General features: G+C 39.5%; 2 protein-coding genes across 6 annotated transcripts; one reads left to right on the top strand and one right to left on the bottom strand.

Moving 5' to 3' along the window:
- Positions 1-79,174: 79,174 nt before the first annotated feature.
- On the bottom strand, positions 79,175-120,480 carry GALC (galactosylceramidase). Of its 4 annotated transcripts, none has more exons than XM_075151353.1 (17): positions 120,191-120,480; positions 119,120-119,188; positions 117,159-117,222; positions 115,070-115,183; positions 113,704-113,843; positions 111,404-111,442; positions 106,658-106,785; positions 95,180-95,335; positions 92,972-93,096; positions 91,608-91,735; positions 91,056-91,145; positions 89,643-89,732; positions 89,150-89,294; positions 88,433-88,613; positions 85,504-85,667; positions 83,679-83,755; positions 79,175-81,895 (listed from the first exon to the last, which is right to left on the bottom strand). In XM_075151353.1, the coding sequence occupies exons 1-17, from the start codon at positions 120,356-120,358 to the stop codon at positions 81,752-81,754; spliced, it is 2,022 nt and encodes a 673-aa protein (XP_075007454.1). In that variant the 5' UTR covers positions 120,359-120,480; the 3' UTR covers positions 79,175-81,751. The 4 variants fall into 4 exon arrangements, with proteins under 4 accessions (XP_075007454.1, XP_075007453.1, XP_075007456.1 ...); XM_075151352.1 differs by lacking the exon at positions 106,658-106,785 and adding an exon at positions 100,407-100,537; XM_075151355.1 differs by lacking the exons at positions 106,658-106,785; positions 120,191-120,480 and adding exons at positions 100,407-100,537; positions 119,535-119,605.
- Positions 120,481-123,356: 2,876 nt separating this feature from the next.
- Positions 123,357-133,370, top strand: GPR65 (G protein-coupled receptor 65). 2 transcript variants are annotated; one of them, XR_012673836.1, is made up of 2 exons: positions 123,357-124,199; positions 126,233-129,243. XR_012673836.1 is itself a non-coding variant. In XM_075151351.1 (2 exons), the coding sequence occupies exon 2, from the start codon at positions 129,378-129,380 to the stop codon at positions 130,413-130,415; it is 1,038 nt and encodes a 345-aa protein (XP_075007452.1). In that variant the 5' UTR covers positions 123,357-124,199; positions 129,257-129,377; the 3' UTR covers positions 130,416-133,370. The 2 variants fall into 2 exon arrangements, 1 of the variants encoding a protein (XP_075007452.1); XM_075151351.1 differs by lacking the exon at positions 126,233-129,243 and adding an exon at positions 129,257-133,370.
- The last annotated feature ends 10,809 nt before the right edge of the window (positions 133,371-144,179 follow it).

Raw genomic sequence — 144,179 nt, 5'->3', positions numbered from 1 at the left:
CTGTTGAGCTGCTTAATTGGTAAATATTTGTAAAGGGAATCTAAATCCTTGGATTAAAGAGGAGAAAGACATGCAAATGATTATTGAATGCAGGTGTTCACAGCTCTATAGTAGCAGAGAATGTTATCTTCCCTTGTACATTATAAAGTCTTAGAAATAAATGTCAGCTGTAATTTTAAAAGTACTAAGAAAAAGCATAATAGGCTGTTCCCAGGTAATTTATCCTTCTTGGTCCCAGCTGACAGGGGTGAATTTTCTGTATTTTCATGAATCACCTTAATATAGTCACTCAGGAGATGTGTAATAAGATTTGTATATTTGTAACTTTGCAGGGATGCAAGATTTGCAATTCAGTTTTGAAATATCAGCTGTTTCTTTTCACGTTTATTCCAAAGGCTTTGGCAACCACTTTTACAATAGATCACATGGATCTGTCTGTGCACTATCTCCTTGCCTAATAAGGAATTTGTTTACTTAAGATTCAGGCAAAAGGCATCTGAGGCATAGTATTGCATCAGAAAAAAGCCTAGACATCCATGTAGACTAACAAAGACCTCTGCTGAATGTGCTGTTGCTTGGCCTGAGGGTCACAAGTGCCAGGTCTGCATTCACCTGTGGGGCTCTTCAGCATATCTGGAGCTGACAGACAGAGTTAGCTAACATCCTCGGGGAAGGAGGGTCTGTCTAGTCCTGTGTTCTCTACACCATTGAAGTAGTGTCTTAACATTATCTTTCAAGCCCTTTACAACCATTAACCAATTAGTCATTAGGTAATCACTATCATTAATTATATTTCCAAAAGTGTTTGCAGAACCTATCAATCTTGTTTCCATTAAGGTTACATTCAGTGACTGCAGCTGAACCATAAGGAAATAATAACCACTACCATTGTTTTTATTCTAGAAGTTGAATTAATTCATTTTGCTCTTTTTCTGTTCCCCTTTTTGTCCTGATTTTGACAGTAAAATCCCTTATTATGTCTTTATTGGAAGGGATGTGTGCAAAGCGGATAAAAGAACTGTTAAAACTGTATACCTGAACTACAAGGTTTTCTTCTTTTTCCTCCAACCAATGAGAGACGGATGGATTATCTCTGAAGTACAGAAGCAGAAAATAGGGAAGAATGAATGTCACCAAATGTCCACCTCCTTCAGTAACACAAAATGGATTGCATAGGATACACCCATTTTAACCTAATGAATGAACCTTGCCAAATGCACCAGAGAAAAGTCAAAATGCCAGCATGCTCTTTGTTTGCCTTAATTTCTATATCCTGACTGCTAATTTTGTAAGTGATGCTCACCCTTTTAGAAAAGAAATCACTAGATACCCAGTTCAGTAAATATTTCTGCTGCATGCTATTATTTGCCTGTAGGACTCAAAGCTATGCACAGATTCCAAGGTCCCTGCCAATATTTCCGCTGGTTCTAAAACAAGCTCTGCTCCTGCTCAAACTGATGTAAGGGGCAGAGAATAGCATTCACACTGAGCACAAATCCATTCTAGCCTGAGAGATGTTGAAAAGATTTTGTTTAAAAAAAAAGAGGGAAAAATTATGAACATTAGCTCCAGGAATCATCCCACCAAGGGGCCCAAACATTCTGAAATTTTACCAGGAACAGATGAGAAACAACTGTTTTCATTCCCTGTTGAGATCTTCTGGGTAATGGAAAAAGAAACAGCTTCCCTGTGCAGCCTCAGAGCCTGATGGTGGGAACATCTCTACACATTAGTGCTATCAACAAACTGTGCTATTTCTTTTCTTGAGGTCGTCTTCAACCCTGCTTTTTTGTTTTTCTGTACTGGCTTGTTGTTTGGAATAGACCTTTTTATCAACGCCAGCAGCACATGCTGTGGCTCAGAGTTTGTCTTTAAGGTGTACCTCCCAAACTTCATTTCAGGTTTGGGATGTGAATCCCTTGTTATGTCCCTATGGTTGTTTCTTCAGAGTAGAGATAAGTAAGTAGTGGAAACTCACCTTCTCTTACTTACTTCAGATGTAAAAAATTCCTCCAGGAAAAGATTAAGTAGCTTGATGGAAAAATGTGTAATGGAACTTAGAACTGTCTGCTCAGTGAAAAACACTTATATTAACCCAGGGTTTCTCCAATTTTCTTTAAAAATAATACGTCTAAAAAAAAATCCAACTGCCTAAGCTGTGGGGGGAAGGAAACTCTTTTGTTGTCTGCTTCAGATCTATGAAGTCTCATTCATTGAAACAAAACTCACAGCTGACTTCTGCCTCACATTTGCTCATTGCTAACACCTCACCTACATATCAGAGTGCATCACACAGCCTGTTCTCCACTCCATGACTCGCTTGAATTATGGAACTGGAGAAAGGTCCCAGCACAACACTGAAGCTACCCACTGAGGAACACATGAAGAAAAGTGTCTCCTAGATGGCACACCCTCCAAGAAGCCCTGTTGAAAGCAGCCCTTTCCACCTGCAGCCTTGACATGTGGCCATTTTCCTGTCATATGGTGCCAGAGCCCCGATGCAAGTGAAATACGTTCCACTCCATAAGACAGAAGAGCATGGTATGGCTAGTATTCACGCAGCACTGACATAAAAGAGTTCCTACCCATGGCTGAAGATACGTTACATCTGATTTCTCTCTCCCGTAACATAAGAAGAGTCAAAAGTGCAGTCAAAGAAACTAAAAGGGGAAAAACTCAAGACTGACAAAATACTTTCCTCCCTTTCCAGACATTGTTACAGGCAAAACATGGCAGGAACACATGCAGTTCACCACTGAATATTTGCTGCTATATATTCAACTGTGTCTTAGATGTTTCAGCTCCTTCTTGATATTTGTCCAGGAGAAGCTGAGCTCTCAATACTCCTGGTGAGTTCTGTTATGTGGAAGGTGATCAAAATTTCGATGCATTACACTATATCCATTTCCAAGCTTCTCCGAGATTAGTACCATAGGAAAGCAGTACAGTTGAATTCATATACGATTCATATTACTCGCCTCCAGGTTGTGATAGCATGGAGCAGACAGAGTAACAATTACACTGTGTGACAGCAAATCAGACAGTATATCCCACAGAATCTATCCAATTCTGGTGAGATTAATTTTTCACTTTTCTTAACATTCCAAATTCATTGTCTTCGGGAATCTTACACAAAGTTCCATATTTCAATGGCTAAATTCCTTTTATTATCTGGGAGCATTAATTTAAAGCTGAACTTAGATGCATCTCTTCTGTGCTGCTATCTGCAGTATAGACACATTACAAGAGTTGACTGTAATAAGGAGTCAAGCAAAAATATCCTCTCTCCTTTTCACTCCATGCCTTTGTCAGCTAAATTCTAATTAGCAGAGGACAGATAACACTAGACAAACTCCACAAATATGCAGACACAGCTTCCATAAGTAGACTGCTGTACTCATAGTATTATTAATAATGAAGATATTCCCCACTGTTACCATAGGACCACATGTCTGATAAGGCTAAACTGAATTACTACATGTACCGGATATTCACACTGAGTAAAGAGAAGAAAGAAGAGATGGTAAAGATTTCAGCCCAAACAATGATAGGCCCTCAAACTTGTAAAAATTGGAATAATAAAGTCGTATTTGCTCTGGGGTTAAATCAATCTGGCAAGAATAAAGACTGTGAAGTCCTGTAGCAAGGATGGGAGGCAAGAATGGAAGAATTTAAATGTACAGGATCTTTTCCTCCAGACACTTGCAGTAATTATGAGTAACATATTTCTTTTGTTCTTTGTCATACAGTAAATTTTTTCTTTAAAAAACGTTCTAGTTTGGGCGTTAGAAAAATACATAAGATAGTATGTGGGGACAATCCAATGTTTGGATATCTTTATAATGTATTACCATGTCTAATATAACTTAAAAAGGTCAGACAATGCTGATAGTACTTCAGGAATTTTCACTTGCAGACTTAACAAATGAGTAAAAGTTCCTACATACTGAAGGTACAGTAAAGTGTGGTGAACAGGACCTTTTGCTACCCATTACATTGCACTTACTGAACTAGCTGAAACCTCTTAATTCAATCAAAACATCCCAAGAGAACACAACTGCTGGGAAATTATGTTTGGCACTAGGTAGCACTCCCCTTTAAATCCCACTTATTCACAACAGCAGAGGAAAATCCAGCTGCTCTCTGAATTAGCATGCATGTTGTATCCAGCTGTTCTGGAAAATCCATAGTTAGCACTTGAAAACATTAGATTTTAAGTTATTATATACACACATCATTAACTTTTAATAGTAGAGTAAATGGAGTATTTTCATTATATCTGCCAGTCTATGACATTTATTTGAACCAGCCATGAATTTTGTCATTTTTTAAAGTATCTATATCTCTATAAACACAGATATAATTTTCTGATCATTTAAACAGGATCCTAAACTTCTGAAACGCTGACAACAAAACATAGACGTAACTATCTCAATTAAAAGCCACTGGATAATTGATTATTTGATGATACCCCTTTGCTCAGGCATTTTTGGAACAATTAATTATAATGTCTAACTAAATCAGGCTCATCAACTCACCATTATTCAATGGAAATCTGTGGTATTTACCAAATGAATAGTCTGAATTACATTCTTGTAAGTAAGTTTATACAGAGTGACAGTAATCTATCTTGTGGATGCTGCAGCACAGATTGGCTTTTCTACTAGTATTGCAAGTGCAACTGATGTGGTTTGGAATGGGTTTTGATCCTGTAAGTAGCAGGAGAACATTTTCTGGTTTAACTCTGCCTTTTGAAAAACACTGTGTGAAAAACACAAAAATTAAGCCCATACTAAAGATAACATCATTTTAAGATAAATCATCATTTGAACTTCAGTCTGATTCCTTTCCAATTCTTTGGTTTTCTACGAACCAGCTCCTGTGCTTTTAGTTACAGCCAAGTCAAACCGAAACCAGACAGGGACTGTTTCCAGGCTCTGACCCGGATGTATCTGATAGTGCCTTGAATTGAAAACCTGAAACCTGCTCTGTCAGAAATCTGAACTCTGAACTCTGAGGCTGTGGCTAATACTTCAACAGTGAACTGTTTGAACAACCCTGGGTAACTGACACAACCAGCTTCCCAGCCCTTTTTTTTTGGCCCTCTGCCACTTTCCTCCTTCCCCGATTCAGCCCACCACATAGCAGCTAATGCAAACATTTCTGCCAAACCAGCCCAGTGGGCCATTCCAAGGGCAAGAATGAATGGCCAGAGGGAGACAGTGACTATTTGTGCTTCCACTGGCACTAAAAAATTGATTGTGAAGTTTCTCCTTTAGCTTCATTCTAGTTGCCATCTAAATCCTTTTGAAGACTTTAATATTTACAGGCAATGCTGCAAAGAATTGTTTGTCATTGCTGAAGACTCGCTGATTTCTGCCAATATGACAACAGCAACTCAGAACTTCAAAATAGGATAGCCAGTAGCCAGAGTCAGTGCAAAAGTGTAAGATGTAAAAGGTCCTTCAGGTACCAGCAGAAGAACATGAGACACGAGAGATGTAGTATAACATTTAGTTTCCATTCGTTTCTAGAGGAATGCAATGAAGATAGCAATATGGTTTTGTGTTTGCAGCCTGTAAAAGAACTGAGAAGTATATCATATTAGTGTTCCCTCTGGTTTGTATCCTCAAACGCTGGTAAAACTGGAATGAACTGGAACGGGAAATGCTTGGTAATTCATCTTAATTGAATGACCAATATATCAACCCTTGAAATTTAACAACAAACCAAAAGGTTGGTGCAGCTTAGGGCAAATAATTGAAATAATGTTTTATGCAATATTTCCATGCTCGAAACCTCCCTGCAATGCACAACAATCAATACTCAGCATGATAGATGGATGGTTTTGAAAGCTTCAAAAGTCAGCTGGTTGACTTCTAGTTCATGAGATACGAGAAATGTGTCAACCATTGCATAATTGCGCCATTAGTTTTGGAAACTCATTAAATATGTGTGTGTGAAAAAGAAAAAAAGCATTTGTGACCTGCCTGTGTAATAACTTTCTACACATGCGAAGGCAGCTCAGCTGTTTTCTAACTCATCAAACTTTCTTCACACCTGGGAAGGCAAAACTGCAGTCTAAATTTCCTGCAAGATGGCAAGTTGAGGGAAGGGTGGTCCACTGCTCTTAGATGACTTGCCAGAGGAAACACATGGAAGTGGAAAGGAAGAGCCATCATTTAATGTGGCTTCGTCATTAGTCATCCTGGAAGAAAACTTTGTCAAAACAAAGGAGCTAGCTCTGCTCAACTTCTTATAAGGTTGTCAGGGTTTAAGCTCTGTACCAGTGAAGACTTCTGCCCTTGCTTTTTAAGTATTGTGGTAGAACTTAAAGATTATTACTGATGTCCAGACACACATAGTAATGGCCTCAAAGGGTTTATGGTCACTCTGATACAGAAGGTGTAAGCAGCTTGTTAAATGTCCTTGTTTCTGGCTAGGCATGACTTTTAACTTTAAAGATACACAAAGGTTTGATTTAGTCTAAATACTTCAGTTAGAATAGGGTAGCATACCTTCACTCCACAGCGAGCAAAGGCATAAGAGGCTATCAGGGCTGCCGCTCATAGCAGAGATATATCCCATATATCCTGTGCTTGGGATGCAGTGTAATGGTGCATGGAGATTCTATAGTCCGTATTATGAAATCCCCCTTTCTCCTTCTATTCTCCATTTAACTCTTCACTGAAGCATATGCCAGAATCTTATCTTTCAATGACTTAGCAGAAAACATTACACAAGCAATAAACTACAGAGTGAACAAGGAAGTCTTGGTAAGTGGATGTTAATAGTTCTTGGTCATCTTTCAAAATGAAGACCATTTACCTTCGTAGGACACAAGGAGGTGAACTAACCCAGATGCTGCTGATCAAGGTTACATGGATACCACCACCACCATGTCCCAGCTTCTTGTCATTACTCACCTCATCTACTCTCACACTGGAGATTACCATTTCCATTTCTCCTCTCCTAGTATCTGCCTATTTAGCTTGTCCCTGTTTGTTCTCTAATACAGTCCTGCAACAGAAACTGAGAAAAGGAAGAGGAAAGGCAAAGGGAAAGGGAAATCAATGTATATCACCCAGATCCTTTCAAAGATTACAGAGTGAAGAGTTAAACTATCAAAATAGACTAGTGAGTAATCTCAGGATGAGGCTAAGGGAGCAAGGGAATAGGCAACTTAGGAACAAGGAGTAACCCAGAGATCCGAAGCTACATTAGGCTTTTTGATTGTTTTTTTTATATATAATCTAAAATCTTTCTATATATAATCTAAAAATCTTCTCTAGTTAATAAGTAGCAGCATGTCTGATGGTTTCTTTAGGTTAATAAAACACTCTGTAACTCAAATTTTCATGAATTTCCATACTTACCTCCGTTCTCCGACTGCTTCAGCCCTCGGTGGCTGGATGTAACCTATCAAACTCATTGTCCACAATGAAACCTTCCCACATAAATTCAGAAATAATTACTCTACATAGCTACTGCATCCTACTTCGGAATGTTGGTGGACTCTTACACCGCATTTCTTTGCCTTTTCTTTGAAGATGCACAGAGACACAAGGTATTCTTATAAAGTTCCATATCTCTTCCTCAATACTTCTAAGGTATTGCTTTAGATGTCCAGAATGAAAAGCTACAAAGCAGAGCAAATGGATCATAACAGAGCTCACATTGGCTTGTTACCAACCCCCACTGCATTCCTCTAATAATTTTAAACCAAACTGTTTTTTTTTTTAAGGTAAAGATATATTTGAATTATGAAGTTATTTAAGGTGAATCCTAAACAAACTCTGAGCGATGAATCAGCCATGACACCTTGATTACACATTCTTCCTTCGCCATGTTACCCAGGACACGTTCTTTTTTTTTTTTCTTTTTTTCTTTTTTTTTTTTCAAAATGCAGTGTCTCTAGGCAGAAAGGTTTTCATATCAGTACATTCAGATGCAAAGAATGTGGTCTTTGGTCTATGGAGGAAACCTTCTTTGTCTGTGTAGAACCAAAATCCATTTCTAGCACTTCTCAAGGTTTGGAGCAAATCTTCTGGCTTATCTTCAATATATGTTATTTTTATACAGAATTTACTGTGGAAAGGAGAGGTCTTTAGCATGGAGCAGTGCATCCCAACTCTCATGCTATACCACAGGACCACACAGCCCACACTGTCCTCCCAATGTGGGGCCTCTGCATATTTAAATATCTTGCTTTAAAACAAAATTAAACATTTCTCAGCATTCAGTACAACCAGAGAAATTTTAGCTCTGTAGGTCTGTGAAAGCAGAGGTGAAATAGTATTTTGCAAAGTTAAAGTAATCTCTTGAAATTACTACTTCTCTAAAATATTTTCAGGGATCCTAGAGATCAGGAGCACAAACAATGTCAGCTCTAGGAAAACATGAAATAAGATATGGATGTATGCAAATAGCATGAGGGTAGAGGCTACTATGCAATATACTGCACTCCCATAGAGACAGTGAGTCTTCACTGAAAGTCTATCCACTCAGAACATGTGGCGCCACTGAAATAGAAGTAACGCACACTTAGCAGAAAAAAAAATGTGGAAAATATTGACAGACAATATTTTCAGCATCAATCATTTACATTTTTCGTACTGAAACAACTTCACTTTCTTATTTTGTTTTATATTTTAAATTACGATATAGTTCAAATTTTTAAGTCACAGCACACCTCTCACCAACTTCAACTGCAGCTGTGCATGTTCCAAAGGATAAAGTTGTCAGAGTTTCTCAACTAAACAATAATAGGAACGTCTAGCGAAAGCAAAACTGCATGTTTTCCTTTAACTTGTTCTGCGTAACAATAAAATCGGAAGGAGAGAGAAAGGATGCCTTAAGCAAACACTTCAACCTAACTGGTTGAACTGCTTATGAGCATCTGTAAACAAGCTCCTATAATGGAAAGCATCATGAAAGTGACACAGTTGTCATCAATATACAGAGATCTGAAATGCTGTTAAGATTTTTACCCAGGTCCTGTGTACACCTGGAGAATAATATCTTAACTGTAAAGCACATTGTGGTTTACTAATATTATCACTATGTGTAATGCAGGTATCATTATCTTTATTTCTATTTACACAGATGCAAACATGTATTTTCTTATCCCCCCCTTCAATCATCACTGTGAAAGAAAACAGACAAATACTAAGTATTGATTCTTTTAGACGTTTCTAAATAAAAATTCATCTAGAATTTATGGGTTTGTCAAGGCAAGCAGGTGAACACATTTCCTCATGAGAGTAGGCATTTGGAAAAGAAAAAATATTAAATAATGTATATTGTAATCTTCATGACCGGAAAACTATAACTGCTTTACTGTTTAATTTTTGTTACTTGAATGAAAAGGTGATCTGCTGTAGAAATTCCTTATATATAACACCTTTATCTTATATCGCACTGTACCTCAGCCCAGGGGATTCCAAAGAAATTTTCTGCTTTTGTCCTTATCCACCTGCAATTAAAGAGAATTGTGGAAGACGGGAAAATAAGTTTATCATTTCGCTCTGGAAGGAAGTCCTTTTTAAAAGACTTTTAAATGTAACTGCAGTGAATTTTGAACAATATGCACACAGAAGCACACATAATTTCTTTGTCTAGCAGCAGCAGTGATATGTGCAAAACAGATATTGGTTCTTCTTATAAATTTCCGGCATTTGATCCTTTCAATATGGCTTAAATTCCAAATGTTTTGCAGTTGTAAAATGGCTACTCTGTATCTTCCAGCTATAAACTCCCCCTCAGTCTCTCCCATCTGGTAAACAGGATTAGTTCTTCTTCTGATTTTGCTTTTGTTACTTCCTATGAAAATATCTCCGCTGTCTTATGAAAGCAACACATATAAGATTATTTTTATTTTACTGGCTTTTGAGATCTGGTTCAAGCTACTCCATGTCCCAGCTGTTAACTGGGATGAGAATTGGATCCAGCTGGTATGTCCACCATTAGAAACTGCAAGCAGACAAGCTTAAATGTCAGGTGTGAATCTTTGTAGTAGGTCTGATTTAAGACCAGTGAAAGATTTACTTAAGCTTGTTCTCTGTGCAGGAACTGATCTGTTGCATCACTGCAGCTTATCCAGACATCCTGAGATCTTCCCTTGTTCTGGCAACTCCATTGTTTCTTTCCCTCTAAATCTGTCTTATTTTTCTCTCTGCATCCATCACAATCTCTCTGACTGTTTTGTTCCTTAAGACATTTTTCCCTTGAGCCAAGGCTTTTCCTCAGGTTTATCCTCTGTCATAACAAAGGTCCCAGGTCCTTCTTCTGGTTTTTACCTGGGCAGCTGTAGGTCTGTCACTTTATTAAGCTATTTTGATGATTTTCCTGAAGAAACACAGTAGATTGGACCACTGCTGCAGATCTAGGACACTGATATCCTATAAACCTGATTACAAAGGAGAAGTGAGCTTTCAGCTTTCCTGGACCAGACTGCAGCTTAGTCTCCAGAAGTGGTAGGTAAAGCAAGAGAAGCTCAATCCCTCTAAGTAGTTTGTGTGCTTCCTAAGGGAAGCATGCTCTATCTTAAAGAAAACGTTAGATCCTAATTAGATCATCAGTATTCGTACATAAGTAGCCTCTACAGGGTGAATTTAAGTAGAGTTACTTGGAACTGTAGCTACCTTTCCAATATAATGCCTCTTGTATGACGGACAAAAGACCCAACAGAGACCTTGATGAATAATTTACTCAAATGATATCTCCATTCCCCATCTGTTGAAACATGATAATAATATTGCGCCCTATCATCCTTTGATGATGTTGTCTAGTGAGATAGCTTGATCTTTGTGGAAGAAATCTGTGCGTTTTTACCAAACTAGCAGCATGAAAACACAGGAACTCTTTTGAAGCCCAGAAATTGCTACTGTCTACAAACAAAAGTGTTAGTAATGGATATAAAGACCATGGGCAGAATATAGGGACGTTAAGAAGAGAGGGAACAGTTTTGATTATTTTAATGAGAAAATACATTTTCCTTTGATGGAGATCTGTTTTGAATTTCTAACTGATTTTTATATTTTATTGCATGAATTAATTTTCTATTTCTAATTATTATTACCAAGACAGTAAAGATGCATTCAGTTCCCTACTGCTAAAAAGTGAAAGGAGAAATAAATGAGAGATTACTTACGCAAAAAAAGTGACAGAGCAAATATGAATCACAAGTTCAGCCTTTTCTGAAAGCAGATAATCCACAGGTTCTCTAAAAGAAGGAATTACACACCTGCCTAAACAGTGCAATACATTTTTTAAAAATGAAGTAATTTCTGAGCTCTTCCGTGTAAGAATTATATTTAACTTATGATTAAAGTGACGGCACAAATATGAAAATTTAATGTTCCCAATATTGTGACGTTACAATAAATCAAACTGTTAGAAACTGTAAGACTCTCTCATTCTTTTTTGTGAAAAGAGTTACACTTCTTTATTTCAAATGGATGTTACCTTATGATTAAGAAGCAGGTTCTTGATAGGACATTGTATTAATTTGTGTCTCTATAGCAATCACAGGGAGCTGCATACATAGTTCATAAAACATGCAGTGCGTTGCTCTGTCTGTCAGTGCCAACTAGCATTCTGGGGCTTTATTAATACAATAGGTTATAGGGATGACAAGCTTGCAGGTAGAAATAATGATCTAATGATTGTTTGGAATATTCGTACTCCCTTGCTTCAAGCTCTGGTGTATTTTTTTCTTGTTAGTGTACAGAGCTTTCGGATATAAAGGTAAAGGAAGAATTTCAAAGCAGAAGATAATACATTTAGTTACCTGGCAATAGTAACTGTTAGCACATAACTGCTTTTTTGCATCCACAGATCTTGAAGTGTGGAAAAGGAAAGGTTGAAGGTCGTATTCTAATACCCCTACTGCCCAAAAATGCATCAGTTGGAAAATTATGCTGATAATATTAAGTATATCTGATTTGGTGATACCTAAGGACAAGGACTAACACTGTTTCAGAAGAGTTTGGGACACCAAACAAGAATTTGTTTCCACAGGAGAGGGTGGATGTATGTGCTTCTCCATATGCATCTTGGTAGATGCACTGAATGCTAGTGAAATTATGAAATTACTTGCTTTACGTAAAACTAACTGTAAATTAATCTTCCCTTGCGCTGCATGCTTTGCAAGTACTGAACAGTAGGTATGCTTTGCTTAAAAAGTGGCCTTTCTGAAATAGAGAAGCCAAAGATAAGAGAAAGAAATATATCAGTATAGGAGTCTGGCAATCAACAAGCTTGTCCCAGAGTTGCTTTTTCTCCTGCTGGCAAATGGAGGTGGAGCATAGCTGAGAGCAGGGGTAAGCTATATGGAGAAAAAAGCAGAAGCAGAGGGGTACTGAAGGGAAATGTGTGAGGGGTGGAAGGACTCTGCAGGAGCTAGTTAAGAAGGCCAGTTGTATAACGAGACCAAGATAAAGAGCCTGTGCCAAAAGATTTGGAAGGTACAAGAGCACGCTTAATACTCTTTGCATTGTTTTTTGCAAGAAAGGTCTTGAAGTTTCTGAGACTGAACTGGCTGCTGTAGTGGTACCCAGGATCTCCTCATATCTCCTGTAAATCCATCCTTCCTGAGAGCTGTCCCGACATCCAAAGCCCTAGATTCTGCTGGGGTTCCCAACCCAGAGGTTGCCTGCCTGTTTCACCTTGACAATATCTTGTCCAGAACAGCCACAGACTAAACTACTTGAGAATGATTTCAGCACGTGTGAATACAAAGAGCCATTGTTTAGGGCAACTGAAGACTTGTTTTCCAAATCTCAAGTTCTGCCCAGTTTGAGTCAAAGAGTTGAAATTAAACCTCTTGTAGACTTTAAATGTAGGCAAAGGAAGTGGTAGTTTATTCTACAGACATCTGGAGCTGCAAACAAGAAAAAAAATATTGTTCACAGGCAGCCATCATTTCCGATTAAAATCGGCAGAGTGGCGAGAGTGATTAATCTAATTCTCTTAGAATTGTATTGGGAAATTAAGATGTTAATGGGGAAGATCAGAAAAAAAATGTTTCTACACTCCTTAGGAAATAAGGTACCATTGACTCATAGCTCACGTGCCAGGTCAGCCTCCCTCAATCTTTCCTATTCCACTAGGTACTTAATTATTCATTGGAATAGAGGAAAGGGAAATAAAAATTCTGGAATCCAAAGGTTAAGGTGACTAATGGAAAGAACATATCCCATTTTGTCTTTTTAGGGGAAAGAATTGAGCTAGCTTAGATTTTAGTAGATATTTTCCAGCTTCCAGTAAGTTTTCTTTATGAGGCAGGGATTCTCTCCTAAGCTTTTCTAAACGACACCTGCACATATTCCTGTGTGATTTGTCAGTCCTGCTCATAGGCACTTGCTTTCCCTGTGCAATGAATTGGGACGCTAGACTTCTGACTCAAGGCTGAATGTTCTGCCAGTTGATGGCATCCCAGGGTTGCATGCTAAGGTTATCTAGACCTAGGACTAGGATGCATGGATGGATTTAGCTACTGTAAAATGAAGAATCAAATACCGCCTGACAGAGACAGGAATTGAACCTGACTTCTCCCCATGATCCACAAGCACTTTGTCCTGAGCGGTTGGGTTAAAGAGGGTCACCCTGTACTGAGACTCATGTCTAGTCAGGATCATCACCTTAGTCCCTGTACTCCCTCCTCCTCAGGGGTATAATGATTCTAGTTATTTGCAGGCTTAGATAGTTTCAGAGTGGAGGTTCTGCAGACTATCTTGTATTTTGGGAACTAAAATAACAGCAAGTAACAGTGGATGTTGCAGCCACCACTGTGCTTTAAATTCATTTATGAAGTTCTAAAATGTGTTCTGATTGCTTTATTTCTGAAGCCCCACACCACTTCTGCCGGGTAGCATTATTATCTCCATCTTCCAGAAGCAGACCTGAAGTGCAAAGAGGCCTAATGCTTTGCACCTGGTCACACTGAGTGATTGGGAGAAGTTTGGAATTAAGGTCAGGTCTTCAGACTTGTCTTCTGCTTTAAGACTTTGCTCCTTACCAATACAAATGGGAGAACAGGTAGGGGGGACTCTCATGCACATGAACTTTTGTATGTATTTTTTTACCACTGAGCCAACTGCTTGACATTTTATGTGAGAGCTTCCATGATTTGGAATGGGAAAGGGGGGACTTAAAGAGAAGATTCTCTACCAGCCTAACCTACTTATAACCCCAAAAGCAACATTTCATCAGCACTGGAAGGTAAGGGTGAGACTGGATTTTTTCAATCATCCACATGTAAATTTTTATTAAAAAATCCTTCTTTCCTCTTAACTTCATCTTCCTCTGTGCTCATATCTGTACGATTTATAGAGCACCCAAACATTTCATCAAAGACTGAATGGTAAAGCAGCAGCTTTTCAGTACAAACTGATTTGTTAGCAAAGGATAAATCAATGTGGCAGGCAGAAATACAGTGGAGATTATAACACAAATGGTAAATGTGGAAGGCCTCCAAAATGGGAGGGGCTGGGCGTTGTAGGGGAGAAATGAATGATTTATGGTGCAGAAAAGAGAAAGTTTCCTTTGTGGTGATGTTACATTGCCTGTAAGTGGAGGAGGAGGGTAGGGGAAGAAGGAAGAGAGAAGAAGGGAAAAAAGAAATTATTTATTTCTAAGACATATGGAATGCAAGGCGGTGCTTTTTGAACTACTTTGCCACTAAGATTTTATTCGGGAAAGCATTTTCCATGGGTCTGTATTCAGGGAAAGTAATAGTCTGGAGAATTTCCTAACATATTTATGAATTGCTAATATGCATGAGATGTGAAGGCCAGATGAAAAACATATCTATTAATGCAAGCTGGAATATTCACGTAGTCAGACAGCTACTACCAGGCAATTAGATTAAGGAAGTCAAAGGTGCAAACCAATCCTAAATCCCCTTAAGAAAATATTCTCTGCTTAAGGCAGGCATGAGCTAGGTATTTTACATTTCCAAACAATCACAAGTCTAACAACTGCTGCTTACTGCTTAGCAATGGATTAAAGACTCCAAAATTCAGAATGGGTTGTGCCCTGCTTGCAGACATCTGAACTGCTGCAGATGAATCAGCTGTTGATGCAGGGGCATGATACCATCAAGTCTGGGTCATGCACTAAAGCCACAGGCTCTGGTGAAACTCTCCTGTTCTCCCCAGGCTCTCTTATGTTGCTTAATCTATAGTCATCACAAGCTAGTTACCCTGCTTTAATTTCATTATGTTCAAGGAGTACTCAAAGGAAGTAAGGCAGTGCCTCCAATACTGTCAACACAATTAAAACCATATCATCAGCAAACATCTTTACTAGAGGGACAGCACACTCCATATTTTTGGTATCTAATTTAAATGTCTGAATTAGCACCCTAACCTTCATACAGGCTGCACATAGGATAATCAGGGATGCTTCAGAAGGATATTCATTTAAGATTCAGCTCATAATGTAGAGAGCTCAAATGCCTAATTTGGGCATCTCCTTTAAATGCATAATCCACCTGTGAGTAATCACTACTCACAGGCTCTTTACTGCAAGCATTACAGGCACAATGCACAGTGAGGAGCATGAATTAGGAGGCAAATCTAATCAAATATTTTGCTTTACCATAGCAAACACAATTCACACAGGTTTATTCTGGGAACGTAACTGTGGCTGTACTCAGCCAGATCAAAACTTCGTTTATCAAAACTCTGTACGCCACCACTATCAGAGAAAGGTAACAGACACCCAGGGAGTGCCTAGTGCATATGGAATGCACTACCTTGCATTTCATATGTCTTAGAAATAAATAATTTCTTTTTTCCCTTCTTCTCTCTTCCTTCTTCCCCTACCCTCCTCCTCCACTTAAAGGCAATGTAACATCACCACAAAGGAAACTTTCTCTTTTCTGCACCATAAATCATTCATTTCCCCCCTACAACATCCAGACAATTTGAACTATCTACAGGTTCCCCCCATCTGAATATCCCCAAGTCAAAAAACTACTCAAAAAATTAAGACTTCACAGGGTTGGCAAGCATCTTGTAAAAAACTTATCTTCTTTCTACCAAAATCACGTTCTGTATGGAGACTACGTGCCAAACTGTAGTGCTGATCCCATGGTTTGAAATGCATGCTCATTCATAAGAATGATCACCCAGCTCACTACTCATCAGGATCATCAAACAAGCATCAACAGATGGCTTTCAACTTTTAAAATCTCAGACTGCATTTGACTGCAATCTGAACTTAAAACGCGCTCTGTGCCACTACCAAAGCTTCAAGTCAGTTGTTCCCAAATAAACAAAGATTCTGAAACCCCTAAAAGTACTGTTTACTCACTCCTGTAAATTTAACTGGGCAAGTCCTCAGCAGGTGCAAATACACATAATCTTCACTGAAGCTGAATATTATAAACTGATTTACAACAGTTAAAGAACTTAATCATTCTTGGACTTTATTAGTAAAAATACATTTTTTCTGAATGAAATTTGAATCTGCCTACTTTTGGGAAAACTCCTAAGATTATGTTCTTATAAAAAATCCACTTTTAGCACAATCACAGCAAATCATCACTATAGCCATTAGTTTTTATCAGTATCTTTTGAAATGCACTCACCATATCCATCTCAAAATGAATCATTCTTTTCATAAAAAGCAACAAAGTTAGGCAAACAGATAAAATATTAATCCTAAACCAAGGAATAAGACAAGAAAAAATTGAAATCTTAAATTTCTTACTCTAAAGGTTCAGCAATTTGCTTCTGTTGCACATTAATCATTTGAGCTACCTGTGGGAAGAAATGTCCCCTAAATCAAGTTCTAGTCAGCTATTGGGAAGATTATTGTCAATATTTAGAGGAAGCAGCGAACAGGGATTCCTCAGTTCTCACCTTCACTGAACTAGTGAAATAGAGCCACACAACCTATTCAGGCCTCAGTTTCATTAGTTAAAATGGGTACTTTACAGGGTTTCATAAAGCTTCATTAATCATAGACTACAGCAAATAGAGCTAATATGGACCCGAGGGGGTGGGGGGTGGGGTGTCACAAAGGTATTTCCCTACTTGGAGGAGAAAATGGCTGTGTTACACTCTGATTCTTGGAGAAAACATGCACAAAAAGTGTGTTTGCTTTTAGTATAATGATGAAAACAAGGATGAAAACATACATATTTTTAATTCTCTTGGTTTACTTACAAAAAAAAAATCTTTTCCTATGTTCACATGTGATAAAGTTATAGAACAGGAGTCAAGGTGCAAATATATTATTGTCACTCTCTGATCGAACCGATCATCAGAAAGTATCACTTACTGTCTCTAATGCTGCTGAAATTCTTATAGAAAGTGGAGAGCTTCTGAATTTGTTTTTCAATCAGTTTTCTCCAGTCTTTTCATCGGTGACCTAAGAAACACAAAAAACCCGCACTGGATGAGCTACAAAAATCCATTCCTTTTACAACAGGCACCTTAAAAGATAACACATTGCTCCCTCCCCCCACCCACCACTACATGCACACAGACAGAGGGAAAAAAATTATATTAAATGTGAAGTTACTGATACTTACTAGATAAGAATTAACTAAATTGTGCTAGAAAGCGAGTGCCAACAACTGGGGAAGAGAGATGTAATTCAAAGTTAGATTGCAAAAGAGAGAATGTTTTTTGAGAAGGAATGATTGAATGCAGCAATAAAGAGAGAACTGAGACAATAACTAGAGGCTGGGTAGCTGGACACATTTAAAGCAAAAATAGCGTCATTCTCAATATGAACATAAAAGTGGGAGTGGAGGGTGTGAGAGTCCATTGCAGCAAATGTCCAATATAAATTGTATAATAAAAGCAAAGCATCTGGATTTTACAGTGCAAACATCAAACCGTAAATGTCTGACTGGGGCAGTCCTGGATCTGAACACCAGCCTGCTCTTTCAGAGCCCTCTGTCTATATGATAATTATAAAGTCCAGAAAACATTTCTTAAAGATACATGATCACAAGTGGGGAATAACTTCAACAAATATAGCCCTAGATAAGTCATCTCACGTTTTACACAAATAGCCCAATGAATATTAAGGCATGTTTCCAAAAGTTGCAGTTCATTATTGGTGGACACTAGGGTCAAATGAACAAATCACTATTTCCAGCAATTTCTAACTCTAACCGCAGGTTTACTTTTGATCTGTTTGAAACAATCTTGCTAATTTGGAGCTTTTGTTGGTTTGGTGCATCTTTGCTTTCTGAACATTTGCGTGAGTATTTACTTATTGAAAAGGCAGCGCAAGATTTCTGAGGAGAGACATAAGTCACACTGTACGTTTCTATTCTTCTAGTGAATACATATAACTTTTTAAAGCTAATTTCCAAGTCAAAAGGTTCAAATATGAATTTGATTTTAATTTCTCCAAGTATTTGTGAGAAAAAAGATCATTCCAAGAAATACCTCCCACTAAAATTAGAGTGTTTATGGATTACTAATTCCCTGGTGGTACGAACAGAGTTGCAGTATGTTTAATAAAAATCGAAACAATTAAAAGACCCAGAGAAAATAAGTAGAATAATTTGTTTGTCTCCTTCAGATGTCCATGCAAGTGGACCTGGTCCTTGAAAAATGTAGAGTTCTACCTCACATACAAGCTCCTCAGACTTCCATCTTCCATCTTCCTTCACCTTCTCTTTGCCTAGCTTTCTCCTTAGTATATGATGACAGACAGACTTTCTTTTCTCCTTCTCCTATGCCTCCTTCCATGTAGGAAAATTCTGTAAATATTTCAGAGGGATTATCCCTCACAATGAAAGGCCTAAGGAGCTCAAATAACCTCAAAACTTCATTACTGAAGAATTCATTATTGTCTATAAGCATCTTTGCTATCACATGATAGTCCCTGACTAGAAGCATAACCAAGCTGGAAAATCCCTGCTACAAAGTGGGCATGCAACAAAACTAATCAAGCACTGGAACAAGACTAAGGGAGGTGGTAGAATCTCTATGACCTGAATATTTAAATCAAGGTCAAAGATATAGCTGTATCTCAGCCACAGCTTGTGATCCCAATGTGACAGTTAATGGGTGGCATTCTGCTGCCTACATTATCCAGAAGGTAAGGTTAGCTGGACATGGTAGGTTCTTATGGACTTAAAATGTGAAAGTTTTCTATTCCAATCAAGCTTCCTATCATATTATACAAGTAGGCTATGACACATGATATGAATATTATGTGAAATAATATCTTCTTTTGTTCTTTGCTGCAATATCTTCTGCTTTTAGAATCTTACAACATCAGAGTCTTTTGAATCGCAGCCCATTGCATGGGCTACATGAGTCTGATCTAGAGCCCACTGAAGTGAGTGGCATTTGCTCATTAGCTGAGAGAGTATGTGACAACAGCCTTACTGATGGCTGTGGCAGCAGAACTTCAGCTTTCTTATGTACGATCTTTATAAGAGTCTTCTGAAGACTATGTATTTGTGTGTGCATACACATGCACAAAAATATATGTACTCCTGATTTAGTACTCCTTCATTACCAAAGCCAGCATAACATACAAAAGAAAAATAAATGAGAGAGACAAAGAGGTGGCAATGGCATATACCAGAGTGGACTCCCAAAGTGGGCTGGTATCTATCATAGTTTTGACAGACTAGTTTAAGGGTAGTTGCAGAGGGGGTCTCCTGGAAGATGGGTCATTTTGAAGGCTGGATTCTTTTACAGGTGGACCAGAGGATTTGGGTGAAGGATGCTGAAGCATACAGGAAGGTATCGTGTAGATAAGAATAAAATTAATATTCCTGTCAACCTACCCAGTTTGTTGTCAGGGAACCCTGATCTTAACAGTTCCGAAGAGCTACATGCATGTTATGATTCCTCATGAAGAAAGAGCAAGCAGTATAATGTCTTTTGCCCTTCTGAGAATTGTAACAGGTTTTCTGAGTGTTACATTATCGACCTATCAATAACTATTCAACACTAACTCCAGCAGAAACATGCTGGAGAAAGATATGACCATGTCTGCCACTACAAATTTTCAGTTTAAGGCATAGTTGATTATAGTAGAGTTAATCATGAAAAAGAGGGTGTATCAGGAGTATTTCCTTATATCTTTTTTTTGCCTTCCATTAACAGGCAGTTCAGGATCATCAGGTGCTCAGATAAGCAAAAACCACATCAAAAAAAGCCAAGTTTAAAAAAAAATGTATAATTTTCACTGCAGCCGTCAGCCTGCAGCTATTATAAATGAGTAATTTATAAGTGTGTAATTTACAGAATGTGTATGGAAGCGCATTTAATGCTGATACAAAGACAGCTTGGATGTGTAATGAGGTTTTTATAGCATATTGTGCTAGGTTTAATGTAGGCATATAGGTATAGCTTCCTCAGCAATCACTAAGGGTTGGTTGAGGGTGTTTTCTTTCTTTTGATTGTAAGTTTGAAAAATGTGCATTTAAATAGGACCCCAAGTAAATTTACATAATTATTTCAAATCAGTCAATGTCTATTCTTTGGATGTGATCACTCTGTAATGTATGGAGACTACATTAGTTGTGAGAGGTTTTTTTAAACTGTCACAATGCTACCAAGATGAGAAAACTAATCCTGTGCTTAATGCATGGCTGGATCCTTCTGGAAAATGATGAGAAGCATCCTAGGGAGAAAGGTCTACTTACCATGAAATACATTTTCAGTATATTTCTTCTCTTTTTTTTTATTTTATTTTTTTAAGCACATTTGCCTGAAAACAGGACCTCTGGCTAAGGAAGGCCTTTCTCTCTGCATTTCCCCCTCCACCACCACCTTGGTATTTTAACATCCTCTTGTGGTGACTAGGGTACAAATCCTGTCAACACTTAATCACATTCTTAATCTTTCAAATAGACCCACTGATTTCCTTGAAGCAATCTACTATAGAACAGTGCAGCACATGCATAACTGTTTGCAAGACCAGTGCCCAGATGATCATTTCCAGATGAGTGTGTGCTGCAAAGAGAGTGGTGGAACAAGCACTCCTGGAAGAAGGAAATTTCAAGGAACTGAACTCAGCCCAATGTTATACCACCCAACAATTTCTTTGCCTGGAAGAGCTAAAGCACATGACAATTTTTGCCAGTGCATCTCAGGAGAAGCTAATGCTACGCAGACTCAGAGGGAACCTGAGAGAGAGAAGAACAGTGGTCTCACATGCAGACCCTGAAGCAATTTCCTCCTTGGGATGCTGCTGACCAAGATGACAAAGCAGAGATGATTTATGTCTGTGTGGTATGAGCTGTGACTCCAGTCTTTATTGAAGGGCTCATTTTTAGCTGAATGCACAGGCTAAATTTTGGTACAGTGTTCTTGCCCTCAAAGAAGGACCACTGTAGTTGTTGGATAAAAACTGTCAGCTTTTCTAGTGTTCTTTTTTCATTATTAGAGTACTGGAGAATAACATAAGTGTAAAAAATGTTGATGAGGTATATTAAAGATTTTAAGTCTACTTCCTCTTCATTCAGAAGTGACTTTCTCTGTAGGAAATCACATCTGTTTACATTTTGTTCTAAATAAGGAGAGATGGCTGGTTGTTTTCACATGTGTCTGAGCAAAAATTCTACAAATGGGCTGCATAGTCCCATGTGCTGGTGTATTTTACCTTGGTAGTTGAAGGTCCCAGTGTGGTGGCAGAAGACATCCAGTGTAGCGGGGTGGTTGTGATCAGTAAGGAAACATTTCCCACGTTACAGAAATTTATGGGAAAAACAAAGGAAGCAGAATCAGGCTTGCTTTACTGGCAGGAAAGGATGAAATTTGAAGAGGAGATAGTTGTGTTCTTCTGAGGGGTAGTTCTCATTTGGAATTTTATTACTAGAAGGAGTAGCCTTTTTTGGCCCTGAAACAAATACACAAATACTTCTGAGACCCAGATTTTGCTCCAGGTCAGGTATAGACCTGGAGAGAATAACATGAAACTTGGCAGTTTCATTGCATTGCAGTGCACACAAAGCTGTGCACACACAGCGCACCTTCTGATTCCCAGTCTAGCATTCAGTGTCAACAGAATTCAAAACCTCAAAGTAAAATTCAACCTAAACCACTGAGTTTCATCCATTTCTGGGTTTAGTTGAGGGTTTTATATACAGTTTCCAGCTAGAATCATAAGTCAGGCCATCACTTCCCAACTAAACTTTACGCAAAGGTCCCAGAATCTCAGTGAATCTTTAAATAGACCCTGACCTGTGGTTCAGGTTTCCCATGCAATATGGAATCAGGTGAATTTTCATTGTGTGGCTTGGGACTTTGCTGAGGATCCTTCTCACATCGCTTCCTGCACGCACATGCCTTCCTCATTCTGTTGTAGTTTGCACCATTGTCACAAAATACTGATTTAGGATCCTGCCGACTACGCCAATTTGTTGTGAATGAGTGGTTTTGAGGCTGCTTAAAGAATGACTGGCAAAGGTATCAACAAAAGTGATTTTAATAGAAATTTGTAAAAGCACAACTTAACAGAATTCGATGGCAAGGTTCACTCTATTACTTATTACATGGATTAAGCATACACAGGGAAAATCATGTCAGAATTGAGTTTGAATGATTTATAGAGAGACTGAGGACAAAAAGGTAAGGGAGACCCTCCCGTTGAGTCACAAGGTTCAGAGAAAACCCGGCTGGATCCAATCTTAGTCTCAGACTTGGACAACCATTTGTGTCTAATACAAAATGAATAAGAAGATCCTCCCATTGAGTCACAAGGTTCAAAGTAGACCCCCTTGCTTTCTAAACTCCTTCTCAGAGAGGAGTCTGGGTGTGGCTGGATCTACCCCTAGTCTCAGACTTGGTCAACGGTTTATGCCTAAGGTATTATATGTGTTTAGCAGCAACCTAAAGTTCATTCACAGTTTTAAGGTAGGTCATAAGATTTTGACAGCACTTAATCATTGACTAATTTAGCAGTTACAGAGTGAGTTAATCAAGTTCACTACAATTACTAAAGTGACTTGATTACAGATTATGCTTGTTACTAGTTATCTAAATCAATACACACAAGCACACACACACACAGACGAGATCTAGATCAATTCACACATAAGTACCCAAAGCTAGATAAATTTATAAAGGTATACCTGTTAAAAATTCCCCTCGAGTCTCGTGAAATACTCACGTTAAAAGTCTTGGCATTTCTCAACAGGCAAAGGGTTGAGCCCCGAGGAGTGTCTCAGCCGAGAAGTGTTTCAGCCCAGGTCCCGATGGTCCTCCAAATATCACAGAGTTTGCGAACTCTGAGAGGCGTCCCACTCAGAGGGAGATTCTGGGCGCAGCCCGCTGCGGTCCAGGAGAGCTCAAAGGGTCTCGCTTGGGACCGCTGTTTATAGGTTTGCAAGATGATTGGCTTTAGTCATCAGTAAATTTCTATCCTGGCCACTATCCGGGGTGATCTGGGATGGTGATTATGATATTGTTCCGCAGTAAAAATGGTATTGTTCCACTTGAGCTACAATCCATGTGAGGAACGCTTCAGGGCTGTCAGGGATGACGAATTATCCCCTGGTTTCATTCCCTGCCTTGATCAGGTAGCCGGTGTTCCTGGTACAATCAGTGTCACTCCCCACCCTAGCCATGCAAGAGTGCCTGGTATGGTCAAGGGACGCTCAACCGCCCAACTCGTTACACAATGGCTAAGGCCTAACGGGAATTCCTGAGATCGTAGAGTGGCCCAGGGGAAGGGGGGAAATGCACCACCACAATCATTCTAGATAAATGGCAATAAATACCGAGATTGTATTATGAAAAATTAGACACTGTCGTCTTCCTTCATGTCTTTGTTTATAACTGACATATAACATACAGCCTGGTTTCACCCACAGTTGCTGACCATTGCAAACACAACTTGCAGGAGGAACTTGACAAATAAAGAGAAGTTAAAGTATGAAAAAGATTGGATACTAACACTAAGTAAACATGACATGTAATTTATCAAAAGCATAAATACAAGCAATGCCAATATGTCTTTTCCTCTAGAATGATATATTTTACCAGAGGGATATTTTAGATTTTTCACTTTGTGCCAAGGTAACTTTAATATCTCTCTAATCTACAACACATGGGTCTTATGACATTACACATTATTTGCATAACCAATAAAACAGCTCATTAATCAAACATGCCACCATAACCTCCAACAGTGTAAACTGAAAAGTGTGCTTTTTTAATATTTTAAGTAGAATTATTTGCTTGAAATACTCTCTTTTGGTACAACAACCATCTGTTAATTTTAATATTGGTCAAACATACTGACAATAATTATGAGTCTTGGTTTAATTGACGTCTTCACTGGAAGAAAAAAACACTCTGTGAATACATTTCTTTTCAAATTATCTATCATCTGATGTGTTTTTGCTTATTTTTTCATCAGAGTAACCGCAAGTTTAGAACAGGTTCATTGTGAAGTAACTAATATCAGTTCTTTGTGTAATTTTATGATATTTTACTCAAGTTTGGTCAGTCTGTAGCAGGGTCTATTAGAAATGAAAATCAAATTTGTATACAAATAGATAATTTTCTTTACAAAATCTCATATACTATAATGAAGCATTTGTGTGAAGGAGGAAAATATATGCACTAATCAGAATTCTCAATTCCGCCTTTGGCTAGTAACAGTTTCAGAGTTTGAAAATAGGCACAAAAAATATTTCAGATACAGAATTTATCAACATTTTAACATAAAATGTGTTAGTTTAAAACAGTGGAAATGGCATTTCTTTTAAACAGAAGAAGACAGACCTGAATTCTGCCTTATTACTGTTACATAAAATGGATACTTAAACAATGATTTTGCATACATTTACATTAATCTGTCTGGCAAATGTCAGTGCCCAGATGAACATGGGTTTTGTTGGTCTCCATTCAGAAAATAAAACTTATCCCTTTGTCTACCAGATTTCATCTCCAGTATACAAATAGGTCCTGAATCAAAAAGCACTTAAGCATAGGGTTGGCTTTGAGCACATTTGTTAAGTCCTGTTTAAAACAATGAGAAAGGGAGGCTATGAACAAACATTTTCTTACTGGGAATAGTTTGCCAAATCAAAGGTACAGTTATCTTCATCACAGGTATTAGCTGTCAGTCATAAAAGTATATTCAAAGGAACGTGCCTAATAAATACAGGAGAGGAGATTTATGTGTGAGAATAAGTCTGTGAATAGCCGTTAACACTGTGGACTCTATTCAATATTTAATTTTCACAACTCACAGAGTCCCTCTATTTTAGCTTCCTGTCTGCAAAACAAGCATGATACCGTTCCGCTTAGGGTAATGTGAGACTAAAACATTCATGAGGCACTTTCAGAACCTACAGTGAAAGGCACTATAAAATCCCAGTGTTGCTGCTGTTTATTAGAAAGCACATCCCATTAAAACTCCCTAACGCTTTCCATTAAAATTATTATTTTGAAAACAAAACACTGTTCTCATTAAGGAAGGCCAAGCTAGTTTCAGCTAAAATGAGAACTGACCTTAAATTTCATTCAGTACTCACAGGGACTTCTAAAATTTCAGAAGTTGTTCAAGAACCTGTTTTTACTGATTTCACGAGTCAGATGTAACCAACTGAGGGCTTCTTCTGCAAATGCTTACACATATGCTTAGGTTTAGGAGGGTTTCCAGCGAGACTAGTTACTTGTATAAATTTAGGCACGTGCATCACTGTTGACTCAGAGTCTAAGAAATGGGGTTTTTTACCATTTCTCTGAACCATCGCTCCGAACCTGTTAATGATGTGAAACTCCTGCTGACTTTAAAGCAAAAAACTTATTCCCAGTAGTGTTATTAATTATTTTCCTGCTGAAAAATACTTCAAAACTCCCTAGATATTTTAATTTCATAAGAATTCATCCAATATTATATTTTCCAAAACATCAGAACGGGTATACTGAGCCAGCCAACAGAGGATGTAAGACTGAACCAGTGTGAAATTTACACTAGATGTCTGCCTAATGTAAATTTTTACTAGGTGTCATGCTATCCAATTATTGTGAAATAATAAAATACACCCTAAGAGTGCTATATTTTTTACCTCTAGGTTGTGATGACATGCAAAAGCTGTTGGAGTAATATTGTCACCAGAACCCTTGATAAAAAATAGTTCTATTTAATACAGTTGGGTGCAGTTCACTCTTTCTATTGTAAATATAATGCAGAATATCACATGAGAGTCACTAAATTATATAACTGCTCATGCAAACCTGTACAATACCCCTAACGGTCCCTCATAAATCTGCAATGTTTTGTTATTTCTTCCCCTTCTCAAGTATCCAGACTTGGGTGTATTTCTTATCAAATACTTTATTTAGTTGTATAGGTCTTTTTATCCAATGCTGTCAGTCAAGTTACCATTGGGGTGAAGGTTCAGTGCCGGTCACTGTGCATAGCAGGAGAGCGAAACCTGCACACAATACTTGCCATTAGCAAGAGGTAGAGTTGAGCTGCCTGCTTGACAAATGTTTCTTAAACCTAAACAAGGCAAAAAGGAACAAGCACAGTGTTTCAGAGAACCAGTCTGTGGTAGTCTGGATTCAAAAAAAAAGTGTGGGAGGTCAGCACTCTCAACTGAAAACATTTGAAGTTTTGCTATTGTTTCTAAATAATAATAAAACACATAATAAAATCCCCACCGTATAGAAAAAATTAAGTATTTCCCACAAGAGTTGATGGCACTTTCTGATAAAATTAATTGGATTTTTTCCTATCAGAAAATGCCAGTCCATCAAAAAATTCCAGAAATATATCGACCTCCATGAACTTTGACCAAAACACATGGAAGGTTATAATGAGTCAAGGCAAGGTAAAAGCTGCTAACAGCTCCATTTTCTCATTGCAAAAATGAATTACGCCATCTCTGTTTTTCTCAAAATATTTTTCTTACAATTTCTTCTTTTCTGACTGCTCAGGTCCCCCACAGCCAGCAGAGGACACTCATTAAAAACTTGCTTCACCTGACCCTTGAATGGCTGCTTCACGATGAGGACCAGCCAGAGACTTCCTGTGAGGGTTCAGAGGAAAGCACGGTTTCATTCCTCTGAGCTATACAGGTGTCCTGGTTCCGGCTGGGACAGGGTTAACTTTCTTCCCAGTAGCCTGGGGGGTGTGCTGTGTTTTGGGTTCGGTGTGAAAGGAGCGTTGATGGCCCATTGATGCTTTGGCTGTTGCTGGGTGATGCTTGCACCGGGAGGGGGGAGCACATCTGGGGGGTGGACCGAGCTGGCCAATGGGGTATTCTATACCATGTGACATCATGCTCAGTATAAAAACCGGGGGGGGCGGCTCGGCCCCCGTTCGTGACACGCGGTCGGCGGTTGGTGAGCGGTTGTGTTGTGCATTGCCTGCTTTGTGTATTCTGTTATTGTTGTTGTTCTCGTTGTTATTATTACTGTTCTACTTAGTTTCATTTCAATTATTAAACTGTTTTTATCTCAACAGTTATCTCAAAGGGAGCTTTCCTACTTGTGCCCTCCCGATTCTCTCCCCCATCCCACCGGGGGGGGTGATCGAGCGGCTGCGTGGAGTTTATTTTTGCTGGCTGGGGTTAAACCACGACAACCGTTCAGCCAACCAAATGTTTTGCAATGGGGACCTGTTCTGTTCTTCTTGAGGGATTTCATGCCCTCTGGCTCCTACAGATCCTACTGAGGCTTTGCTGGAAGGGCCCAGGGGTTAACTGTAGTTGCTTCAAAGGTAGATGAGTTCGGTGGTGGTACACAGCTGGGACAGAGGTTTGTGTCCCAGTGCTTTCAAACCTACCTCCAGGCCTCTGAACACGGCCTTTTGTTCAAAGTCTCTGAACGACATGAGTTTGGTTTTGAGTGCAGCTCTGTTTAGTCATTCTATCTCTATTCGTATGGATCATCTCTGGTCTATCCCAGGGAGTGTTCCTGTGGAAAAAATCTTACCCCTTTCTTCTCAACTTTCTGCCTCTCCTTTTTGTCTGTTTATCTGCCACTTTGATCCTGATATTATCCAACTGTGCTTAGGCATCTTTTTTAATAATCTGTCCAGGTTCTGCCCCTGTCTTGACAGAGTGCACTTAAGTTTTCTTCCAAGATACAGCTCAGTGAAATATCTTAAATTCAGAAATTACATCAGTAGAGGAGGAAAAAACATCATAGACAGATCTCTGTCTCTAATTACTGCACCACCACGTACTGCTTTCTTCACATCTTCCAAGGTTTTTCAGATTCAAGAAACACTCTATTTTCTTCTTCCCTGTCTGTTATGTTTTCAAAGGTATTCAAAACTTGCCATAAAGTATCATGCAACACTGCTGAAACTATTGCAGCTAACTTCATATGTTTAGTATGGAGAATTACAAGCAGATAATAAAAACAAACAATCAAAACAAGCCCTCCTATTAACTGTATTGCCACCTTGTCAGGATTTCCAAGCACGTGAGTAGCTGCATTTCACCATAATTTCGTAGAACCATACAAAATAGACCTGGAAGATCATGAAACCATCTAATTTATCCTTCTCACATCGAGATCAACCATATCTAAACCATCCATCACCTTTTATTTGACTTTCTTAAATTCCAGTTGTACAGACTTCATGTCACCTGAAACACATATTGATAAGAAAGTGCCAGTTCACTTTCTGGTTTTTTTCCCCTTTCTCTCTCTTGCTGTTAAAGAAAATTCACAGCTGTTTGCCCTAAGTGCAGGGATATGATACTAGTTTTAGTACTCTTAGTCAGCCGTGGTATATTAAGGTATTTTTCTACAACACTCTAGATGACTGGGTTAAAGAGAGTTGAAGTAGCAGTTAAGAAACTGCTTTCTTGAAGACAAAAGAAAGTTAATTCCTTGGAAAGCATCCTGTTTGGCTGAAAAAATTTGCTTATCCAAAGCAATCCTCCTTTCTGCCACCACCTAGAAAAGGGAAGCCTGAATTTAAGCTGTGCTGTTTGAGAAGCGTGTCAGTATTTTGACCGTATTCAAAACCTACTCATAAAATCTCTTGACCTCACAACCTTGATCAACATTTGTTCAACACTTATTCATCCTATCAAGACAGAATGAGATTGTCTCTCATCTCTCTCTCTGTACAAAAAATTTACATGCAGCTCTATACAATTGTACTGTTTCCCAATTCATTTTGGGCTCTATTCCCAACCTGTCCTTTGCTAGTGGTATTTTTGGGGAAGGAAAGAGGGGAAGTTTAGTAATGTATTCCATGGACTCCTTCCAGTCTGAGACATTACTACTCTTTGCTTACTGCCTCTTACCTCTATTCCGCTGTGATAAACTCTCCTAAAATCAAGCAATCTGCACCTTCCTTCATCAAAATTCCCCTCTGTTCTCAGCATCACTCTGTGAAATATTAGTCCTTTGTTTTCAGCCATTACCGTTTGTCTTCATCTCTTATATTTTATTTGTTCAAAATGTTTGTTCTGTAAGGAGGGATGGATCCCACCTATATACAAGATAAATCTGCCCATTCTCTTACCAATGTATCACATTCTGCCACCCTCATCATCCTTCTATCCAGTAAAAGTAGTTGTCTGGGACCTAACAGGGAAGCTCCCCAATGGAGAAGAAAATAGTTACACGGAGTCTGAAGATGTTACTTAGTCTATCTGTTTATGTACGTTCGTTAAATGAGGTAGTCACATAGCATATAAAGCTGCTTATGAGTCTCAGCCTAGTCTACTGTCTGGCATCAAGGAAGCATTTCTTCCTCGGCGCTTGGCCTTTCAGTTAACCTTTTTTTTCTTTGCTAACATGCCTTCTTCCTGTACCTGCCTCAGCCCCAAACCTTGCTTCGCTTAAGTATCTTCATAGTTGATGGTGGAAAAGAGGTAACAATGGCAGACTTACCAGAGACAAATCTGAGACAGCCCTAGCAAGCAAGCAAGGGAGTTAATTACAAAAAAAACTAAAACTAAGAAGCATCATTTCAGTCACTGGACCATACAAGTTTGGTGAGCTGCTGGCTGCAGCTCTGCTCTATTCCAAAATACATATGTTTCTCTCCTTGTTTGTTAGCTCTGCCTTTGGTTTTTCTGTGCCAGTTCAAGACCCAATAAGGTCATATATTTTAACAATGATGATTTTACAATCAAATATACAATGCATGAATTCATGGTGGCCAAACTCAAATGCACTTTCAAAATGCTAACGCTTAGGGAAATAGTCCAGAGGGGTTTTTTGCCATGATATTTATTATAGCAATACCATAGATTCTGTTAGCAAAACCACTGCTGTGTCAGCATGTTCTGGAAAAAATAATAAAAGGAACTATAAATAAAATACATAAATTTAATTAAAGATTAAATCTTTAGGCAGAAACCCCTCCTTAAAAAGGACTACAAATATGGTTTTTTTGTTTTATCTTTGTAATGTGTCTTGTTTTTCTCTCCAATTTATATTTTATTAATCTTGCTGCTTATTTACAAACATTGTAATTATTCAAAAGATGAATGGATGGGTTTACAAAATCACTGGATACAAAGCTATTCATCTAATAAGTAATTCAATCCCTGCTATAATAATTCTACAGAAACACACCACAGAGGCAGTCAGGTCAAAAAAGTGAATCTCCTACATTTTTTGGTTGCTGCTTTAAAACAGATTGGTTTTTTCTGTTTTGAAAGCAAGATAACTTGTTTTTCTTGGCATACACAAAGGGTAACATTTAACAAACAAAACAGAAATATTTAAATATATATTACTGTTTTAATATAACTGCTTATAATTTTGAAATGTTCCCCATTTCCCTGGTCTGCCTTATTCCAACATCAGTTTGTATTATGAGATAATTCCATTCTTTCCTGCAAGTTCCTGTGAAAGGCCTGTATTTATGCTTAGGACAGAGACGTTACTATATATGATCAAAGCTGTTGTTCCTACAGATATCCTTAAATACCATTGTAGAGCTTTCAGATACATGGTGGAAAACTTTTAGGATACTGTCATCCAATTTGAAATGCTTGCTTTTCAGAAGACAGCCTGCACTGCAGGCACATGGGCATAGGGGATGTTTGGTGTCTCTGAACAGCACGTTCGAGGAATCCAAGGTGGCTACAGATTAGGTTTCTTACCTAAGGCAGGTGACATGTATTGCCCTCCAGAGATACCTCTCCAGGCACTAAAGGCTGTAGAGGACACAGAAGGAATCAGAGGGTTAGATAGTAGCCCTAATTTTCAGTTAAAAATAAAGGACAAAAGAAAAAGACAGGGTGGTTTATATTCTGATCCCAGTGTCAAAAGAGCAGTCAAGAGCAGCCTAAGAGAGAGGTGTGTCATGCATATTTGTGACACCAGCCCACCGAGGGATGTTGACATCGCTGTGGGGAATCTGAACCTGAGATGACCAGCTGAACAATAGCAGGTATTCAGTGATCTGGATTCACGTTCTGATGTCCATGGAGAGGTTAATGAATTGCTCAGCGTCCTCTAAGCATCTACAAATATCCCAGAGATTTCAGGAGGGTATTGACTCATTGAGGCTAGTCAGCAGGCTCCTCGTCTCCTATTTCTCTTCACCGGTACTGGCAGCTAAGGGTCCAGAAGAACAACTGTGCATCCGGGACTGGCGCTTTGTTATCAAGGCTGAAGCCTTTTTCCTTCTTCCAGGTCTTTGATTTAAACATGCCAGCGTGAGCTAGTCATGGTCCAGACACAGGTGAACATAAGAATTTGGTCGATGGCAAGGGCAACGATTTGGCATGAGAGACGTCTTGCAGTAAGGCCTGGGCAAGGGTTAATGTTTAGACATACAGGTGTGAGCATGACACGTGTGAAAAATCTCACATGTGTGAAAGAAGGCCATTGACTTTAGGGACCTTTGAAAACATGATGGATACAGACAACAAATATGTTATAGAAATGCCGAATCGCTGATGGGCAATCGCTGATTGTGTAGAGCAGCCTAAAACGTCTAAAATGGGAGATGAAGCCCAGCTATGAAGCTTGGGCATGTGAATCCCAATCTTATCAATGCAAATAAAAGATCAATTAGTTCCTGAAAGGCCTATTTTAAGAGTTTTGTGGGTTTATATAACAGAAATAAATGTAGAACTTTAACATAAGAGAGGGCTTATAGTTTTATTAATGTGATAATAAAACAATAAAACGAGTAATGTGTTAATATGTTAGCTTGAGGTATGTACAGACAAGGTAATAAAGATGTGTCAGTAGCCAATGTCCTTAAAAGATATTAGTGCAATCAGATTTTTGTCATCATATATTTTGAGACAGAAGGTCAAGTTTTTGTGCTAATGCATTATGTTAATTTTAAAATTAAATTTATCATCTGACAGATAAAATAAGGTATCTTAAGTACATTATGGGCTGCATAACCTTACATAGCTAAGAAGTGAGTAATGGCCCTAGGTGTCTTTAGGAGCTGACTGTGTGTTTGCAGGAGAGGGGAGGAGCTGAGAGCAGTTTTCCCAAAATAAAGCTTCTGATATCTATCATTGCCCTAGCTCCTGCCAAGTCAAGGAGATTTTAAGTATGACAAGAAACTGAAAAGTTCAAATTACTACTTGATCTTCTCAACAGAGTGGGAAAAGGCATCTTGTTTCTTTCTCTTGTCCAAGTACACAATACTTGCTCTAATAACTTCAATAAGTTTAATAACTTCCATTTGAATGTTTAGAGAGGCATACAGGTATTTAATGGATGTGTTGTTGGTTGTTTTCCACCTAGCAGTCAACTGATCCTGTTCTCATTTGGTGAGAGAATGTTCCCTGCAGTATATGTCTTAATGCTAGTCAGTGCACTATGGCCATAGAGCAGCTGTATCTGAGCTTGCCTTAAATTAGTCAGTTCAGGAGTTGGCAGCAGTTTACCAGCAACAGTGTAGAGCTCAGCACTAGCAAACAGCCCAGCCGTTTGCCCTGCAGGAACGTTTTCCAGGTAAGATCCAGGCTGTCACAACTCTTGGTATTCGAGCTAGTTAGCTGAAAATGAATCCCCTGCAGTTGTAATGTGCCGGCGTTATTAGGCACCTGTCCTGTTAGGAGGAGGTCCCTCTGATCCTTTAAGAAGTACACAAATTGTATTAGTTCTGTGAAGAACTTCCAGTTGGGAAAAAAAAAATCCTCTGTGCTCTTACTCTGTTAATTTAGGGAGGGATGACAGGAATATCTCATGTCAAAGGCTGCGGCAGAAAGAGTTGCAGAGGATGGCCGTTCCTCCCTCTGCTATTACCTCCCCCTTTCACGGCGCTCTCCCAGACTACACTCCCATCTCCCCAGCCCTGGCAATCCTTCCTGCTGCCCCATGCCTGCTGTGCAAAACACGCTCCCCTCCCTCCAGCTATCAGCCCTCTCCCACCAGCCCCTCCAGCACTTGCCACCACCTCCACACAGAACCCCTCAGCAGGGAGCGTTAAGCAAGTGGCAAGTGTGGCCAGATCCTTCAGACTGTTGCCCAGAGAAAGTGGCATTAGTTTCACAACTAGCAAGTCACGTATCTTTGGTATCACTGAATACAAACACATCATCCTTCAGGAGAAGAACATCTAGGGCACTCATCCCTCTCATGCTTTACCTGACAACGGCTTGACCTACCACTCTTTTTGCTATGCTATTCAGAGCCATAAATATTTTATTTGTTTCTCTCAACAGAGCAACAATACATCTTTGTCTCTGGCTAGGCTTTATATATAAAAAGCATGTATCACCATACCTTCTGCTGAGCCTGAGCTGGTAAGCACAGCATGAGAGTACCACTCACACCTGATAAGAGGGAGCATCTTGCGTGTGGTACACAGCAGGGGTTGGGGGCAGGCTGACTCCATGCTGCCACACTCCACCAGCGCAGAAAAGCATCTAAGCATGCAGCAGTCAAAGCTGAGGTGCTACAGGGACTGTTAATGTCGTACACTGTGGTTAGATACTCTAAAGCTAGGCTGCAGCTGAAGCAGAGATTTGAAAAACATAATTTTGGCTTACAGACCTAAATTGCTTTCAGTAACTGTATTAGATGCCTAGACCTGGGCTTTAAAAGACAAAACTCCCTCAACTATTTTTGATTACTTTGTGCCCACTGCACTGGCTTTTGCAGTTTGTATTCTGAAGTGCCTAACGGTTAGGAATAGCAATATTTGCCATAGATCATGGAAAAAATGTGGCTATATAGGCCCTCATAAGATCATCTGTTCTCCTACTCACAGAAGGATCACGTATGCTTGCACCATTACTGATAGATGTTTGCCTAATCAAGGCCTCCAAGGATGTGAGCACCACATCTTTAGGCAATCCATTCCAGTGCTTCACTACCTTTACTGTTTTGTTTTGAGTTTTTTTTCACCTAATGGCTAACTTGGACTGTTCTTGTTGAAGTTTAGTATTTATCCTATGTATAGTGAAGTGTATAACCTTTTGGATCTGATTTGCTTTGATCTCTTTATCAGCAAAACCAAAATACCATATGAGCTTGTGAAAAGTAGCAAATGCTTTTACATTGTTAATCAGATCTTTGGGGAAAAAAAAAAAAAGAAAAAAACACTTTTGGCAGCATATAGGAGGTTTTAAGTTCTCTGAGATGTTTGTAAAGAAATGTGTTTTCAACCCTTTCAACCCCCAGAAAAATCCCAAACTTACAATCAGCTCTGCAGAAGCTGACAGTGCATAATCTCCACATGGGTAGGTGTTTGCCCACTTTCTCTCCAGCCTTAAATGTTGGCAGAGCACAGACTGAAAATGTTTTTCATATTTACAGTCCTACCCTTGAAAAAAAAAAACCATTGCACCTTTTATAGTAACAAAATAGAAATGCAGGTTACCACAACTGCTTTAAACTCTTGTTTCTAGTCTAATGAGCTGCTGAAAAATGTAGATGTGAGTGATTAGGTAAAGAAGTAAATAATAAGCACATTATTGTTAAATTGCATGTTGATACTCACACAGTGACTAAAACCCACAGTTTTCTATTGTGTGGAAGGACAAATTGAAGAAATTCACATAATGACTCTTAAAGTTAGGAAATATCTCTGTACTATGATTAAATGGCATGGATCAAGGAAGCATCATTTTATCAGACATGAGATGGATTCCATTCAATACAATTAAACATTTACCTTTCCCTTCACCCTCATGATTAATATAACTCTCTGCCGTGCTGAAATGGCAAGGTTATAAACATGCAATGATAGAGTATTGTGAGATGCCTGTATCTATCAAAGAAATAGCACAGAAATCAATAGCATAAAGGAGGAGGATCCTGAGAATTCAACGAGTGGATGTGGGAAACAGATATCTGCAGGTATGCCAACATCCTTGTGTCTGTTCTGTGACAGATTGTTTCAACACTGCTAAAGTGTTCCCTTTATTGCTTTTCCTCCTATAGCTATAATATAAACACCTCTCAGGAGACTTTGTACATGTTCCACTTAAATATTTGGGTTTGTATATATTGGGAAATATGTTTCCCACCCACCTTCTTATCCTCCTGAAGTCACTTGGTTTTCAGAACTGAGTAATACAATATCTGTTCTGCAGGAGATATAAACTCTTTTGCCTCAAAGTCATTGGCAATAATCAAATTCATTGGGGTACACTGGCTATTAATTACCCAGGTAGGAAAAAGTACAACATGATGCATCTGAGAAAGTAAGCCAAGTAGTTGTGACTTATGTCATTCCTAAAAGAAAAATACAGTTTAAAGACTGAAGCAATGAGAAACTGCCATTGCATTTCTATGCAGTCAGAGAGGAATAGTCCTGCGAGTAATTAGGCAGAATTTAGTTCTTAATATTTCTAAAATACGTAATAATAAAAATACCTTCTATTTTATTACTCTAAAATTGGAAAAGCCACACAAATTTTGCATGCAGGTGATGTGGTAAAACTGTTAAATTGGATCAACTCAATTAAAAAAAGAATAAATGAAAAGTTTTTACTCAATCTGGAATTTTTAAGATCTACGGTTTTTTACATTAACTGAAAATTTCAAAGAAGTGCCATTTTGACCCAAAGCATTGAACTTCTTCATTTAAAAAATAGGAAAATAAAAGGCTGGGACTGTTTAAGAACTGGGTTTTTTTGGGTGAGGACAGTAAATTCATGAAAATGTCATTTCCTCAAGAGCAGCTTCAGTAAAGCTAATTGACATTTTCCAAAAATAAAAATTATTCTCAGTTAGCCATATTCCAGATGTATAAGAAGCACAGAACCAACCCTGAAACTCTGCCAGGCACCCCAAAAGAACCACACCAAGGCAGAATGGGCAAAAGAAGCACCTTAAGTATGACTAACTGAAAATGAGAGAAGAGATTGAAAGAGTAGAGGCCAGCCTAGAGAACAAGCACATGAATTAGGTTAGCTGTTAAATCCACAAAGTAGGCACTTTTCGCGGTTTTTAATTCTGTACTGTTCTGTAGCTATGCAAAGCTTATTTATTTAAAACATTCATGTAACTTCTCCATCTTCATGCAACAGTTTTGAAAAAGCATCCTTACTACTGAACTACAGTAAGAATGGGAAAACCTAAGTGAAATGCTTTAAAAAATGTCAATCACAAGAGATTAAATATGCTTGTACCAAAAAGACTGCCACCGGCCTGGCTGAACGGGAAGCTCTGGCTGGGACTCAGGGAAAAAAGGAGAGTTTATCACTTGTGGAGGAAGGGTCAGGCAACTCAGGAAGAGTACAGGGATCGCGTTAGATCGTGCAGAGAGGAAATTAGAAAGGCAAAAGCCCGGCTAGAACTCAACCTGGCCACTGTCGTGAGAGACAACAAAAAATGCTTTTATAAGTATGTTAATGATAAAAGGAGAGCCAAGGAGAATCTCCATCCTCTATTGGATGCAGGGGGGAACGTTGCCACCAAGGACGAGGAAAAGGCTGAGGTACTCAACGCCTTCTTTGCCTCAGTCTTTAGTAGTCAGAGTGGTTATCCTCAGGGTACTCAGCCCCCTGAGCTGGAAGACAGGGACGACGAGCAGGATAAACCCCCCATAATTCAAGAGGATGAAGTTCATGACCTGCTATGCCACCTGGACGTTCACAAGTCTATGGGGCCGGATGGGATCCACCCGAGGGTACTGAGGGAGCTGGCGGAGGAGCTTGATGAGCCGCTCTCCATCATTTACCAGCAGTCCTGGTTAACTGGGGAGGTCCCGGACGACTGGAGGCTCGCCAATGTGACTCCCATCTACAAGAAAGGCCGGAGGGAGGATCCGGGGAACTACAGACCGGTCAGCCTGACCTCGGTGCCGGGGAAGATCATGGAGCGGTTCATTTTGAGGGCGCTCACGAGCCATGTCCGGGACAACCAGGGGATCAGGCCCAGCCAGCACGGGTTCATGGAAGGCAGGTCCTGCTTGACCAACCTGATCTCCTTCTATGACCAGGTGACCCGCCTAGTGGATGAGGGAAAGGCAGTGGATGTGGTCTACTTGGACTTCAGTAAGGCCTTTGACACTGTCTCCCACAGCATTCTCCTAGAGAAGCTGGCGGCTCACGGCCTAGACAGGTCCACTCTTCGCTGGGTAAAAAACTGGCTGGACGGCCGAGCCCAGAGAGTTGTGGTGAACGGAGTTAAATCCAGTTGGCAGCCGGTCACGAGCGGTGTTCCCCAGGGCTCAGTACTGGGGCCGGTCCTGTTCAATATCTTTATCAACGATCTGGACGAGGGGATCGAGTGCTCCCTCAGTAAGTTTGCAGATGACACCAAGTTGGGCGGGAGTGTTGATCTGCTGGAGGGTAGGAAGGCTCTGCAGAGGGACCTGGACAGGCTGGATCGATGGGCCGAGGCCAACTGTATGAGATTCAACAAGGCCAAGTGCCGGGTCCTGCACTTCGGCCACAACAACCCCAGGCAACGCTACAGGCTTGGGGAAGAGTGGCTGGAAAGCTGCCCAGAGGAAAAGGACCTGGGGGTGCTGGTTGACAGCCAGCTGAACATGAGCCGGCAGTGTGCTCAGGTGGCCAAGAAGGCCAACGGCATCCTGGCCTGTATCAGAAATAGTGTGGCCAGCAGGAGCAGGGAGGTGATCGTGCCCCTGTACTCGGCACTGGTGAGGCCGCACCTCGAATACTGTGTTCAGTTTTGGGCCCCTCACTACAAGAAGGACATGGAGGTGCTGGAGCGTGTCCAGAGAAGGGCAACGAAGCTGGTGAAGGGCCTGGAGCACAAGTCTGATGAGGAGCGGCTGAGGGAACTGGGGTTGTTTAGCCTGGAGAAGAGGAGGCTGAGGGGAGACCTCATCGCGCTCTACAACTACCTGAAAGGAGGTTGTAGCGAGGTGGGTGTTGGTCTCTTCTGCCAAGTAACTGGCGATAGGACAAGAGGAAATGGCCTCAAGTTGCGCCAAGGGAGGTTTAGATTGAACATTAGGAGAAATTTCTTTACTGAAAGAGTGGTCAGGCCTTGGAACAGGCTGCCCAGGGAAGTGGTGGAGTCACCATCCCTGGAGGTATTTAAAAGACGTGTAGATGAGGCCCTTAGGGACATGGTTTAGTGGGCATGGTGGTGTTGGGTTGACGGTTGGACACGATGATCTTAGAGGTCTTTTCCAACCTGTATGATTCTATGATTCTATGATTCTATGATTCTATCCACATCAGCTACTGGAGCTGATGGGATGCATCCAGGATTTTGGACACGTTTGATTCCTCTGCCTGAATGATCCATTTACAGTTGGGTGAACTGGGGATAAGGCTGGAAGTTTTACCACTGTATCACTTTAGTCATATTCCTTGTCATCTCTAATTCTTCTTTTCCATGAACCAATGTAATTTCAGACTAATTGCTCGAGGGAGAGGAATGATAAAAGAGGTTCCACGTTGGTCATTGAAAAGTTGGAGAACCAGCAGATTGTTCTCTTGATGCTTTGAAATACAGCAAACCACTAAAAGCAAAATATTATCTGTCTGCCCTTGTCTTCTGACCCTTCAAACAAAGTAACACATAACTGATAACCAGATAGAAAGATCCAGATCTCCTCTTATGTAGAGGCCAAAATAGCTTCAAGGCTCTACTCCAACAGAAAGATACTGTGTTATCACTCAGACCTGACTACACTCTTACTTGGTAAAACCAGAGCTAAATCCTATTGCCAGATGTGGTCTGAGCAGTTAAGGAACCTCTGATAGGCATGAATTTGAATGCATCTAAGTTTTCTGATCAGTAAAATTTCTGATTTTTCTATGCACTTTCTTTTTGTTTCTGTGTGATAAAAGGAGCATCTTGTGAGAAGTTACAGGCTCTAGAAGAACACTTAACAGAGTGTCCAGACAGGTCAAGAAACAGGTAGCTAGCGGGGTTAGGAAGCAAGGGGACTGTGCAAAGTTTGGAAGTCCGAGCAGACAGAGTCCTATTACTTCCTTTCTTCCTCTTCCTATTAGGAACAGGGTGAGTTGGTGACATTGACCACTTCCAAAATAGCAACTTGAAAATCAAAACTTTACAGAGAGTTATGCTGGATATTAGAGATAGAAATAATATACTCCTGTATAATGAACTTTGTTTTTTAATATTATTTGACCTGCAATGTCTGCTCACTAGCATGAAGGATTAAATGGGAAGTTATTTTTTTCACCACAGTCTGTTTAAATGTTTGAACAGGCTTAATTCACCTCTTCACTTGGTTGCATTTTCATAGCCCTTTCCCATCCGCTTGTCAGCTCTCTGAAAGGTCCCTCTCAGATTGGCCAACATGAACGCAATCAAATCATATGGGGGAAAAATTAAAAACAAAAAGCTGAACAAAATAAAAGAGCTTTCCATCATGCAATTGTGATTTAAATTTGTATGTATCCAAATATTTCCTTTGGTAAAGCTTTTCACAGTCCCCTGTGCAAGGCAGCAATCAGCTGTTAACAGAAGATAAATTAAAGAATGGAAAATTGTAACACACATTCCACCTGCATATTGGCTTTAACACAAACATCAATCATTTTCCAAGGTAATTAGTATTGTGCTGGCCTGCAGGGACCAGGCGAATGAAAAGGGTAAGATTTAATGCTCTATGCAACATGCATAAACACATGCACATCCATACACATGCATACACCCACAGCAAAGAGTTTTCTCACTGCTAAAGAGCTTGCTGTAAAAGATCCCTGTGAATGTGACAAATCTCAGGAGACAAATTTAAAAAAACTAAAGAGCCATATACTGATCACTTTTATACAGAGGCAAACCCAGAATAACACCACTAATGTCCACACCATTTCTCAAAGTTCACACAGAAGTAAATGAAATCTGAATCTGGCTTTAAGTCCTTGCCAAGTTCTCAGGCAACAATACTTTCTTGATTAAACAACAGGCTATGAAGAACAAGGAGCTATTGTCCAAGCAGCTGGCAGCACTCTGATTAATAATAGCACTAGCGGACATCTGAGACATGCTAAAAGTTATTGAATTCATTAAACTAAATCCTGTTGCAACTTGAAATCACTAGGAGTCTTGCCACTGATCACTGTTTTGGCCAGCCTGTAATTATTTCCCATATAAAATAGGCAATAAAGCAGCAGCACAAAAAAAACATTGAAAACCAAAATTGGACAGAACCTTAGGAAACACACAAGTTGTGAAACCATTTCATTTTAGAAACGGAGGATGGATAACAACTCTAATAGAAATCAGAGTGAAAAGACTTATGCTACAGTTCATCAGACACCCTTAACCCAAATACACTATTAGCTAATAATAATACATTCACAACTGATGGGTCTTGTCTTTGCAAACTATTTTTTGTTTGTTTTCAGCACAGACACACATGCACACAAAAGTCAAATGAACAACTCTACGATCCCACAGTCACGTTACGAGGTTCTAGTATCCTTTTTGAGTCCATGCACAAAGGAAAAATAAAACAACTTTCGCTATTGTAATTAAGCTTAAAATGTTGGAAAAGGATGTGCAAGCCATCTCTCGGTAACATGTAAATGATTAAGAGGATGTCAGATAAATATTTTTAAGAGTTCCTACAGTTTTAATTCCTGTTCCCCCTCCTTCTTTTTTTCCTTTTGTTGTCATTCTAACTGGAGTCACAGATGGTTCCTGACCCCAAAACCCTAAAGCAGCTTGGTGGTTAAATGCAGGGAACCTAAGGCACTTGTGATTATTATTGCTGTGGCATTGTCACTCAGCTTGTGCCCTATGCTAATTCAGAAGATGAAAGATTAACCTGGCCATTGAGAAACTTGCATACAACCAGCATATCCAGCTGCAGAGCAGCTCAGCACTTACAGCTGCAGAGTAAAACACGGGCTGTGCTTAATACAATAAGCTTTGGAGACAAAGGCCAAAGAGGAGGAGGGATTTCTTGCCTTCCTGACAGTGCTGCAGCCTGAAAATGAGGAAGATTTGCCCTTCAGCTATTGCTGTGGGATGATACAGACTGGACATCAGAGACTAAACCAGGGAGACTGTTATGCCGTAAATGCCCTTTTCAGGCATCATGGAAAGAAAACAGGTTGCCCAGATCAGAAGGCAAAGAGTTGGTGTTGCAGCCTGAACAAATTAAGGCCCTAGTGGGGATACCTGAGCTAGCTCTCCGTAGCCCAGGTTAGGTGTGGGAAGCAGTATGGCCCCATTCTTCTGGCAGTCTGTCTAGACTAAGACAGGCTAACAAAGCTGGGAAGAAAGCTCTGCTGAAGTGATTAAACTGCATTCAATACCAAAATGAGTTGCTCAGGAATAGCTCTGTATCTGCACACCACTGACCTGGAAGAAAAAAACAACAGTGGGGAAAAACCAGACTGGAGGAGGTGGCAGAAGGTCCTCCTGTTCATTTGCAGTATGTGTGACAGCAACTCTGGAAACAGTTCTCCATGACCGGTGTTACAAGCTCATAGTCCTTGCGTGTTATTATTCAGCATCCAGTACTGGAACCAGCGAGTGGAGTAGAGGAGGACAAGGAGGCTGGGACTGGAAAGTGCATGAGGGAGAAGAGCCTGGAAGAGGCTGGGTGAGGAGATCAGTGTCAGTGGTGACAAGAAAAAGAAAATAGAGGTTTGACCTGGATCTCCAGCATGCGTTGGCTGACTGATGGCCTCAAGACAAGAAGCTGGTGGAAAGGGATGAAACTGCACAAGGAGTTTGCACCCTGGGACTGAGAAACGTCATTGGGGAGAGTGCAACAGCAGGCTAGAGAAGGAGAGACAATAACTCGATGAGGAGGTAGGAAAAAAAGATAAGAGGGAAAGACTAAGAAGAGACTGGTTATAGAAACAGAGCAGGGAGAATGTGAGTTACGATCACACACGTTGCTGTTCTTCCAGTATTTCCTCATGTGGGAGCCAACAACTTTGTAATTTATGCATCCTTTTAACGCCCTTGGAGGTCTACTGAAAAAGAAATTCTGCACAAATGAGGTCAGCTTTGCCCTCCTTCCAGGGCTCAGGCTATTACTAGTTTATTTCCCCCATGATGTGGATGACCCAGAAGAAATGACACCTATCCAAGAGTGGAGAACAGTGTCCGGCCTTTGCTGTTGGGCTTGGTCATCTTGCAAAGATACTGATGATAAATTCAGAGATACTAACAGACATCAGACACAGAGTATATCTATTCAGAAGTAGTATTTCTCACTTAAAAATCAGGCACATTTGATAAGGAGACTGTGTGTGGAGGATTTTTGTATTCTTCTCTTCTGCTTTTATGTTTCTGTTCTTGAAGAAGTCTTTGGAAAATAGCAATTTATTCAGAGCCTGTCACACAGCTGACACTCTGCTGCTGCTATCAGGAGATACATCTTATTTCTGTTGAGCTGGTTTGACAGACACTTGTAAGGTTTCTCTGCTTTATGTCTTAGCTCCAGGAGACACCCTTACAGAAACAGAGCATTCTATCTATTCCACTTGTGGCTAACAGATTATTATTATTTGTTTCTTATCCCAAACCATCAATACTTGGCAGTCTATCCTGAGCCACACTGCTTACATTTCTTTCTCCTGTTTGCTAGATGAGCTTTGCCCTGTTATTAACTTCATTTTCCTGCACATAAAGCTGACTGCTGAGGCTCTTTGGGACATTGCTGTCAAAATGATTTTTCAATGGAAAGCACTGTTTCTGCAAAATTGAAATTTTTTGCTGGGAAAATGGAATGAGTGCCCAGCACTCAACCTGCCTCAAGGGCCAGGGTAGCTCATGGGATATGTCACTCCAGAAGTGTATATCTGCATCCTAGCTCAAGGGTCAGCCATCACTATGTGGTGCCCTGTGATAGGAGGTATTGGGTGGAAGATGGCAAGGAGGCAAACACACAAAAACAAGAAGGACCAAGGGATGTGCAGATTATATTTCTGTGGGACTCTGCTGCTTCCTCTGGACATGCAGCTTGAGATGAAATCTAATTCAGGTGAGATTTCAGCACTTATTAACAGATGGTTTTGGGATGACGGAAAGAATTCTGTGATCTGACTTCAAGACATTTGACCTTACTTAAATAGTGGTAATATTGTGCCATTAAGCCCTGAAATATCCAAGCTGCGATAGCTCAAACTGTGTAGTATGCAAGCGTGGTCATATGGCTTTAAATCAAAGCATGGCTTTGTCTTGCTTACATATCCTTTGTGAAGCAAAAAACATTCATTCATTAAATATTTTAATCTGTTTTATGATTAAACTGAATCTTGAAGTTTTTTCTGCAGGGCAGAAATTATGACTTTGCATGCCTGACCTGAGTCTAAAATCTATTATGATCCTGGTGGTCTCACCCTTCAGGACCCTGTAAGAACTTGTCCTGTCTTAATGTGCTTCAGAGGGTCAAACAGGGTCAAGGATAACCCAGGCAAAACCCCTCACTGCAGCCTCACCTCTGTTGAATCTCCTCTGGCAGCACTGAAAGTCACAGCACGAAAGAGAATTACAGTCAACCTCCAGGAGGTCAGTGCTCTTTTGTAATCAAGTCCTTCGTTTCCCCTGGTTTAACAGTGCCCAAGGAGCTTCAGTCCACATGCATGGAGACAGGCAGACAAGAGCCCATCTACAAAGCCAGCCAAGCCCCAAGAGAATGGCATGTTACTTTGTCCACAGCAGATAATCAAAGAAGATCATGCTACTTATTCCCCTCTCCTTATTTAGACTGAGAGCTTTTCATAGCAGGGAGGTATTTTGTTCATGTTGCATAAGCACAGGGTATATTCAAGTCACTTTTCCTGTGTGTTACACCAATCCCTTTCTCCTCTAAGCTTTCACCCCTAAAGGAGGTCCTGTCAAGCGCAGGGACAAAATGCTATGTCAAGGAAGTTTGAGCAACTGCTTCTCTTTTCTTTCCCTGGGTTGTTGTTGTATTTAACTCACAGGCACATTTTAAATAAATGATCAAAAAAATTTGCAGTTATGTTTCCAAAGAATTAAAGACAGTAATAAGCAGCTTTGGGACTTATGTTCATCTGCTTTTGGTAAGGCATGGAAACTTAGCTGATAGTGTCCTTGAGGCTATTTTCTAAGGCCGAGACACCAGAATATTCTCCTGACACAGTCTGAGGAAGGGAAAAGAGAACAAAAACATGGCTGGAGCTGCATGGCAGAACTGAAGATCAAAACAGCTCCCTCAGCATTACAGTGTTCGCCTCGATTCCTCTCTTGGCTTGCCCCGCATTCCCAAGCAGCCAGTCACATACAGCTTCTAGTTTTAGGAAGTGCACGGCGCTCGCAGCGCAATTATAGTTTCACCGAAGTGAGGGTTACTGAGGAGGTCAGCTGGCAGTCCAGCTGCCCCTACACCCTACCCCTACACACACAGACAGACACACACACACACACACACACACTCTTTCTTGCATTCTCGATGGGCCACATAAGGTAGTGACTACATGCACTATTACACCCAGCCTCGGCTAAACGTAACAACTAACCTGACTGCCAGAAGAAACAGAATTAAGAGTAAGGAAAAAGTTACCTGAAGCCACAATACCTGGATTGCAAATGCTGCTGAATCTACATTTTCCCAAAATGTAGGGTTTGCAGCAGTAGAAAGGATGAGAAAGGCTTGGTTACAGTATTGTGATTCCCCAGCTACTATGTCTATGCCAAACATACGCAATTTTTTGCCTTTTGAACCGGAATTCAGCATTTTTGTTGGTATTACTATTGTCTTTCATGTAATGGGTTTTTTTCCTACAGAACTGTATCTATCATCTCATCCGTTTCTCAAAAATAAATTCTAGGCATGAATAAGATCTCTGTGGGGTGTAGTGTGTCAGAGGTCTTGTCAAACTTGTGCCAGAAGCTGAAAGTGCTGTCAGGCAGGGGAAGCTGGAAGAGATGTTATGTGGTCTCCTTGCTAAAGCTGTTGAAACCAAGCCTGGTGTGGCAGAGCCCTTCTCTGCCCTGCCAGAGATTTCCCACCCCACCCTATGAGAGGGAATGAGGCACACTGGCCAACAGCTGGCCACTCCCAGTAGTCTCACCTCCCGCCCCTGAAAAAACAGGCCTTGAGTTTCTCATATCCCACACACATACTATAGGTACTTTGATCATAATCTCCCTGTACCTCTCCTTCACTGTGAACCACTCCATCTGTGACAAGGGGGTAGCAATAAGCCTTCACATTAGAGAATTATTTGGAAATAAATTAATGATCATCTATGAAAAGTATGGACAATCTAAATATAAGCTGCATTTAAAAAAACATGAAAAATTAGTTATTCCATTGCTAGAGCAGGATTTGAAGGAATTTCAGGATTATGCGGAAAATTACACATAATGCTATATGACAAACAAGAAGAAAATACAATACTGAAAAGTACTCAGCATCACTCCATGGACTGAATGAGTCAGAGTTCCCACAGGAAAAAAAGATACACTTCCATACGTTCAAAAAACGTATCATACTGCTCATACACACAAAGGTGGCATCTGGAGTGTCCTGTTTCTGACTGCATAATTTTAAATCAGTAGTTGTATATGGAAACTCTCTATAGCTTGCCAAAAAGCAAAAGAGGGAGAACTGTTTCTAAATATATTAAGAATTAAACATGGAGGAAAGAAAAACATTGTTCCTGGTACTACAAAATGGAACAGGACCTGGAGTTTGTGAAGAAGATGAGCCTAAGGAAAAGCTCACAAACAGCTTCACAAGCAAATCAATCTTACTTCTTCTTGTAATGATAATCCTTCAGCACATACCATACCTGAGACTTAACCCATTACCATCAATAGGATACTTTGCTTTGACTTCAGAAGACCAGCCCTGAAAGCAGTGTAATAAACAGAAACTGAGCAAAAGACATTTTAGGTGAAGAAAACTTCCTGCCAACAAGATCTACCAAGATAGAGATCCTCAAAATTGTAGTGCTCCTTCGCTGAGGTTCTTGCACAAAAGACACCCATTTCTTATTCCACAGATCCATCATTGCCCTGTAATTTAAAAGCAAGTGAAAATCAGCACTAATCAGAGCAGTATGTGTTAGTCAGAAGACGTTCACAGTAAGACAACAATATATTATAAATCCATTTAATAGAACACCCTTCAGGATGAGCTTTCTGCCCACTTCCACAGAATACTGTGTCAACAAGAATCTTAACAATACAACTTACAGCTCAATTATATGACATGGATTTTCAACTGCAGTCATCAGAAATGTCACTTAAATGTACTTGAAACTTGTTCATTATTGACATGATGCCCTGGCTACAATATTCCCTCAAATAACCATTGTCATTAGTGGAACTGCTCTGACATTCTTTGATGAAACTCTCAAGCACAGTTAACTTCTAATTCAGTAATTTATAGAGCAACACACTTCTTCTATGAGAGTTGGGAAGGAAGAAGGAGAAAATCCTTCTCTCCTGCTTCAGTCGTTTCATCACCGTGGTTATCATGGAGATATACCTTGCTTGGAAAGTTTCTGTAAAGTGGGGAATCCAATTCCTACAGCTATGTAAATGCAAACAGGTGGAAGGGAGACAGCAAGATGTTTGTACCTTCTAAATAAGAAATGAAATGGCCTTTTGTGGTCATAAAGGAAAGGACCATGTCAAGAAGGCCATATCACTGTGTTGTAGGTCACTTTGTGATCAGAGGTGCAGATCCCCTCACAGATTCTTTGCACAGCTATGTCATCTTAATTCCTTGTTTTCACTCACTGAAAGGGTCCACATCAGTGTCTGAAGAGCAATCTTTCTGACTAGAGTTAGAAAGCTTAAGTCTGCTTCTCACCTTCACTCATGTAAAATACACTGTCCCTGAAGGTAAAGGGCTTTTGCTTATGACAAAATAGGCATTACAAATAACAGAATTAGGTCCTAAATCTGGAAGTCAGCTAATCAATACACATACCAGGTGTCTAGGAATATCCAAATGGGTGGAAACAATAAATTTCAATTTCCAAAATTATAACCCATATTGTCATGACCATACAAGTCAGATTTACTGGAGAAAAAAGCAGCGAGAAGGATGGAAGGGCCTTATACATATAATGCAGCCATCAAATCTGTACCTGACATTTGAGCACATGCACAAATGCTTCCTATATTAAATAGGGAAAAAAATAGAAGTTCTTATTTAAGTCTCTGAATGCCTAGTGGGCAATCTCTTCTAGATTGAGCAACCTGTTGCATTTTTACAACTGCAAGGTGAGAATTCTACACCAAGTATCACCAGGAGCTTCCAAACATCCTCACTGTCACATAATGACGATAGTGAACTTCCTCAGTGGCTTCCTAATTGCTGCATTTATTTGTCAGCCTGGTCCTCAAAGCCCAAGTTTATCCTGCCAGGAAATGAAGAAGAAAGAAATGAAACCATTGGCAGGAGAGTTGTTTGTGCGTCATACTCCAGAAGTAAAAAGCAGGGGGAAATATTTCCTTCTCCTTCCTAACTTGACACGTATAATAGAGTGTTTTGATGCAGCTCTGTATGTGCAGCTGTGTTCAACAGAGTGAATCTCAATCACTGAGATGGGAACCACTGCAGGTCACAACTAAAGTGGCTGGCGTGTGAAGAGCTTAAATGTCAGAGAGAAGCCAGCAGTCAGTCATCAAAAATGAGTAAAAAAATTCATAGCTTGAACTACATCTTACTCAGTAAGGCTTTGTATGAATTAGGTGGGATTTTCTGATAAAAAATTCTCCCTCTTCCCAAAGCAATATGGCAATCACCATCTAAATTGGACCTGGATAACATGGTGGTATAAACACAGACACCTTCGGAACTGGGTCAACAGTAGGTCGACTGTCCTACCAAAACTATTATTACCCACAGGGAGACACAAGCATTAACCCTTAAAGGAAATGGTTTGTGTAGACAGACTTCAGCATCCAATTCACACTAAATTCGCTGATTTGTTGGTAGAAATCAGTTCTAGAAAGAAGGTTTACCTTTTAGTAAGACCTTCAACATTTTTGACCCACCATGCTTGATGCATTCATATATGCATATGCATAAGCTCTGGAACTAAGTGTTTGTAGCGCTTTTAGCTGTGAGAGTCCAGAAAATGGAGACTAGGCTTGGTTGGCAGCAATATGTGGTTAAAGCAAGTCCACACACACATATAAATGTATTCCATGCATCAATCAGGATAACCACTGCTAACCCAAGAGGCCTTCTACCACTGGCTATGATGACTGATCATGACCCCATCAAATCATGCTGTTGTTAACAGAGCTGCTTCAACTGTGATGCTGAAGTAGCTTATCAAAGAATGCATCAGCATCTCCATTACTTGGTTGTTTTAAATCAAGATTGCCTGTATGAAAGGGAAAGAAAAAACACACTGTAGTTTAAGTGCAGGTATCAGTCTTAAGAGAGAAATTACTGGCTAAAATTTGATGGCCTGCAATAGTCAGATTAGATTATCATAATGATCCCTTCTGGCCTTAAAAATCTATGAATTTTTAATAAAAAATGAATTTAAATGAAACCCTGTCTTGTCTCTTTTATGTTGCTGCATTAAGATGAATTATCAGGATCTGTTATGCAAAATATTTCAACAAAATCTTACAGAACAACTTTTGAAGAGAATGATATGTCTGTGGACAGGCCTAGAAATGCCTTTCATTTTTTAAATTTTATTCACCTTATAAAATACCTCTCTCTCCCAACTTAAGCCTCAATATTCATAACTCAGTAGTCTTAATATTGCACTATATACATGAAAGCATAAATTAAAAAATAAGCTGCTATGTGAAATTTCCCAGACCACACGTCCTACCAGATGTTTGCAGCTTATTGGTCAATGTATATTATTTGTTCCTACTTGATGGCATCATAAGCAGAGACGGGGCACTCCTTGACTCTGAAACCATGCAAATTTCTCAGACTGTCTGTGGATTTGTTAAATGAGACAAGGTTCCCAAAATCTCTTATCTGTGAAGTCAAACAATGGCATAATTCTTAAACTAACACAAGGGCTACATTCTGTGTCAGAGCAGAATAATAAGGCCAAAGAATTTGCAGGAACAAACAGTTTGTAGAGGATAGTGGAAATATCTCTTAGCATTTTGCCCTTTTCCCCACCCATTTTCTCTATGCACTGTTGCGTCATACTCAATTTTTTGCACTTCCCGTCCTGTCATCCGTTTTCCATGCCATCTGTAACCCAGCTTTCCCCTTTGCTCTTTCTCATGATAGCCAGCCTAGGTTGAAACAGGAAACCAATAAATTCTGTGGTTCTGTCAGACTTTCAAACCCATGGTACTTAAGTGAATTCTAAATTGGTTGACCAGAGAATGGACAAAAGTCCATTAATGCATGCATAGTCCTTCTGGAAACAATGCTTCATCTAATCAGCTTTTTAGCAACTCCAGTAGCAACCCCAAAGAAAGCCATGATGATAGCCACTGTGTAGTGAAAGAGCATTAACAGCATTTTACATTTATATTTTCTGCTGCACCAGAGAATTTTTTAATTTAATTTCAGTTCTCATTACATAAGGTCTGATCGAAAGTAACAAACCTAAAAGGAAAGTGATCTCATTTAATTGTAGTGCTTGGTTACACTTCATTTTTAAAGGTTGCTTTCACTTTATTTTATATAACTATTATTTTTTTTTATGACAAATAGTAAGGGGGTATCATTTAAAATCCTACTCAGCAACTTGATATGCCTCACTACCAGAAAGTGCAAACAGTGAAGGAATTATGGGTTTCATTTATCTTTCCCTTTTTATCAGCCGTGTGTTACGTTAAGAAACTCACTTATTATGAGTGCTGTTCGCTCAGCTTCTTTTGGAGCTGGCATATGTTACATTGCAATGATTGATCATTGTGTATGCTGCAGTGCTATGACAAGGGGATGAATAGCAAATGAAGAAGTGTCTCTGGGAAAGGAAGGCCAAAATATGCCCAGTTTAAGACTAATTACAATAGTGCTTATCACTGAAGACTCATGAAATATAGACCAAGAGCATAATGACAAGCAGCCTGGTTGTTACAGATCACACAGTACTGTCATTAACAAAAAAAGACATAAACCTCAACATCCATATAAAGTGGGTAAAATTATCTTCATTTTGTAGACAATTTAAGACATAGAGGTTTAAATAACTCAAGTAAGGTGATGTAGCAAGTCAATGGCAGAGTCAGGAATACAGTGCCATGGTCCTCACTCCACGCCGAGTGCTCTTGTCACTAGGACACTGGCCTAGTACAATAAGAAGGCTCCTACCTGATAGGAATTAAGACATCCCATAGCTTCTGCTTGCAAGCAGGGTTTGGAGCAGCTTGGCATGTGCATTCCAGTGCAAGATGTGGTTCATATCAAACCCTGCTGCTGCTTTACAGCTAATGCAGAGGTCATGACCACTTAATTCCTCTCTTTTCATTCTTCAACTTGATAGTTGTCTCTTTAGGGATCATTAAATATGGTTGTACTATACATTTCAAAAGGCAGAAAGCTCATGGCTTTTTCCACTGGGAGGACATTGCACAAACAACAGAGAGAGGATTTCTGCATGTTACGTCTTGAACACAACTCTACTGTTACACAGCCAAACAATCTCACTCAGCGTTCCTATCTTGTAAGGCAGAATCATTTACAAACAAGAATTAGTGCTGGTGATCTACTAGTGGAAAGGGAGAAGAACAGGAAGCAAGTAGATTAAAAAGCCTACATCCAACCCTTTGTGAGAAGTGAGGTGTAAAATATGAGCAATAATGGATAATTGAACAGATGGGTTATTATATTCATTGAAACACAGCATTTCCTCAGGTGAATGGCTTTGCTGGTTGATCAAGATTGGCACTTTGTTCTCAACAGTGGCCATTACTGAGTGCTCAATTTATTAAAAAAAAAAAGACATAATACACATAGCCATTGAGAATTCTCACTGGTATGTGATGATAGTTCATATTTTTGAGTCAAGGAAGGCACACAGTTGAAATTTTTCCAGTGCATTTTGGTTTGAAAACATGACCCTCCAAAGCAAGCTGATTTTAAGCTCAGGTTCAGATTAAAGTCATTAACAGACTGAGAAGTTGATGTAAACAGGAGATTTTGATGTAAACAAAGCATCAAAATCTAAGCAGAGAAGATGCAGAGAAAATCACTGAAGGTGTTGGTCCTAAACTAGTAATCCTGAGGGAAGAAATTTACCCATTGTCCCCTATATCCACAGCACGAGTCTTCCAGGAGGATCCTCTGAAAGAAAGAAATTTCCAGTCAGCTTCAGTTTTCTCTCTTGCCAGCATAGATGAGAGATACACGAAGTCAGGCTGTGGGAAATGGAGGCCAGGAAACAAAAATTATTTTGATAAAAAAATACCAGAGTGGGGGAACTCTTTTCTAAAGGTTATCTCACTCCCAGAAACAGGCTGATCCAGCTGGACGTATTTACCCTAAGATTTTTCAAGAGTTTGGGTGTGGATTGAAATTTTGTGCCATGGTTTGTTTTGATTTCTAACCTGACCAAGGAGTAATTTCAATCATTTCGTATTTCTCCACATTGCAAAAACCTTCAGTAACAATGTTTGAACCAATTTTATCGCCTTAATGATGTTTACACTGTAACAGCATCCCAGGGCCAAACCTATCACTTCCCACTGACTTTTTAAGGGTGGAGGGGAGTGTGGGTAATGTTTCATCAGGACATCTTGTGTAAGGTAACAATTTTTTTCTATTTGTGTACACAGAAAGAGTCAGGTTGTGGAGCTGTTAAATTGGATTTTAAATGCTTTGACAGATGTTACATTTTAAATGGGATTAATTTCTCTCTTCAGCCTCCAAAGTCTGAACAAATTATTAAATATATCCTACAATGATCGCGACAACAAAAAGTTAGAATCCACCAGGTGAAAACTTCAGTGCCGTAGTCTTAAGCAATTGCGCAGCTAGACAGGGAGCAGAGAAGAAAAATGGCATGGATAATTATGAAATATATTAATAGACTCAGCCAGGAACAGAATTGCCATGCTCCATTAAGAAGATGCAAAGGCACATGGCAGCAAGCTCTGATGCACCAGGTGTAGTATGGGAAAACCGGAAAAGTGGTATTTCTTCAAAAGCAGAAACCCCAGGGAAGAAATCATCCTCTTCTCCCATAAGCTTATGTCAGACTCCCAGACAGTCTGCTGGGAAATTTATCTTTCCTACCTATCCAATTTTTCTCTCTTGCAACAGCAGAAGGAAACTCTGTGGAGCTTGTATTTAAGATTGATCAGAAAACAATGCATGAATTTGTAAGAACTTCAGATTTTAGGCCAATGTTCTAAGCACCAAGCTACTGGCCGCACTGACGAGGGTTGGTGGTTCACTGTTCCATTGTGGTGTGACCCAAATTCCACATCAGAAATTTTCTTGAGAAAAGAATTTAGTCAAAACTCATGTATTTCTATGAAGAACTTCAGTTTTATACTGAGTTCTCTAACAAAAGATATTTTGCTGAAAATGTCCTGTTCAGTCTTCTCATGGACTAAAAATATCTTCATTTTCAATAGCTACAAGATAAATCTCTGCTCTCACCAACCTCCACGTCTCTGCCATAGCTGTTCCCAGACAAATTAGGACAAAGCAGGGCAAAGGCTCTCACTGCCTTGAAAATCCCACTCCATGCTTTTCTTTCTTTCTTCATGCTGCTGCTGCTAGAGACAAATGATCTCAAGAGCTGTATTTCTTCAAAGCAGGTTTAAATTCTCCTCTTAAAAACAACAAAACAGAATAACCTTTAAGGGAAATAAATCCAGAACATAACCTCTGCGTCACTGCTGTTAGCATCTCTGTTTTCTTGCTTGTTTCTTCTCAAGCTTTGTCCTCTCTTCCCTCCTCCTGCCTGAAAAAGGTGCTGCACTTTTCACACCCTTACTCATTTAACCTCACAAGAAGGGGTCTGTGTTTATCTCTGTTTTAAAAATGGCAAGCAGACAGACAAAAAACACCCATAAAGCCAGCATTTCTGAAATATCCAGGCAACACAACACCAGGCCCTTCATAGCTAGCTTCGTTAGCAACAAGTTGTCCTCCTTAGGAGAAGGGTGTAGGGTAAGCTCAGCAAACAAATGTGCACAGGCACAAACCCCCACACACTGCCTGGCCTCGCCACTGGCTGTCTCTGAAGATCAAGAAGTGTCTGAGCCCTGCAGCCCTGCAGAGAAAGACTCTCTACCAGGAGGGCCATTAGGCAGAAAGCAGAGGACCTTAAGTGTCTGTACAGGGAAGCAAAGAGCTGGAGAAGACACACGGTTGCCCTGGATCCAACAGACTGCAGGAATGGCAGGAGTCCTCTAAGCACGGGTGCATTGGTCACACCTACCTGCCTGCCCGCCATTGCCAGGGTACTAAGACCCCGTCACTTCAAATCTGCCCACAACGTATTTCATGTACGTAAACAAGTTATTCTCCAGCAACAGTGGCTCTTGGCTTAAGGGACAGCCTTCATGGGTGGGTGAAAATCAGGTGAGAGGCATCAATATACCGAAACTGAAGATCTAGGTCTCTGTGCATGCAAACTACACTTCCAGCCAAGAATGTGTTTCATATCTCTTTGTAACACTCAGAAAATAAAATAACTTGTAGCCAGTGAGATGATGCAGTTACTCCACTAGCTCAAAGTGGTAGGAATTAAGCCATGCCTGTGATCTACAGTGAGACAGTTACACAGGTTTTATAGAAACCAGGCAATATCAAATATTAACTGCTCAACAAAGGTAGTGAAACATGAAAACCATTATTTCACACTGTTTCAGGAACTTCTCATCAGAAATTCATTGATGATGTTCACATTCCTGTTGGCAGGCTACCACGATAGGTGTTATGTGGATTATATTCATATGAATGTCTGAAAAAAACAAATTCTTTACTTCAAAATTCATTTAATTGCAAAACTGAATTTGTTTCATGTTCAGGCTTTGCAGTAGTGTCTTCTGTGAAGAGTGTAGCTATTAGCTATTTGAAAATATCTAGAGTTGATATAGATAGGAATGAAAGGAAATTTTCTGATGAAAGAAAAAGTTCAGGTCACCTAATTTAAAAAAAAAAAAATGGTATCATAGTGTAGATGGTCGGCTATCCAGTTTTAAGATTCAGTTCCAGTATGGGAATAAAAATTCCCAGTGAAGAGTCATAAGATATCCATGGGTAGATATTTAGTTTTGTAAAAGATTTAACAAATCCTAATAGTCAAATTCATTTAAAGCAGCAGTCCCCTAGAAAAAAATTTGCAACAGGGAAAAGGTCTTCATTTGTAAAATAAATTGTTCATTGTGAATTGTTTCTCCAGATGAAATTTCCATTCTGAATAACTGATTTCATTCTTTCTCACTCTCCCATGTACTTTTCTCCTCCCCCTGCAAAAAAGAAAAAAGTTTTCTTCTTTTTCACACAGGAAAATATATAAAGTCAAGACTTTATTACCTGACATGTACCAATTTGAAAATAAAACAAAGGAATGTATTTTTAAAACAATAAATTTCCAGTATGTTTACCCCTTGCATAAACAAACAGAGCTGGAGTTTGCAAGAAATATTAAAGTTAATTTAAATTGCAAATCTGACCTTATTAAAATGGCTTTTCAGAGAGCTATAAACAAACAGTGTGTGAGCTGGTAATGTAGCCAAAATAACAGAACACATTCTCAACTAGCATTATAATTAAAGTAAAAAAATATTGTTTTCACAGTTCTGAAAATCTCAGAAGGGGAGGAGGAGTGGGGAAAATGTTTTAAGGAAATTTTAAGGTTAGGGGGTAAAAAAGTGTTCCAGTTGGATGTCTCCTTTAAGAATTCTTGGGACATTCACTCTTTCAAACTCAAATTCTGATGAACAGCTTGAAAACATTATTAAGCATTTACTAATTTAACGTGTTTTGAATACTTTTCTCCTACAGCTACTACATTGCCTCTTAATGTTTGAAGCTCACCCATTAAGATTTACTGCATTTTCTGTGAGAATAAAAATGGAGCAATTAAGACTATGCTTGTATCTGCAATGGATGTGGAGAGCTAATAAATTTCTGAATTAAAAGCCAACAGATAAGCTGGGCTGGTTTCTTGGCTTATGGAAAATCTATACCTGAAGGTCTATTTAAACCAGTGTATTGTTAGCAAGCAAATTGTTTCCTTTTACTTAGAAAAATAATACAGGCTGCAGTAGACCAGGGAAATTAGATGGAGCAGAGGTGAAACTCAACAGGATACTTCTATCCCCCAAAAGTCTTACATGATTATGGCTTTTTGGTACAACATGCATGGCTCTTGGTAAGTGTAAAGGAATACCAGCTCTCTGTGTGTAGGTGTTCCCTGATCACAAATGTATTTCTGCTCATGCCCATTTTTACTCATGCCCATGTCGGAATGGTTTGTTCGTGCATTTATTTCTTTTAAGTTGGTTTAAAATAAATTTATTTTAATGTAATTAAGTTAGTTATTTAACTGTATTGTCAAGAGAACATCCTTATTTGGACTCAGCGCATCCAAACAGAAAATGGCCAAGGACTATTTTACTGATAGAAAAGAAGTAAACCAAATATTAAAATGGACAGTGATCCTCTAAGGCTACTTTAGGCAGGATTGCAAAGCAAAGGTTCTCTTTCTTTGAGTATCTGTATGGGGATTGTTAGTATTTTGTAAGACTGGATTTGATTGTCAGTTTCTTTCCCATTTAAGTGGAGCATGCAGGGAGGGAGTATCAGTGTACAGAGTCAAGGTGCTGTTTCTCATGGCTTAGCAAGCACAAAACCTCCTAAAACTCTCCAACAAGCAGACACACACATTTCTTCAATATCTAGAGCTGTGCCTGAAAAACTCCATCCAGCCTCTGATGAAAATTTCTGCAGTCCTTCTTACTGTAGCAAAAGCAGCACAACAATTCTTTGCAGGGCCTTCTTTCATGTCAGGGTGGTGCCTAGTGTGAGCACGTACAGCTACTCATGCCCATCTCCGGGCTTTGAGGCAGTTTCTGGATCTCCAGGGAGGAGGACTTGCATAAGACTTCTCCCTTTCACTGCCTCTGCTCGGGATGAAAATATCAGAATCCCCTCCATTTGCAGCAGTTTGGTGCTTTCCACATCAGCATGAACTAAGTGCAAATGCAAAACAGGAAAAGATGAAACAGGATAAGATAACCAAACTACTGTAAATTTTGAAAAAAGTTGTCAGACCTGACGCAGATTCTGGATTAGGTTTGTGGGAGGTCAGTCTGTTTGCAAAGGAATTCCCAAAATTACTTTCCTTATGTGCCGCAGGAGTCTGAACAACAGTAACCAGTTGTTTGTGTGGATCATTCTTTTTACGGGGTACTTATTTTTGCTAAAAACATCACGGCTTCAGTCATCAGCTCCATTTACCACTGAACTAAAAACTGAGCCATTTCCCTCCACAACAAAGAGGCAGGATAGAGTGGGAAGGCAGACGTGCTAGAAGCTATAGGGTTGGAAAGATGTTATTTTGTATAACTAAGGTGTTTCTTTTCCCAGGATCCTTCTGGGTTTAAGCTTCAAATCCCCCGCCAGCCACGTGCAAAACCCAGAAACCTGGGTTTACAAGATGATATGGATACGATGAATGTGTATTTGCGTTCTCTGGTTCCTGTGTACAGAACTTGGATCTACTTCAACTGAGGCTGGAGCCCGAGCTCTCAGCACGGGGCGCCAGTTGCATCGCGAGCTGCAGAGCCCAGGCCTGTAGTCAGCACTGCCCTGCAGTTCCTCTGGCCTGCCTTCAGGCCCCTTCATCTACGCTTCCTTCCACCTCACCCATAACTGCGCTATGACGTGTTGGCATAAAGACCATGGGCTATCAGGCTGCAGCTGGTTCTAGCATAAAAACAACAGGGATCACAGTTTGATGAGATGCATCATCTGTGTAACAGTATAAAAAGATCCAACAAAGTTACTGAGTGCTAACAGTGAATTCAAAAATTCAAGTACCCACCGCATGACAAAGGAGCTAAAACTCCTGCCTAGCTCCTTATGCTATAAAGTCTGCCTGGGTATTCCTCCCCGTCTGGAAAAGAGTCTTCCGTTCTGTTGGCATCTGAACAAATACAGCTGCCTTTTCAGATCAAGGGTAAAGCAAAAGAAATGATAATTTAGAACAGACACTCCCCTTCCCCCAACCCTTTGGCTGAGAAAGGAGAGAGCAGCAGACGCACACCAGTGCCAGACATGCAGGAATGTGAGCCATGTGGGGACAGATCCAGGGACTGGGATGGAGAGGAAGTGTGATGGGAGCCAAAGCCTCAGCCAAGGAAGTGCTACCTGCATCTGTATCGTTATTATGAGGGAAATGCAGCCTAAGAGATTCTCCATACTGCAGCAGATGGAATGATTGTTACAGAAGATACTGTATTTTAGAGGATGACATTACTAAGAGAAGCCATCATACCTCTTCAGTTCCCTTTCCTTCATACCCTTTTTTGCCACGTGTTACCAGATAAATGTGAAGTAGCTCAAGCAGGACCATTAAATACAAACCCAACATTAATTCCACCTTTTTAAGTGTAAAAGAAAGAAAAGATTCAAAATTAGGTCTGCAGGTATGGCAGATATGACTACATGAATCAACACATACTCTGTCACGCCAAGAAGGTTCTCAGAGACTTAAAGTGATATCAGTATTATCCAGACAGCTCTGATTACAAGTCTTGGAAGCTGTACGAAGTAAGACGTGCCTTAGTGACAGCAATATTCAGCTTCTGCACTCATGACACACTGTAAATGTGATGGGAGCTGAGGAGAAAGACCACCTTATTAGTGCAAACATCTTGTTCAGCTTCCCGATAAAGTTGATCTCATTCTAGGCTGGGGAATTTTTCACATGGGAAGAAGTGAAGATAGATGTTCCTGGGCTGGTAACTTCCATTGATTGTTTCCATTTGTCAGTGTGAAAATCAGTCAAACACCAACAAAAGATTTCCTTTTCATGGTTTTCCTGCAGCTGAAAAATTACTCCTCCTTCCAAGCAGGATGTCCAGCAGATTAAAAAACAGTATAAAGTTTCCTTCAGTCACAGATAACATTTGTATTAGTAACTATCAGAGCAGATAGCCCAACTGTTTTCTGACCCATTACAGACCATGGAACAGGGCTACACACATCATGATTAGGGTCACGCGAATTAGGCCGTATGATGGTTATCAGTGAGGTCATGAAGAAGGAAAGAGGCAGATGCTGAAGTCAGGCTCTCAGAGGTAAGAGGCTCTTGAGTGGTGATTTCATTTGCAGGCTCACATTTAGCCCTCCCCTGTATGAGTCTCTTGCCTGATTCCAAGATCCAAGGTCCTTCCCCAGCTCTGCTGCTGGGCTCCCTACCCAATCTACACCAGATTTTTGCCCCACCTGCATTTAGATTAGAGGGCTGCACCACAGCACCACTGTCTGGAGAGTCACAGAGAGTTCACAGGTGAAATCACACTGCATAGCTCTGACTGGAGCACATTTTATGAGAATAGCAAATAGGTGACTAATCAGTCACCTGAAAGAAATACAAGGCAATGGAGAATGCTCAGAGAGATGCAGAATTGCAGTTTAAAACCATAACTACTTGTGCCCTGGGCATGGAAAATGAATTATTGCCTTCCTCTCTGCAGCAGTCTTTTATATATATATGAAGATCAAACAGCCACACATTCATTTTTTTCCTCACAACCCACGTTTCTCTAGGCTGTTGATTATTCCCATTGCTCTTCTCTTCAATTACATCCACATATTTCTTTGCAAACATACAATTTACACTAATAATAGTCAGTAGATGGGATAACCAAACCCTCCAAACTGAAGAAAGAGAACAGCTCTTAAAAAAGACTGAATTTGCTACTTGGACTTCAAGTTTTAAGGAAGTGAATTGTTTCTACCGTCAGTATGTATAACAATATGTAACAAACCTCTCTGGACTTATTTCCAGAACTATTCTATAAAATGATTCATCTGAAGCAGAGAGACATGAGAACTCTGAAAAGAAGCAAAAATGTGAAATATTTAGCTTAGAGCCAAATTAGAATAGAATAGCATAGAATAGCATAGCATAGCATTGAATATTTCAGTTGGAAAGGACCTACAACAATCATCTAGTCCAACTGCCTGACCACTTTAGGGCTGACCAAAAGTTAAAGCAAATTATTAAGGGCATTGTCCAAATGCTTCTTAAATACTGACAGGCGTGAGGCATCGACCACCTGAATTACAGGACCAACAGTACCCATAGTTTAGATGGATGATACAAGACCTGTCTGCAAGAAGAAACAACCCCTAAAACACGTGATGTCTGCACAGCCCAGTGCGTGGGCTTACTGCTCTGGAAATAAGGGAGCCCATTGTCTGAACCCAAAGTGGCACAAGCCTGGCATACAGATGTCCCTGAAGACACAGTTAAATCCTGTCTTCAACTTATAAGGCTGTTACCACCTCCTCTGTTCAAAACCTTTCCCCAGAAGGCACTGACTGGCTCAGAGGCGAGATGAGTGAAACCAGCTACATGGTTTGCCCTGCATACTAACACTGCTTCTGAGACGAAAACACTGCAAGCACTGTAACTATCAAAACAGACATCGCTGGGCACCTCTCATGGCATGTGCTGTCTGTCCTACGAGCTTGTTTGTATTTGCAAAAATCCAGAGGAGTCAGGAAAATGCTGTATTTCCTCCCCAGTGCTTCCCTCCCCTCCTTAGATTTAATAATAATAGTAATTCACTGTGAGCATATACAAGCACACAGGTTAGAAAAGCTCTACATGTTATTCCCTGCAAAGAAGTTAATTTTTTTGTTGATATTATAAACTGAACTATATTCTGTATTCTTATTAAGTTACAAATCATCTATCAACATACTTCTTTCCTACACTCCCACCTCCTTCATGCTGCCCCTCCATCAGACTGACTGATACCAGAAATGAAGGGGAAGACCAAAATCAAACTTCCAAAATAAACTCAGAAAGTACATTGCATTGCTGTAAAACACGTTGCAGCACTGAAAGCGATTTCAAGCACAGGCAAAAAAAAAAAAAAATCCTAAATCATGGGACTGAAATGCAAATATCCATTGCCAGGAGATTATACACATGACATGCCAAAAATGAGCTGAAAAATTACATCCACAAGCAGCCACATGCAACAGCTTTGACCATTTCTCTGTTACTGCATTAGATAATGATCAGAGCAGGAAAAGCATCAGACGACACATGAAGGAGGCATTGCAACACTTACATCTCTTTGTTTCTTACTTCATGGGGTTGTCTGAATTCAGCCAGTTGTTATTCAGCAAATAGAAGGCAACAGTTGAAGGCTAAAGGATAATATTCAGCTAGTCTATAACCCACAATAGATGAAAATAACAGCAGGAAGGAAACACGCCTTGACTATGAAACCAATTACCAGTTTTTAATAGAACTGGATAAATATTGAAGGTACAGTACACGTATGCTATATAGCAGGTAACATGTCATGCAGGTTGTTATGGAAACATATTGTCATTGTCATTTGGGTGGAAACTCTTAGAAAATTGAAGGCACCATTTGCAAAAAGCAACAACAGTCATACCCTTACACGTCAAGAGTTGAATCAAGTACAAATCCCCCCAAACCTTTTGACACCAAAAAAAGGACCCTCACATGTAAAAGGCAGACGCACAGACCAGTGAAGAGACTTGCTGTTGTCTGAGTTCCCCAAGTACCAGGACAAGAAGTCCTGACGCCCTGTGACTAGCTAAGCAAAATGTGACAGTTCAAAGACGGTTTGGGGTAAGAAAAGAGCTGGAAGACTGGTGGAGATTAACTTAGACAAGTACTAAGTATAAAGCAAATAGAGTTACTGTTTGATTAATAAAGCGATGGCTCAGGCCCTGAAATAAAGCGAAGCTGCCACATGCTCATTTTGTGGGAAAAACTGACTCAGCTAGATAATAGCCTCAGGTGGCTGGAGAGTTCAGTGAGGAGTAAGACGCTACGACAGGAGGGCTATCTAGAAATGAACCTACACAGTCAGCTCAAGTTTGATGGTCAGCAGGAGGGTAAGTAGGACATGATGTTTCTCTTCACAAGGACTAGGCCAAAAAAGGTTAGTGCTAAGCACTGTTTTAGTAGAGGGAGAGCTAACAGGTGAGGATTTGACATTTCTGAGTCTAGAGCCAGGCAGGGAAGATTCCTTTGGTAGTACCAGTTGGAATTTCAGGCAGCGAGAGCTAAACATCTCACAAGCCCATCAGGCAAATATTTGAAAGAATAATGACACAATAAATGTGGTATTTTGTAGCCTCAGCTAATGAGTAGGCTTCAGCACTACAGCTCTAACATAATTGAAAAGCAGAGCATTACTTAGCCTACTTCTCATCAGGTGTTTCATCCTCAAGGCTCAGTTCAGCCTCCTTCACTCACTTATTCCACCAGTGATCTGCCAAGAGTATTTCCCCGTTTGCCAAGCTGGTGAATTCTGCCTTCTGTAAAAAGCAGGACTATTAATTGGAATAACTCTCTCTGGGATTTGCTTTTGTTCTTTGTTTTGATGGGTAAACATCACGTCCCACTGCCTTTTTCCTCTCTCTTCTGTGGTGATATGAGACACATGCACTGCTTTTACAAGGCGTATCAAAAGTAAAAAAATTCTTTTCATGCAGGTTTTGCAATAGTCCTCTTTAGAATAAAAATATATAATTAGATAGAACCTAGGCAGGTTAAAGAAGAAGACAAAAGAGCAAGGCATCAGTCTGAGGCAATATAGTTGCTATGGCTTGATATGGACTGATTCTGAAGTGCTGTTCACCCCGAAACTCTTCCTCAAGTCCGCTTGAGTTGTGGATGCTCAACCTATCCTTTTGATTAATCCTACAAATAGCTCATGAATCATATTTGACCTAATTTTCCAAAGCACTCAAGATTTTCCTATCACTCCGATATCACAGAGCAGAACAGCAGCTGCTGGCTGCTCTCTTCATGTAAAAGGAGGGTCAACAACACTCTTGAGGAAGTATCTTGGAAGTCAAAATCCTGAAAATGAAGAACCCTTCAATTAGGACTGTTCTAAGACTGTTTAAGCCCCGCTTATCCCTACCTTAGCCCTCCTAGGAAATCTCCAGCCGAACCAGAAAACCCAATGTTAACATTCCCAGCATTGACAGAGGTGGAAAAGAAATGTAGGGAAAATTCTTTTTTTCTTGATAAAGACCTTTTGGGTTGTTTCTGCCCTCCGATAAAGATATGAAAAAGAGGAGAAATCTGATTCTGCAGGTCACCCTTACAGTTCTGACTAAATAATAGACACAAGGGTGTCAGTGACCCTCTTATAAGATGGTTATCTATCTGCTGACCTGCTTAGAGCAAGTTGCGCCTGCATGGAACTGGTCCCACTGACACCTTTACAGCCCTAGGCCCATTACCAAGGCTGACGGGGTTTAGATGAAGGAAGAAAGGAATACATGTTTTCTGGGATTTATGTCTACAGGGAGGCGGTGGTTTAAAGAATCCTGTAGTAAACAGGAGTCGAACACTAATCCTTTTTTATTTCTTGTCTCTGTAGCAGGAGCAGAAGGCTCCGCGGGCAGCAGAAGTGCTTACTTGGAAGAGGCAGGCAACGAGGCTGAGAGCCCTTGGCTGTATCTGTGCATCTCAGGCAGGGAGCTGGGGCACTCACGTGGGAGAGTCAAGACGGTGACTAACAGATCTACTGCTCTGGGCTGGAAAGACCTAGTCCCCTTCTGCAGAAACCTTGCTCGCAGCTGCTATGGCAACAGGATGAGGAGGATGCAGAAGGGGACATTATTTTTCTTTTCCCTGTGCTGAGTCACCTGCACCACCATGAAGAGCAAGTGAGATTGTTTCATCTTGAAGTGGGTGGGTTGTTTCTGTAGTTCAGAATGAAGCATCAAAAAGCAGTTAGTGCGTATCACAGCTGTAATCCCAGCACTCTTTACGAAAAATAGGTCCTGCTCACTACAGCCATCACTGAAACACAGCCACATCACGGAGGGACAGTGATGCAGAGGAAGATGGTGTACCAGTAATCAAGAACCAGTGCAGGCAGACAGAGCACAGTGCACATTATTACAGGTCACAGGGCTCACAGACTTAGTGTTGCAAAGCCTGACACTGCCTGATTAAGTCCTACAAATAATCAGGCCTTATCTCATACCATATCTCAAAGGCAGTTATTGAGGAGACAGCATGCATCCTAACATCATTCTGTACCTTTGGTTGGTGCACAGGCCAGTGAGAAGACTGAGACTTTACTGAAATACCCAGCTCAGTGGCCTGCAGCATCCTGGGTTTCCCTTGGAGGTTTGCTGTCCAAGTTCTGGCCAGCTTATGAAGACTGATGAGCTCAGGGTCCCTGAGTGTTGGTGGTCTGGGCACATGCCGAGGTAATCAAAGACACTTGGTTCCACCCTCAACTGACTCCATCAGCAGTCGCAGGAGAAACTGTGGTTGTGGTGTACCATACAGCAAAAGCCTTACTATCGCTGTCTAGGGGAAAATGACATTCTTGTAAACATACATTGTTATTTTGGGAGGGGTTTTCTTGGTAATTAACATAGTGGTCCAACAATCCCAGCCACCTTCACTGAGCAAAGCACACTCCAGAAAGCATACTGCCCCAAAGAACTTGTTCGTAGAAAAGCCAAGACAAAGACTAGGAGCAGGAAATACGGTCGCATCTGCAGAACTGAGGCAAAAGGGATTCACTAACTGTCATGCAAGAAGTCTGTGGCCAAGACCAGCTGCTTTGAGACCTGTCAGTCTAATAGCTAAAGCACAAAATGTTCCTCCCTTTTTAAGCCCAGCCCTGACTTAAAATTTCAGCTTAATTTTGAGCCTTTAATTTCACTTCACTTTCACTGCTAAAAGAAATACTGATTGTCCAAAAAGGAGGAAAATATTTCTTTGCCTCTCTGAGGTGCCATGGCTATTAACATGTGTATAACTTTTTAGGAAGCTACAGAAATGGAAGGCACTGTAGAAGTTCAAAGCAATATTATTATATGGCTCAGAAAATGATACAATACGCTGACAGAAATTACACAGTATAATGCTTAATAAACTTACACCCAGCATAATAAAAATTCTGTCAGTAATAAACTCCTTCCCCAGTTGGCTGCAGACTTGTGTTGCCAAAAATTATCACCCCCTTGCACACCCAGATCCTATAGCACTCCACCTTCATATTCAGTAAAATGGTACCCCAATGACATCGGCAGCCATTTTATTTATCATCTACAGTAATGAAAAATACAAATAATTGACCTTAGAATTCTTGGGCTTAGTCCTAAAAAGTAATGTCTTTATGCACACTTAGGTCAATATGTTTGCATCCGAGTGAGTAGGCCATCAAGCTGTGGACCTACCTGAATCTAATATCTTAGAGGTAACCTTTATTGCCCTTTACACTTCTCTTCCTTGCTGCCCCGGATGTTACCTACAACACTATGTCTTATTACAGAATCATCTGGGCAACCTGTTCTTAAGTCCCCGTCTGGCCTGCAAAGCAACCAACACACACACAGAAGCCTTAAAAATAATATAGAATGACAGTAAAGCATTAGCGGATATTTGTTCACTTCTAGCATGATGTCAGCTTTTCCTATTACTTTAACAAGTAGCCATGGATGATGTATTTGTGCGCACAAGTGATTATGGAGAATAAACGTGCCACCACAAATGCCAATGCCCAGTAATGTCCATGGGACCATTTTGAAAGGCCTTTGATTTACTTCTTGTTAGGCATAAATGATCTGGTCATTGATTACCTGATCAAAAATAACATCTTGTCCACTCAGCTATCAGCACTTTCCAAAAGGAGAACACCACAGTCAGAGAATAATTTGTAAATAACAGAGCAAAAGCTGTTCACGTAAACAGATCGATGGATGAATGCTTAGAGAAAACAGGGCCTATTGACAGATCAGTTATAAAAAGAAGTGATTAGAATTAATTAAATAGGTATTACCAGTTTACCACCTTTAACTATCGCACCACAGCAGATGCCGAGTTTCAGAAGGCATGCCTCAGTAGTCTGAGCACAACGGTTTTGAAGTATTTGAAGCCCATGAACTACTAGTTTGAAATCAGGCATCAGCACAACCTTTTGTCCCTTTATGGATGCTAGGCCACATTTTGGGGTGTTTGCTGAGTGCAGATAAGACTTAGAAAGCAGTCTCCCCTGCCAGAATAATAACAATCATATATTAGCTTTTCATTAAAGGAAAAGAATTAGTCAACAGTGTCCTTGGTCAATCTTCTCAAGTCCAGCACGAGCACGCTATGCATGACTCACGTCTTTCTGTTCGTTGCAAAGCTGTGGACGGTGGCTTTTGATTTTATGCATACTACATATTTCTGTTTCTGTGAGGTCTCTTGCCTTGTCATACTGATCTGAAAGCTTAGTGCAGACCATGAAAGCTACAGGTTCTGTTTTTCCATTTCATTTACCAGGCTAGACCATAACTAACATCACTAACAGAGAAAGTGTTAGTTTGTCTTTCCCATGCAAATTGAAAGACAACCCATAAACCAAATTCAGCTGAACTCTAAAATACAGCCCACGGTCAAAACAAGGGGCACACAGAAGTTGTGGGGATGGGGGGGGCGAGAGGGGGAGAGAGGAGCCCCCGTCACCAGGGTTGGGTTCTCTAATCTCTACAAATAATTTCTATTTCAAAGGCTGTTGGAGCTGTGTGACTTCCAGAGAGATCACAGCAGGGCATGACAATTGAGTGCTTGTCACACCCATGGGTGGGACATCCAGATTTAAGAGAAAGCTGCTGTCTGCACCATTTTATTCAAGCGCAATGGGGTAGATGGTGCTGACCCTACCCATAACTAGCCAAAGCTGAGTGACAGAGTATCCTGGTCAAACAGCGTCAGCAGGGAGTGCAGTTCATTTCAGGGCACCAACTGTGCAGCTAGAAAGATGCAATCACCAATGCTACAGCTATAAATCTTTACCTGAATCCTACCGAAGGGCTTAAGCATCATCCTGATGAGATTCTTCTCTTTGTATATGTTATGAGAGGGTATTCACGACTTGGAACTGATTCAGAGGAAAATCATTGTGTGAAATGCAAAGTCTAAGACCAGCCTGGTTCCTTATTGCACTAAACATTTGCTTATGGATAAAAAAAAATAGAGAGCTGAGCAAGTCATTTAGCAAAGAAAATGGTGAAGAGGGAAGTACTTTTTCAATACAATAATGTCTCAAGAACGATACAGATTTATCGTACTGTGGGAAACATTGAAATTCTTTTGATATATTTACAGTGCTGTTACCCTGTGTTATGTCTTCTAAGGATGTGATGACCAAATGCCACAAGGCCTTCTCAGAAATGTAGCATAGACCTAATAAATACTTAAGTAATCCAACTTTTCTTTGACATTTATTGACTTCCCAGGGACTCATAGAATATGAAAGACAGCCCTCTGGAATTTTAAGCAGTGTTGCCTTGCGTAGTTGAAAGGTAAAAGGCAGAAGGCCTTTGTCTACCCGTAGTCTGAGATGCAAAAAGAATACAAGAAGCCAAAGGTGGGAGGAGAGGAAGTAGCTACTGAGCATGTTCTGAAACCAGAGATAATACAGGTATCAGTCTCTCATCTGGAGAGCCCATCAGTTAAACCTGATCTCTCAGAGTGAGCTGGGACCGGTGTTTAACATTCATATTCCATTCATATTCAATTTAGGGTTGAACAGTTCAAGATGCCTTCTCACATCACAGTGCCTTCGCTGAGATTTCTCCCTTTGTCCACTGTATTGGGATATGGATACTACTACTTAGGGACATGGTTTAGTGAGCATGGTAGTGTTGGGTTGATGGTTGGACTCGATGATCTTAGAGGTCTTTTCCAACCTTTATGATTCTATGATTCTAGAATAATTCAGTGCAGACCCAGGAAAAAGAAATTTTCCCCCTTACTATTTCCCCCGCTTCAAGCAGTGGTAAATGGGAAACAAATTTTGTCATTATTCTGGTATTTAGCCTTTCTACAAGATGCTTCAAAATGTGGTTTATGAAGATACTGGGTTTAGACAAAAAGGAATGTACTGAGGAGGATTTCATGAAGCAAAACCAGCATTATTGGTGATAGGTGGTCCAGTGTTGTGAACATCTCAAAATTTGTGCTGTTAGGTTAAAATATATTGTGGCTGTAAGCAACACACTGTATTGCAAAACTATAAATGCAAGTAGTTTATATGTCTGTGTGCGTACATATCAGGGAAGAAGCAGAATGTGAAGACGATGGAATAGCTCATACTCCAATTCAGCTATTGTGCTTGCAGAGCTTGATTTACTGTTTTTAATAGGGTGTCTCTCTATGCTGGAGCTGTCTTAAGCATCATTAAATTACTAAAATTTGTTGCAAGCTAAGAACATACATATGTTTTTACAATGGCTCAGTTCAAATAACATAACTCATCTGACAGCAATTGTAAACCACCATAAGATGAGGCTGAGTCCAGAGTGAACCCCCAAAATAGCAAATAATCTCAACATCAAGGAAAAACAGACTGCCAGTTTAATTTCCAGGACTAAATCAGAAAGAACAAGGGTCTGAATCTTTTTATTCCAAATCCGGACCTACCAACCTGACTGCCAGGCTGTGTGTTGCTCTGAATTGTGAACTCTTCTTTCCTCTATCTGAAAAATCCTGATCTGCTCTGGAATGGTAATATATCCTTTTAAAATCATTATTAGGAATGGCTGACGGTATCTACTATAAGCTGTGAAATATGCATAGGAAGCACTACAGTCAAGCTTGAAGTTACTTGCTTTGGTGATTTTGGTTGAATCCAAGACAAGGAGACATGCCAAATGCATCAAGTGGATTCAAGAAAGGACCATACTGAAAAAGACTCTTCTGAAATTCTTATGCTCCTCAAGCAACAAATTCAGGAAAGTTATTAGACCTCTTATCACACTTTTGCACATTTTTTGTGAACATAATGGATCTAGTGAGGCCTCTCAATCTGAATTCCCCTAAAGTTAAAATCCTGATCTGTACGCAATCAATGGAAGCTCAAAGGAAGAGGTCACTGAAACTACAATTTCACTGCAAATGATAAATTCCTTTTTCTTATAACCATGACGAAAATGTCACTGCCTTGATCTCCTTTTCTCTCCCATTCCAACTACAGGCACAGGTGACAGGGACCCTGTATTATGCTCAAGAGGATGCTGCAGCAATGAGATGGCTTTCAAAGTTGCCCATTGGTGGGTCCTTCTCTGCTCTTGCAGAAGTCATTTTGAAAACGTCACAAGGAATGCATTGCTATCCCTTTGCTACCCCATCAGGTACTTGTTAAACACCATCATTTATTTGTGAGAAGATGATTCCGGTTTTCTCAGCCTCCTCATTTTTTCCAGAGATCTGGCTACCTTGACAGAAGCTAGGAAGAAATCAGAACCATGTTGTCGTTGTTCTCTCCAAGTGGAATTTTTCCCCAGAATTTTCCAAGATTAATTTTTTCCCATACCAAAGACATCTTTTGCCACAAGATGGAAATTCCATTTTTCCAAGACAGTTATAAAAAGGTGAATAAATGAAATAGGAAAAAGAAGACTTATCATTGCATTCACCCAAATGAAGTTAAATATTTAGGCATACTTTACACAACAGATGAATGCTTCTTAGGTCTTGGCCACAATTCTCTGCCTGAAGCAAGTCCCAGTGTCCAGAGCTAGGCTTAAACCATTTTTGTATGCATAGCAACTAATCTTTCATTTCTCAGTTGCTGTATTGCCATCACCTAACTACAGTCCAAGTTTTAGTATTCCAGTTCTCCAGGGTAAATTCCATTACATGATGCTGACTTCCTACGATGTGAGCTATTATTTCCAGAGGAAAAATTAAAAAAAAAACAAAACAAAAACAAAAAAACAAGAACACAAAAAAAAACACCCACCTGAAGGAATTTTAAAAGGCAAGAGCTGTAATTCTTGTATTTGTTGTCCGAGTTACAATCATACTTTTTCATTTGTGATAGAATTTTTATGAAGAGATTTCAAGGCTAGACAAATGGAATAGTGTCATTGGCACACCATTTTACAGACAGGGAATCTCAGTAACTCACATCAGTGGCAAAAGACTCTACAAAATCTTGACTCTAGGACTGGTGTCAAGACTGGATGATTCCTCAGTAATTCACAAACATCCCAGTTTCAGGTACACCAGGGTTTCTTTTCTCCAGTATTAGAACTCTGCCAATGGGCTGACAGCACTTCTGTGTTTGGTCTATCACTCTACAGGAGTACCAGCAGTACTAAAAGCCGCTAGCAGGTTAAGACGGTGGCATTCTGTCCCCCTGGTCTGAAGGTGAAATCCTACCTCCTAAGCTTCCTTAATCGTCTGAGTAGCCTTCCTGTCTTTTCATCAAGTGAGTTGTAAAGACAGGCTGCACGAATGAAGCCTAACCAGAAACCTTCACAGATTTGATCTGCAGAAGGGCTAACTACCCACAGCTCCAGCTGAAGGTCGCCAAGTTCCGTATCTTCACTTCCTCTGGGAGTTAGGTCCACTCCCTCACTTAAAACATCTTATAACTAACAGAGGGTTGCTCCTCAGCCAGATATTCCCGGGTACCTTGCCTTACACCCTTGGTCTAGAGACCGGCACGAGCCCTCCATTTGATGGGGCATTTTCCACATTACAGCTCTCAGGAGAAGACTGTGCTCTGCCGAGCGTTATGTATGGCTCTCTGAGGCATCGGATCGCAGCTCAGCTCTGTTACTAGAACTCCTCCTTATTAACTTTACTGCTCCGTGCTGTGTGCTGCAGCACGAGGCAGCCCCAGCGCTGCAGCGCCGGGGCCGCAGAGGCGGTTTGTCACCGCAGAGGGGGAAGCCAGAAACAGGAGCTCTTGCCAGCCACGGGCAAGCGCAGATTTACAACAGCGGCTCGTCCAGGCTCTTCCTTCTCTCTCAGGAGCTAAAGGCTCCATCTTAAGTAAATTCACTCACTAAATAATCCACAAGGAACTTTTCAAAATTACTCAAAATGTCGCTAACAGGCTGCCAAGCTGCATCTCTGCACTGCCTACACAAAACTGTCGTCCTGGTATTACTGTGCTGGCCGAGACAGGGCCATATAACTCACCTGCTCCAAAGATACTTGTAAATAACCACTGTCCTCTACAGGCCATATGATATCTTGGGATCTCTCTTCAACTTTTCTGTATATCCTTCACTTATCCAAGCACATTTTTTGCTAAGTAATTTGCCTTCAAAGTACTGTGGGTGAAAAGGAAATCCTGTCAAGGTTTAATGATCACATTTTGGTCCTTAGCACCTCATGGAAAGGTTTCTTTCTCACTGTTGCACAAGAAGCTAAAGTTATAGCAAGGAAAGGCAAAATGAAAATCTGAAATGTTCCTGAAGATCATGTTCTGTCAGAGCAAACTACGTGGAAAAGAGCGATGACCCAGACAGCACAGAACACCTAAGGACCTGTAAAGATAACCAACAACACTTGGAGGAATTTCATCACAAAAATGGATGAAAAAATACACAGACAGTATTAAGGTTATAAACCAATAAGCAAAATTTCTGTAGTTCTTCAAAGAAGACGTTCCCTCTCATTAGACAGAGGGGCACGACACTCCCACAGAAAACATTATCTTCCTCCTTCGCAGAAACTCATATGAAATGCTGGTCATAAGTGCCACTTAAGACAAATAAGCACCAAGTTGTCTGCCTTGTGCCTTCTCCCCACCACACAAATGATGTATCCACCCTTTACAGAATCAAACCTCATGGATGCCTTACATAAAAGCAGGACTAAAGAAGAACAGTCCCCATTTCAGTTTCACATGTCCTCTGGGTATTGCTATAATCTCCACCAAAATCAGAAACATTTCTCACTTTGCTTTCCAGGAGGCAAGGCATAGCGATACGTTTTCATGTCAGGATCTTGTATCTTTGTTTTAAATTCCACAAAGTCCTTCTGCTTCCCAGTCCCTACACACATCTGGGTAGGCCCTTTCTGGGGCAATGCAAGGGGCACAGGAAAAAAAAAACAACTGTGAACCCATAACTAAGGATTTCCTTGAGCAAGGTTTTACCAGAGAGGCTGGGCTGAGACGGCCCATGCTTATGCCCAGTGTTGAGCTGCCTGATATTGGTGGCCTGTGAGGGACAGGGAAGGACATCACCTCAGGAAGTCGGGGGCTTAATCCAGAGTGAAAGCAAATAGCTGGCTATTAATCTACGGCACATAAAGCTTTTGAAAACCTGGCATGAGGGAGTGAATTGCTTTCCCGGTAATCACTGCTCATTTACCTCCCATATTCCTGATTATGCTGTTCTGAGACACTTGATAATGGCCAAACCCATCCTCCCTTTCTGCTTTCACACTGTTGACCCCTTTGTTTCTGTAAGTTTCTCAATCACCCTGAAGTGAGCCAGTTCCAGTTTCCGACATGCTCTTTGTGTCCTCCCTTCACACATGGTTACAGGGCTGCTGCCTTTCCTGGTCTCCAGACCTCTCTGAGCAAAGAACTGCCTTGTTCAAGGGTAAGCTGGATGACAATTCCTCTACCGGCGCAAACGTGCTGCTTCTTTCTCACAAAGCCTCTCTGTCCCTTGCAGCTGCCCAAGCTGGCAATTTGATATTTTAAAATTAAAGCAGCAAATATGAGCCCCACACCGCAGAAAACCTCAAAGTGATGGGAAATAACAATCTTGCAGCTGCGCGCTGTAAAAAGCTCCTATGCGTCTTTCTCGTTCACTGTCACGTCTAGTCTGGGGTTCGTCCTGTGACCGCGGCTGTGCGCGTGCACAGCTCTCCTCTGCAGAGTGTCAGTAGGGCACACGGCTGCCTGCAGCAGTACATGCGTGCATGCTTGTAGGGAGACCTTCCGATATCAGGGCTGTGCATGTAAAAGGCTTTTAGGATATGGGCTGTAGCACCACAATTATCAGTGAAGAGCAAACTCATTGTGCACTAAAAATAATCATTGCAGAGCCTTTCATAGCCTGAACACACGAATTAAAGATTACCGAGACTCAGACAAAAGCTATGCCACTGGCAGCAATCGGATGTTTGGGGCTTTTTCTTGTTTTAATGACTTTGATCCAGAGAAACCACTGTAGGTAATAGATGCTTTACAAAGCATTTGGGTTTTTTATACATTAATCTGTTTAAAGCAGATGCAAAATTATTAAAAGACGAATTAGTATTCCTTGTAAGGGAAACCTTGGGTTTTGTGCACAGAAGGCCGTCCGTAGTCTCAACCTTATCTTTCTTCTCAAGTCAAGCTGCCTTCATTCCTTGTTTTCATGGCTCAGAGAGTCTGGCCCCAAACCCAGCAAGACAGCTATTTTCGTAGTCATACTTCCACTGCCATCTAGTGCCTCCGGCGCAGACGGCAAGGTCCTCTTTCTTTACAAACTTGTCACCAAAGATAAAAATTCCTAAGGTTCATGTCAAACCTCAATTTTTCATTCGGAAACCAATCTTTGTGATACCACTATAGATTTTTTTCTGAGTACAGATCAGACTTGCTGTAATGAGCTGGGGTTTTTTGTAGCCTGAAGTATGAGCTACCCTTCCTGACTGTCTGGGCTGAGCAGCGGTTTCAAATACCATGTCAGTCACACTCAGTGAACTGGAATAGCATTGCTGTTTATCTGGTTTTGGTTAGGACCAAGAGACTTTTCACAGGGAATTAGGTCTCTGGAGGAAAAGTAGCAGCTATAGTTAAGCAATAATGTGAACAGTGTTCATTAGCTTCAGGAATACGACATTGAGAAAAGGTGACTGCAGATATAACAAGTGGACTTGGCCTTTTTTTCCTCTCGTACCATTCCGCTCTTTTGCTAGGTATGACTTACATCATTTTTTTCAATGAAAAGAGGGGAGAGAGCCTGGAGACGAGCATTCCTGAGGGCATATAATAGACTCAGGCTTTTTATAGATGCATTAACACAACTCTTCCTACCTTGTTAAGTACGCAGGGACTGATACAACTCCAACGAGACACTATGCAAGCTTTACATCACTCTTCTATGTGTTTCTATACCAAACAAGGCCTTTTCCAACCTATCCTACTCATCTCCATTCTACTGGTTCCGCTAGAAAGGCAGCTCCGTGAAGCACAGCTCGTTGCCTTACCTTCTCAGGAAGATTTCCTTGCGGGCAGTGGCAGCTGTTGGTGTTGTGCCTATGTTTCAGCTCACTGACTCCATCACTTTTGCCTGTTTTTTCCCTACTGTGAGACTGTTGGACAGAGAAACCACAGGACACCAATGTACTGCTGGCACACAGAATCAAGGAAGTCCCTTCCAAAACTCTGTGAGAAGACGCACACCATAGTGTGACTATCATTAGAGGCAGAGCATCATCACTGTCCTATGCACTGTAGCTCTCTGACATGAAGAATAAAAAAGGCAGCATGTTCAGTGGCAGATTCAAAAGGAAAGAAAGTCACCACCCCCAGTCCCCCACCATCACTAACGCAGAGCTGACAACTGCTGAGCAGAGGCACATGCGCAGCGGCTTGCTCTCTGAGCACTGTCATTTTCCCACTTACACCTTCGATAGGAGATGACACTGAGCTTTTAATCAGTGCTTTTCCCTGCTAACAGTTTTAGTCTTTGTAGGAAGGAAGTTAAAGCAGCAGCTCTATTTCAGGTCTATTAAGCAAGAGTGCTCTGTGCCACTTATACACATGTTGCACCCATTTTATAATGAGGAAACTGAGGCATGGAGTGAACCCAGGACACCATGTTGGGAATAAATACCATACTATGACATCCAAGACTTGTTTAAATCTTCAAACTGCTTATATTCATTCTGGGTTGCATAGGCACTTTGAACAACAGTTGCAGTTTTCTATCCTTTGACTGATGCACTCCAAATCTCCATCCACCACTCACTTAAAGGTCTGGTAAGCATAGTGAATTTAAATGTTATAAAAAAATCCAGGACTATCCAGGACTGCATACAGTGGTCCATAATCACTTAAAAACAGAACCGCACATTTTGAAAAGTCAATACAGCTTCATAGGTAAATTCATTATATTCTGCTTTCAGACCACTGTCCTTGACAGAGATAAACCTAAATAGAGAATCTCCAGATCATGAGAAATGTGCGGCATGCAACATGCATTTCTCTTTTATCTGCAGTAGAGGGCACTGGTAATATTTACATGGTACTGAGCTCCTTGCAAGGTTAAAGAAGTGGGATGTGGTCCACAATCTTTTGAAACAAGCAGTCGCAGGGAGAAAAAGATATTTCAGTTAGACAATGCAAGGCTAAAACCTAACAGGGCAGAAGATAATCATCACCACATTTATAATCAGCATATTACTTTAGTGGAAGTTAGCAACTTTTTCAGAGAAACTGCCTTCTGAAATGACCTCGTATGGATAACTACCCCCAGCAGACATCTCCAAAGGCATCTGAGGATGCAGTATATGCTCATCAGGGAAGCTGCTAAACACAGAATTGCTGTAATCAGGTTTTGATGTAATAAAAGCAAGCCAGCACCCCTTCTGCACCAGGCTTCTTGGGGGGGTAAGGGAGGGGGAAGTCAAATGTGAACATTTTGGTGGTAAAAGGAGAATGATAAATAGAAACATAGTTCAAAAGGAAAGAAAGAAAATCCTTCAGACTATTAACACTCCAATGCCTGATTGTATAAGAAAAGTGATCAAAAACCTGCCTGACTTCTAGGAGATTGACTTCTACAAAGAAAGTACAGAAGATTGGCATCTACCGTTCCCAATTCACCATGTAACACACAAGAAAAAACACTCGCCTTCAATCCTTAATACTACCATTGAGGATGTTACCCTGGTAGCCACCCTATATGGCACTGAGGAGTGTGGGGGCTGATAAAGATAGGGAAGAAAAAATATAGGTAAGATGACTTGTGGATTGGCAACTAAAACACCAGAAGAAAGTTTAGTTGCCTACAGGGTCCTGCAGATGCCTCCTTGCAGAACCTGGTTCATATGAATTCTATTTATTACAAAAATCAGGTTCCAGTGAAAACTGATTCAGTTTCATTAACTCTAGACTATATGGGAAAATCCAGTGAAGTGACAATATTCAGATTCAGCACAAGAAAAAAATTAATTAGCTGTAATACAAAGCTAAAAAGATTGAATTGTACAAAAGATGAAGATTATTGCATTTTCACCTGGCTAAGTATTTGAGTGGGAAGGGTGACAGATGTCTGTGAGTATTCACCATTTTAAAAGTGCAAACAGGGAAGGAGAATGAAACCAAGGGATGTAAAGAATATATTTACATTTGGAGAGGGTTGGATTTTTGCTGCAGACATCTACTAGAACTATCATTAAGAAAAAAATTATTTAAATCTTTCTCATTATGGCATTTGAAAGGAGTCTACCACATGGATTCAGTAACACCGTAACAGAAACTCCCGTTGGCTTGGGAAGTGAGTATTCATAGTCGATGTATCTATATGAAAGCATTCATCTAATCAAAGCATTTTGGCTCTCAAGGTAGAATCACAGGTGTTTCATGAAGGACTCAAGCTGCCCCACAAGTAAATACTAGAGCTCAATAAATATTAGACACATTCTGCAGTATCAACCTTGCTTTTATCATGAATTGGGAAGAAAAGCTGAACTATCTCCCTCCACCCCTTTCACAGATCATAAACGAAAGTAATGATGCTGTTTGCTTTAAAATCAACAGCAGAATAGCCACCTACAAAAGAGAAGTGGAATCTCTCCCACCCTTTTGTCTCAGCACTCAACTAAGGCAGGCCCCAAAAATGTACAGCAGAAAAAAAATTATTTGGCAAGGAGATGGGCTGAATGATCAACGGGGTATTCTCAGCCTCCTCCTTCTGGTACAGACTTGCCCTGCTGCGTTGAGCGAATTTACTATAATGCTGGCAAAACACTTTTTTTAGGATAAAGTATCAGCTGAGCAGCAAGAAAAAAATCGAAGCTGAACCATTAAGCAGCAATCTTAGACTGAATAGGAAATCGGCAGCTTATGCCAGAGGCATTGTGCATCCCAATGCAGCTTTATAGATCTCTGCACCGAGACATTAGCGTGCACCTCAGCTCAGCACAAAACCTGTCTGACCTCTTGCCAGTGAACACTACCATTTATTGCTCCCGCTACAAGAGCAATCACATCAGAAGGGAATATGGACATCCTCAATAGGATTTGCTGTTCGTCATTGCCGTGTGCTCTTTCAAATGACTCGGTTAACTGTGTATAATCAAGCTAAGAGGCTACAGAGCCTCTCCTGTGCGATCTCAGATTGGCTGATGTACATGAAGCTTCCCAAAACCTTGGAAGGAGGGTGGCAGTAACAGAGAAACATTCTCCCTTTTCTTACAGCTCTGCTGCTATGCTAGCAGAGAAGAAACCTTCTGCAACCAGGAGCAGACTGATTCACACATCACAGGCACGCCTTCAGCTGCATAACCTGTTGTCATGTTTTCTAACCTTTTCTAATCCTGGTGCTCTTGGAAAATGGCAGTGTCCATAATCAGCTAAAGAACATTTGCTTTTTAGCAACAATGAAGTCTTGTATTCTCTATAGGCATTTTCATTAAATTGCTGTTCATGGAAAACAGCAAGGAAGATGACTGCATTTCCCAGCAGGAACCGAACAAAGGAAGTCAAGCTAAACCGGGACTGTTCTTTGCTTTTCCCCATATTATTTGGGTACACGTGCAGAGTTTGTTTGGGGTTTTTTGTTGGTGGTGGTGGTGGTGGTTTTTGGGTTTTTTTGTTGCTGTTGTTTTGGTTTTTTGTTTTGGGTTTGTTGGGTTTTTTTTAGAGTCATTTTGGTGTTATCTTCTCTGTCTTAGACCATCAAGGGTTCCCAAACCATGGCTGCACATCGTTAGCCTAGTGTACTAGGTTCTGTTTTCTCTTGCAAACCCTCGAGTTAGTACTGTACTGAGCCATCCTCCACTACAGTTCTGCGTTTTGAAATGCATCCATGAGCACAGTAAAACCAAAATTACTTTTCCTGCTCTAAGTGAAGTTTTAACTCTCAGTCAGGTACACTTGATAGCAACAGAAAAGGCATTTTTTTTAAAAAAAAAAGTCAACACACTAACAAATACTTTTAGGTTACTTTCATCTCCACTTCCCAGAGATATGCCTAGGTTTAGCCTGGGGTGTACAAAAGTAAAGGACAGGTTTATCGCACTAGTTGCAAAGTTACTTGGAGCCCCCCAACAAAATTTATGCTTGGGTTCTGTATCTGTTTCTAACCTTATCCGAATATAATTCCTTGAGGGGAAAAAAGACCGTTTTACAGTTGTTTGTCTTAGCCACTATGAAAATGACACAGAAGTATCTTGGCACACAGTGAAAGCTTGGCAATGCTGCTGCAATACACATTCTCCTCTGCTCAGTTGCTAATAGGTGTTTTGGGTTTGGTTTTTTTTTTTTAAAAAACACAAGTTCTAGAAACACCACCTTTATTGTTTCAGCGACACGTGAGCATAAATGGAAGGAATATATCTAGTGGCAAGAGGAACTTGCTCAGGCTAACTCTTCATGCATTATCAACATGGGCAGGATGATTGCTAAGGTTCCAGCCACACACAAAAAGCATTTAACCTTTACCTAAGATATCTTTGTTAAGAAAATGGATAATCATTTGCATTTTATTTCTCTATTTCAGCAAGCCCTGACATTAATTGGCACATGATATATCTTCAAGTATCAAAGTATAGTATGCTCAAAACCTTAAAATAGCTACCTGATGATTCCGCTACAAGCCTAGCAAGTCTTTTAAAATTAAGGTGTTTTTTACAACCTTCCCCCCACCCCACTCCCAAGCATGTGCTAGACTTGTACGAATGCAGTACTTACAAGGGGGTTAAAAAAAAAAAAAAACACCAAAAAAAAACCCAAAACATCAAAGTGAGGATAATAAGGTCTCCAAGGACTGTCCCTCTTTGGCCATGCTGCTGAAATCGTCAAAGACAGCCATAATTATGGTGGCTATTTTCATAATATGCACACCCCTCCAGAAAATGGACTCTGGATAAAAACTTCAGGTAAGCCAATGAAAAATTAAGTGAAAACCACCAACCTTCTGCTACCATGCAATAAAACTGATTCAATAAGGAAAGAGCAAACCACTACCACCCACATCAAATCCTGAACTAGAAATTTACTTTTGATACAGTGAAACCAGGAGGCAGCTGCAAAAGGAATCATCATCACTAGCCTAAAGTAATAGAGTCTCCTGTAATTTTAAAGCAAAAGAGTTCTGGTGTTTTGCAGGAATTTGAAAATCCCAAGAACTGCTCATTCATGTCTAACCTCAAAGGTGGGGTAGCAGAGAAGGGACAGAATTGATTCTGATGCAGTGTTTGTGTAGGTGGTAGCACATACCTGGCTACCGGAAAACGTATTTCCAGGGTAATTTATACCTACTGGCACGATGGCCTGGAAAACATGACTAGCTCTATGGAATTTCACCCCCCCTTTTAAAGTTGAACCTTTAAGTTTGGGAGTGGGAGGAGCATGTTTGAAGCTAGATTCAAAAGGATATCAGAAGTAAAGAAGCCTCATTTAAATTTTAAAAGTACATTCATACAGCACTGTCTGTTTCCAGACGTAAAAACAGACTTTCAACTAAATCTCACAAGACCTTAGTACTCAGCAGTTTTGCATGACTGGCCCTCAAATACATTTTAATTCACTTAATTAAATGCAAAAAAAAACCAGAAAAAAGCAAAATGTATATTCAGCGCTATAAAAAAATTATTTTATCAACAGCACAAGTCCTAATGCATATGGATTTTGAGATATTTGTTAATGAGGACTGTTTGGCTATTCAGAGTGTCAGAAAAACTCTTACAACCCAATTAAGCTAATGCCAAGCATATTTATCAGGAATCACAATGGAAAAACTGTCAGCTTTCTTACTGGAAAAAACCAAGACCCAATTACAGAAGCATTCTGCAAAAATAAAGGGGTTTTAAGTGTTTTATTTGTCTATTTGGAATGATTAGTATTTATAATCAACAACATAAATCCACCCCTCAGTGAAAGACCTGACAGCTTGTTATTGCCAAACATATTAGAGCCTGCTGAAGGGTGAAGAATTACAGACATATGAAGATGAATAACATTATATCACCATTAAATCACTTACTCTGTTCATAATAGTTTAATCCTCTAACATTATAAATTAAGATTAGAAAAAAATCAACACTTCCAGTGATAAAATACATTGTGTTTAGTACACAATATAACAGTACAGTTTATTACACTAGTGCATTAGAAGGTAAAAAAACTGGACAGCTCCTTTGGAATAACTGCATCATTGCTGATCTCTCTCTTACACAAACAATGCTTGCAGCCACACAAGCTACCAGGAAGTCTCCAAGAAGTATTCTACTAGGAAAATCCATCACAGCTAAATTAGGTGTATTCTGAGAACAACTTCTCCTATACTCATATTACTTGAATATGACGACCTAAAATTAGATTCCTTCACATCTGGAGTTACAAGTGACATCCCTTCTGAAATCATGAAAATAATGAACAGATTTGCAGCAATACTTCAACTATCAAATGAAACTGAAGTGGAAAAATGGCTTTCATTTTTCACCCAGTTAAGTAAACAGTTATTTAATATTTGGAAACCTTCTACAGGAGTTTTAAAGCATAGTGGTTTGGACCATTTTTCAAGGTTATTAGCATGTATGAAACTTGCACATATGAATGATTCATATCAACCAATGGCAGTATCAGTATAATAGCTAAAAGATAAAGCATTTTTACTTATTAGAGATGGAATTTTGAGATGTCTTCTCCAAAAGCTAATTTGGAAGATAACCTTCATAAACATTTTCCAGTAATGATTCGTATTATATTAACTCTATATTAGACGACAACTTCAAAGACTGAAGATAACACTTACTGGAATCAGCCTTCAAAATAAAGTGGATCAGAATAATAATCTGTATAAATCGAAGTATATTGCAAATCTGTTTCTCAGGATAAGATACTGCCTGCTACAGATAGCCTCATACAGTTATTGGTGCCCTATCAAGTCTGTGGAACTACTTGCTTGTCAGTTAAAGAGGATGTGGATGTGAAAAGTAGACAGACATGGGAGGCATGTTTCATTATGGCAATAGACATCATCTTCATTCAAACTGACCAATAACAAACAAGAAAAATTCAGAAACCAACTGAATTTGTAATGTGTGTGATGAAAATCCCATTCAGTACCTCATTATATTCTCAATGAATTTTTTTTTGTAGCACAGCAACTTGGAAAAAAAACAATGAAGCAACAGCAAAACAGAATCCCTCCTTTCCCAAGGATCTGAAATTCCCTCTGAACTTTACTCCATGATGCCCAGGAAAAGTTTAAAACTAGACACTATTGTGTCAATACCACTGCCTGGCACACCAAACAATTCTGTCTGCATCCACCCGCTGCCACTTACCTTATGAATAGATTGCAAGCTCTTAAGGGCAAAGACTCTTTTTTTTAATTTTCTTTTATACCAGGATGTGATAATATCCATATCTCCTCTGTGCTACAGTAATATAATAAGCTAAATAACATTGTTATGCTTTAACTATTTTCTGCTCTAAGCTTTAGATCCATCAAAAGTGAGAGATGGTTGCCCAAATTTCTAGGAACAAAAGGCCAGTTTTTCAACATGTGACCTGACACGAAAGTAAGTGCTCTGCTTGCCGGTATCCATGATGCAAAGTTATTATTCTTTACACCATGCAAAAAACCACAAGACTATCATTAACGAACTGCAAGTTATGGTATCTTTTCATCCATTTCAACCCTTTAATTGGAAAGAGGAGGTAGTTTACATGTAAGGCACATCCTGCACTGCCTGATCAGTGCCATAAGGCACATTTCCATTCCACTGAAAATATGATCTATTTTAAGGCTGGCAATGAAAGTTGGAAAAAGTAATCAGGAAGACGTAATCAACTGTACTTGGAGTACTATGATGTCTAGCCTCAGATGTAGCAGAAAAACAGACAGAACATGTTTTTTTTTTTTACTGTAGAAAAAACTAGGTACTTCATCCAAATGAATTTTGAGAATGACAGACCTACAAAAGTATGGGGCCACTGGCTCATAAGGCTTACTGGCATTTAATTCTTTCCTTCAGAGTGAAAGGAATGGACACAATCGTGTAAGTGTTAAAAATGCAGCTTGAGATGCCTCTGTCTTCTGTTATCTTCTAAACTTATCTTTAAAGTGAGCTGGGAAGTTAAGATGTTGTTATTAAAAAAAGATATGAATCCATGATTTTGTTTTCATCATTACCTTGAACTAAAATTTACCCCCAAAAATCGAAAGGCAAAAATCCCTTAGCAACCGGGGCATAAAGTTACAGTCATGTTGATACCTGCTCAAGTAAACCTTTAACAATAATAAGGACAGAATTCCGATTCCTTGCCAACAGATCAAACTCAGCATAGCATTACGTTGTCCTCAAAGTTTGAACTGGCTCTTATTGAAAGTAATATGAGAACTGGGTTCTCCAAATGCAAAAGCCACTTTAGCTAGCTTCAACGTGAAAGTTGTCAAACTGTGCAAACTCAAACGAGCGAGTTCCAATAGCAGCCCAGCCGTTACTTGGTTTAGAAATGGTGACATTCTCCCAAAGTGGATAACCATTTAACAGTCCTGAGGCAGAAGTGCCCTGTCAAAAAAAAGGAAAAAGTTAACTTTGTAAAATCCAGTGATTGTGTTGACACTGAGCCTACTCACATGTGAGAAGAGACAAGGCAGAAAGATGTCAAGTCAACTTTCAACTACATTTCACACATTTTCTATGGAGAGATGCTTTTAAATATTGCATAGAATCCTCCAGTGCCTATCAGCTCTGTGAAACAGATCTAATGCCTTTACAGTGAATATATAAAAGGCTCACCTTCCCCTAACTCACAGCTTTGCAAACTCAGTGTAGAATCTGAAAGGTAAACTGGTTTTCCTTTTTCACATGTGTCAGGCTCCCTCAAACAGCCCAACTGTCTTTAAGGGATATGATACACCTGGCACTGATTCTGCAGAATTAGGCAAAAGTCAAAAGGAGAGAGAGGTGTATTTTAGTCATTAAGCTGAGAGGAAGAGGAGACAGCAGAACTTTCAAGTATCATGTTCAAATTAAAATTAAAAACAGTTTCAGGAAAAGTTACAATTTCTCTCGCCAGTGTTCCACTAAACAGTGTTTAGAAAAAAAGTACTTCAGTTTAGTTGTATTTCTTAATCTGAAAGACAATCACAGACACAGGTAAAAGCAAAGAATGCCTTTCAAGAAGAAGTCAGCAAAAGAATTCTTTAAAAAGGGCTCTGCGCTTCTGTCATTACATCAAAGGCATATTTCATACAAAATACTTTAACAGCACAGATGGAAGTTTGTAGCATCATCATTTTAAAATTACCACCACTGTTTTGTGTTTTAAACGATTTATGTTCACCTTCAGCACCCCATTCGGGTTAGCAAATGTCTTGGCCTATTTTACAGATGGCAATCACCATCATAAGTATGGGTGTACAAAAGCCAAAACTAAACTACATCCATTCAAGTGAATGCCTCAGGTACAAGCGTCCCTTTGTCTCCCAGTGTGAAAATCCAAAAGACAAAAAACAGCTTCTAACACTCGCTGACATTTTAGGATGAGGGAAAGACTCAGTGCATAATTTTAAAAGAGAATGTTCGTCAGTTGAAGATCTCCCCGGCTAGGATACAAGCTTCCCCACATTTCAGGCCACATTGCAGTTGCAAAGGTTACATTAGGCAAAGGGATTAGGCGTTCAGCAGTGGAACTTAAAGCCTTTTAGTTACTTGCACCAATGTCACACCCAGGTAAGTGCACAGGTATATTTAAAGTACAGCTTGGGACTACTTTCCTCACCAAGTGACTATGGCCAAAAGGGGTGGAGTGGGGGGGGGAAGGAAAAAATGTGGACAGGCTTCTTATTAACTGTGGCCCATTTTTACAGCAACACTATGCCCATGCTTTTTCAGTATAGGAAAGAAGGATGGCAGCTCATCTGAGTTCCCCAGTCCTTAACTAGCTCCACATATAAGGCCTTAGCATGCAAAGGGAATTGGTGGGAGCCAGATTTGTAGAACAGGCTAGTTTAGTAGCTTACTGACAGTCTTCAGAATAGGAAGTCAGGTCATGATCTTTTCGTTAGATTAAACAAAAGATTTGCCTCTCTAGCCTTCCTATCTCCAGCTTTCAACTCTTTCCAGTTATCTTCTATACCCTCTCCAGTTTCTCAAGATCTCTTTAAAAATACAGGCAGCAGAACTTGGTACGGTACTTTAATATTGGTTTAAAATAACAGAGATATTATTCATGTTTTAGATAGGGCAAACTAATGCAAACAGTCAATAGTATAGCATAGTTTTGTGTAAACCATTTAGGACTGGAAGTTTCATAACAGGTTTTCTAGCTTTTTGCCTGTGTCCTTACCTGAATGTTGAGAGTAAGCGTGTGCCACGCATTATCCCGGACACCAGAAAGTCCTTTCATTAGTATTTCTTCTCCAGCTGCAAAACACGCTTAAGGTTAGCAAAGTGTTACTTCACCGCTTTGCTGAGACTGATAAATACCAAGCCAGCAAAAGGAAAATAATACTTATTTTTCGGAAGTGTTCAGGACTGACATCTTACCAATTTCAACTGCAGCACGGAAGACTTAACATGCAAACCTGGACACTACATTATCAGTGCATTCTCCTGTTTTGCCAGGACTGTTTTTCCACTGAAATCTCCAATGCTCTTGGGAATTTGGCCTGAAATAAGGATTCTCTCTATGGAGAGTATGGGTTCATGAAGCATGACAGTAGCTATTGCTCTGTTTGTTCTATAGGTCTCCTTGTTTTTAAAGGAACTTCTATAAATCAGAAGGTTTGAGTTGCCACATCATCATGTGGCTTAGTTCTAGTCAAAATTTAAGCTAAGCAAAAATTGGGAGTGACTGACACCTGGATGGAAGACTGAAAAAAATTAAGTGCTACAAGTAGAATCTTAATTATTCAGTAGATCGTTTTAGATGCAAGTTATTTGAACATTCAGGCTCCCTTCTAGAAAAATACTAAGATCACTGAAAACAGCTGTACAGAAAAAAATTATCACATTGTGTAACAAGTGTCTCAGCCGGAAATAATGAGGTAGTTAATCAAAATCCTCTCATTTCATCTAGGAAATAATTATTTTTGAAAGCCTGAGAAACTAATTGGGTAATGTTGTTATGTCTTATTAAAAATAACTACTGGAGTCAATCCTAAACATGAGTATGTTTTTACATACAGCTGAAATGTAAGTTGTTATGGAGCTAGACTTTGCAAAGTTTCCCTAGGGAGCACCGGTATGTTAAGAGAAGCTAATGTAAAGCCTTCTTTATGCTACCCATTCATGGTAAAAAAGGAAAGGAAAAAAAACACCCACAAAAAAACAAAATGAGAAGAAATGAGAAACTCTAGCTACCAAATAGAATATGAGACTATTTTCAAGGTCCAGTACAGTATGAAATGGGTCATTATAGGCTGTCTTCATATCAGATATACTGTAGATCTGGAAGTTGCATTTGACTCATCAGAAACTATTGAAAATTTTAATTTATACTCATGAAGTGATAGGAAATGCATTTAAACAACAAAACCTGCCACTATTTCAAAACAAGTTAAAAAGAACTTTTAGCTATTGATGAAGTATTACGACATACGCTCTTTCATGCGCCTGTCAAGTGCTCTATAGAAGAACAAATATGAATGTTAGCATCACAAGTAGAATATGCTCTCACTCCATTGAGCTAGACTAACAGTAGAATGCATAATTTGTGGAAAACAGCAGGCCACTCATCATCATCACCTAAGCCAGATCTATGTACATTGATTTGCACTGCTCTACAAGACAGTAGCATTCTTGAAATGTCATTGCATTTCAAGCAGAATTTTCTTTTTAGGTGTAGTATAAGAATATAGATCAAACCTTTCTGTAACTAGTATTGTATCAGCGTATTTACAAAAAGCAAAATAATCTACATTTACTAGTATAGAATAGGTTTTGTCAGTAGAGAAAAAAAAAATCCAGAAAGCTGAGACTGAGCAGTAGACCAGCTAGTAGCCTTCAGATGCTCTCTTGACATACAAAATGTGGTCATCATTAGAGAACAATGCGTTCAATTCATAGTGATGACAACTGAATTACAAAATCCGAATGTTAGTATTTTTTATCAAGGTTACCAAAATGACATGTCCATATGTCAGCACCCACTTTAGCAAAGAGTTGCTTACCTAGGTCACCAGTGACTCTGTAAGTGCCATCTGCAAAAACCCAGAAGAAAACTCCTTTGGTACGTCGAACATATATCCCACCATTGTCAACTCTTCCTGCAACAAACACGCCCCCATCACGTTGTTTTTCTATGTAGATGTCACAAGTGACTGTCATGTTTACCCTATAAAAGAAGTTTAGTGTTTTAACAAGCAAGGAATCGATTTTTTTTTGAGCAGGCAGTAGGTAGGAGAGTATTCCCTATGTAGTATAGCTACCTTTTTGAGGAAAGACTTAGCAATCCTAATTGTGACCTACAGGTGCAAGATGAACAGGACTTGTCTAGATTGGTTGTTTCCCACCTGTGAGTCCATAGATTTTCTTAGGAAGAGCAATTCTTCTCAGAAACCAACAACAAAACAAAGTGTATTGTCAGCAACTTTCAATTAATTATTTAAAAAAAAAAAACCCACACCCCACTAAACAGAAGGTTTGCATCTCCACAGAAAAACTGTCAGGTCTGCAAAATGAAAAGTTGCTTTTAGATAACTAAATCAAATCCAAGATTCAAGGTCGTAGCACCACATCTGCTAAAATTTGATCTTCATTTCTCTAGGATTTTTAATACAGGCCAAGTCTTAAGCAATCCAGACATCTTGCCCAAAAGCCAAAACAAACTTTTTTAAACAAAATGTTCAAATAGGTTGAAATTATTTTATTTTCCTGAGGTGATACTTCAGCTCAACAGTAAAGCACCGTTTTATACATATCATGACAGCTGTAAAGGAGAATAAAGCAAAGGAATACCAGACAATCAAATGGCACCTAGAAAGTTTACACAACTTCCCCCGCCCTGAAGTTGCACTACAAGACTCTTAACAATAAAACTTAAAAGCATTCTTTAACTTTTTTAATGTACATTCAAATTAAAAATCTACATCCCATGTCTGAAAGGACTTGCAATATGGATACAGCCACAAGGTCGCATATTTAGGAAGTTTCTAATTATCTGTAAGTATTTACAGAATGTGAAAAGACTCTTTATGTCATCAGCTCAGCTGATAAATAAATCATAAAGAATATCTATTTTAGCAACTCTTCTCCCCACGTCTTACATAATAGTTAGAACGAAATCGCAAGTCATTCTAATGTAATGGTATTAGAAGTATCAGATTCTTGGATACATATTCATTACACAAACAAGATTTCTTTCTTGCCTCCCTAGGTATTAAACAAGAGATCCCCACATCTTGTTTAAGCCATTATAAATAGATTGGAAGCAATGTAGAATGAGTTAAATAGTAGTATTTTCAGGATACAGCTAGGTTCAATAAAGCCATCAGAGCAAAACACTAACAAATTCAGGAGTAGAAACAAAAAGCTTTCACTAGCACAAGATTAAAATCCAAACTAAATAATCCTGAAATTTAATCATAATAAGTGTCCATTGACGACTGAAGTCAAATATCATTCCACAGAGAAATTCAGTGCAAGATTGGTTCAGTATTTCAATAGCATGCACTAATGGTTGAAAACATCTACCTAGGACAAGATGAGCTTTAAACTGAGGACGAAGCAAACAAATCAGAAGACCTGAAACTGAAGACTATCATTACGAAAAGTTACAGATCAGTAAAATTTGAATAATCAGCTGAATATTCAGGAAGCAAGCTTGTTTCTGAAAACAAGATGAAAATCCAGAAAGAAATGGAACCAAAATGAAATTATTAAATGGAGTTTTTAGGAGTCTCAGTACAGTAATTTAAGAATACATCCTGTGTAGCTGTTATAGGGATCACTGAGTATGATCTAATGAGGGAAAGTTGATTATAGGGGGAACACAAGACTTTGTTTAACAGAAGGCTGCAGAAGAAAACATCAGGTAACTGAAGAACAACCTCTAGCTACAAGTTGGTGGTATTCTTCCAGGCTTCAGGGCAAAGTGATCCAATCACTTATCCAGGCCAGAAATTAGAAGCCTGAAGCATGTTCTGAAAAAGCATTTGGGGGATCAACGATCCAATCAAAGTGAAAAACACCTGACAGAATAGCTATTTTAAAGAACATACCAAAAGAATTTAAGCTAGACTTCCAAATAGAATAAAAAGTTTTAAGCATAAAGTTTATTATTACTTACTATTACTAAACCAATTAGTTAACAGGCTCTTTCCCAAATGCTTTTTAATTTTAAATAAACATTATGCTAGAATATGCTGCTTGATTCCAAATTACCATCATTATAGCTCCTACAAAGAATTGCAATCATAACCATACTCTTATCAAACCAGTAAATCTCAGTTACATTTACCCAGAAATAAAACTGTTTTAAGTAGCAGTTGAACCAAATCCACTCAATTCTAGGAACTGCTCAGAAGATGGCAGTCTGCAACAAATATAACTGAATTAACTCCCAGACTATTTCGTTGATATGAGATTGATCAAATCGCTAACAATCAAGCAAGACAACTCAAAATTAAGTAATTTAAACTGAATCAATTTTTCTGTCCCATTTAAAAATGTATTGAAACTCAGTGCACACTTTGAATTAGGATTTTGACTTGGTCTTTCTAGTACACCAACCTAGATCCATTATTCTGAAGAATCAGCCTGAACAAATATGCCCAGCAGGACATTAGGAAAAAAAATTTCCAAGACAGTGCAGCAGTGGGCCAAGCTAAGAGATGTGGTGGACTCTCCATCCTTGGATGTTTTCAACGCTCATTTAGACAAAGACACAGTTTATCTCTTAGAGTTGGCAATAGCCCTGGGCAGGACTCAATGACTTTTGGAAGTCGCTTTAAGTCATCATTTCTACATGTCTATAGAAAGTCTGAATGCAAAAGCCCTCTGTCCAAGAGAAATGAGACTTGAGACAGATTAACTGATCATAACTCACACTGGTAAGGAGGACATTTCCCCAGACGTCTCTAGAAAATAGTATTTACATACCACTGAAAATTTCCTATGAGACTGATGGTCTGGTCTGCATCAGAAGCCCAAGTGATGGGTCGCTGAACGACGACCTGGCGGAGTGTGAACACATGATCTCCTGGGTCAGAAGCATTTATGAAGTATTCAAATACACCTGTCTGATCTGCAAAATTTGGAGCTTCACTGAAAGGTGGATTACCTGTTCAGAAAATAAAATACATATCAATACCAAAACATTATTTTTCTTCTGTGTACTCTTGTTTTCAGAAATTTCCTCTGAAAATATTCTCCAGAATTTTGACTTACTCTATGAAAGCACAGTCTCCAAAACTGAAGTTTTGGGAGTTGGAAGGTGATTTTAGTTTTGGTTTTGTTTTTAAGCAGACTCCAGTTTTTGCAAACACATGAACAAAGTAAATTACCTTCTTCCCTGTCTTCCTTCCAAAAACTAGTTCACTGTAGTTATGAGCTGTATCATTTGGATCAAGAATTTTAAAACTGTTAGTGACCACCCAGTTAAGACAGAGAATTAAAAAAGTCTCAATACTTCATGCAAGGGAAGTATACAGGTGTAAGTTGTGGAGAAGCAGATATAAAATAAACAAAAATAAAAACACGCATTCAGACTATTTCATGTCGCTTACATTAGAGGACTCAAATAACATAATTGTTATTGCTTTTCTACATTAAGACTGTGTGTCAATTAAGTTTTTGGATAAGAGAATTCTGACTTACGAATATTGAAATCATCTTTGTAATTTGAAGGAAAGGGCTGAGGTGGTGGAGGCTCCAGGCAACCACATTTCTGCCCTGTCTTGAGTGTGGTTAAAGTGTAGACTTCATCCACGTTTAGATCTAAAGAAAAACTTCCCTTCCACACCTGGAATTAAAGAAAGCTCAAGCAGCAAAAATCAAACAACTAAATAACAAAATACCCAAGTTCCTGAATTAAAGGAGATCTTCTAAACTCCTGATTTAAGGCAAAAAATCCTGTCTTCTTGCCTCAGCATTTAATGTGTCTGACCTATTTTGAAAACCCCTTTCGCCCAAACTCTTTATTACCTCCAGGTAAGCTTGTATATAGCTAGTAAAATTGTAGTCAAACAGAGCTAATAAAACATGTCCTAACTATGCAGTTTAGGCATGAAACTCATAAAAGGAGTTCCAGCAAAGGGGGAAGAAACACCTGAAACTGCAGAAAGACTATAATTAAAACTGATCTACTCACCTTTACAGGATGAAGTTGCTGGAAAAGACTAGAGTTTCCAGATTCAAAACCAAGTCTAGAATGCCACACTTGAAGTGTTTCCACCATATACTACAATGAAACACAATATAAAATTAAAAAAAACCAACCAAACAAAAAAAAACCCAACCCACATCACCGAACACAAACTTTCTCAAGTTGAATATTGAGAAATATCAGTCCTCTAAGGGTGTCCAATTTTTGTTATTTTGGAGCTGTTGATCACATTAGAGGCCACCACTCTATTCAGCTAGCCATTACGTATGGCTTATCTTTTTATAGATTATACATCAATAAGCCATTACATGCAGTAATGTGGCTTATAAAGACAGAAAGCACTGCAATCACACATACAATCTTTAGCATCTCTATTACCAACAACAGTATCCCTTTGATACAAGCTCTCTGCCCAGAAGCAACAAGGCTGAAATAATCTCCCATTAATTTTGCTTTAATGAGACCTTTAGTTTAGCTGCTGGTTCTTCGATATTCATTTTTGAGCAAAGTACTTCGCTTACGGATCTCCAAAATTCTGTGATACTATCAACTACATTAGTTACAGATTTTAATGATATTGAACCCTTACAATTTTTTTAGTTACCCAGAAGAACAACAAAGCAAGCAACCTAGAGTTTGGTTTGGAGAAGCCGCCTGATACTTACCCCAAAGGGAGATTTATATCAGAAGTGACACTCAACTACTTTTCCTAAGCAAACCATTTTATTGCCAAAAGTATTGTCCAAACTATCTCCTCCTAAATGAAAGTAAAGTAATGCCACCAAAAATCAAATTCCAAATAAGTAAACACTTTCAGCTTCTGAGGAGCAATGATCCAAATCAACTAACAAAGATTCACTCCAGTTTACACTGTGAAAGTATTGTTCACATTTCAGAGGAAAATTCAGTTTAGCAAGATTAAAAAAAAAAAAAAACACAACTGGGAGATTCTCAGAATATCTCTTCACAGGATGGAACAGCATAACCTACAGTATACAATCAACTGCAGTTACTCCCCTGGAAAGGAGCTGATAACAACTAGGAAGGTAATGGCCATGCTGGCCAGTCAAACTATGTCAGCATGTCAGAGCACCCAGCCTTGGAATAAATCCTAAAGAAAAATCCAATTGCATTTCTGTTCTGCGGAATTTCTTCTTCAATATACAGATGATTAGACTGGGAGGCAGTAATTCTACAAATTCAGTTATGACATTACATCTCATGATAAAAGCAGAACTAAAATGCTTAAAACTAAAATGCCAGGTGTGTAGCAGCCTCTAGTATTGGAGGTAAAGAACTCCAATTTCTTGCTAATCTGCGATATTGTCTTGCATGTATTAGATTATGGAGAGCAATTCATTTTACAGGACTGATCAAATGTATTCAAGATCTACTTACAAATGACCCTTTGAGGTAGAAAGTTGCTCTCTGAGGTGTCACACTGAAATGAGGCAGCGGAGGCCTGATACATTGAGAGTGATTATGAGTCTGAAGAAAAACATAAATGTAACAGACGGAACATACATTACTGAAACGCATCATGTGGCAATGTTCATGAAAAACATACAGCATAAACTGAAGTTAAAAAAGCAACGTAGGATCACTTTGCAACTATTTATTTCACTGTTATCTTAATGATAACTGCAATTATACTAGCTTAATAATTTTATTTTGAATACTGCTTAAAAAAAGCACAAGAATTAATTTCCTCCCAGAGTGTGTAATCAAATTAAAGCTAATTTGTGATATAAACATGACATATACATCAGTCTCCAGGAAGATTCAACTAGCTACTCAAAGTTTAGGTAGAAAAAAGGACCTCTAGTGGTCTCATTAACAAAGCTACAAGCATCAAAGATTGATTGAACTACATCAATCAAAACAGGTTCTTCATAACAAAACATTTCTTTTATCTTTTCTAGTTCATTGGAACTGTGCTGATGTACATACCATAGTTTCAACGATGATGGTAAGGTTTCCTCGGCCATCTGTCAGAGCGACAAAACTGCCACCTCCTTCTAAGTGTCCATCCACTTGCAAGTATGACCAGCCTGGCTGAGCAAATTGCGTTGTGTGTGCTGAGGCAAAACAGAACAAAAATAAGAAGAAAATAATTAAGTCTGAATAAAAAAATAATACCATTTGTAGTCTGAATTAAATTTCTCTCTCATACATGCTTACACAATAAAAACTTGGTTTTGGGAAGAAAGTAATGGAACTTCCAAAACAAATTCTACCTATACAAGAAGAAAGATTAAAGAATTACACTAAAGCACAATTAAAATCAGCAGCTCTGTGGCAGACGAAACAGTTAAAATGATAGCAGTTATTTAGACAAGAAGAGAAAACTATTATACCGCTATGTAAGTCAATCATGTACATGCAATATGAATATCCACCACAGTTTAGATTTTCCCAAATTTCTCCTTTTTTTTTCTTTTTCTTTTTTTTTTTTTAAATAAAGTAAACAGCTAAGCCAGAGAAAGCATAGATGGGCATCTCCATGAGGAATAACTAGATAAGTAAGGTTTTCAGCATATAAAAGAGAATACCAGAGAATATGACCAGAGAAGAACAGATCATGAAAATCCTGAGCAACATGGAAACAGGAACAACTGCTCAGTTGCTCTGAACTGTTCGTATGACAGTATGGCCATTTTTTTTTAATGCTTTTACGTATACAGGTAACTAGCAGAAGAATAAAAATGAAGGCATTTGCATTGTTGTTTGTTTATGGCATTGCACATGTTACTTGCTCTACTGAACTGTGGCAGAGACAATAAAATATTACAAAAGGACTACAGAGTAGCCCATGAATCCATGTGTCCATAGACACTATGTGAACATACTCCCCTTTCCCCAAGCACAAGGAAATGCTGACTTACACAAGCCAAGAATCTCAAGCAGGACAAGAATAGAGGTTCTTTGTTCCATTTTCTCAAATTGAGAGGTATCAAATGTCTACTTAAGGATTTTAAAAAAAAAAAAGAGAGAAAGGAACTAGGAAAGCACACTAACCTTTATGGGCACTTCAGATCAAAATATTTTAATAGTAACAGCTATAAAAGGCAGTAGTTTATTCATTTCTGCTGTATCTAACCATCAAGTATTAAGATTTCCCTTGCTATTAGATCTTTCTGCTTTCCATTGAAAGCTTTTTTTTTCTTCTTAAGTATTCACAAAACTTGCCACAAAATTACTTTAATTTGGTACAAAAAATAATACACATAAAAAACACTAAATAAATAAAGGCCTTGGAAAATACAGTTATGCTCTGTGTTAGATCACCAAACTTTTAACTGCAAACTTTTTACCTGTAATCCAGATAGGAGCTTCTACTTTGTAGTGGCCACTCCACGGCTCTTGCGCTGTCATTAACCCACATCGACCAAAGGGCAACTCTTCATAATAACTAGCCACCAAGTTCCATGCAATGGTTCTGGAAGAAAAACAGGTTTGCTTCCTCCATTCATATGGATAGTATTAGATGAATTTAGTACAAGAATTTATTCCTCTTTTTTCTTCCAGCATACAATGAAAAGAAGTTTAAGGAAAAAAAAAAACTTTCCAGCTAAAAGAGAAAAAAAACACAGGAAAGGAAAATAAAACTGATCAACTTGCAGTGTTGAGAACTTCTTACAAAACTGATAATACATTCTCTATACCATTCTCTGGCTATATCACCATAAAAAGTTGCACATGAAAGGAAATGTGTAGTGAGAGTTAAAGACTCCATTTGTTCCCCCCCGCCCCGTTTTGAAGGGGGAAAAAAGTTATCAAGGTTTACAGCTTTTTGTTGGGGTGTTGTTTTGTTTTTATTTTTGGTTGGTTGGTTGTTGCTGGTGGTAGGTTTTTTTTGCAGGGAAGGGGTTTGGGTGAGTGGTTAAGGACCACTAAAAAAAAAAAAATAATCCTCCCTTTATCCATATAAATATCATACAGAAAACAACTCTAACCAGCCATCCTCCAGGAGTTGCTATTTCAAGAAGTTGTCAGGATACTGACAAGGTTAATTACTTCAGGTCTTTTGATTTGGTCTTCACTGAAAATCTTCTGCTAGGACTTTAAACTTAAGACCTGTGTGCTCTAAGTATGGAAATACAGCTTAATAAAGCAGTTGTGTAGAAAGCAAAAGCTGGCATGCTGTTCTGCTATTGCATATAGATGAGTGCAAAGGCCTCATTCTGAAGTCATTGCCATAGATTTATCACACTACATATGCATTTCAGAAGAGATCCTGAAATCCTACAAAAAGTTGCTCATAAAACAGACAACTCTTGAGTTGTAAACTCAACTTGCTCTCTGAGTTCTGCAGAATTTCAAACTTAGAAAAGGAATGTAGGGAACTCAAGTTCAAAGGAAACGAGCTTAGCAGAAAGATAAGCTGCCTTTCATCAGGAAGACTCTGTTTTCAATATAAAAGCCAAGATAACTTCAATATTGGATATATGGACCTGGAACTATTCTACAATAGTTTCTAAATACAATACATAGGTCTGGCTGTTAGGTTGCTAAACAAATAGGGCATATATAATTACAAAGGGCTTGTAAAAAAGAAAAACAATGAGGAAAGAAAGACCCCAAAGTAAGATATTAAAGCATATGAGAGTCAAGAGGCAACCAGAATGGTCAGGAATTCCCATAAGAAATATTCATCTGTTAGAAAATTTCATCTTGCAGAGGAGGAGACAGAAGATTCATAGAAACCAGGTGACTCAAGAAACTTCCCTTTACAAATACCCAAGTGCCTTGTGCTGTGCTCCGTTTCAAGCATTTCAGACAAAAATATTTCTCTTTATTGTTCCAAAATGATGTTACATAAAAACTAAAAGCTTTGAACAATTTTGCTTACACCTTGATGCCTACATTTTCCTTAATCAGACTTCCCCCCCACCCCTTTCAGAGTAGTAGTTGTTGCACTGGAAACAAAGTATGTTTTCTATTCTCTTCTAAACCTGCGAGTTATGTAATTTCCCAGTAAATAGAACAGCTTTCTTCCAGATTTCATTTTGGAAAGAAAATGTGCAGGAAACAGTAAACATATCAAAAGACTACAGCATGTTTTAGAATGGACTCTGAGAAAGAAGTTGTATGAAAAAACTAGATAATTACCTCCGTACCTACTACTTTTAACTAAAGACAAAAAACCTGATAAAGATTTTAAGAAAAATACAAATAAATTAGCTTTATTGTTATTTTCCTCCAATGTTTTTCATGTCATTAGTTCTTAAGAACATTCTCTTTTTAACAAATACCATCAGTCTCAAAGGCATCTGAACTCAGCTGCCATTGGATACTGTGGAACAGTAACTCAAGAATCCGTTAAAACTCGTGGGACTTCTACTCCACAAAGAGGTAAGGACAGTAGACTTCATACCTTACTATATTTGAATTCAGACTGACAGTAGAGAGAGTTTCAGTTTACCTACTATCTTATCATAGCAGACGGGTGTGTTATATAGTACTTTAAACAATTCTTACATATGAAGTTGTGAAAGCGAGCAACAGTGCACAACACTTACGAGGTCATGTTTCCATTCACGTAGTTTTGGTTCAGGATCCGAGCCCAGCAGCCTGCACCTACTTCATCATTGAAAGTACTGTAATCTTCTGAAGACCACAGTTTCTTCTTAGTTAATAAGGCATTTGGCACTGTTTTTGTTCCAGGATAGTGAGCCCTACACAATATTTTAAAAAGAAAGAGCACTTAGCACAAAAAGAAAAATCAAAGCCTGGAAGTACATTCAGCAGCAATGATTCACCTCCTCCAAACTGAAAAACAAACTTTCTTTGGAATAATACTAATGGAATAGAAGAAAATGATATGAGAGCGTGCTATAACATTCCATAGCTTATCGTATTTGCACCAGTAAAAGTTTATTTCTTCTGATACTTTCCAGCATATAAGTAAACCTAGCTTTAAATATATCGTGCAATTTCTGCAGCTTGCTAAAGCAAAGCTTTACCCTGAAATTGAGCTTGAAGATTTTCGTAACTGTAATGTGCTAAATAGAGAAAATACATGCTACCTTGTACTATCTTATTCAAAACTGTAAGTAATTATAAAATCAGCAGTAAGATACAGTACTTGGCATTATTCTAAGAACTTAACTGCATGAACGTCTTAGGACCTAAACATGAACTTGGCTAATTTTGCACACCTTTTTAATAAATCCAGGTTTCAAAAAGGCATGCTAGTTGGACTATAAAAGTTACAGAGGTGTAAACTGAAAATAGTTGAAACATATAATGAAAGCTAATTTTCTTTCCAAGATCTTCCTTAGTACGAGGAGAGATGCTTTCTCCCAAATGAAGACTACTGATTATACTCAATCACAACATTGATTCACTGTGCCAAATTAGTCTGACTGAAATAAAACTTTTCAAATCACTTGCAGAAAACAGCGTCATGGCTTTCCCCTCACTTAGCACATTCATTGAACACACTAAATACATACACTAAAATAAAACTATCAGCACTGGGAAGGAAGGCATAAATATTTCCTTTACTATTAGCCTGAAAGTTGACAAATTGATAAATTTGTGACAGGGACACAAGAAATACCAGTTTTTCTAGGCTGACGGTTGGGTTGTTCCCCCCCCCCATTATTTTCTCCCTACGGGACAATGGGCCATTTCCCAGTGTGTAGTCCTTCATACATAGCTTCACTAATGATAATGTAACACATGATAGAGATTTTAGCTACAACCTTCTCTGGTGTACAGATTACTGTATATTTTCCCTTTGGCTTGGTAACACAAGTATTACCTTAATACCAAGCAAAGGTTTTTGTAATGGCATAAAGTGTGTAGCTTGCAAAGACAAGGCAAAGAAGGAATAATTTGTCTTTCTACACTCCATATCCTGAAGACCTGTTTCTTACATATTAAGAGTCAACATCCCGGCCAAATACAAGCTGTACTTTACAAAAAGAAAAAAAAAAAAAAAGCAGGGGAGTGTTCTAGAGAGCTTTACGTAAGATTACACAGGAACGTGATCTGTAGAGCTCTGATTTCTTGCACTAAGACAGAGGGTCACCTTTATTCGCATCAGAGGGAAGAGAAATAATTTAATGCAAAAACACTAAAGCTATGGAAATAAATTGAAAAAAATAGGGATGATAAACAGGATTAATGTTACAGGGTGAACAAGCAGGTTCTAGAGGCAGACTCCTTCAGTGTATCTTTATTGGCAGCTTTGCTCCACTTAAAGCCCATACACTCATAACCTCCTCATTTTGTCCAACTGATATGCAATCAGGTAAAACAGTTTCACCACCAGTTGAGAAATGAATCATTTTTCTCTGCTCTTAGATGCAATTTCTATTACTGCTAATGAACATAATTTACACTGTATTTGTATTTCACTTACACTGCTGCTAACCAAGGGGTTTTGTTTTACTTTCATTAATATCTAAATTAGTCCTTAAAAAGTAGGACATGACTAAGGAGTGCGTAACCCTATTCCATATGAAAACTAACTTTTTTTAAAAATAAGTATACCAATCTTCTTTTTTTTTTTAACTTTAATAGCACTTAAGTAGAGTGTATACTTTAAAAAGACCCACCCAAATGCACAAAATAAACATTTGCTGTCAGATTACAGTGAAGGCTTTCACACCCAATATGTGCTGGATTTGTTGAACTCTATGTGATTTTTATTTAAAGAAAACACTAGATCATGCTAAAGCCCTCTTTTAGACTTCTTGTGCTACTCTACAGCCTCAACAAATAACACAAGGTGTGCAGCAAAGGACAGGAGATTAGCTGTGTCCAGAACAGCATGATCTGCTCCTTCAGTAGTGAAAATAATCTTTTTACTTCACTGGAAATGAAAACACCTACAAAGAAGCAACTATGCTCCAATTACTCTCAGGAAATAATCGGTCCACTCAAGGACCACTACCATTTGGAGAGACTTGAATATCCTGATTAATGTTTCAGGAAAAACCACAGCCTCCTAAACACATACCCTTCTTGCTGCCTGAAAAGATGAACTGGAGTAGAGTTTATGCATCATTCTTATAGATGTGATACTTCAGCAGAAGCAGTGGGATTTTGGATTCTCTGCTCAAAAGAGCAGAGAGTCAGACACACTATAACGGAAGACCATTGCAAAGAGAGAGGAAGAAGTGATGTATATCATGAAAGGGGGGGAAAAAGAATGGACCTTGGTGGAGAAAAGGTAATGAAAGGAATACTAGGAAGAGAATTACAAAAGTGACACATAAGTTTAAACCTCTTATCACTGCGAGAGAAGAATTTACCAACAGCTATTGCTATCAGTGTTTGCATTCTTCAAACCACTGTCTTTTACTAAAGAAGTATTTTCATTGTTCCCTCCTCCTTTCAATCTCTCTGGAACCAGTAGCTGGTTTATTCATCATCAGGGCCTCTAGCTGTTAGAGTGGTAACAAGGTATTTTTAAAATATTAACTATTATGAGATTAAGTGTGTTTTATACAGCAGATGATGAAGCAATATAACTCCAACGGGAAAAAAAATCCACAGTTGCCTGTGTAGGGCAGCTAAACTAAATCAGAAATATTAAGAAAGTAACATTAACTAAGAAGAGCTCTTCTGCTTATGGATTGCAAATGCTGCTTTGCACAATTGCCTACAATGTGCGCAACTTAGTGGATAACTTAGTTAAAAAACAAACAAACAAAAAACTTTGTGTTATTTTTTGTTTTGCATATAGCAATGGCCCAAAGGGGAAGAAGGGGAAAATGAGGACAGAAATTGCAGGGTTTTCCACCGTTTTTCTCTCATGCATCAGTACAAGGCTGTAGAAATTAAATAAATCTTAAAAAAGATCATCCTATATAATACCATCACTAAAATGAAGCTTTGCAGAAAAGCACTACCTATTAAAACCTCAAAATCTAGTTCTCAAAAACATCTCTAGAAAACAGAAATCATCAGCTAACAACACTGTCTTTCCTACTTCTCATTCTGTATCATCTGTATCAGGCCTGGCAGGAACTTGGGACAGTTTGAATTCCCACTACTACAGACACCACATCATAATTCCATCATGCAGTAATGTCACAACATCATCTTGTTTTTCTTAGGTTATTAACCTGGGCATAATTAGGTCTAACAAATTTCTTTAAAAGGCTTGGTTTTCTGCAAAACTTACATTCAGCCAAATGTGTATTTAGAACAGATCTGGTTAAGAACAGTGATGCTTCTAACCAAAAAGACTGAGTTGTCACCTAATGGCATACTAAATTCATATTAGGTGAAAATGAAAGTTGTCACTCCTAAACTCACTGACACATCCTAAACACTTCCTATTTTCTTTCAATTAATAGCAAGAAGGTGGGGGATGGAATTTTCAACATGTAGAGTCAGAATAGCTTGGTCTCTAACTCTATAGAATTCAAAAATCTAACTGGTTTAACTGTGTTACAAACAAGTAGCACATCTAAAGTACTCCTATGAATAGCCATGGAATTTGCAAGCCCATCTTTGAAAAACATTGTTTTCAAGAGCTACAATGTAATTTAAATATGTTCAAAGTAGGAGTAATACTTGTTTATAATTTATTATATTTCATTTCACTAGTAAAATTGATGCAGCCATAATAGCTCTGAAAAGCTGTTTGGAAATATCACATTATAAAGAGCTTTGGTGACCCAGGTCATTGCTATGTGGGTGAATATCTATTCATAGTTTTACAGTGTGTCTTCAGGGCTCCCTCTAATTTCTAGCCATTACAATTTCTTGCAGAGGAAGCCTGGATGCAAATAGTGAAAAATAAAAGCAGCAGCTTTAACTACTCTCCCATCCAGCTTGTCTGATGGGAGACCTCACAGATCACAAATTACGTTACCAAGTCCAAAATTTATTTTATGTACATTCACCTAAAATCCTGGTTACCTGAAATACTTTTTATAGTTTCAAATAAAAAAGAAAGCCAACAATTTTTTTTTAAAAGGTACCATGATTAGATGTGCATCACTAAATGTCCAGTAGCCAACTGATTATCCATTACACAAGAGAGTATTTCATCTCCCTGTTAAGAATGAATCAGAATAGGGATGTAAAACTTGCAAAGAGTTAAGCAACTACAGCTTACTGAGAGAGTGTAAAAACAGTTGACCTTCTGGAACTGACTCTGGGTGCATACTTGTAGCTGCCAAAAAAAGAAAGGAAAAATGCAGACTACGTTGGGATCATGGTAATTACAGTGGATTTACATCTGGCCAGAGTGAGTTCACAATTGCTTTCACTTGTTGATCCACACATGATCCAAGACTCCACTTGAAAAAAACTGTCAAGACAGTTTTTGTTTTTCAGAATGGGGGGAGGGATTGATTTGGGGGAGACACTGACTGCCTATCTATATTTGGAGGGAAAGCCTTCATTTCTACACCTCCTAAGGGTCAGATTTATAAAGATGAATGAAAAAGACTCAAGTTGAAGCAAGGAACAGACACATTTGAAGCATGTGTTTGGGTCAGGCAAGTTTATGGAACCTAGTAATTAAAATTTAGAGCTACTGTAAAAAGAAAAGTTAATGAGCAAGTCTTACACACATTTCTATTCAGCAGACAAGTTAGTAATCAATCTCAAATTTAGTCTACTACTTTTGCAAAATATTAGCATCATATGATGAAACTCCTTTCATTGCAGGTAAGAGTATAGAGAGGTGAAGCTTTGGCTGTGCTAGTTATAAATAAGCAAGATGAAGACACACTATGAACAAGCCACCAAGGAAGAAAAACAGAGAGAACCCCCTACCCAATCACATCGACCACTCCGTGGAGCTCAGAGTCAAGCAGCAAGACAAAGGAAATGGGCTCCCACAGTCTATCGCTGGCTATGATCCTCACCTGCTGCAGACCGTGCTTATCCAATGTGTATCTCAACAGCTTTGAAAAAAAAGGAGAACAAAGAACAGAGAGAAGGGACAAATAAAAAAAAAAAAACACGTTTTTCAAATTGTCAAAAATTTGTATTGGGAAAGGTGGCATCTTCTTCAGCACTATTTGAACATATTTTAAAAACAAATCATGTTCCAATTCTTGTTTTTACAACTTGAACAACAAACTCTTACACGAAACAAAATGTCATAGATTGTCAAGTACAAAATGCCTTCAAAGAAGGACACCTTCTTCCTCTACCATGCCAAACCCCAGAGTACATCACAAAAGGAAAAATTAAAAACATTTGGTTCTTATTTTCTTACACACACAAAACTGCAGATAAAGTTAAAGACAAAGGACATCACATTTCATGCAAGATACTCTATTTGCACATCAGCCACTTAGATGTTACAATGCTGAGGGTTAGGCTACAAGGACCACATACAGGGCAAGGACAACTGTATTATAACTTATAAGCCTTGTGAAAGCGCAGTAAACATCTAATTAAGAAAAGGAGTTGATTCCCCCTATTTTCCCTGCTAATGAACTATTTCAGTTTAACAGTGAAGTTTAACAAGTGAGATCAGCTCTTCCTAAACACAACCAACACAAGAAATGAGAAAAACCCCAGACACATACACATCTTACTACTCAACTGCGTTTTATTTCAAATTTTAAAATTGCAACCACTGTACACTTCCCTAGAAACATTTTAAGGCCTTGAAAGTCAATGAAACAAATGCAAAATGTCATGTAAGACAGAGTCTAACGATGTAGTTTCTTGAAGTCCAGAGGTTCCCTAAACAGCATTTGCTGTACTTGTAAATTCAGATAACATCAAATACTTAACTACCTTCAAACCATTCTATGTCTTTCTACCATATATAATCTTCTCTAACAGGGAACACTACCTGCAGGAAACAGCGCTGCAAGATTTTTTTTCAACAGACTAGAATCTGAACTAGCTTATGTGCAGTCTGACAGCAGCCTGGAACGTCAACATTTCCTGCCCCAAAGTCTTAAGAACTTTCTCTGAACACAATGTTAGTATTACTTCTGCATTGTATTTTCCTGTTACATCTTGCATTAGAATAAGGCAGTATTTGGTTTGCAGACTTAACATACATACAAAGGCTAAAGTATTTAGCGATTAGGGGAGGTTCCTGATGACTAGGGAAAAACACTTTTAATGCCTGTCTTCAAGAAGGAGGATCTGAGAAACTACAGGCCCATCAATCTAGCCTCAGTCCCCAAGAAGCTTAGAGAGCAAGTCTTCCTGGAAGCCATTTCCAAGCACAAGAAGGATAGAAGAATGACTGGGAACGGCAGCATGGATTTACCAAGGGCAGATCATGCCTGACAAACGCGATTGCTTTCTACGACAAGATGACTACCTGTGTGGGCAAGGTGAAATCAGTGGATATCATAAACCTTGACTTTAGCAAAGTCTCCCTCCAAAATGGGTAGAAAAGTCCAACCAGGGTGCAGATTGCTAGGATGTCCCCACAGGCTGATATTAGGGCCAATACTATTTGATGTCTTTAACAAGTGTCAGGAAGTTCAATTTTGCTTTGCTTGCACACACAGCTTTTGCTTTCCCTATTAAGCCGTCTTGAGATCAACCCACAAATTTTCTCACTTTCACCCTTCTGATTCTCCCCCCCCATCCCATTGTGGGGGAGTGAAAAAGTGGCTGTGTGGGGCTGAGCTGCCTTCCGTGGTTAACCCACAACAACGGTTATATGCTGAAAAGGAGGGCTGTTATTTAGAGGAAACTAACAGACTGGAAAAAAAGACTGACAGGAACCTCGTCAAGTTCAACAGATGCAAACACGAAGTCCTACATCTGGAACAAAATAACCTCTTGCAACAGTACAGGCTGTGGACTGATGAAAAATTCAGTTAGGTATAAGAACTTAAGAGAAGGAAAAAAAAAAAAGAGCACGAGTATGGTCAAACACGTGGAATAAGTTGCCCAAAGGGATTGTGAAGATATTAAGTCTTAGCACATGATCTAATTGCACCTGCTTGATGCAAGGGGGTTCAACCAGATGACATCCAGAGGTCCTGTGCAAACCAAGTTAGTCAATAATTCTATCTAATTACAGATAACATACCCAGAAATAAGACATTAAAAAAAAAAAGACAAGGCTGTTCTACCAGTAAAATCTATTGTTTTAAATTGAGACAAACATTGTGTCTTAAGACCAGTTACATAAATCCAAAATTAAGTTTCTAGCTTGTGCTTTGAATTATATAATACAAAAATCCTGTTTAAAACGATGGCAAAAGCAGCATGGTCCAAAAACACAAAATAAATCCAAAAGACGGTATTTTCTGTAATTAATCTTTATTCTTCCACCAGCTTAGCATAGTCTTAGACAAGTCAATTCATCTTTCTCTCTTATAGCAAATGTTTTTGTCCTGGTTTCGGCTGGGATAGGGTTAAATTTCTTCCTAGTGCTGTGTTTTGGATTTAGTATGAGGAGAATGTTGATAACACACTGATGTTTTCAGTTGTTGCTAAGTGCCCTCCTAGTCCAAGGACAGCTCCTGTGCCTACTGACTGAGCCAGGTACACAAGATGGGAGGGAACATAATCAGGACAGCCAGCCCAGCTGGCTAATGGGGTATTCCATACCATGTGACGTCATGCTCAGTATATGAATGGTAGGCATGATCCAGGAAGTACCGATCGCTACTTGGTTATCGGTCAGCACGGGTGGTGAGCAATTGCATTGTGCATCACTCATTTTGTATATTCTATCATTACCATTATTATTTTCCCTTTTTTGTTCTATTAAACTGTCTTTATCTCAACCCACGAGTTTTTTTCACTCTTACCCTTCCAATTCTCTCCTTGTCCCACTGTGGGGCCGGGGGGGGGAGAGGGGAGTGAGCAAGCGGCTGCATGGTATTTGGCTGCCTGCCAGGTTAAACCACAACAGTTTTCTACCTGAGAGAGAACAAATAACAGTGAACTGAACTTGTTCTTCCTATCAAACTGAGAAAGCATTCCTGGATCATAAGACTAATGATTCCTCTCAAGTTGCAACTATATTAACTATGAAAATCAACAGAACAAGAATCAACCCGTTACATAAAAGCCATAATCATTGACAAATAGCTCTTAAATGTCACCCATCTTCTCTGTTCATTAAGACTTACCATGACTTTTTTTATAAATGACAGACACTAGGAGACAGGAAATTAAATGGCAGCAATCGTTTCTGCTGTTTGATCACTACATTAGAAAAGACTCATGCTACATCAGTTAGAAATACAATATGATTTGTTCTGTCTGGTAAATAAAAACTAATGAAGGTAGATTATTTTCCACCACCCAACATACAATTACTGTCCACTAATAATGACTTACAAGTCAAAGATAACTTAAATAATTGAGAATTATGGAAAAACATTTTCAATTTGTATACTTCTAGATAAACATCAGCAAATGATATTGTGGAATATATTCAAGTCTAATTGTGTATTGGCATACAGGCCTTTAAGAAAGGACTTACCAAATAGAGCTATGGGCTCTATAGGCTTTGTTAAACACAGCAAACAAAATTTATGTCTAACACAGAAGATGTAGTGCTGAGCCATAATACCTCCTGGGAGAAAAGTAGTAAGAAGATACACTATACAAACACAGAAATAGCACCCATCAAAATAACATAGGAAGACACTAGTGAGGATGGTCTTGCAAACAAAATAAGGAAGCATAACATAACACAGAACTGAGGTAACTACATTACGATTTTTTTTTTCATTTTCAAGCACTTTATGAGTATTGGGTAAGTAATTTGATTTAGCAGATAAAGGCTTTTTTCTTTTCTTCTTCTAACAAAATTCCTGTTTTCAATGGCAAGTGCTGCAACTCATTGGTATGAAATGATGGCAAGCAATATGTTCAGGAAGACCACTCCATCAGCCAATGAAATTGAAACATACTGAATGGTAACAGCTTGGTAGCCTTCGTTCTAATGAGAAAATATGAAGTCCTCCATCCTTCAAATCACAAGCCAGCAGACAACAAATATGGAGGGGAAAAAACAGACATAGAAACTTTACCTTAAATCTACCTTATATATACTTCAGATTGCAAATGGTATTTTAGGCAGGGATAAAGCTCCACAGGGAGCAATGGTATCAAGGTAAAAATTACTTGATGTGACAAACAAAGGAAAGGAAAAAGAAACTTAAAGGAAACACAAAGAAAGGGAGAGGTCAGTTATTTTTTGTGGATGGATGCCAAAGCAAGCATTTCAATTATCTTTACAATTTCTAAATAAAACAATATAAATTTAATCCCACATTTCCATTCCAAATAGAAGAACTAAGAAAAAGTCACAGAGAGGGTCATACTTGAAAAGAGATTACAGAACAATGTACAGGAAAGGATTTCTGAGAAAAGAATTTAAGACTATGTAGGAAAACAGATTGATCAGCAGATTTTGCAAACAACTAGACACGGTTATCTAAGAGCACTTCTAGCAACTTTCTGAACGTGAGCATTTGAAGGACAGACACCTAAATACTATTATCTTTTTCTAGGTCAGCAAGAACTCTGGTAGTTGGTGCCTTAAAGTCAGCATTGGCTGAGAAACATGGTGTTCTCATTTTGTACTAACCTTAATTTCTTGATGGATAACAACACTACTGCACAGGAAATATTCTCCTAACTCTTCATTTTTTGTGATCAGCCGGGGTGGAGGAGTTGGGGAAAAATCTGTATGACATTCAAGAACTCCGACAAAAAGAACTTTCATCTTAAAGGACAACTAAAACATGCCCATGGTCCTAAACGCTACAAACAAAAACAGGTACTCCTATCCTTGATTCTGTCAAGCTGTTAAAGAAGTAAGAGCCATACATACTCCGTGCATTCATTCTGCACGTTTCATTGGCATGGAAATCATTAACTAAAACATTTCCTCACACACTATAACTTGCTGAGGTGCAAGTCTTGCCTAACCTAAGAAAGTTATAAGTTTTTAAACCAAATAAGTTACTCAATGCTGGCATTATAATTGGCATTTCTCAGGCACCCACTTCCAGGTGATCAGTGTTTACAAGCTCAACACATATGAAAGCAGTTTCTTTATAAAATCCCTGCTTAACCGACTTGCTATAACCTTTGAACAATGCATTAGTTTAAACAATTATGAGCATATCACACCCCCTTATGCATAGATGAGGATAAATGGTACACTAGTGACCACAAGCATGTCCTTATCCCAGTAAGGTTAACAACAGAGGTAAGCAAGTTAACACAAGTGAACAATTTATACACGTATAGGTCATTTCCACTGGGAACATGCTATAATTTTTAAAAACCTATTTATAGTTTTGAGAAATCAGAGATTACCAAGAAAGAAAGAGTAGCAGAGTAAGTATCAAGCCAGTTAACAGAAGCAAGGTAGTAAGAAAGTGTAGTTTCGGAGCAACAGTGCAGGCAAACAATCAAGTTGCCATTTGCTAGAACTACAACATTGGGCATTCCTAGCTGCTAAAATTGAGATGGTTTATTAGTTTAAAAACAAACTTCGGATGCTTGTTTTTACTTCTACCTTACTGTCTGTGTGTGCACTTCTAATACTGTCTGTTATCAGATACAAGCAACAAACACAAACTCCTAGCTTTAGGACATGACCATAAAAATCTCAAGCAAAGGACGTGTAACAGGGAATGTTGCAAGCATGGGAAGTCCCAGGGTGGTAAGTTCCAATGTGAAAGTTCAAGTTCACCTGAAATTAAAACTGATTGCAGACCAAGAATTCAGTCCTAAGGTTTTACTGACTTCAAAGATGCACGCGCAGATTAGCTAGAAGTCTCCTGTCATTCGCTAGTGCCAAGATAAGAAGCCTAAAACATGACTCCTAACTGAACACTTGAAAGAGATGATGGAAGAGTAGTAAGGTCACCTTACACATGTACTAAACTGAAAGAAGAGAGGAAAACAGGAAAGAGTAATCAGTCACCATTGTACATGACGATGACAAAACTGGGAAGGGCTGGGAAGAATAGAATAAGAATATGACTTCTCAAAACAGAGATGACTTACTCACAGAAATGAAGCAATAAGCAATGTGTAAAACTCCTCCCTTCTCCCACACTTACCCGACTACCTCAACAGCATCATTAAGATAGGGATCAACTATCATCTCCTTTGAAACATTCCAATCTCCATCCGCAGCGATGATGCCAATGTTTCTTAGACCCAGTCTGTCCAAAGATTGTCGAAGTACCTTAGTAACAGATAACACCACTTAAAGTACAGCCTTCATCAACCAGGCAACATGAAAATTTAAGACTAAAAACAATTTAAGAGCTGAAGGAGTCGTCGGTGGAAGCATCTGTCTTCAGACCAAGATGGATAAGAAAAGTTCTCACTTCTCAAAGGAGAGCCATAATGACAACTAAAACGAAGTTAACGATAAGTATTTTTAACACTGAAGGGTTATCTATGACATTTAGATAGTCATTTCACAAAAAAGGGCTTCTCATCACTTGGATTACTTTTGACACCCCATGTGCATACGTGTACTCCACTCAGACACTCTCAACATACTGACTCTATCCATTGCATGCATGTAATTCATTACATGCGAGTAATGGATTTATCATAAAGTCAGTCACGTTAAGTTGATCTAAAAATTATGACTGCCTGGAATGTGGAAGTGGACATACCTCCACAAGTGATCAGAAGTGAAAGTTAACCTGATCCCCAAAAAAGTATATTGAGAAAACAGGGATTGAAGTTTTAAAATAGAAAAGACCTTGTAGCCATGCAGTTTTCTACAAGAACAGAAATCTTTGCCAAACATCTGTCCTTTTCAAGTGAAGAGCACCTAAGCATTCTTTTCACAGGCTATTTTACTGAACAAAAAAAAAACCTTGATGTTGTAAGTGTCTGATATTTAAGTTTACCCACTACTTGGCTCTCATATGTCTCACTAATTTTCAGGAACATAATGCATAAAACTGGAATTGCATATTTACAACAAAACTGAGGGCAGTTAGGTTTGATTTCAAACATGCCAGCAGAAGAGAATTCCTACTCTGTCTTTCCAGCTTCTCCTTACTATTTCACTGTCAAAGATGATAAACCTCCCACATCTGCCTGTGGAACTTCTTGGACAAAATATACCCAGGCAAAATATACCCAGCTCTAACAGTTAAGAATGAACCAGGCTTATACAGGGATGATATTATACAAGCATGTTTCATCTGAACACTCAAAAAAAAATTTTTAGAAGTATTTTCAGCAGCTTCCACATACAGCTGCTGAAAAAGGACATCAGTCCATAGGCTAAAATCTTTTTTTCAATCTTGGATATAAAGGAATGATGTACTATGTGCTGTATGTACGCATGCATGAGAAAGATTTTTCCAACCATTTGAAGATCAGTAGGCATGAATCCTAAATAATTTCTTGTAATAGCCCTCCAGCAATGTGAAGGAGAATAAGGAGCATTTCTATTTTGACATGTAGTCAAATAAGGACACAAAGCAAAGTCCAAGTGTTGGTGACAATGAAAGCCTAGATCTAAAGGACATAAAACTTATTAAGAAGAAGAAAAGTAACAATGAAGTTTTCTGTTCAGCTGCTTGAAGCCTTTGAAGCATAAAGTTTATCAGAAGAAAAATTCATAACGGTAGAAATACTTACAGTAGGTCCTTGCAATTTAAAGCTTTCTAGCTAGCTAGACATTCGGAAAAACTGCCTAACCATAGAAATAGTTTAGAAGAACAAAACGACTAGAAACATTGCAGAACTTCCATGTTGAAAGACAGGTAACAAGGACACAGAACTGTAGACACTCAAAATGCACTCCATAAAAACATATGCAGAATGGTTCCCCCACACCCGGTATTCACGTTTATATACAGATACTCCTTAAATTTTAGGGTTAGTTTAAGATGACAGTATTTAAAAATATAATTGGAAAAATAGGATCTTCTTGAATAAGAATTTATAAGCAATAGAATCATCATTTATTTTTTCATTTTTTCTACTTGATAAGAAACATAGCTAGCGCCCTAGTGGATGAAGTAACTAAAATAACTTCTTAGAAGTAAAAATTTAGCAAGATAACTAAGAGCTTATCTATGTTATGTATTTGTCAGACATTACAGAAAATGTTTGGTGTGCAGCAGCACACTTCAATAAATAAACCTTTTTCGAAATGCCGGAAACTGCAAACAGAACTATCGTGCTGATTAGAGAACAGACGCCATGCGACACTGCAGAGTGTAAGAGAATGGATGGTAAAACAGGCGTTAAATAAAAAGCCTTATATCAATTAGCATACGGTGGAGAGAAGGCTGACACTTTTCAGCAAATATTTGGGTGATTTTAAGATCAAATTTTAAATTAGACATTTAGCTTTAGAAGCCAAAAGCTTAATCTCAATTCAAAGGCATTTAAAAAGCTAACAAGTAGAATGCCGCATGTGCACTCGACAAACTGTGGAGACAGTTTGTTCTCCACATTCATTCTCCCCACATTAGGAATCCAAGACAAACAGATGAGAAAGCCTCCTGGTGACATGACATAGGACTGAGCAAAACAGAACATTTCTATTTCTTACAAGACATACAGAAAGTCAGAAAACCAGTTTTTAAAAAAGAGCCAATCAGTCATACAGGGAAATAAAATGAGTATTTTATTTATAGTAAGATCTGCCTTCTGGCTCTGATGATTCTTTTTACAAAGGGTTCAGTCTCATAGGCATTCCAAGCAATATAACAGCTAGTCAGTGAAGAAATAAAACTTGTAGCTCAAAAAAAAAAAAAAAAAATTCTCACTATTTTCTTCCGTCTTACTTGCATTGTTTTATTCCAGCCTGCAAACAAGTGTTTGTTCTGTTTGGTTTTGCTTCTATAACATACATACTGAACAACTAGAGATTTCTATTTGAAGTCCACACACACACACACACACATTTCCCTCTCCTCCCCTACCAGCATAACTTACCTATGATTAGGATTATCCTTTAGGAGACTACTAGTATCCCAAGTGATTTCTATTAGTGAACCACTTTTCTTTTTTAAAAAGAAAATCCTGGAACCCACATTGCCTGAGGCTAAATGTAACAGAAAACTTCTAGTTCCTGAGGGGTTTTTGTAATAAAGAGAACACCCTATGAACTCGTTTCCCAGCTTTAAAAAAAGTTAGGCTATGGTTTATGCTGAACACACATTGGGATGGGATATTTTAAGAGGATTCTAAGCACACCCACTGAACAAGTTTAGACAGGGATTTAAGTAGCTTGATTTCCAAATCTGAAGCACCTACACATCCACCAGAATTTTGTAACTTAACATGCCCAAAGAAACAAGACACCTTGATATAGATGCCAAAATATCCTGCTGTGTCACACTTCAATGTATTTGCGTTTTCTCTGGAAGGGATTTTGTAAGTCACTCAAAAACTCTAGTGCCAAACCTCTGTGTCCAAAAGGAACTAATGGCCTAGTGCCTACAAAAGTGAGAGTCTAGAAAATACCTTCAATGAAATTAGTTGTGGAGTGAAGTATACATAATAGAATTTGGTCTAACATGTGATAAGTTACTGTGGTGGCAGTGGGCCTGGTAAATCAGTTTAAAATACATTGTTGATTAAGATATTTGTTAACAAGAAACCCATAAACCTGGATGTAAGGTATTCCTCTTTCTTTGTACAAGGTATACGACCAGCACAGAGCTTTCTGCCAGTGCTTCCTGCTCTCCCTCAGTCAAAACACTACACAAATCATCGGAAACAGCTTTAAGAGTATTCATCTAATGCTACATTCTAGGAAATACAATTTTAAAAAGAAATGTTTTATAGGAAAGCATTCTCAGTTTTCAGGAGGAGGCAGAATTTTATGCCAGCCTCATGAAAGATACTTGAAGATACTTTTTTGCTCTTACTGCAATGTCAAGTTTAACTGTTGTATGCCATTTCCTGTATCATTCTACTAAAACTAATCATTGAACAAAATAACTACAGAAGTTGCCAAGGACAAATGATGTGACTAACCTCATCCAGTATATACAAACTGTAAGAATTGAAACTTTTCTAATAGCCACTAATTGACTAATTTTAAGCAGATGGGATCCAATCCCTGATGAGTTCTGAAAAAAAAAATCAGCAGCTTTTCTACACACTCAATTTAACGCTTACTTGCTTTTAAGAAGAGATAACGCTATTGCTTCTTAGCCTCGAAGGAGCAACAAGGAAATGAACAAAAAAGAAGCTTGTACTTAAGATTCCACTTCAACATAACATAACAAACAGAAGTGAGTTTTCAAAGAAGGGCAGGGGGGCAGGCAGCAGTGAGAGACATTAGAGATATCTCAAAGTTGGTTATGTGAAATACTGTGTTCCTCCAACTCTTTTAGAACAGGAGGTACCAAATTTTGCACAGCTAAAAACACAAAGCTTTTATTATGTTTTCCATAAAATAAGAACCTAGAGTTCTAGCAATAATTTAAGGGTATTATATCCACTGAACTTTGCTACAGAATTTTAAGTAATTCTAGATCTTGGACTTATAACTATATCCAAGCCAGTACAAAGGTGATGAATTTGTATGACTTCAGGAGCATCAACTGGAGCTTCCATTAAAATGTAGAGGTCCTAAACATTTAGCATACACTGACACACTTAAAGTTCAAAATAACAGTTTCAGACACCCAAAAAAAAGATCTAGAGATCTGATCCTGTTAGCATTCCATGCCTACAATTACAAGAAACAGAGTTCAGTAAGTGAAGTAGTTGCAGGACTAAGGTCCATTTTCTAGGCAAATTCAGAAACGCTAATTGTTTACATATGATAACAAACATTTCACTTTAGAGAAATAAGAAAAAATACATACCTTAATATATTTGCTACTAAATGCCCTTTCATTCCATATCTATAAAGGAAAAGTAAAAAGTCATTTAGAAAAATCAGGATACGTCAATGCATAATGAAAGATTTTATTTATGTATATGTAAGATTATACAATCCATTAATGAACTCATTGGTTTCAGTTTGCTAGAGGAAAGTTCTCCGATTGGTTTTGTTATCAGCTCTTCAGGGGAAAATTCTGTATGAAAGTTCAAAATAGCTGCTTGTTTATCTATCTCTAATGTCTACTGATTGCCTTCTTGCTGAAAAGAACTCGAGCTGCTTGAGCTCTACAACGGTAGCCGTGTTACACATGACATTATTACCAATTGGTCTACAGTTTGTTAGAAATCATTGAGAAACACATTGTGGCTCCAAGGTGTGGTCCTAATGAAAGGGCCCCGTTGCCATACACTGACATAGGACAGCTAGAATAAGTTACACATCGAACAACTGCCTACAGTTTCAGGGGGTTATTCAATGACACTTGCACTTCTTTCCAATTTATTTCTATGGACTATATCCATACTTGAACACAAGAGAGATCCAGCATAGTTTAAGTAAACAGACCCAAAATTATGTCATTTCTGTTGCTCTGGATTTTCCGTCTTTTATGGAAAGAGTGTTTAAGCTAAACACAGCTCAAAATTCAAAAGCGGGAATGCTGGTCTTCCTTTCTACCAAATACCCTGACCAATAAAATGCATAGTCGGAAACCTTCTTAGTTTCTTTTTTTCTAACCACAACATGAACACTGTGGCTCACATTCACCAGTAAAGATGAAAGTATCCTCCTGTAGGTGTAGATTACCCAACCATGTACAAGCAGTTTCTTGCACATGGGATATGTCCATTTGATTTTGATACTTCTAGATCTTTCCATAAGTGCTAATATGTGACTTCAGAAATGAGCCAATCAAAAAGTCACTTACTGAAAGGCTCATTTCATCATAAAGCAAATAATGATATAACACATGCTATAAACCAAAACAGCAGTAAAGGCTAACAATGTAGAATCAGAACAGCATTAAAATTGTTCTGACAGTTTCTGAGCCTTCACAGACCTCATTGCTTTCCCATATATCAGATTATACCCACAAAGAAAACAGACAATATGCAATGTCACCACACTGCCTGCAGAAGCAGAAAACCCCTTTTCTTAGAAGTATAGAATTCAGAAGTTACTCTGAAGTTACAACACAGAAACCAGACATTACTCAAATACGTAAAATGCAGAACTTGCCTTCTACTCTTAGGAGCATAGGCAGGAGAAAATTTAACAGCAGTTGTTCTCCCTGTCCCCCCAGTTGAATTGCTGAAGCATCACTGTGTTACTCAAAGTGCAAGACTGACACAGCTGAAATAAATGCGCAAGATCAAGGGGGATGCATTCCAGAGGAGATATACATCAGATATACCTTCCCACATTACAGCAGAAAGGTCAGACTTCTTTTGAGGGATGGGAACCATAGTTTCAGAAGCTTTGTTCTGGACTGCTGAAGTGATTTTCAGCTTTTCTGCAGTTAAACAACTGTCTCATATCAAAACAATTAAAAGTCCAAAAGAAGTGTTTCAGTAAGTATAGGACTGATTTTAGAGGAATCCTAGCCTTCTTAATCAGAAGAAAAAAAAAAAGTTGAATCTCAGTCAAATAATGAACTTGAAAAGTGTTTTTCCAGATTGTCTACTTCTGTCTCTCTTCTCCAAATTATGACATTTTTCTCAGACATTTGTTCACTACTTCCACATATTGCACTGTAACACAATACAGTAGTCGTAATGTACTGTAACACATGCACCTTTATCTACTATAAATAATGCAGGTAAAAATGGAAGAAGTTGTAGAGGATTGCCCTTCCGCAAAACAGCAACCATATTTTATGCCAAGAAGTCATGTTAGCTGACTTTCACAAGCTCTGTCTTAACTAATGCTTTTTGTTAGCTGGTAACTGCTGAAACCCAAGCAGAACAAGCAAGGCAGAAAATAACAAGCCCAAGACTCAAACAGGTTTCAGAATTCTCAAATTCTCTCATAACATTGTTCTAGAATTGGGAAGGCAGGAGACCAGCCATTTTACACTGGTTCTGCTTTAATGGCCATTATTGCAGAAACACTGTAAACTAACACAACTTCTGCCTTTCCCCTTGCAACAGAAAAAGCCAAAACTGCAATTACAAAACAATTTATCTTCCCATTCCCCTTCTCCTGTAACCAACACAGAGAGACAAGACCAAGATCTTAGGAACAAAGATAGATAAAATATACAGGAGATTTTGCTTTACTGACCCCAATATAATCAATGTCCAAATCATGATACTGTTTAGCTCCTAATATCCAAGAAACAATATAGTAAGCAGTGACATCTGGATAGTCATAGGGCCAGTTTTCACCCTTCCCTATCCATGCTGGAAATGTCCAAGGTAATCCTGGAAAGAGAGAAGAAAAACAAATTAATAAGATAAGTGGTTGGTCTACATTACTCAGTAAGCTTCAATAGCAAGCTGTAATTTGATCTACCTAAAATGAAGAAGCAGCTATGCACTTCAAATTCACATACTTCCAGTGAAGACAATGAAACATAACTTATTTAACTGGAGAGTATGCTCTAATATAAATTGTGATCAAACATATTAATAGCTGGTTTTTTTTTTTAAAGCTAGAAAACTTTCATTACTAGAGAACAACTGACTACATACAGTCTTTCAATTGTGTGGTATTAGCTCTAACAGGTTTAAAATTCCAAAGATTTTAGGATAAAAATTTACAAAGTTATAGACATAGGATCAATACTGAACACTAAAAATTGTCAATCTCCTGAATATGAACTTTGGAAGAATTGATGATCTAATCATAATAGAGGAAGAAAGATTAAGATCATGAAAAAGCATTTCCAAGTCTCTGCTGTTTACTGGATCTTGTAGTAAATAAGAACAACAAATTAACCTAACCAGATCCTGCTAAGTTTTCACCTGACTTTGTATAAGACACCATAGGCTAATTCAAAGGCAAACCCTCCTTCCTTTGTTGAGAGCTTGATCTGAGGGAAAAGGGAGGTTATTAACAATCAATTAGTCATAAATGGTAAGTTTACTGCTTTGTCACAGTGCATGTCTAACAGAAACTGACTAGCAAATCCTGCACCAAATCATGCCTTGTGGCTGAATATGGCAAAGCCTGATCCCTCGAAAAGGGGGCATTGGATACTTTTTAACGGATGGATTTCTTGTTTCGTGTGAAATACATCTGGTAAAGTGCTTCAGTTAAAAATCTAGGGTTCCACATTTGTACAGCACACACACAACCCACAATCAAAACAGGGAGACAGGACAGTCCTCTTACAACTCAACTACATACATAAGACATATCAGAAGACAAGACTACTATAGTGGGGAGGGGGTGATGGGTTTGTAATAAGAACATATAATTGAATTTAGTGCGTATAAGATTTACAGATTTATACTTCCTCTAAGTTTACTTTACCCCTCCCAATTTTTTTACCCTATTATTCAGAAATTCAGCTCTCATGATAAATCATTTATAAATAAATAAATAATTTATAAATAAATAAATGAACATAAATCATTTATGTTCATTGCTGTAATTTAGTTAGAGGGGGAAAAGTATTTAAATCCTAAAGCTTGAAGCAATTTACCAATCAGTTTAATTTTGGGGTTCCTCTTTTTAGCTTCTTTCATCAGCCACCATTCATAGCCCCGGAAGTAGTTCTCATCATTTTCGTAGTGCATATGGGAGGGTTCGGTACCATCTAGGAAAGAAAGAGACAGGTAGCTCGCAATTATCTTCTGTGTCATAAGCTGTTACACATTACAAAGTTTTTGGTATGGCTCACTGCCATAGTATGCAAGCACATATCTCCAACATGGTTCACACGTTCTTTGGTATGTATTTCAAAGCAAAACGAGTAGTGGGAGGGAACACACAAGACTTGCCACCCTTCATTCTTAGTATTTTAACTTAGCATATATTTAATATTTTTTATTTTTAAGGGACTATGCCTGCTTTTAACATCAGAATGTGATTAACTATTGGCATTTTCTATCCCTAGCTATGATAATACTAAATCTATATTCACAATAATCTTGCACCCAAAAACCACTAGGAAAGTTACAGCATTAAGATCGGGGTGGGGGGAAGACATTTGTAGAAGCAGGTTGTATCTAAACCAAAAAGCAAACAAAAGAAGGTTATAGTTTATTGCTCCTGTGCAAGGTAAGTCCAGGGAGAGAAAAAAAAGGAACTGCCATGAAGTTTTTCAGTGACAGGAAAGAGATTTTATTTTTATAGTAAGTAAAAGATCTGTTTTATAATTTCCATGGTGTTCTGTGATTGCAGGAAGAGTTTTTGGAATTGAAGGCTATGCACTGAATTCCCTCAGGCAAAGGTAAACAAACTAGAAAGGTGCAAAAGAATCAGCGTTGCATGGGAAGTCATTACACACAAGTTAATTAATAACTTGTGCAACAATTACTTACGCTACAGTATATGCCTAATTGTTCCAGAGTTCTCTTCTAATGAGATTTTTTTTCTTTTTTTATGAAGCCTGCTGAAACAGCACATTTCATTACAGAGAATAGGATTGATTTTTTTTTACCTTACTAACACTTGACTATTTGGAAGTTTTATTTGTCAGAGACATAGAACAACAATTAGATTCCAAACTTAGACTCCTGATCACACCTCTGAGGTCAGAATAAGAGCTGCAGTCTAGTATGTTAAGACATATGCACCTTATTTTTCTCCTTCTAAAATCTGGAATGCTATCACATAAGTATGTAACATTCTCCGTAGTCAGCAGCAAGAGTGTTTGAAGAGAAGGTCTGTGCATGCATGAAGATGACTCCGTTCTCCTCTAACCAGCAATTTATTGACCAAATACCGAGCTCTTAAACCCAGTATAATACTTTTCACCATGTTAATTTTTCTTAAGGAAAGTAAACCAAAGAATGAAAAACAGTATCTAATTCCACAAACACAGACATTTAGAAAAAAATATATATAATGCCACAAAGAGAGATGCTATGCTTTTTGTTTATTAACTGAGTCTTCTTTAAGTCTATTCTTGACATGGCCAAGATTTACTTCTGGGGTGAAAAAAAAAAGAAAAAAAAAAAAAAAGATAAGAACTGTAGTCTAGTTACTGCTTCTCAGCTTCCGATCACAAGCAGTTACTAAACAGTTTCTCCTATATGTAAATATAGTAGGCTAGGCAAATTACACAAAGACATTTTCATTTGCGATTGTGGCCAGGCAAAAAAAAAAAAAATAGCTCCTGCATCAGACAACGCTACTCCAGTGAAATGCAACAGCTCATTAAACCAAAGAAACATATTTGCTCCGGCCAGCCCTCTTCACATTTTCATGCTTTTAAGACAGAAACTACCTAGTCCTGCACAAGTTTTGCAGTTTGTATTGCAAAACTGGTGTTTGAGAAATGCTCTGCAATTCAGAAAGCTACTAGAGCTTCCTTAATCTTGGGGGAAAAAAAGAACACATTTGCTCTAGAATGCAACCTATTAATCATATGAGAGTGAAAACCATCTTCAGAATGCTAGTGTAAATTTCTTTTCTACAAGTTAGCAGACATTGTTTATGTTTTTCTGCAACTTCAGTACAACTACAGAATTCATCTCCATGCTTCAGCTGAAGTTACACGTGCAGGACATGTTACTTACGGCATCATTGCAATGAGAAGTTAAACGCTGCTCAAGCAAAATCCATACCTGTTGATTGCCCATCACCTCCAATCTCTACTTTGAGGATATGTAGAGAAGCACCAAAATTTGGCTAGAAAAAAAGAGAGACAGAAAAATAAACAGAATCCTGCTGTTAACAAGAAGAATGCAATAAATAAGTGTACAGTTTTGAGGATGTTAAAAATTCAATACTTTTTTTTTTATAAACACCCGTTATAGATGCAATGAGAGATTATGCAAAATTCTGCTTCAAAAGGAAATCGAGCAAGATAAATAGCACACTGCTCTTTAGTCAGTTTCACCGACTCTTGCACCATTAGCAACACTTCTCCCCAGCTGTGCAGATTTTAAATTGATTATGCTCAAGAAAATACTCAAGCACTCGTAAAGTAGAACATGGGCTATATCAGGAACACAACGGTATTTTTAATGTTATTACAAGTCAAGTTTGTTTTCTTTTAAAATCAAATTATTGAAGTTAATATTTCTGTAAATAACTTATATTTTGGTGTAAAGGGTTACACTGCTTATGTGAAAGAGCATACCTACGGGTCAGAAATAATCTGCTAACTAGGGGCAGAAAGGCAAGAGAGGAAAAAAAAACACCACACTGGAAAACAAATGGCCACCTAGTCCACTATCCTCTTCCCCTGGCATCTGACTAGTGGAGCAGAATATGACGTTCAAGCTCATACAAGTGATCCTACTCCTAGCATGTTCTTCCAGCCATTAGTGGCTTAAGAGTTGCTCAAGCCAGAAGTTACAACTAATCTTTATTTTAATAACCACTAATGAGCTGGCCTCCTCCACGGAATTACCAACGTATAATTTTGGCACCCAAAAAAAAGTTTTAAGATGTGAGAATGCAGTTTGATTAAAAAAATATGCTCCATAGATGATAGTTTGCTTGGCTTACAAGTTTTAGATTTTTTAATTTGTTTTTAAATAAGAAGCAAATATTCCCAATTTACCATCCTCCTCCTGACATTTCTGATTTTAAACTTCTAACACATTTGCTCTCCCATCCCCATCATGAAGTTGACTGACATTAAAAGACAAGGAAAATGAGGCAAGGTATACCCCTCCCAGATATCTCGTGACAGCTTAAGAGGTTTTGATGAAAGAGCATGTCAAAAATTCTTTGAAAATCATGATCTCTCAGCTAGATTTTCTTTTACCACATGCCTATTGATTTCTTCAGAAAACTCCTATTTGTCACACATAGCTTCAGTCTCCAGAAAACACAGGTTTTGGTCCCCCAGTCGCACATTATGCCTTACTCTACCCTTTAAAACCCATTCTTTAAAATACACAGTAAATTTTTCCCCTCCAGCAATCTGGATTACACTACTTGAAAGTGACATGACATCCTCTTCCAGCAGAGTAATTTACAGTGCCAAAAGCAAAACAAGCTATTACTGTCCAGTGAAATAATCTTACCATATATTAAGCTGGGTAACTCCACAGGTTACACTTGCTAACTAAAGCAGCTTACAAACCAATAACATTCACACACCTTCTAGAGTAACTGCACTTATACTTGAGACTAGTTTGGGATATGCTATTGAATGTTTTCACATTATGTGAATCTATCTGTACTTTAAAAAAAAAAAAAAAATCAGAACTGTCTCAAAGACCCACTTCCTGCAATCACTATGAACAGCTAAACCGCTCATTTTAGCCACAAAAACAATTTAAACCTCATTAAGCCCACATGAATGACCAAAACATGTTGAAAACATATTTTTTAAAACATATTGTGAAAAAATAAAAGGAATTTTAAAAACAGTTTGAAGAAATAGGCTCCTGAATAACATGCTGGTTGTCAAGAACAACAACTAAAATTTAAGGTTCTGATAAAAATCAACATTAAAGTAGATGCTTTAGAAGATGGGATTTTGTCTAATTTCAAGTAGTAGTTCCAAAGTTACACAATAAGAAATTCTGCATGATATTACACATTATTGTAGCAATGAAACCGAATTTACCTTGAACAAATAATCTAAAATCTGGGAGCGATAAGGTTCTTGGTAGTTCACCAGGAGTCTAGATGTGGCCTAAAATGGAAAGAAAACATGAAAATATGAAAACCTACCTTTCAAACATATAAGTACATCCCAGTTTGTCAGTCTAGGGCTTTCACATAGCTAATAAACCTACAAAAATAATTATAGCACCAGGAACTCAGCTAAGCCCCTATAAAAACTCTTTTCTAACTCTTCAATTGTGCATTTCTGGTTTTGTAGATTGCAATTGCCTTGTACTCCGGTTACCTGCAATTTACTGCAAAGACAATCCAGAGAATAGAGAAACAGAGATCTCACAGACTTACCACAAGCAAAACGCAGTTCCCTCCCAGCACCATTTCTCCCGCTCTACTCGAATCTCCCTGCTTTGGCTTACCGTACACCAAAGGCAACGGGAGCTCACGGGGCACACAGGCACAATGGCAAGGAAAGCAACCCAGCAGGTCCAAGAGTGGGCAAGAACTCACAGAATCTCATGGCTCTGCTCACTGGACCACAGGAAAGTGTACGACTGGCTGTTGGCTCGTCCATCATTTTAAAACTCACAGAGACAGGTAGCTAGGAAGATCCTCTACAGAAAAATCCCACCCTGGCTTAGCTCTCCTCCAACAGCACCGAGGATGTGGCCGGCCCTCTGCACTGCACAGCTGACCGGAGGACAGGCACAAAGCAGGGCCCGGCTCCAGCTCGCCTCGCAGCCAGGACTACTGCCCGCACAGCTCCCCTCAGGGCCTGCGGGGCTCCCCCTCAGAGTCCCACTCACGTGCGTCCCCCCCTCCGCCCTCACGGCTCCCCTCAGAGCCACCCCCAGCCCTCACGGCTCCCCTCAGAGCCACCCCCCAGCCCTCACGGCTCCCCTCAGCAACACGCCCCGGCTCAGGCCCCGCCGAAGCCTCGAGGGCCTGCACCGAAGCCACCAAACACTCCCACTGACGGAATCCCCCGCCCAACAGTCCGTTGCAACCGGCGCCCCGAGGAGGGTATTAGCACCACAGCACCGGACGAGCCCCTATGCCCGCCGGCGCCGCTCACCCCGCCGCCGCTGACAGCTCCGATCCCGTCGAACTGCCTGCCCAGCCCGCCGGCATCGTCCAGTACGTAGGTGGCCGTCGAGAGCGCAGCGGCACCGACCCCGGGGGGCCCCGGGCCCCAGCTGCAGCCAAGCAGAAGCCAGCCCCACAGCAGAGCCGCGCACCCCATCCCACCCGCTCCGCGCCGCGCCGCCGACAGCGTCCCGGACGCGCCACCCCGTCCCTACAGCAACCCGCCACTACCCGGCTCCGTGTGTCACGTGACCGCACAACCTAGCAATCACCTGGGGGGCGGGGCGTGAGCATCCTTCGCCGCCATTTTGCTAAAGGGAAGGAAGAAAGGAGGGGAAGGCTTTTAGCCCGTACGGGCAACCTCCCGCCCTCCGGGTTGAAGTTAGTGGTTGCCATTTTGAGAAAGGGCAAGGCAAGTTCCGGCTGGTAGGAAGCGTACCGCCATGGTGGAATTGGGCACTGAATAGCCAGTGAAGCTACTGTGGAGCCATCTTAGGTGTGGGAAAGCTGGCTGGCTGTGAGGCGAGGCGAGGCGGGGTGTGGGCGTCACGGCTGGAGAAGGTTTCTCAGGGAACAGACAGGGAAACTGCGTTTAGTGCAGCATGAGCAGCGAGGTTGTGAGGGGTACCAAACTGACCTTTTTGTTCGGGCCTCTGGCAAGGCACGGCAGTTTTCTTGGGAGAGGAATGGTGTTTCCCAGTGAAACATTTCCAGGCCCTCACCAGCACCCAGCAGCCAGCTTCCTGGTTTTGCCCCGCTCTCAGGCTGCCACCAAATCCCTCGTAAAGTAGGCAGAAATAGGCACTTTGAAGGAGAAAACTCCAGCGCATTGTGAGAAAGACCTTCGATTGCTTGCACGGGAACAGGCAGGGAGTGGCCCTGGGGCACAGGGCCAGGCCCAGAGCGGCCTTGCCCCGGAAAGGGGTGCTGGCAGCCTCACAGGCTTCCCAGCTGGCCCCAGTTAGACCCGCAGCTACGTCAGCAGGACCGCAGAGAGGGATCCTGAAAGTGGGTTTTGACTTGTGCCACTAGCGTGGATGAACAACCCTTTCCGTTTCACAGCCTTCACGGGGCACACCGCAGGGCAGCTGCATAAAAATATGGCCAGCTGAGATGGTGCTGTGCCACGTGTTAAAAGTTTCTGTGAGGATAGCCAGGGTGTTCCCTCAGACTCCAATTCATGAAAGCATTCAGCTCAGAGGGAAAGTAATCGGGAGATTGGCAATCGGCGTGATTATCCTATAAAAATCCTTAAAGGGGAACTGTCTGTCTCCCGACCTCAGTGTTTTGCAGAGGCAATGCTCCGTGTGGTTAAAGGAGGAATGAGGCACCGGGAGATGCAGTGGCTGACGTCATGCGAGCAGTGTGTTAGAGCTGTGGAAAAGCCGAGGTTTTGCACATTTCTGTCCATAAAGAATGCTGTTATTCAAGCCACTGCCTGTCTTGTCCATGTCATTGAGGAACCTAATGTCTCAGTGATGATGTTACCTGGCTGACGTTTCCTGTTTATTTCTTTTTTAATAACAATACCAAACACTCACAAAACATTTTGCACTTTACAGCAATATCAAGCATTAACTAATGAACCTGCTCACACCCAAATGAGCTATACAATGTCATTATTACATGCAGAAGGACAGAGTGACTTCCTCAAGGCTACAGTGAGTCAGTGGCAGAGGCAGAATTATGCTCATGGTCCTAATTCATATTCATTCCAGCAGACTGTACAGCTTTGCACATCTGAAAGGTTTGCAAAACCATCATGAATTATTAATTGGTTAATTTTGATAATTTCTTAAATTAATGCATCAATTTATTCCAGGTAGAAGGCTTCAGCTGTGGAATTCAGTCTCTTATTCACTCATAGGAGCCTAAAAGTGTCAGCTTTCAACTCATATTTCCATCCTATGATGAGCTGAGTGCCTCCCCTTTTCGGTTGGTATAGAAAAACATTCTTAGAATCTGTTTTGTTGGAAAGAAGAGGATATTTTGGTGGGACTCCAAGGACTTTTATTCTGCATGAGGAATCTCGACCTTGCTTTTTACCTGTTTTTTTTTCTTTACATCTTTGTCCATGACCCAAGGGCATGTGATCTGGACCCTTTGTAAGTCCAAATATAACCAATAAAATTATTGAGGACTTACTCATTGCTTCTTTTGTAGATAAGATAATTTTCCATTGTTAATGCTTGTCTATTTCAGTTGTTCTTCCTTGATAGTACTTTAATCTCAGCCAACCCGAAGAACACCTGTTGTTCCGAGGTTACTGATTTGAGATACCATGTATGTCCAGATCTCCAAAAAAAACTGGAAAACTCTGCTGCTTGCATCAGAAATTAAATTGTCCCATATGGACACAGTCAAGAGTTGCTTTTTGCATATAGCTTTACTTCGAGAATGTACAAAATGCATCATCTCCCCTCTTGCTTCCTTTGATCTTTCAGTCCCACCATCAATTGTTACAGTGAAGAACTGTAGAAATGTATCAACTATGTTTCTCTATTTCTAATAATGATAAGAACTGCTTTCTCTTCAGTGAAGTATAGGAACTCTCAACAGAACAGCAGAACCAGCTCACCAGACATTGTTCTTAGTAGGTACCATGTTAGGAAAAGGCAGGTGAAAAGTAATAAAACTGGTCTTTGTCTAATGACTTTTCTCTCAGTGAAAATAAAGGTTTCACTGAAATTTATTGTAGGAATTAATCTACCCAAGTGGCTGGAAAGCCTCCCTTTCACCAAACTGGAGGGAGTTATGATACCAGTTCAGGAATGACCGCAAGTATAGAATGATTTGATAATTTAGGCTGCAGATAACAAGCGCATCAGTAGAAAAACTATGGATGAAAAAGTCATGCTCTGGCTGGAAAAAAAGAAGGAACCAAATCTCTGCATCCAGTGGTTAAATATTACAGAGCTGCCTTGTATTGTTCTCAAGGAAGCCAGTATATCCTATTTTAGAGCTTTTAAATTTGCCCATCTGTTTCATTTCTCTTTAGCATTTGAATCATCAAAAAGGACCGTTTTTGTGTTACCCAATAGATGTACATTTAAAGTGAAATTGTACCCAGTTTCTTAGAAGCAGAATTGAATTGTTCCAAACAGAATTTAAGAAAAAAATCAGAGAGCACAATAAATTATTCTGATCACAAAGGGCAAAGAGAAGCTGTGCTCATGTAACAATTTTCCACCTGTCTAATTGAATAGAATTATCTGTTAAAAGAATCACTCCTATGAAAGTCACATCCAACCTCAGATTCAGTTTATATAAAAATATATAAATATGCAACCTGTTGGAGCGCATAAAATTCTGTTATCCTTTGTTAACTGGAACTGTTCACAAACTTCCTCCCATCAATAGGCAAATGGAAAAAAACAGTAATACAAATTCTGAAAATAATTAATTCTTTTTGCACTAACTCCTAAAGTCATTGTGATATATTTTTATGGGCTCTTCTTAAGTGAATTGTTATTTGATTCTGTGATAAATTTGTTGGGAAAGGCAAGTGACAAGTCCTTCAGTCAAAAAAAGACCCTATGTTTTGAACATGTACAAGTAAACACAAATAAATACGTACACACTCCACAGTATTTTATTTCTATGGAGTAGTTTCTCTGCAGAATGTATTGTGTCCTAGATAAGAGGTTTGTAATATACTCCACTCATGTGATTAGGCAATATTTTCAATAAAATTTAATAAACTTACTAAAAGTATTCCTAGATTTACCAAGGTTGGTACCATCCTTTGTGCATACTTCTACGTAACTATGTTGCCTTATTTCCCATGGATAAGTTTAGATTAACACGGTATTAAAAAAAAAAAAAAAGAGGCAAAAAAAAATTGAGAGATGTGTGAGCTGTTGCCTCATTGGTGTATCCAAGAGCAGCTTCCTGTTGCTTTATCTGAGGAAGCAATTTTTCTTCTCAGAAGCAGACACGGGTTACGCTACTGATGGCATCACAGTGAAACTGCTGCGCGGGGACACATGGCTGCCTAGGTAAGTGTTCAAAATCCAAGAAGTCAGATACACATCTTATGTTCTGGTGCAGATTTCAACCTGGCTCTCCCTTAATGTGATGCGGACATCATACAACAAAAAGAAGGGACACAAAAGGGGTTGGAAAAGATTGCTTGGGAGGAGTATTTAACTCCCAGCACAAGTGAAACATGAGACAAAAGGGCAAATGACATCAAAAGATTGAATTAGGAAAGACATGCCGGCTTGATTTATTGCTGTAATGGTATTGCCATGATCAAAATACCTGTTGCTTAGGAGAGGCGAGAAGGATGGAGAAGAACAGTGTTTGGGAGTGAGTTTCCAGGATTCTGAGCTGATGTCTTCACTGCAAAAAATGCCTCAGGCCTTACAGGGGGTTCCAGTAGCTCTTCTATTGCTGTTCTTTAATATTTTATGGCACTAACAAGATACTCAGCACTATTTATATAAATATACACAATGCTTAAAACTTAGCCGAAAAATAAGCTGTGCTAAAAGTAGCTTCTTAGAATACCAAGTATCATGTACAGGAAAATATTTTGTACAGCATCTTTCTGTATGCATAGAGGAAAACATGATGCACTAAAGCTATAGCAAAATATTACTCGCCTGCATGGCCTACATCCTAACAAACATAGCTTTTTTTTCTATTTGCTCATGCTAACAGAATTTTTATGCTCTTATAAAACACTCCATGAAGTGTATCTAAGAGTTAAAAAGACTGAGTTCTTTTAGGCCTGTTTGAGTCTCTACAGGATCTCAGGGAGACCTGTGAGTGAAATTTAGTGTTGCATGAGGAGAAATGCTGTTCATTTTAAGCAAAAATGTCCATGTTACTGAAAGGCATATTTCATCTCTCCTAAACTGTGAAGTTTTTCAGAATTAAGTTTTGAGATCTGCTCGTTAGGAAAAAAGATCCAGCTATGGGAGGTCCTTGTACTTGAGGAAATCAGCTTGGTACTGTAACTTATTTTGAGAACACAAAGCAATCTACTTTGTTGAAATTGCTTTGAGAGAAAAAAGAAATCAAGAAAACCATCTGTCCTTCCATCTTATGGCTGATACACAATAGCACCAGTACAGCAGGTATTGCACTAGCTCACACAACATTGTTTTCTTCCCCTGAAACTTATCTAAAAAGCAAAGTACTTGCAAAAACTTACATTATAATGAATATTGCTTACAGCAATATTGCCCGTTTATGAACTTGAATTTGAAATAAAGGGTGAAATGTATCAGTTGCAGATGTTTCCAAAATTAAACTGGTGTTTATTAGATAATGAAAGACTTTTCTTTTAATTAATGACTCCACTTTTCTGTTAATAACACAAAATCCTTACAGTTGTCTTTATCTTCTCTAATTTCCCAAACTGTAGTTGAATTCATTTATCTGAAAAATAAAAAAGACGCCTCCATTCTGCCCTTAGAAAGTTGTTTACGGATAAGAGTATGGAATATGATTTTGTATTTGTGCTTATGAAAGTATAACCTTATACTTACTTTGTTACTTTCAAAATGTCATAATTGGAGAGACTGCATAAAGCTCTCTTTGAATCTGAAAAAGATACTGTAGGAATGCAGCAATACAAATACAATATGTAATGAGTACTTTTCTCCAGAAACTTTCACAAGGTTCCTTTACAGGCTTGTCTGCATACATTACTCGAAGCATAGCATTTGCTCGTCCATTTCTCTAAATTTTATGTCTGACTGACTTTTTTCAGAGTTCTTGTACAGCAGGTTTTCTGTTAGCAAAATGTCAAAGAGACAGGGACAATGATAATCATTGAATAATGTGGCTAAAAGAAAAAATTACTCTTGAGAATTTTTTTTTTCATTTGAAACACATCTGATACCAAAACAAGTATATAAAATAAGTAAGTCACAAGTCTACAGAATTAGTCACAGTGGCTTTGGACCATGAAAGTCAAACCATTAGACTATATTGTTAAACAGAAATTCCTCGATAGAGAAATTGGAGATTGGAAAAAATTAACAGTCAGTGGGAAAAATTATCAAACATTGTGTTTTAGGATAGCTGTAAGCCAACACCATCCTCCTAGGCAAAACCAGCAGGTACGCTCAGTAGCTGAGAGAAAACCTGGGAATGCTTCAGATCATGCATTCAGATAAGACAAATCATTTTGCATTATGTGGTCCTAATTATCAGAAAAAACCTAAGCAAGGAAGTATGATATGGACCGTTTCCCCTGAGATAAGGCCCCAAGTAACTGTAATGAAATGTGTTGTAATCAGGGTAAAATAGTGCTTTCTGCATTGATGTTTCTGTGCAAGAAACTTCAGCCTGCATTGCGGTATACTTCATTTGCTGGCTTTTTGACACACTTCAGTATAGGTCATCAATACATGCCAGAATGACACACTTCTTGTTATTATTCTCATTGAAAGCATGTCCTCACATAAGTGGCATCAGTGTGTCATCAAAGCTGGGACATGGATTACCTGGGGAATTTTAGACAGCCTCCAAAGCTTTTTTCATAGAAACTATTGATGATACTGGTTAAAAATAAAAGAAAACCATGGGGTACAGTGACCTGTGAACATGAAGGACAGAAAAAAATTGCCAAGGTGACAAATTTCATGTGGTCTCAACTCTCTTCTTTGAATCCCATCTTCAGTGTCCCAACCTGCCATTAGCCAGTTATATCTTAAGATAGTTCCTTAAGGCAGATGGCAGAAGAGCAAAGCAAGGTCTCGCCCCAAAGAACATGTGGTTTATTCAGACAAGTGCAATAAGGACAAGTGTTTTACCTTAGGATCAGTGAGATCAACAGAGCAAAACTTTTAGAAAGAATGAGCTAAAAAGAGAAAGCTGAAGAAAAAAAGGTGAGTGGTATGAAGAAATTGGCATGTTGGTCTGTGAGTAGATATGAAAGAGCTGAGAAAGGTAACTGTGAGAGGAGCTGTTCTGAGTAACATGGAGACAAGTCGGGAGCTTGTAAGGGTGATAAGTCTGTAATATAACAAGTCGACTAAAAATGGAGAAAGAGTTTGTGGGAGAGGGAGAAGGAATTCCAGTTTCTCAGTCACGCGACGAGCAAACACTGCCTCATACACTTGCTACATTACACACATGCTTCTGAAAGGACACGTTTTCCTGTTAGACATGAAGAGACCTGTCACAGGAAAAGAGATGCTAAAATGTGATTAGAAGAAGGGTAGGCATTTTATCTTTTACTCATGTGGTCAGTCTGCAAATGTTTGCTTTGCTTTTGGTGAGAAGTGGGTCAGCAAAACCCTGGGATCCAATTTCTAGAGCTAGATTTTTAATTTGTGATACTTATCTGTACTGGTAAGCTTACGATGCCCTATTTATCGTGTGGTTTTGTTAAACCACACTGAAAAGCAGACATCTTATGTTTGTCTTAAATATAGACACTGCGTTTTTTTTAATTAATCATCATGTAAGTAAAGCTGCTCAATGGACCAAATTAGCAAGTCCTTCTCAAGAATTTTCCTTGTCTTTCAAGCCTGTGAATTAATTCAGCTCTAACTGTGAAAAGTTAGTCAACTTGATTAAATAAAGCAGTGGCTGGTAAAATTAAATATGTGCTTTCTGACTAGTTTTGTCATTGCTCCTTTTTTTTCTGAATATGCATGAAAGTTTTTTTTTTTTTATGGAAAAGAGATCCATATAATAACCTCTTAACCTCAGAGGCAATAAACCTACCTGGGTTTCTCTTATAAACCCACAAACCTCCTCCACACACACACGCATCAAACCCACAAAAGGCAGAGTGAATTTGCCTACCACATGGCAAAATCCCTGCACCCAAGTTGTCTTCAGGTTGAGCTGTTTCCTATGTGGGAACAGTTGTAGATGGTGCTATCTTGCAACCTACTCATTCTACAACCTTTTCGCCTCCTCTGCTGGCAGTCTAGGCTCAAACCACAGATGAGTTATCAAAGGCAGTCTTTGAAGCAGCTAGTATGTTTGGCAATAGAACTGGACCACAAAAAATACTCCCCATTTTCATATTTCCTGAACAATTAGATCTTTGGAGAAGAGAATTACTGAGTGTCAGAGCTGCGATATAATCAGTGAGTACCAGCTGTCTCATGGCTATGGTTGTACACCCTTTCTTACTTAAAGGTCAGCTCTTTTAAGTACTTCTAAGGCTCACATACGCAACTCCTCCAGTCCCACTTCTTTAGTCAGGGCTGCTGTTTTACTGGTATTTTCATGTTGAAGCTGTTGATACCCACAGCCCTGGTAAAGACTAAGATAAGCTTAATTGCTAATGGTTTTATAAACTCATGCATGGCAACTGGCATTCTCAGAGGAAATGAAAAATTGTACTCAGAGAGTCTCCACCTCATATGAGTCTAAGTGACACCCTGGCAGATTTTCCTGTGCATGCAGGAACCCAATAGCCTGCCAGGTTTCACATGAGGTTTCCTAGAACATGCAGTAAGCTTTGCTGGAATAGCACAGTTGACGGCAAGTTCTTGGGGGATCTCATACAAAGGAGGGGAGAGGGAAAGCGGGGAAGTGTGAGGGCACGACAAGACAAGAGAGTGATTCGCAACAGGGAGACATACCAGCCACACATTCTCCTCTTCTGAGCAGATCCCAACGTCTAGCGGTACCTGAATCCCTGTCTTTCTAGCCTTGTCTCTCCATTGACTTAGAGGGGAGAAGGTTATTGGGGATAAGAAATCTGACATATTTGTATGGCCAAAACCCTGTTCTGCTCACCAGAATAATAGAAAGTGCATTTCTGTTATTTCTGGTGCACTTTCTGATCTCCTTCAGCTCTCCCACAAGAGAGACCTGGGATTGCAGGACCCTACCCCTCTGGAATTATCTTAACTACTCATCCTGCTTCTGCTGTAGAAGCTTGCATCTGACTGACCTTGACCACCTTAGACATTTGGGTTCCTCCTCCTATGCACTCCTAACTTCAGGAGTGTTTAAAACCTTTGATCTCCTACAAACACAGCTTCTTTCTTCTGAAAAAAGACACCCATCAAGAAGCCCATAAAAAACAAACAAAAATGTTGTTACAGCTGACATTTTTCCTTTTTGGTAACAGAAGGCTGGAATCTTACCAACCAGGTCCTGAAGAACTAACAGATGACCACCCATCAGACTACAGAGGGATTTTTATTGCATGCAGGCTGGAATTAGCCCAAAGATAATACTCGGGGTGGACAATGAACAACACTACTAAGTGCCATGATGATCACACCCTGGATAAGTATTTGTTTCCATTTGTGTACAGCATTGTGATGATGATCAGTATTCCCATCAACTGCATATCCCTCTATGCATCTTGCATTCAGGTGAGGAAAAAGAATGAGTTAGCCGTCTACCTCTTCAGCCTATACCTGGCTGACATTTTGTACTCTCTGATTCTGCCTCTCTGGATTGATTATGCCTGGAATGGAGATAACTGGAGGCTCTCTGCCTTGCTTTGTCGGATTTCTGCCTTCCTGATGTATATGAATTTCTACACCAGCACTGCGTTCCTTGCTTGCATCTCTGTTGACAGGTACCTTGCATTAGTTCACCCCTTGAAGCTCCAGCACTTGCGAACAAGAAGATTTTCGTTCATTGTCAGCATAATTGTTTGGCTTCTGGAAAGCATCTTGAATTCAGTCATATTGGTGAACAAAGAAGTATTCAATGATCCTTGCAATTTCACTAATCATACGTTATGCTATGAGAAATACCCCCTGGAATTGTGGCAGGCACGGATAAATTTATTCCGGATATGCTCAGGGTACCTGGTCCCTTTGATAATCATCATGTTTTGCTACCGTAAAATCTACCAAGTAGTGAGGTGTAATCAAGCCACAGTAGATGAAGAAAAGAAAAAAGTGAAGAAACTTATTCTGAATATCACAGTTACTTACATTGTTTGCTTCACTCCTTATCACGTTATATTGCTTATTCGCAGCATCAGAGAACCTGACACCACTGACCCAGAGCTTTTGCAGTTGATGTATAAGGTTTACAGAATCACACAGGCCTTAACAAGTTTGAATTGCATTGCCGATCCCATTCTTTACTGCTTTGTGAGTGAAACTGCACGAACAGACATACTGAATTTGCTCAGGTGTTGCTTGTGCCTGCGAAAACGTGAGGGAGACCAAGTGAAAGACCATCCTCTGTGCAGTTCTGCCACAAAGAGCAGTGTGCTGACCACCTACAAAACTTCCTCTGAAACAGAGACTGTCAAAAATGCCTGAGCGAGCACATTCAAAGCAAAATTGGATAACCTAAAGGGGAAAGAAAGAAAAATTCTTCCCCAGTCTGTATCTAGGAAATACCCCAAAAGTCACAGATAGATTACTAATCTACGTGAAACCAGTAGCTGGAGCTAATAAGAACTTATTACAGGGTCAATGAGATCGATGGAGCATCAACACATATCTTTAAATCAGGCATGGTACATAAATCAATGTGAACAAACAAACACACAGTCAGGAAAGATGACCAAGAAAGATGTCACGCTGACAAAATTACTGAGGATCCCCCACAGAACTGCCTCCTGTCGCAGCTTGCTAGCTAGCCTGCATGCTGGGCATGCACGTACTCAACAGGAGGAAGGCTGAAGTCCTCTTAACCTAGTCATTTGTTTTCCAGTTTTAGTAGAAACCTAAAACTTAGCTGGGAAGGAGCCCCAAAAGGGATTTTTTTTTTTAATCAGTACTGTGATAGAAGTGAATAAAGCGCACACAGACATGGAGATCATTCAAATGATTGACAAAGGAGCAGACAGAGGGAGGGTGGTAAATCTCTCTAATGTCATGGTGTAATTTATGCTGCTATGATGGTTCCTGTGTTTCAGTAATGACTCAAGTCATTCAGCATACCCCTGAAAGTAGCCACTTCTTAAAATTGTTTACCTCATGTGGACGGGTACTTACCTGCTTTTAAGCTTTTCAGCATTTGTTTTCTTTGGAAAAATATATGTTCTAATGTATAACCATATGTCATGCAGTTTCATTACAATATCAATATTGGGTTTCAGATAGTTGAAGATTCATTTCTGCAAGTGCCTATAAAGAACCAGATTCTAGCCACTGGTGGTTTAACTCGGATTAAATTTTTCCTGATATATGCAGGATTGAAAGGACCAGCCTTTAGCCTTGCTTGTTATGACCGAAATCTGGAGTGTGGCTACGTTTGAGGAGTCAGTAGAGCACGAAGGTTTGTATCATTTACTTAACTGCACCTGGAGGCCTCAGCTAGAGGCGCTCAGCCTGCCAGTTTTAAAAAAGTCAAACAACAAACCAACAAGCAATACTGACAAACCAGCAAAGAACACGAGTGTACCAACAAACAATAAGAATGGCAGCAAAAGAACCCGCATATTGAAAGGGCTGACTGAAGTTAGCACAAAAGTGCAGCTGTTAATTCAGGGACCTGTTCCTGCGCAGGCCCCTGCAGCGGCTGCGTGGTGCCCTGGCAGCAGCGGGCACTCAGCCCTCTGAAAAGAGTTAGAACACCATGGAAAGTCTTTTTTTTCTCCTCTCACAACCCTTTCAATTTTGTCCAGTTGCCAGGAAGAATGTTTGGTTATGGTGGTTGTCCAGTTTCATAGGGAAAAAAGTTTTCTTTCCATCAAAAAAATCCCCCTCTAGCAAGTCTGTGTAGTGGAAAGATTTTGACCGGCACTTTTTCAGCACACTTCTAGGTCTGACATTATACTTGGAGGATGAGCTTACAGTGGTCACAAACAATATGGAAATTCTTATGAGAAGATCCCTCTGCATGTAAATTACAAACTTCTCCATTACAAAGGGTCGCTTTCGTTGTTTTCATGAGTTCCCGTTTGTGTCTGTTTATACTTTTAATTAATTTCACATTCCAAGAGGGGAACTTGAGAGGCTGAGGAGGCTGGGCTTGTTCAGCCTAGAGAAGAAAAGGCCTAACTGCAGTACCTGCAAGGAGGGTATTGAGAAGATGGAGCCAAGCTCTCCATGGGAGAGCAAGCAGGAGGACAAGAAATGATATTGAAGCAATAAGGGTCAGAGCTGATACAAGGAAAAACTTTTGAACTATGAGGACTGCCAAGCAGTGGAGCAGGTTGCACCAAGATGTTCTGCATGCTCCATCCTGACAGGTTTTCAAGAGCCAACTGAACAAAGCCCTGAGCAACCTGGTCTGGCCTCACAGCTGACCTTCCTTTGAGCAGAAGGTTAGACTAGAGATTTCCTGAGGTCCCTTCCGACCAGAACTGTCCTGTGATCCGGTGAACTGTGTATGTCACTATTCTGGCTGTTGCCTTCCTCTCAAAAAAAGTATGTTCCTTTCCCTTCTTTGTTTCCATTTACTGGATTTTGTTTTCTTTTGATGTGTTTTTTTTTTGCTGTAATACCTTCTTATATGTTATGAAGGAAAGAGTATGCAAGCAGCAGTGTGAGTTACTTCACCAGGATATGTTCCTGTGCTGACCTATGTATTTTGCAACAGAATGTGAAATTTCACTGCAGCACTGGCATAAAAGCGGAACCGAGCTTCACTGTAACTTCATGGAAAAAAGAACTCAGTGGTTCATTTCCAGACCTTTCACATGCCAGAAAGGTTGGAAAGTTAATTCTACTGGGGTTTTTAATTTATTTTGAATAAAGAATAATGAAAACTAAAACAAAGCAACAAAACTGAGTCAAATTTAACTTGTGCGTCAGGGAGTAGTGAGAGCTGGGTGCTCTGCAAGGGACGGGGAGCCAGGAGCTGAGGGTGACAGCCAGGCAGGCTGGGCAGCATCCTCACCAAGAAGCCACGTGGTCCCACGGCACCCCAGCAAGGCACGCAGAGCAGGTCCAGTGATGGTAACCAGCGTTGGCCACCAGCGTTGGCCAACAGCTCTGTGATCACCAGACAAATCCGAAGTGAGGAGGCGGGTCTGAGGTCAAGCCAGGAAGCCAAGTCAGGAAGGCAAGGTCGGGATCAGCAAGGTACGAGGCCAGGCACGGCCGCACCACGTCAGCACTGGCCTCTGCACAGGCAACCAGCCCCAAGGAAGCAGGAGAAGAGACCGCCGACTGTTGGTAAACTTAGGGCCCTGACTGTGCTTAATTTCCACAAAATTTGGCTCTGAGATTTTATACTTTTTAATATCCCACCAGTGCTCATGAAAACCATAGCTTGGACCAGCTTACATTGGTATGTGTGGATGTTTTTCATAGCATTATTTCCTATAGTACCTCCCTGCATTGCTGAAAATCCACTTCAAGATAAAGGAAAACAATGACGATGGCTGGGCCTCACGAAAAAGCTCAGATAAGTTCAGGATCCTATCACTTTATGATAATAAAATGTAGGTACCTAACCCCTTAGATTGTTCTGAAATGCTCAGTCTATGTGTTCAAATCACAACCCTCTGGAGAAATGAGGAAACTTTTAGATATAAAGACTACAATGTCCTGTACTTCAATCATTTCTGTATTTACCTCATTACTCTTACATACCTAAAAATTTACACTTTTTTTCATTCTCTCTCCAAAATTGTTTGTCCCGGCTGTACCAAATTTACCGTATGAAAGTGAACATCTATGTTCTTTTTAAAATTGCAGTGTTACAGGAGAGGTGCTTTTCACTATGCAGAAATGGCATAGTGAAAAGTAAATGTCTTCATCCAGGCTCCAATCCATGCTGGATTATTGTTATTGAATATTCCTTTTAGAATTCCTGATGGCTGTGCAGGCAAAAAAACAAGTGCAAATTCACAGGAACTCTTCCCGAAGCAAGGACATTCCGTACAGAAAAGAGTTTATAAAATCCAAATGTCTATTTAATGGCAAGAAGAAATGCCTGCATTCAAACTCCATTTTCCTCACAGACAATGCCTAAAAGCATTAATGTACAGCCTCAGTGAGTCACTAGTTCCTCTCTCACTTCCCAATCTATACAATAAGAATATGAATAAATAAAAGGGCTGTGATGGTAATTTCGTTAATATCCACGGGGTGTGAAATGTCAGTGCCAAATGATATTGTTGGCATAGTAACAGCAGAGGTGAATTTATATATCAATAATTCACTTAAAGCAAAATCCATCTGCCAAAAGTCCAGCAAAGATATAGCTCAGCTTCGTAAGTTGGGAGCTTTTCAGTGAACTGTGGTGACCTAGCTGGTGGAATTTCAGACTTCATTTAATTTGTTTTTCTTAGAACCTTAGCCACAACCTGCATCACCGCATTCATGATGCAGATCATTATTGTTTCCTGATGTAGCTACACATCAGCTTTGCTTTGTTAATGTCAGTGGGGTCAGTCCTGACTCACATGGTTGTAGGCTAACAGAGACTCTTGCCTAGCCTTTTTTTTTTTTTTTTGAGTCTCTAACAAATCTAACTTCAAAGCCACTGAGAAAGATGAAGGGAAGCGCGAATTTGAGTTACGAGATTGATATATTCCACTTCCTGTTTCCATTCACGGAGAATGACGCTACTAAAATAATTCTGATTAGTCTAGTGACAATCTTCAGTGATGTAACTCTTATTTTAATGCCAGTAAAGAGGGGAGCATTGGGCCATAGTTTAGCCATGTGCCGCTTTCCATATTACTTACAAGTTCCATCATCAGTCTAGTGCTCTATTTTCTAAGGTGGTAAAGGCGCAAACTTCATTTGCTGCCCGCCCCCACACAGCATAGAGAGAGAACACGGGTGGGAGTGTTCGGGCGCTTGGGACCACAACAGCAGATCTGCTTGCGCAGAACAAGGCTGCGGGGAAGGAAGGCAAAGCGTGGCTCTGAGCTCAGCAGAGCCGGGGGCAGCTGCTGCACCCACAGGCCAGAGCTGCCAGGCGCCGGGGCTTTCCTTCTGCGTGAGAGGCAGCTCCTCATGGTCCCAGAGCCCTGCGAGATGGCAGCTTGCCCCTGCCCAAGGCCGCCCGCTCCACCGCACCTGCAGGGTCCCCGACGGCGCTGATCCAAGGCAGGATCTGATAAGTGACGCCCCAGCTGATAAGGGGAAAGAGAGCGAAACCCCTTGTGCATATCGTAAAGGGTTTTCTTTTATTGCTGCACCCCAACGGCTGTGTTACTGACAAGTTGTTAGCCTAAGCTGACACAGGGAGGTTTTGGCTGCTCAGCTGTGAATTAAAAGTAACCAAGCTATTTCACCTAAATCTTGTAATATCCTAGAAAGATATAAAGTCTGTTCTGGACTGGGGCTGTGGGAAAAAAAAACAAACAAAACAACAACAACAAAAAACAAACAGAAAGCAGTAAAGAAAAGGCCGTATCAAATGACACCTAAAAAGCCTGATCCAGGTGAATTACAAAGACACTGCCCGAGACACAGTCAGATCCTCATCTGTGCCAAGCCAGAGGCACTGCCAGCAGAGCGTGTCACCTGCAGCCTCTATCCAGCCTGCGTACAGCGGAGCTAGAACACGTGTCCCATAGCAGCGCTCACTGAACATCAGAGTGCACGCATATATACTAATCACAATACTAATGTGGAATGGGAATGCTAAAACAGTGGGAGGTGTCAAACACCTGCAAAAAGAAAAAGTGGGAAAATAGGTCAATCCCTTTTTTGTTCTGTTTTTAAAATTAACTTTGAGTATTTTGGTGATGGAAATACAGACTCCCAGCTTCTTTAAATGGAGTGTGAGAGAAACTGAAAAAAAAAAAAAGATGATGTCTCACATGAGCTGAGCTAGCTCTCAGGAGCTGTTACTTTAAATTTAGTATTTTGAGAAATGTTATTGCTATAGCAACTACTTGGATAGAGATTCAATACCAGGACAAAAGATTCTTTTCTTTTCCATTGTTTTGTTTTCCTGGTAAAGTCAAGATCTGTTGCTGCATGAACAATTGAGGTGGTGACAGATTGGGTAAAAACACACCCAGATACTGTATTAGTGTCCAATCACATATATATATAAACATCACATTTAGTTTTATCTTCATTACATATGAAGGTAAAGTAAACAAGACAGGGGTGCAGTAATCAGAGTTTTCTCTATGGCTCTTCAGATCATCTAGATGTGGCACATTGCCTTTCAGATGAGATACTGAAGTTCATTTGTCACAAGCAACTTTCACAAGCTTTTCCCAAGAGCTGGTCCTAATATCCCCAAATTTGTGCTATATTCCATCCCAGCTGAAGCTTTATTTTGATTTCTTGTAGAACTTTGACCTTACCTGTCATTTCTCACTGTTTAAAAGCTTCCTCCCTTTTAACAACAGATGTGCAAAGTAATGGCTGTTTTTCCGACCCCGCATGAAGAACTACACCCAGGAACAATCTTGTTGCAAATTCCTAGCATTTTATCACAGAGTTTATTTGTGTCTCAATCCCAATCCTATCTCAGGGATATCTTGAGCTAATAGAAAAATTGTCGCCTCAGTTTCCTTCATCTGATAGCTGGTACCTTAGCAGATGTCACGGCAAGTACTAAATCCAGAAAACTACAGTCTAAAGGAGAGGTCCGTGCATTGTCTTCTGTTTCACATACTTAATTATGTGTGAGGAAACACTAAGGAAAACACAGTTCATCCTGTAAACGTGGCGTGGGCAGAATCCCTTAGGCTCACATCCTTAAATGAAACGAACTGATGAGACTGAGGCGGCGTGGCCGATGAGATTGTCTTTTCTGGGGAAGTTGCAGAGATTAGCGGCTCCACTCCAATGGAGTGGAAAGAAAAAAGGTAGGGTTGGAAAAGACAACTCCAGTGAAAATGCAGTGAAAATACTCCCCTCGTATTCCCTTGAACAGACTACTTTCAGATGCCAGATGGAAAACTGAGCCAAAGCAGTAGAGCACCCACATCAGGTCACCCTCCTGGCTCCACAGCTCTTACAGTCTCTTCCACTTCACCTTGCCGCACTCCATCCAGACACACAACAGGTGATTACTGGGTGTGAGAGTGGGCAGCCAACAGCCTCAGGACACAGCTCTTCCCCACTGTTTTCCTGTCGTTCCCTTGACACCCCACTGTTCCTACTACTACTCTAGTCTGGGGCACCAGATCTCACATATGACATCTCCAGGGTCTCACAAGGTGGGCTGGCTCATGGCAGCTCATCTTCTGAGGTATCTTTTCACCTTAGGAGACCCAAGGACTACTGAACGGAAAAGAAGGTAAAAAGCCCTAATTCTTAGAAGGCAAGAGGAACTCCTACTATGCCAAATATCTATGAAGCAATTCCTGAGATTCATTGTATTCTCAGAATGAGGGAATAAACGCATGGCTTCGCCCATCTTCTTTGCTTATCCTCATGGAGTACAACACGATAAATAATCCTCAGTAAACTGAAGTTTCTGCTCTTTCTCAGAATGCAGCGCAGCAGAAAAACCCAGAAAAGGTCAAACTATCGATGACTGCTGGTACATTCACAGTAACCCCATGCAGGCAGAAGTGAGCTCTCCTTCCTGCCATGCGGAGAATTAGCACGTCACTGTCTGGCAGCTCAGTCAGCGTACGTGAACCTACTACAGGTTCTCTGTAGCGTAACCAACCTAAGAAAAAGCTTCATACTGAGATGTTGTACAGGGAAACAATACTGCATTCACATTCGTTACAGATTAGTGCCAGAAATGTGTGAAATACAGGATGTAACTTCTTGGACACCTGTTTTGACATCATCAGCGCCGGCCTTCCTTCCCCATCTGTATGGCTGTTGGTGCACAATGCAGTGTCTCAATCCAGTCCATATCTAACAGAAGTAGTAAGATACTACAATGTATTCGGAAGGCATTGCCAGTGACTCAACATTTAACCTCGCATTGAAATTTGCAGCCATTGTAATTCCCCATGTTCTGTTTGAGTAGCACATTTCATCAGTAAGTCTAGTGTTCACACTTAGAGGATGATTTATTTTTGTGGAAAGCAGGAAATAAATTTGGACAGTAGCATTTAGCAGTTTAAAATTAGCTCCTTTTGGAAAGGAAAAATTCACTTCTGAAGTTTTTTTGAATCCCTATTACATCACTAGTAGATTCAAAATTTTACTTTGGATAAGCCTGGCATATGCAGTTTCAAAAAGATCTGGAAATATTTATCAGCAGTAAGCATCACAACTCCATCTCTACCAAGGGAAGTCAAGGGAAATAACTTTATCTGAGAAAAAAAACCTGATTCTTCCTGTCTCACGGTTATTTATACTCATGATTTCTTCAGATTTTTTTCATGTGGTTATTTGAAAGCTACAGCTCCTGTATCCAGAGGTTCTTGTGTATTTTCCCTTACTTTTTCTTGTGGTTTATGTTTATCAATGCACAAAGAGTCTTGACAATCTGAGTTTTAAATGCCTAAATGTGGAAAGGGAAAAAAAGGATCCAAAATACAGTATATTTTAAATGTCATTATTTCTTAGCAGTGATTTGCCATACATTTTTCCAAAGCTTAACATTCAGTTTATTTCTTCACTGTGACAGGAAGCAACCCACAAAGGGTGTCAAGGGTAGAAATAACAGAAAAGTGTAAACTTCAAGAATTATTTGGTAGCTATGAAAAGTTTTGCAGACTACAAATTCCTGTTCAGTCACTCAGGTCAAGCTGAAGGAACCTGCAAAATGGATCTAACTGGAAGCCTTTGCAAAAAATTGCTAGCTTTGTAAGTGTAGGTTTATCTTTTCTTTGTTATGTATTCATTTTAATTCGTTACATACTACAAGTGAAACCACATCTGGATACTTCTTTGGTTTTTAGCCAATTATGCAGTTTATTTATTTTTAGCAATTCATTCAGAGAAACCACGACCAAGAACTCGGAGACCCTTTGAAGCACCACCTGTACAGGAGGCATAAGACACCAAGTGCAGACATTAAGTCTGGCCCTTCACTCAAGACCCCTGTAAATACACTCCAAAGACATTAAAGTAAGCACCTTATTGAGTGCAGCGAGAGGTGGTAGGAATCCCTATGCTTGGATACATATTATTTTCTGGAAAATGCCTGCTTTCCTGTCACCTCAGCACATTAATTTTTCCTTAAATGTTTGATTTGTTCTTGCAAAGTATTATGTAGCATTTTCACTCAAAGAAATGCAGCAAAATATTACATAGAGATGATTGTCTAAATCGTATTTACAGCAGACTGTCTGAAATGAGTGAGCTGAGAGACTATCCTCACTAGGTGGCGATTTTGGTCTGTTTAGCCAGGCTTTATAGAAAAGCAGAAAAAAATCCTAATTTAAAGATGTGTTTCTTATACAGAAGAAAAGGGAGTCCGGGAGCAGAGCTGGCTGCTGCGCCCGAGTTCCCATGAAGCTGGGCTGAGCCGTCATGATCCTTGCAGCCTCTGCCTCGAGCTGCTGCAGGCTGTCAGGCTGTGCATCATCAGACCCGGGAGCTGGAAACAAAAGGCCTAACACTGAGCCTTGCGAGCTTTCTTCCAGCCTGGATTTATTAACAGCTGGTTTATGCTTACTTTTCTTTGTAACAACTTTTTTGTTTAGCTGTGTCTCCTTTCTTCCCAGTATTTATTCCAGTATAAATACGTACATACAATATGTACAAGCAACAGGCATCTATCTATATTGCTAAACAAAGCAGGCTCTTCCAGCCTCTAGCCTGATAGTCCCTCACTCCCAAACTTATCCCACTAGCCTTTTTCTTCTTGTGTCCTAGCTGAGTTCTGTTCTTGGGACTGGCACCAGTTCGAGGGTACCACCAGTGCTCACTGGGAGCTGCTGTAATGCTCCTCTGTGTCTGCCAGAACACCGTATTTGATGTATCACACCAGCACATGGATGACACATTTCACCAGCAGTTCGAACTCACCCCTGCAATCAGTCAGCTCCTCTCCTCGGGCGTTTATAGCGGATGAGTTCCCAAGGCTGCAGCGCTCTTATTGTCAGCCTCCACGTGCATCAGAATGCGCTTTGTACTGCTGAATAACTCCCTCAAAGAGATTCATGCTTTACCTTTTTATTTCTTTGCAGACATTCACTTCCCTGAAGTACAATAAATCATTTTCATCTGCATGTTTTCTCAGTGATCGGACCTTTCAGTTGCTGCACTAGAGTCATGTTCTTCCACATCACTTCTTCAGTCTCTGCAGTATTCAGCTCCGTATCCTGAGCATTACTGGTTCTTCCCCGTTTTCTCCTGGGAGCTCACATTAGAGTAAAGCTTTTCAGGTGCTTTACACTCACCATATCTGCTTCCCAGAAGGATTAGGCTTGCTTCTCCTGTTAACTCCTTTACCAGCTGTTGCGGGTTAACCCCGGTGGGTAGCTCAGCCCCACCCAGCCGCTCGCTCATTCTCCCCTGGTGGGATGTGGGGGAGAATCCGAAAAGTAAAAACGAGAAAACTCGTGGGTTGAAACAAAGACAGTTTAAGAGGTAAAGCAAAAGCCGTGCACGCAAGCAAAGCAAACCAAGGAATTCATTCACTACTTCCCATCGGCAGGCAGGTGTTCAGCCACCTCCAGGACAGCAGGGCTCCATCACGCGTAACCGTTACTTGGGGAGACAAACGCCATCACTCCGAACGTCCACCCCTTCCTTCTTCTTCGCCCAACTTTATATGCTGAGCATAACGTCATATGGTGTGGGACATCCCTTTGGTCAGTTGGGGTCAGCTGTCCCAGTTGTTTCCCCTCCCAACCTCTTGTGCACCCCCCGGCTCCTCGCTGGTGGGGTGGGGTGAGAAGCAGAAAAGGCCTTGACTCTGTGTCAGCACTGCTCAGCAATAACTAAAACATTCCTCTGTTATTAACACCATTTTCAGCACAAATCCAAAACATAGCCCCAAACTAGCTACTAAGAAGAAAATGAACTCTATCCCAGCCCAAACCAGTACACCAGGCCGGTTACAGTTTTAGCTGATGCTACTACTTTCTTCTCCTCCCTGTAACTACAATCAATATTCCTTTATCCTTTGCTATATTCATGGTTTTCTTCTTTCTGTGTATTAAGACCAGAAAGAACAGCTACACAAGCTTCTTTCATTACTTCAGTGACACCTATGAATCTTCTCAACCCTAGAAGGCAAAATATTCCTTAATTGGCTAGCTTTTTGAACAATTTTGGTCTTCATTTCAAAGTGATTTATGTGTTTCAGGAAGCAGTATGGAATGAATAAAATTCTCAGCATTTATTAACTTTGCTCCTGTGTGCTCAGTTTTTATTCTAAGCTATATTATTCATATGAAAAAAATGACATTTCAATAATGTGATACTCTGAGATGATTCCAAGTGTCTGCAACTAAAACAAGGAATTAAAGCTAATAAACCCTGCATTAAACTATATGTACTTCTCTTTTTGCCATCAGGACATACCTGGCCACTAAAATGCCAATAGTGTCCTGTAGTACACCATCAACTCTCATTTTGCTGGTTCAATCATATGTATTTAAATATTAAATTTAACAAAGAAAAAAATTAAATATTCGGTTGTACAAATCCATTCAATATGAAGCATTAGACTCCTCTTCTTCCTTTTCCTCCTGCCTCCATTTCACTAGTCCTTGACATCCATTCCCTTCTTTTCTTTTGTCTTTTTTCCAAGTTCATTCTTTATATTGCTCCACCTTGCTCCCTTATATATGTTCAGAAGAATATTTATAAAATAATCTCTGCTCACCTCCTCACATCTTTATTACTAACGTAAGCAACCCTGAGCCACTGCACGATACAGGGAAGTGTCATGTTGTTGGGGAAGGAAAAAAAAAAGCTCACTAAGCATCAGTATTTTGGCTGGGTCAGAAAGGACACATTTACCACAATGACAGCCACAAGCACGATTCAGGAGAATTTTCTCAGAGCTTGAAGTCCAGAGCTGACCACCATGAAGTCTCATTTACATGCGATGCCGAAATAAACTGATGTCATGGAACCCAGGTTCCTTTTTACTGCAGCCTTCTGAGTTTCTTCCCCTTTTTTGTTTTTCCTGTTATTTGGGTTATTTTTTCGCTGTTAATTACTTCTCTGAAGAACTTCTTAATATACAACCAAAGTAACTTAGAAAACGTGGTTTTACATGAAAAGTTGTTTATTAGAATAAACGTCACATCTTTACCTTACCTTAGAATACTGTGATCTACAGTCACGTTGAATTTCAAGAAATTACTATAGCCAGCTAAATCAGCTTTGCTCAGAAAACTAGAAGTTTAGACATAATACTGACTTGATTGAGTGGTTCCTGAGAAACCTGTGACCATCTCATGTTTGAAATGTCCCTAGGTCCTGGAGCCACATTCACCTACTTCTACTTACCTTCAGTGGCACTTTTTAGAAAGTCAATGGGTTCATCTCTGAATTCAGGCAGTTCCAGTTAGTAGCAATTTGGTTACAAGGATTCCAGTTTGCCCTAACTGCCTTTCCCCAAAAGCTGGCAAGAGCACTTTGCACTTCTGATCAGCTTGGTTATTGTCTTTGTAACCACAGTCACTGCTATCAGCAGTGCCACTGCTGACATCCCACCACACTGCCAGCACCCAGAACCTGCATTCCAAGGAAAGACAGCCTTGCTGGTGTTACAGTGGTTTGCCCTGGCTGACTAAGGATCCTGTAAAATGCCCTTTTATCAGCTTTCAAATCAGAATCATGGTGCCAAGATCTACGACCCATGCAGTTCCCAACTCTTGTCCCAGGTGGACATGCAAAGGACTAAGTATTTTTACGATGCGGAGACCATGAGGCCATGATGGTCTGTAGATGCATACAGGTCTTACCTCTATTTTCCTGCATTCATACCTAGATAATAATGTTTCAAATGGGATAATATAATGTTTCAAATGGTGGACCAGTCTTAAATTCACCATTTGCTTGACTTCTCCAACCTCCAGATAAAATAGAAGTGTTATGCAGAATAGCTTATAACATAAATGCACATACAGACAAAAAAAAAATAATCATTTATAGCTGTTTAAAGTTCCTTGAGATGTGTTGTCTACACATACATAAATTCCTATTTTTGTGGCTTTTTTTTTTTTTGAGCAGTATTTCTTACGTGTTTCCTTTTTTGGAGATAGGCAAAAGGAAAACTGTATTTATTTAAAAAAATAGATAACTAGAACACATTTATGAATTCATATCCGTTTAAGCCACGTAATTTAGAAGACATTTGTAAAAACAGTACTGCTTTCTTTTGGCATTTTCTAAAACAAGCATGCCAGATTATTTGAAAGAGTTGTCTCTTTATAAAATTTGCTAATGTTTTGAAAATGTTACTATTTCAAAACTCAAAGCCACAATGAAATGTTCCCATTTGAGACAAAACATTAAGGTCAATTTTTTGCTTTTCTGTTTAACTAGGAAAAAAGATTATTCAATTGATTTGTGGTCTGCCAGGAAACCCACCTAAAGCTCTCAATCTGCTTTCATACTTAAATGAAAATGAAGAATCTTGGGCATAAGGAGAAGATATTTTCAGTGGAGCCAGGCAGCTTTACATCTATTACGAAGCTAGCGTTTGGATAGTAAAGCCTCCTGTGGCTGCTGTGAGGAGCTCTGGCTCTTTCCATCAGCTCACGTCAGGCTTTTATTTCAGGAAAGCTTCCAACTTATAAATGCTAGGTGTCACTCAGCACTCTGCTTGGGGCACACTCACTGGAAAATTGTCATAGGCATCCTCAGAGGGCCAGCAGGACAGATCCTTAACCTTTTAGCACCATACTGTTCTCCCACACACTGCTTTAGCTCTTGGTATTTCACTGCTAGTTCATTTTGCTCTCATTTGGGAAGGATAATGAGAAGAATCTCGCTGAGCCCTTACATCATATTAATAGTTATATAGGAATAAACACAGTATGAATAACTGTAGGGTGCTGTGCTGGGCAGGAATAACAACTACTATTGAGAACAGGATGCTTTTTCCTCTGTGCAATGGAAGGCAGAAAAATAAGAGAATGAGGTGGGTTTGTGTTAGTTAAAATAAAAAAATAAATTTCTTTGTCCTGCACCATCTACTGAGTGTAAGTTTCTTGGGCTGAGAGTCTTCCACTAGTCTTGTGGACTCAGCAAAGACTGATATATAGTTCACAGGCTATTTTTAGGAAATCCATCACTGCAGTGATAGTTAAGGTAAAAGACATGTAATGAAAG

The sequence above is a fragment of the Calonectris borealis genome, chromosome 5 (genome assembly GCF_964195595.1).
Source record: "Calonectris borealis chromosome 5, bCalBor7.hap1.2, whole genome shotgun sequence".
Classification (NCBI taxonomy): Eukaryota; Metazoa; Chordata; class Aves; order Procellariiformes; family Procellariidae; genus Calonectris; species Calonectris borealis.
This window is presented reverse-complemented; position numbering and strand designations above follow the sequence as displayed.

What these genes read in the sequence shown, in the direction of transcription:
- GALC (XM_075151352.1), bottom strand. Translation starts at nt 120,358, where the DNA reads ATGGGGTGCGCGGCTCTGCTGTGGGGCTGGCTTCTGCTTGGCTGCAGC. An exon ending in AGGTGATGGGCAATCAACAG is followed by an intron (nt 115,184 to 117,158) that starts GTATGGATTTTG and finishes TTTCTTTCCTAG; the next exon opens with ATGGTACCGAACCCTCCCAT. An exon ending in CTCATAGGAAATTTTCAGTG is followed by an intron (nt 85,668 to 88,432) that starts GTATGTAAATAC and finishes CTTCTTTTATAG; the next exon opens with GGTAAACATGACAGTCACTT.
- GPR65 (XM_075151351.1), top strand. Translation starts at nt 129,378, where the DNA reads ATGAACAACACTACTAAGTGCCATGATGATCACACCCTGGATAAGTAT.